Here is a 117,790-nt window from a genome sequence, read left to right on the forward strand (position 1 = left end):
CTTCAAATTATTGTTGCTGATTGAATCAGAAGCTGTTCATTTATTTTAAAAAGTGCTTCAACTACAATTCACGTTGATGTGAAACAGCAATATTTACTCCAGTACAACTGTTGTTTGTTCTACTAAAATATTTAAATGTTTTGTGGCAACGTAATGAGTATATGTAGGTGCCAAACATTAAATATATTGGCAGTGAAGAAATTAGCCTCTAATGACAATAATAATAATAATAATAATAATAATAATAATAATAATAATAATAATAAATATGGAGAAAGCAGATATTTTCTTATCCTTCACTGGATATAGTAGTGAGGTAAAAATAAGCATAAGTATAAAATATCAATTATATGTTTCATTACAACTTTGATAAACACTTAAGTTTAGGATCTGAAAAAAGCCATTTGCAAGTCACTATATAAAGCCTTAAAGAAACACGATAAACGGCTCATATCATAACATTCCTGACTGACAGAGTGGTATCGATTCTGAAATCTCATAGAAACTAACAGATTGTGAGGGAAACGTGAGATTTTATTTTTTTTAATAGTTGTTTTAAAAAACAGTAGACCAGAAGGACAATTCTTGCAAAATCCACCTGACAACAATGAGTGTAATTCAAGTTTAACAGATACTTATTTCCTGTAAAAGTCACAGTGACATAATTTTACAAAGTCAATGTGACTTCGTAAAATTATGTCAATAATTACATGTAAAATGTTCACATATATACAGAATTCATAATTTGCAATAAGTACAGTAAGAAAAGTTATTAACAAAATGCAAACAAAGAAAAAATATTCATTATACCTAATCGAGAAAAGTATTGCTTAAATTGTTAGAAGGTTGAGTTTGAGCTGGCTTAGAACCTTAACAAAGAGTAATGGGGATATAATTAGTCCAACCAGGATGCTATTAAAATCACTGGGAATGTTAAACTGACCAGGTAATTTGGTGACATAAAATACAAGCAGCCAAATTCACGCTACAGATTATGTGTGAAAAGTACTACAGCATGCAACCACTTAAAGTCTAATTAAACATCTGATGAAAACGGACAGACAGACGCCAGTTCCTTCAGAAATTGCAGTTTCCATTACAGTAAGTCCAAATTCACCAGTGTTAACTGCAGAGCTTTAGCATACGCTGTGGAGGAGAGAAGCATTTCAGACAGCAGTTCACAGGCCATATGTGTGCATAGGTATAAGGGTGTGCTGTTACTACCTCTGGGGTTGTTGTGGAAGATGCAGTTGTTGGCACAGGTGTCGGGGTGGGAATCCCAAAAAGAGCAGGCACAGCAGCAGAGAGTAGGGAGCTCCAGCTTCATCTGAGACAAACGCTCCTTCATCTGAGCTCTCAGAGCCTCGACAAACCTGCAGAGAGTCACGTACAGGTTATTATTCAGCTCAATGATTTCTGGCTGCTTTCTATTAACTGCAAGCAGTAATTTGGCTGTTTGCACATTAAAACAGATGAAGATTAAACACTGAGGGCTTTTATTTCATGTTGAAGCAGCTCAAAAAAGATTATATGGCTGCAACTAAATTATTTTAGTTATTAATTGATTAATTAATAGCTAAATTTGGCAAATTTTTCATGATCTTTTTATACATTAGAAATACATAAAAAGTAGAGGTGTGCCGATCGATCGGTCACCTATCTTAATCGGCCGATTTTCGTGAAAAAGTGCATGATCGGTGATCGCCGATCACGGTCTCTTGTCGCCGATACCGATCACCTGCATCTCATTTCTCAGCCTGCCTGTGCAGCTGGTCTCCTCTTTCCTTCACTCTGCACAAAACGCGCAGCAACAAATCCTTAGCGATGTGGAACTATAACGCACTGAGTGAATGGGGAAGTTTGCGTGTTGCGGCGGAAAATTGAAGCACGTCAAAATGCATCAACACAACGAAGCTAATACGACATAAAAACAATGTTATACTTGAGGAGTTTGGCTACATCGAGGCTCACTGCAGTAAAAAAGACATATGGAGGATCAGATAGCAGGTAAAGCAGCGCACAGCTACAAACACTCACCCGGATTAGCATGACGGTCAGAAAGCTAAACAAATAACCAGCAAAATGATTTAAGTCTTGGAGCTGCGATGTAAGACGCTGGTTCTGCTCTCGCTGTTGAACCGCTGCTACGCTACAGGTAGTAATATTTCACTACCTGAAATACCTTCTGCTCCACCTGGTGGAGCAGGTGCTCCACCACCTGCTCCACCTGGTAGTGACTCTCACACCGAACCTCTGTTTAAAGCTGCAGCATCTAACCTAAAAATACATTTTACATACGTATTAAAACTTTCGCTGTCCTAACAGGAGACAGATAATCTCAAAAAAATAATCAATCTCCTCCCTGTTCTGCATAATTACTCTGCTCAGTCAGAAACAGCCACTCAGAACTAGCAGTGATCAGCTAGCCGCCATGCTAACAGGAAGTTTTCATTCAGTAACTCTGGATTGTTTATTGTAATGGATCCTGTATTTGCCTTTGAATGTTAAGTTTTATACTTGAATTTTTTTGGCAATGCTGAGAGGTTTTATTTTGGCTCTTTGCATTATTTAGCCTCTTCAGAGCCTCCATATGTTCTATCTAAAATTCTATCTTTAACAGACTGATAAGTCTGTTAAAGATAGAATTATTGATAGCAGCACAATTTGCACAATGCCTGTTTAGTTTAGTTTTCTTCTTGGAAAAAGTTATTAACAAGTTTTAGTCTAAATTAAGGTGAATTCATGGTTCCTTTTTCCACATAATGTAAAAAAAAAAAATACTAATAATAATTATGTGATTAGTATCGGTGATCAGTATCGGTGATTGGCCCTCGTGGGTTATCGGTATCGGCAGGATAAGACCTGATCGGCAAATCTCTAATAAAAATATGTACATAAACAAATGATTCAATTCCTTTTTTAAATATTTCATTTTATTGCCTAAAATGAAATAACAGAGCATTCTTTTAGTGAACGCTTGATCATTTGTAGTAAAGGATGCCTTTGATTCAACAACCCTTTCTGATTGACTTAACATCAACACAGTGTAGGGCTGAAATGTTGATGATTTTTGGATTAACTTGGATGCTTAATAGATGATTTTTTTTTTCTTACAGAATTTGGTAACACTTTATTTGAAGGGGTGTGAATAAGACTGACATAACACTGTCATGAACATAAAGAAGTCTTTATGAATGTTTGACAGTTGTCATAAAGTGTCATTCAGTAAATAATGACACTTTTAATGCAAAATTGCTTTAAAAGTCCATTAAAAGTGCCAACTTTGCATGATTTTGTAAATTATGATAATTTAATGCAAAGTTGGCATTTTTAATGGACTTTCAGTGCAACTTTTAGAGCAACTTTGCATTAAGTGTCATTATTTACCAAATGACAGTGTCATGTCAGTCTTATGCACACCCCTTCAAATAAAGTGTTACGACATGTTTACAGTCAATGTTTTTTCTTTTCTTAAATGCACACTTTGTATATATTTTTTGTGCAGTTTTGCTCCAAGTATGCTACTATTTCAACAATTAGGCATGCAACTATTACTAGTTATTGATTAATCTATCGATTATTCTGATGATTGATTAATTGAATAAAAAAAAATGGGCACATTCATTTAACCACTTAAGCTTTTTTACACAATATTAGAAATACATTAAAAACGAAAATAAAGAAATCATTTCAGGGTTTCCACCAGTGTATTATAAGCCTGGTGGCCGCTGTTACGTCGATCTGCGTTTCCCCATCAGATATGGTTCCCCCTGCGGCTTCTTGCCGCTCTGCACCGCGTGCTCGTTATGAGCACTGAGAAAACACGCACTTGTTCAGCGCACTTATCTAGAGAACTACGGACACCGTGAAAGCTCAAACAACATGTTTCGGCAAAGTTGTCACACTTTATTCACGTTTTTGCGAGAAAATAATTCTAATAATAAATATTAAATATTTTTGTGTGAGTGTATATATATATATATATGTGTGTGTGTGTGTGTGTGTCTAGTTGTAGATAGATAGATAGATAGATAGATAGATAGATAGATAGATAGATAGATAGATAGATAGATAGATAGATAGATAGATAGATAGATAGATAGATAGATAGATAGATAGATAGATAGATAGATAGATAGATAGATAGATAGATAGATAGATAGATAGATAGATAGATAGATAGATAGATAGATAGAGGACCAATCACACAGCTGGTGCCTCTGAGCGTTGCCTCGCACGCTGCTGCAGTTGCTTGATCTCTTAAGTCCATCTCAGCGCGGATCGCACTCTCCTCCTTTTACACAAACTGGACACAGACTGACCTGTATTAATATTTACATCAACCCCCTGCGTGGAATTATGTTTCTTTGGCGAACTCCACATCAAAGTAAGAATTTAAAACTCACCGCGTTAGCTCTGATTGAGCAGCTCAATATGAACCGCAGAAATAACTTGTAGTCACGCTTTCAGAACGGTGAGAATGACTTATCTTTGTGAACAAAGAATTATGTGGGGCATTTACATCTCAACACGCTGCCCAGCGTCTGGCTCCGTCTTCCCTGTAAAGTTTACGTCTGGTCCCGGTTAGCTGGTGTGTTAGTAGTTAACGAACCAGCGCTAACCTCATCATGCAGGTTCAGACCAGTGAAGAGCTTTCGCGCTCTCCTCGTAGTCACGCTTCACCCTTGTTATATATTATTATTATTTATATATATATATATATATATATATATATATTTTTTTTTTTCTAGTTACATGATGCATATTAGATGCTTTGTCCACTTAGTCAGCCAGAGTTAATGCGCCTGGCCATGCGGAGATCTGAGAAACTCGTCCCACAAACTTGAGCAACCAAGGCAGTTTCTGTGACTCTTATTAAAAACTCAACAGACACGAAATGGAAGAGCTACTAAAGCCACATTAGCAGCATTAAATTAAATCACGGGCGATGTTTTCACCCAGTAATATTTACTATTGCTGTTTACTTAACATCTTTTAATACAAAAACATGGTAGACCACCTCAGCTCCCCGACCACCAGGCTTTTCTGGGGGAAACACCTAATTACTTTAAATAAATAAATAAATAAATAAATAAATAAATAAATAAATAAATAAATAAATAAATCTATTTTATTGCCTAAAATGCAGTGCCAAGGAATTCCTTCAGTGAATTTGAACCAAGTAAAGCTAAAACTATTCCACCAGAGGAGTTTTGGATAAAACATATTTACAGACCAAGGTGTTTTCATCTTAAGTGCTATATATATCTCCCCTATATATATATTATATAAAACAAAAGTAAAGACTGTGTTCTTATAAGTTTACATTGCTTCATTTTTTTGATAAACTTAATAACTTATTCTATAAGCATGACAGCAAGAGGTTCATATATGAGACATTCCTAATAAAATCAGTCCAGAACATCAGGGACCTCTTTTATATTTAACCAGAACTCCAGATTATCCAGATTGCTTGAGATCTTTGCTTGGCTCTGGGAGTTTAAGGGAGTCGAGAATGATAACTGACTAATCTCTTAGTAATATCTACAGTAATATCTACACTGCTACACAGATTAGCATATTTCTACAGCTTCATTGGAGTTAGAATGAATCAGTAGGTCACACATCAGTTAGATTACCTTGCAGAGTCTTTCCACTTATCATTGTTCCTCTCCTTCTCCTCCCTCTTCCTCTTCTGCAGCTGCATAGCTCTCTCCTCCTCCTCCTCCAGCGCCAGCTGCTCCAGAACCTGCCGTTCTCGCTCCTCCAGCCTCTGTCTGGCCTCCACAAGCGTCCGAGCTCTCTCCAGCTTCATCTCCTCGTCCTGACGAAGCTTTTCTTTCTCTGCTTTGATCCTTAAATGACAAAATTTCAAAGTAAAAATCGGACCAAAATTACTTTTTCCCTTCTGTGAAGCACTATAAAAAGAAATTAGTGGAATCCACTTACTTGAATTGCTTCAATTGTTCAATTGGTAACAAGTAATTAAATTAAGTTTATCCAGCTCAATACATTATGATCATCCAACTCAATGTATTAAGTTTTTTAAATGAATTCATTAAGTGTGACAAATGACAAATCTAAGTCAGTCTTACTCAAATAATTTATTTTACTTCGAATAATGAAGGAAATTAATAAATGATCTCTTTGTACCAGGGTTTTATTGGTTCAGGCAGGAAAAGAATTTCAGAACTTTATAAATCAATAGGGCCCAGAAAAACTAAAAATATCTGTATGTCTTGATATTGACAAGATTTTGCACAGGTGGTTCTCTGGACATTTATTTTCTGATAGTTTTGTCTCTCCTGAAAGGGATTATTCTTATTTAGAAAGAACAGTAGCTATTAAAAATCAAATTGAAAGTTTTATGCCAAGGAGTTTCTCAAATCATCAATTAAACTCATGTTTTAGAAAATGAACTTCAAAAGGCTACTGATAAGTTAAAATTCGGGAAGGCTGTGGGTTACGATAATCAGTTAAATGAAGTCTTAAAACAGCCTGGTTTATTTCAAATATTCTTCAATCTTTTTTTCACATGTTTTCAACAGGGTTTGGTTCCATCTGATTATCAAAAATCTATAAATAAACCAATCCCAAAGTCTCAAACTGCTGGTTCTCGAGTACCTATGAACGACGGATTCACTGAAGAAATTCCTTGTCACTGCATTTTTACTTAGATGGGATTATAAACTTTACTCAAGTGTTCTAAATTTTTGTAGTTCTATCATTTTTGTCTCTGTGCACACCCAGGTCTGTTTACCAGTTTTTGGAACCCAAGCAGAACCCCTCAGAGTTATTACGTTGACAAATAATGAGATTTGGTTAAGTATAAAAACAGGCTTTTCATGCAGAAAATGATCAAATGTTACAAGCCATACATGTCATACAAATGGAACAGATACAGAGTACATTCACCGTCCAGCGCTGGACCACACTTGGCACATCTTATGGATGAAACCAAATGAAACAAAGATTGTAACTCGAGTTTAGCTTTTTATTCTTTTCTGCAATCTGTACCCTCCCTAAAGAGTAGTCTAATCAGTTTCAGTCTGTTTATGTATGACTGGTGGCAGCTTACATAACACAAACATGGTTATATAAGCTGCAGCGTGTGCATGTAAGCAGAAGAAGGAGACACAGAATTCATAACAAAATGAAAGGTTAACTAAGTGCTTAGGATCTTGTAATTTATTAGCAGAGAAACAGCTAGACCAATTAGACCAGGGGTGCCCAAACTTTTTGAGACCAAGATCTACTTTTTCTCTCATCAGCCAGCTGAGATTTACCACATCACACGAATATATAAAATTGTAAATGAAACTCTATTGAATTATTTGACATGCAAATAATTCCTTGCAGGGTGCAAGGAGCAACAGTCAAAAGGAAACGTTGTGCTCGAAAACAGAAAAGGGGGAGGCGGGCCGGCATGTTGGCCCAGCTGAAGGCTAGGAAGCCACATATTCTGACTGCTTTTGGCCGTTGTCCGCTCACTGGATAACAAGGTGGATTTGTTAAATCTGAGGCTGAGAGTTTCTGCAGAGATGAAGAACTGTGCCGTTCTTAGCCTAACAGAAATCTGGCTTAACAGCACCATGCCAGACTCAGCCTTCCAGATCAACGGTCTTCAGTTATTCTGAGCAGACCGTGACCAACGGTCAGGAAAAACACGGGGAGGAGGATGAATGAAGGTTGGCTTACAAACTGTGGACTGGTTAAAAGCTACTGCTCTGAGGAGATAGAACTCATGACAGAGAAATGTCGGCCGTAATATCTGCCTCTGTAGTTCACTGCGGTGTTCATCACCATTGTTTACATCCCGCCGGGTGCTAACAGCAACGAAGCATTGAAGGAGTTACATGACACCGTTAGCTCACTGCAGATGAAGCACCCGGAGGCGTTTTACTTGGTTGCGGGGGACTTTAACCACGTGAAACTGATGGACACTCTGCCCAGTTTTTACCAGCACGTCACCTTTCCCACACGCGGAGATAACACTCTGGACTGTGTGTATAACAACATTGACGGTGCGTACAGATCTCTTCCTCATCCCCATCTTGGCCTCTCCGACCACATCTCCATCCTTCTGGTGCCAGCATATCGTCCGCTGTGATAAGATGGATCAGACCAACAAAGAAGACAGTCACTGTGTGGCCCAGAGATGCAGCCTTTGTGCTCCAGGACTGTTTTTAGTGCACAGATTGGCAGGTCTTCAGAGAGGCATCTACTTATGAGGGAGAGGTGGACCTGGAGGAATACACCTCCTCTGTTCTTGGGTTCACCTCCAAGTGTGCTGATGATGTCACCATCACCAAGACAGTGACCTGTTACCCGAACCAGAAATCCTGGCTGAATGCTGAGGTGAGAGCTCTGCTGAAAGCTCGGGACACTGCGTTCAGGACAGGCGAGGCATCAGCACTCCGAGAAGCAATGCCTGCAGCCCTCAGGCTGCTTTTATTGTGAGGGCCAAAAGCCGCATACGCCCAGAAAATTCAAGGTCACTTCACAATGTCCAAGGGACCCCTCACTGCCAGATGCACTCAACAGGTTCTACGCCTGCTTCGAGGATCATAACACCTCCCTCAGCATCAGAGTAATTCCACCACCTGGTGACACGCCTCTCTGTGTGACAACAGCAGATGTGAAGAAGTCCCTCCAGGAAATCAACCCCCGAAAGGTAGCAGGCCCCAACAACATCCCAGGGTGAGTACTTAGGGACTGTGCACATCAGCTGTCTGAGGTGTTGACGGACATCTTCACCACCTCACTGTCACCGTCATCTGTGCCCACCTGCTTAAGACCGCCACTATGGTCCCTGTCCCCAAGTGCTCAACAGTGACGAGCCTGAATGACTACCAGCCTATAGCCTTAACATCGGTAGTCATGAAGTGCTTCGAGAGGCTAGTTATGAACCACATCAAGGACTCCATCGATGTCACTGTGGACCAAAAATCAGTATGCCTATTGGAAGAACCGCTCCACTGCTGACTCCATTTCATTGGTGATCCACACAGCCCTCACCCATCTGGAGAGCAGGAACTCCTACATCCTTCTGCTCTTCCTGGATTTCTCCTCAGCATTCAACGCCATCAACCCACAGACCCTGGTGCAGAAGCTCTTTTCTCTTGGACTGAGTTCTACACTAGGGAACTGGATTCTGGACTTCCTGACCATCAGACTTCAGACTGTCAAGATCCACAACAACATCTCCTCCTCCATCACCTTTAGCACTAGCTCGCCGCAGGGCTGTGTGCTGAGCCCCCTCCTCTTCACTCTGCTGAAGTATAACTGCTGAGCAAGGCACTCCAACTGTCATATAGTGAAGTTTGCCGATGACACAGCAGTAGTGGGACGCATCATGAACAGTGATGAGTCCAAATACAAAGTGGAGGTGGAACGCAGTGCAGTTTTTGTTTTACTGTCCTTTGTACATGAGTTTGAGAAATTATTTATTTACTAAAAAACTTGATGTTTATCCAGATTTCTTTTATTTAATGGATAAGGATAAAATGTGTTATTTATGTAAGTCAGTGTTTCTCAACCTTTTTCGGGCCAGTGCCCCCCTAGCCCTAATCCAGGTCCCTCACCACCCCCACCAAAAAATTTGTAGGCTACTTTGCACTGACAGTTATTTTATTATTAATGTTACTATCATTATTGTAGATATTTTGAATTGGCGCACCGATTGTTTTCCCGTACACTTCGGGTCCCTTACGCTTCTTCACCTCGAGCACATAACGGGGTAAATGTAGTGAGTTTTGCCCTAAACGTATCGCCGTCTGGAGGAGGGGGGCATTCATTTCCATTTAATTTCATTTGATTAGTTTTATCCTCTCGGTTTATTGCTATGTCCACTTTAGTTTCTTTCCTGTTGCTAAATTTATTTTATCATTTATTGACCATCAGTAATCTTCACTCATCACCTGCTGCGCCGCCTAATCGTCATGTGTTTCACATCATGTGTTGATTTTTCACTGTTCAGCGTTTCTGTTTTTATGTCATAATTCACATCTAGTTTGTCGCTCCATTTTATGTCCCACTTTTCCTGTTTCAGAGTTTTGCGCAATGTGCGCTGCGTTTTTTTGTTTTTTTTTAACTCCCCAAGGTGCAGGGCGGTCGGGAAACATGTCGATGGGGAAAAGGCAGACCGACATGAACCTTTTAAAACAACGGAAACAATTTCTGTATTCTGATTATTGAAATTTAAAAGTGCTGTGTTGTTCTATCACCCCCGTTTCATACCGGACCACTTACAGCTCCGTGTTAACGCTATAAAATGAACGCTCTCTATCGTGGTATCACCCATGGAGGGATTTTTTTTATTTAAATGGGTTCATTTTTCAGAGGGATACAATGTGAGGGTATCGTGATTTTAGTAATTACATGTTTATAAGACAGATTTTCTGTTGTCCTTCCATGGAAGTGGGCAGCTTTCAAACGGAAATAAAACACTTTTTAATATAAGTTGCTGCTTTGACATGATCCCAGAACTGCCAAAACATATGTAGCCTACATAAATACCAGACAAAGTGAATCACAGCAACGTCATCAGCTGGTGTAACGCTGAACTGATGCGGAGCAGAGCTGCGCTATGAAGCTACAAACACTGAATAGAAGAAGAGCTGCCATCGATACCAAAGTCTAAACTGGTGTTGTTGTGCATTTAAGGTGTAAAGTTTACCTTAGACCAAACGCCCCCCAAAAGCATCCCAGCGCCCCCTTTTTGTAAAAATGTCCGCCAGCGCCCCCTGCCGTCCTCTGAACGCCCCCTGGGGGGCGGTACCGCCCACGTTGAGAACCGCTAATTTAAGTATTTTGTGTTTCTGTTAGCACAGTTTATTTTGAAGGTCTGGCACTTTAGAAAAAGGACATTTTTTGTTTAAAGACTATTTATGTCCATCCGCTTGTTTGTATATGTTTTTATTGTGTCTTGTAAGCCCATGTGGGCTGGGCACTTGCAAAAGGGTGTATGACCAGTGGTGGAGAAAGTACTCAAAAATGTACTCAAGTAAAAGTAAAACTACCACATTAACATTTGTACTTAAGCAAAAGTAAAAAAGTATTGACTTTTAAAAATACTTAAGTATTAAGTACTTGCTGAATGGATTACCTAATCGCTAATATCATTAAGTGAACCAATCGTATTTAATTTTAATACATTAGAAATGTGCCATTTTAATGAACAATGCCACAGATAAAGTATGTTTTTGTTGTGTTTACTCTGTAACATAGTTTAGACTTAGATATTTGATTCTATGCATCATAATTTCAGGGATGGAAACATCTTGTCTCCTGTCCTAACAGCATGAACTTCACTTTTTTTGCCACTAGTGGCTTTTATTTTGAAAGAAATCCAACAGAAACGGGATGGAAAGAAGGTGGGTGGGGGAGGACAGGCAACCAAAGAGTAGTCAAGACCAGCACCCTGCGCTACGTGACACAAAAAAAAATTAAGTTTAACCTTTCAAAATTGCTTCTCAAATTGATCTGAAAGATCCACATTCCCATAAAATACCTAGATATTAAATACTTAGAGCTGAAATTAATTTAATCAGTAAAGATCCGTCCAGAAGAATCGGATCGTTCCTGAATGTCATATCAATGCAGACTTTGGTCACAACGTTGTCCCATATTTGCGACACCTCAGTCAAAACCTCCACACAATAATTCAGTGCATGAGTGAAAACTTTTTTTCATCGCAGATGCAACATGTGTCTCTATACAGCTAGCTTAGCTAGCATCACGTCCACAGATCTTACCTTTCTTTAAGCTTTCCTTCCAAGTGACGCTAAAAGTTGGACGAAGTTCCACCGTCTGTGAAAGCGAAGCGCTGCTGATTTTACATGTCGCCATATCAATTTATGCAGCTATTATATTACTGACATTAGACAGACATCTTCCTTCACCTCAGAGGAAACCACTGCGCATGTCTGAAGCTCCGCTTGCGAGTAAAGGTGGAGGCGATGGGTGACAACAGACACTAAGTCACGTTATTGTTTGGATTTTACGGCGCCACCTTAAGACCCTGAACTTCACATTTTAACAGAAAAAAAGAACAACGCGACTTGGATGTAACGAGTAACGAGACACTTTGTAGAAATGTAGTGAAGTAGAAAGTACAGATACTTACTGTAAAATGTAGTGGAGTAAAAGTAGAAAGTATCCATTATTAAATCTACTTAAGTAAAGTACAGATATAAGTGAAAATTGTACAGTACAGTAACGAAGTATTTGTACTTGAGTTCAATACTGGCATTGAACTCAATTGTTTCATGTAAATTCAAAGTAAAATGTTCCCTTAAGTTAAAGATTTGTAACTTTTAAGATAACTGAACACAACAAAGTAAGTTAATTACTTAATCAAAGGATTAAGTTAGACTAATGTAAATAAGTCCATAAGTTGAACTATAGCCCAAAAACACTTTTTAGAGTGAGGTTTATCAACACTATCGTTGGGTGAAAACAGCAGCCGAAAGTGATGCAGGAGGAGCAGTGGTAGTCTGGTCACCTTGCAGTCCTCTTCAGGTGTTTCCTAAGCTGTTGGTTCTCCTTCACCTGCTCCCGTTCAGTGTTCATGACCAAGCGGCGGTGTTTCAGGAACTGAGACTGGCGCTGCAGAAATAGACAAAGAGTCAGCTGTGAAATTTTAGCTGAACAGGAGAAAAACAAGTAAAATCTGATCTTCATCTACCTGCTTTTTCACTTGTTCTTCATCCATCATTGGCCAGACAAATTTCGGGACTTCTAGGCTCGTATTAGAACCGTGATCAATGAATGAATTATTCGGATTCACCAGGGTGTGTCCGCTCACCTTAAACATACGAAAGCGTTATTAGGGACACGACAACCTGCAAAAGTATTCACATCCACATTTTGTAATTTTACAGCAATTTTGAATGTACTTTATTAAGATTATTGTGGAACATAAAAATTGCATAAAAAGTAAATATTTTATGCAAATTTAAAACATGGGGCATAAATTTCTATTCTGTAACTTTTACAATAATATGGCAAAAAAATAAAAAATACAAATCTGTCTCTAATATAGTTCCTACTATCCATCCACCTATTTTCTTACACCCTTGTACCCAATGCGGTCGGGAGGGTTGCTGGTGCCCATCTCCAGCTAACGTTCCGGGTGAGAGGCGGGGTCACCCTGGACAGGTCGCCAGTCTGTCGCAGGGCAACACAGAGACACACAACCATGCACACACACACTCACACCTAGGGGCAATTTTGGAGAGGCCAATTAACCTGACAGTCATGTTTTTATTGTTTTGGATTATTTGCTGCTCAAACTGCGTTGTTCTTTCAGCAAATGTCTTTTTTACAATCTGTATAGTCGAGTTTACAACTAATCGCATACTAAATACTTTTACTTACATATTGTACTTATAAATTAGTGTCATACATTATTATAATTATTATACATATTATTTACATATTTTATTGTACATATTAATATTGATACTTTTATTATTATTTATTTATTGTTACTGGAGCCTTGCAACAAAATTTCTTTAAAGATGTACATTTTTAAATGTACAATTGAATGACAATAAAATCTGTCTATGTCTCTGTGTATGTCTAAATTAGTTGACAGTTATTTCAATAATTAGTTCATCACGATTAATCATTTTAGAACTACTCTTAACTGTCCTCCGTATCTTGCAAAATGATTCATACATGCTGTGGTTTTTTTTCAATGTTGCCACATTATAGCCATAACCTTCACTGTTAATATATTAGCATTTTATGTCATAAGGAAGCACCATTGTAGAGAGGAATTAAAAGGATAAATGTTTTATTTAATGGAAATTAAAAAGTGAAATATTTTTTGTATTTCACTCATCTTACTGCAATATTCCTAAATAAAATCCAACCATTGGGAGCCACCTAACTAGTGAATAGGTGGTTATCGTGTGAACAGCATGCAGTTTAATCTCTATAAATACAGCAGGTGTGTGGAGGTTTGTATTCTTAAACACACATCATGTTGACAAAAAAACGTAGCAGAGGTGTAAAACTGAATTAAGTTATAAAACTATATTCCGAGCTTTGAACATCTACAGGAAGCTCTTCAATCCATCATCTGAGAATCAAAACAGCATAGCACAACCGCTATAAGAAGCAAATTGGAAAAAGTTTCAGTCTCTGTGTCAAGGCTCAATGCATGCCACAATGTTTAGATTATTTCTTTTATTTGTAAAACTGGGCACTGATTCCTTCCACTTCACATTACATATTGCTTTGTGTTGCTCTTTTACATAAGGTCCAGATATAATACATTGAAGTTGTGGTTATAATGTGAGAAAATAGGAAAAGGTTTGAGATGTAAGAATACTTTTTAAATTGAAGTTCATGTTTATTGTGCAACACTCAGATATTAGACAAATTAATAAAAGTGAAATTATAAAATTGAAGTCTGAAAAAATGTAACACAACATGTTTGATTTCACTGCTGCATGTTGAGAAATTCAGTTACCTTCTGCTGAACAAGTGGACATTCATGTTGACTATTAAAGAGAGGAACATCTCTTGTTTCCTGTTCCTCCTCTGTTCTCCAAACACAAGCATTAGCAGTCTGCTGGGTGGAGAGACAAATGTTTTCAGTTATTCCTTCAACTTCCAGGAAAAAAACAAACAAACATGACCACAGGAAGAGTGCTAAAAAAAAAGCAGAACAAAGGTTTAGACACAGACACTCACATGTCTGGTTGGAGAGATGCTCCATCTGCCTCCTGGAAGATTTGACAGCGCTTCCTCCCCTTGGGTCAGCCGACAGGCAGCCAGTCTGAGTCTGACCTGTCTCAGGGGCTTACTCAACTGGAAAACAGTGGAAATAAATAATATTCCACATTAATTATGGTCACATTACCTGATAAGTCACACAAAGGGAAATAGTTTGATCCTTCTGGAGGTCAAAAACACAAGAAAAATGCTAACAAACAAAAAAAGTCATTGTAAACTTGACTGAGATTAAAACATGAACTATTTACCAGCAGAAAAAAATTTATCAGTGCTCCCTGGTGGGTAAACTTCCACATTACAGTTTGCACCCATAAATAACTCATAATGTTTATGCAGAATCTGCAGCAACTGTTTAATACTAGATTCTGAGCCTTTTGTTTTCAAACCTGAAACCAAACCGGGGAGAAAATAGCTTCGTCAGCCCAGCTTTGGGCAAAGAATAATCTAATTAACTTATCAATAAACTTTTATTTTAGCTGAAGAATGAAAGATTTCATTCAGAAGAAATTCTTAAAAAATCCTTTACATATTTTATTATCATTTTACTATGCAACTGATTTCAATGATGTTTTCAGTTGAATTTATAATGTGTGGTGCAATCAATAAAAATAAGAGTGTCTCCAATATCAGCAAGAAATCCATCAGAGCTTTCTCCTTCTCTTATGCTGAGGAACCTTCACCTCACCTCTGGAGAACTGCTCTGTTGTGCAGCAGGTTCTGAGTGGATATGCTCCTCTTCCTCGCAGACCTGGTGGGTCAGGATCTGATAATGTGGAGGTCCTCTGTGGGGTATTACCTAGACAAAGACACACATGTCTACCATGAAAAGATCAGTCAAGACAAAAAGCTAAACCACATCATGATCTTTTCAGGAAATTGGATGTCTTGTATGCCATGGTGCAGCTTGCAAACCGCACAGCTACATCTTCTAATAAGAAAATATCACTTTTTTAGTTAGAAGACTGTTACTAAAAACCTAATTTGTTCTCTTTTTTTGTTTCAGATATGAAAAATAGCTGTGAAAATAACAGCAAGTTGTGGCTAGGTGTGTGCTGGCATTTTGCAACGTTTGTACCTGACAAGAGGAGATGTAAAGAGTGTAGTTGGCCTAAGTGCAATTAAAAGTGATTTTTGTTTTCTGAATATGTCATAAGGGTACCAGGAAACTTTACCGGGAACCAGAATTGTTTTCTGGGGCCCATTTTTTACATGCATCTGCCAGGGAACGATCAGATTATCTAGGATAAAACTGAGCACAGAAAAAAATCCCTGGAAACGGGATCACATTTTTGTTTATAGCCTGAACTTATACGGATGGTGAAAAACATTTCAGATTGGGTGAATTTTCTGAGCCTTGTGTTTCACTTTATACTCTTCTGAAGTGATATTTGGTGTGTAATATAACAGATATTTCATAAATATACCAGATTTTGAATAACTTCTGCCTTTAGGTGAGGGTGAAGTCAAAGAGAGTATATCATCATGTCATAATATTTTGTGTTAAAATGATTTACAGAATTTGAAAAATCTGTCCTCATTTATAGAGCACCATCATACACAATGAAAGAATGAAAGATGAAAACATTGAAAAACAAAGACAAAATAAAAGAAGAAATAAGCTAAACAAGACAACACCTGGAAAAGTAAAAAAAAAAAAACAGAAATATGTAGTTAGCAAACATGATGCTGGTTTGAAGGGCTGAGGAAACATTGTTCAATATAAAGTGAAGTAGAGCTGCAATGCCAATAAGAGGTGCAATACTTTCTGCTTTCTTCTCGTTCTGATCTGAGCTTTTTACACTCTGTGACCTTCAACACTTTGAACAAATCAGCCCTTTGGTCTTGTCTGCTATTTTCCAGGACTTCACAGTCAAGTGGGAATACTTTACCAAGGGATGTGAATGAGGTTGCTGTCGCCGCTTGCACGCGTGAGCTTGATGTGTGACTCGTCGTCGCACTTCATCTTGAAACCGCTTCAGGTTGTCTTCATCCTCCCTTCTCTTTTGTGCCTGTAGCTCCTCCGTTAGCAAAGCAAGGGTCTAAAACAAAACACAGAGCTCTGAAAACAACAAGATTATCAACCCTAAAATCAGATTACCAAATGTAATCTGTAACAACAAAGCTAAAATGTTTTAGAATAAGACTGTAAAAAATATCTCAACTTGGATGTCTAAACCAAGCCGTTTAGCTTCCATTCTTATGTAGTGAATTGTTGAATTAGTACAGTTGAACTATTTTATAGTAGAATCATTGTAGCAAAAAGAACCATGAATAGCCATTTTCTGTGTTTGTCTCACATTATTCTGGAGGAATTTTGAGTAGCTTTTCTTAACTTAAATTATGCTACCAGAACTGTTCTAGAGCAAACCGGCTTCCTCCTGGAAGCCACTCCAAACAAGCCTTTCTTTTTCAATTTTAATTTAATACTTTTTGATTGGAGCTCTTGGGTTGTTTTGTGGGAAGATCGGAGGCTGTCAAATGTTTTCATCTGGTGAATAACATTCAATTCACTAATAATTGTTTGGACACCATCTTATAACAATTTATAACTTGATAAATAACACCAATTACCTATATATTAGAAAGCCTTTGATCAATTAGTCAAATGTTTTTCATGTAGGGCCTACTTGCTTTTTAACTCCTAAATCCAATCCAGCATTTTCCCCCCAAATTGGATTAAACTAGACATCAAATATCTAGCAAAGTATAACAAGAATGTACTATATATCGGCTGAATTAGTCATTTTTAACACATAAATAAAACTGAGGCGATGTAAACAACCAATATTCATTTTTACAATGTGACCCTCTGATACTGGTGGGGGTTTCACCCAAAGGAGTGTCGATGGTAGAGAAAAATATATAATTTCAGTAAATATATAAATAAAAATGTGTAATGTTGCATCACCATTTTGAATATCGGTGTGTCCCTAAACAAGTAAAATATATCCAGCAAAATTAACCCATAGACAAAAGCCAAACAATAAAGCTGATATTTTCAATTTTATAATAATTTATAAAGTTGTCAAACTTGACGTTTGGGCTAAATTAATAAATTCTTAATGGTCTGGATAAAACCTGTAGGAAAAGTAAGGGCTCTATCAAAACAAACGGGACACTTGGCACTACCGGTCATCGCCTTGGTAACGGCTAAATTAAAGCTAGCTAGTCGCGGCAGATTTTAAAGCCAAACTTACAGCCGGGTGCTCCAGGAAATCCTGTCCGACTTCCACCCAGGCTCCAACCGCAACCACCGCCTGGTTCCTTTCGGCCAACACTTTACTGGGTCTCGAGTGTCCATGCTGGCTGCTCCTGCTCCCCGGAGATTTAAAAGTGCGGTCTATCGGAACTTTGAATCGCTCAGTACTCATTAGTAACCGAAAACACTATACTGCTTTTGTTGATTCCGATTGAATTCAGAAGATTAATTCAACGAGAAACTACTTCGGTGGCTAAGTTGACACAAAAAAGAATGCCATTAAGCTTTTAAATTAATGGAAACGGTAAAAGACCTGATGTGAGGACAAAAGGAAAATATCTCAGAAGATTGAATTTCGCTCATTTCTTCTTGTTTTAGTGCGGAGTTTAGCAAACACCTCACTGCTGCCTCCATGTGGACAGGAGGAGACTGAACGTCTAGAGGATTTCTGAAACAACTCCCTGTAGAAAATATAGAAAATAACTGTAGTACAAAGATTTATTCAAATAAATTGTTTTGTTTTTTAATGAGTGCACTTCTAGAATACTGAAGCATCTTCTGTTCAACTTAATGTGATTAAAGTAAAGAAATCCTAATTTTAACAGCAAAATTATTGACTCAAATATAGAGGAGTGAGTCTAAGCAATAATTTCAACAATGGCATAAAAGACTCTTAGATATTAAGAAGCTTTAAAAATATCAAGTATAGATCCAAGTGTGGAGAAGAAGTTTTGGACAGAATAAAGAAGCTTCTTATCTGTAGCCATTTTGTTTATTTATTTTTTTATTGTTGAAACAGGTCTATTTTAAATATTTTTATTTTAAATAAAATATGTGGACATGAATTGGCATTTTTAAATTGACACTACACCCTGCACCATTTTTTGTACTGTGCCTTTAATCTAATGTTTCCGTTTGATTTAAAATTTATCCTAATTTTATTTGAAGTCCAAAGTAAAATTAATACATTCTTTAGTCTGGGTGTATTGCCAAGAGGCTGTCATCAGAAGTTCAGATATACATTTAATATGCATTTATTTTTTTATTTAGAACTTTTATTTCTAATTTATATTTGTAGTTAAACAATATAACTGTTTACTATCAATTTTATGTTAATTTTTAGCTTTTAACCTTATACAAATTCATACATTTTACAGTTGTTATTCTTCACTATCTCAAAAAGAAGTCAAAGTAAAGATAACGAAGATCACACCAGAAGAGATTTTCTATTAGATTCAAAAATCAAACTCATCCAGCAAGTGGCGCTACACATTAGGAAATTGGTAGAGAAATATAAAATCTCGTGGGAATAGTTTTGACAAATCTGGACTGATTTTTAGTTTCACAACCCATTTGAGGAAAAAAAAAAATCCAATATCCTAATTTCATTTTGTAAGAAAGAAAAAACATAAAAACTAAATGTGGGAATTTTTGCAAAGGTATTCACACAATTTTGTTTTAATTAAAATGAAACCATAAAAAAAAAACAGCACAAACTGAACCCAAGATCTATGGAAGGGTGATCAAATCAATAAAATACAAAAGCAGAACAATTCTGTTGAAGGAATAACTTTATTTTAAGAAGACAGTATTTCATTACCTTTAATTAAACTTAATCCCAGAGTTCATTGCATCAAATGTAAAGGTTACTCTGAATTTCAGAGATACAGACAAAATTGCAGAGGCCATCTGTGCTTCGGGATGAGTCCACCTGACGAGAGAATTTCAGAAAATAATAAAAAACAGATTTAATTTTTTTTCAAGAAATTCTTCATCCCAGTAAAAAGTCTCATTCAGACTAAAATCACCTTTCAACATACCACTTGAACCAGGATAAAATAAATTCTTGTAATAAGAATTCCCTGACAATGCCAACTAAATTCTTGGAAATTTAGTATTATATTCAAATTTAGAGTCTATTCGTTTCTCCTGTTCAGAATTTTTCAGATAATTTGTATATCACTCTTACAAGATAAGTACAAAAAATACCTTGTAGGGTTTTATCATCTTGATGTTGAGCAAATCATTAATAAATCCATGCTGTCTTCAAAAGATTTTTGACTATTTCATGACTTTTCTGGGCATTTGGACCAACTAAGTCAGCTCCGATTCTAAATCTTTTCCACTTTGACTTTTAAAATCTGGTCTGGATTACGCTACATTAAATATAGACTCTGCAACCTGTCATGTCTTTATTTATATGCCCCAATATTTGGAAGCTCAACAAAGCTTAAAAGCCACAGACAGTCATGGATATTTTCTAACTTTGACTCATCATTTTGCTGAGTGAACATAAATGTCAACTTTTGACATGAAGAGTGACATTAATTTCTTTAAAAAATATTTTGTGAAGAAATTTTGTTTATCACCCTCAATCGAATTCAATGAAAAATGTAAAAAAAAATAAATAAAAAAAAACAGTATCAGAAATGTATTTTTATTTTTTTGTACTATTTTTTACCACTATTTGTTCCACAAGAGGATCAATACATATCAGTAAATTTGAAGATATAATTGAATACAGTTATTGTATTACAAGTTACAGTTTTACAAGAGCAGTATTTGTGTGTGGTGCCATACAGTTACCTACATAAGATCCAATAAATAATGTATCATCAGTTTTATTGTCATCACAATAGCAACACAAAATATCATGGTACAATTCTAAGTCCATGTCGCCCAGCTCTATTGAGAAACATGAAGAAAAAACTACAAACATGTCAAAAATTAGCCTGATATGTCATTAGTAAGTAAAAAGAAAAGAAAATAACTGTTGCCTAAAAGACTGATTTTTTAAATACAGTTAGATTTATTTGCATCACAGTGGTGCAGTTGTTAGCACTGTTGCATGCATACATGCAGGCTCTGCATTGGGAGAGCCTGCATACTCTCCCAATGCATATGCATGTTCTCTCATGGTTAGGTTAATTGGTTAGGTGTGAGATTATTTTTCCTGTGTGACTGTAATGAACTGTGCAGGGTAAACCCTGCCTCTTGCCCAATGACTGCAGAAGATAACTCTGTAAGGATAAGCGAGTGTAGATGATGGATGGATATTTGGCAGCACTTTCTGTTAGTCAAATTTAATGCTTTGACTTTGCTTTCCCCTTCGAGGGAATTGTAAAACACAATTTCTCATGAAAAAAAAAAGCTGAGAGAATTTCAACTTGGAAAGTGGAGACTCTGCAACTGGTAAGAAAAAGAAAGGAAAATGCTTTTGGCATGAGCTGCTCCTGTAATTATAAAACCTAATCCCATCAGCTGTCAGAAGTTTGCAGCAACAGCCTCAGCTGGAGCGCAGCCAGATCGCTGTGATGCTGGACATGAGGATACATCCACCTTCACTGACCTTTATTATAAACAGAACAGGGTCTCACCTGTATGGACCTGCCAAGCTTGGTTAGCACAGGCTTGTACTTGTCCATGGTGATGGAGTCAGGACCGGTGACATCACTGTAACACTGGTAGACAACAGCAGCGATGCTGTGGACCTGGCAGTGGTTCAGGACTGATGAAACATCACAGAAAAGAACAAAACAGGGTTAACTGATGATAAAAGATGACACTGATGAAGAGGAAACCCATCAGCGATGAAGACTTGGTTCCTTATGCCAATGAAAGATCTTTTTGTTAGGATTAAGTGTGCTTAGGTGTACTGGCGACATAATGCCCACATCAGGATGCAGGGCTGTGCGTGCCCAGTGAGTGGAAAGAAGCCTAATTGCGCCACATTTCATTCAGCTGGCAGAATCATTTGTCCAAAGTGACTTTTTTTCCTCCACATACACACACCAAGAGCTGTGTGGGGCTTATTGTCTTGCTTAAGGATGCCTCAGCAGGCAGGAATGAGAATCGGACCTGTCAAAAGTGCGAATGTGCAGTCGAAACTGAAGGTGTACAGGAATCAGACACACCTGATACATTCTATTGAGAGACTTTGAATCTTTTCTACCACTCTGTGAGCTTTAGTATCTCAGCTCCTAAAATATCTATACATTTACATCCCATGTGGGCATTAATCAATATTAGTTAGTTAATCCAACTGGCCAAATGGATATGCAGAATGTGCATTCCTGAAAAATATAAAATCCTACAGAGCATCAGAGTCATCTGAAATATATTTTCACATTTAATTGAGCCATTATTGGCTTTATAGCAATTAAACCCTTCTAAAAAGAATGACTTTTAGGAAGTAACCCTAGCAAATTACTGACCACGATGTGCAAGTTTTCACTGGTATTTTGAGGATTTATATTTGGTGATGAGTTCCAATTCTTTGAGGTTGGAAGGCCTCCCTGTCATCACACTAATCTTTAGTTCTTTCCACACATTCTTGGTTTCAATCAATCCAAACCGTTATTAAAATGTACAAAAAATATTTAAATTTTAATTTTGAACCCAACTGATCCAGGTTGGTAGTGTGACTATTTCTTCTAGCAGAAACTGCACAGGGAACATTTGTTGTGGTCGTTAGATATATTAAATATGGACAAACCTAATTCTTTCTCGATCTAAGAAAAATGAATTAATTGCAATAAACAATAATAGCTGGAATTTAGACTACCGTGTTTAGAAAGGCTTAAATCTATTTTGGTAGTAGCATAATACCACAATGAAAAATGTAGAAAAACAAAATAGCATTTTTATTCATTTGAGAAATTGAGGTAATTGTTTTTTATTCAATTAAAATTCCTATAAAACAAATTTAATGCAAGTATTTTTTAAGTTATACTTAACTTTTTTTAAGTTGATCAGACTGCCAAAGAATACTTTGTTACCGTTGACTTTCAGCTTCTTTAGGGCATAAATATCACTGGGTACACAAGTTCATTCTTCTTAACAACTCTACAAAATGGGAAAGACACTGATCTTCAAAAGAAAAGAAAAAGTAACAAGATATTAACTACTTATCTAAGCTTGACCATATTTACAGTCAGCAGTAAAGAAATGTTAAAAACCTCTGGAACTGTTCACTGCAGCTAATACTCAGTTATTAAGTCTCTACAGAAAAAGTGTGTGCCAACTAAGTGGAGAAATACAAGAAAACAATGTTTTCAATCCTGTGAATCAGTTTGTGATCAGAATAACAAACAATACAAACTTTATGCTAAAGCCTTTTATTTATTTATTTATTTAATTTTATTTTTATTTTTTTTTTACAAAAAAATAATTAATTTTTCTTTCTAGGAAATCACTTATGTCAAATATGACCCAGAATATTAAAGAATATTAAAAAAACAGCATTTTTTCTCCACATAAATCCTAAAAGGAATCAGGACATCATGCACACCAAACAAGGCTTAGTGGAGAGGGCAGAGGGTGACATGGGATTTAGGCCTAGAGGCTCTCATATCCTAATGTAATAGTGACAGTGGATGTAAGACACGTAACCATTTAGATTTCTCAGAAAATCTAGAGAAAAACAACAGATTTACAATCAAATTAAAACCGAGAATTAACTGAACAGATGGACCCACAGAATGCTAATCCCTACTTGATGCACAGACAACGTTGAGCAACTCGATTAATGACTAAGACATACTTGTTTTTCATCTCTCCATGTAAGAACTGAATAAGAAACAGCCAGAATAAATAAACAGAGGAAATACCTGCAGAGATCCTAGAGCAGGCATGTCCAAAGTCCGGCCCGGGGCCCAAATGCGGTCCGTGGTCAAATTTCATTTGGTCCGCAGCCTCTGTCATAAAATTAATAATGTCTGGCCCGCACGTAGAATTAATACATCGGGCAGCAGTACTGTTACCTGCATATGGCGTAGCTTACACACTAAATGCTGTTCCTCATTTACCCACTAGAGGGCAGCAGCCCGGGTGACTCTTTCCCCTCAATTTTCTAAAATGGCGACTATCAACAAAAAAAGGAAAGTTGACTGCAAGGGCCGACGGTTCAAGGATGAGTGGAAATTATACTATGTCTAATTTCAACTGTGTCTGCCTCATTTGTAAAGAGACTGTGGCTGTTTTTTTAAAGAGTTCAATGTGAAGCGACATTACCAAACGAGACATACTGACATATACGACAAGATCACAGGGAAGGAACGCAGCTAGAAAACGGAAGCAGCTTGAAGCTAGTTTAATCTCACAGCAGCAATATTTTTGCAAGAGCCCGAGAGTCAAATGAGAAGCTACAAAGGCTAGTTACGAGGTAGCCATGATCGCAAAGTATTGCAAACCTTTCACCGAGGGTGAATTTATCAAAGACTGCGTGATGACTATCGTGAAGAAAATCTGTCCTGAGAAGCAGCAAGAGTTTGCCAAAGTCTGCCTGGCACGTAACAATGTGGCACTCAGGGTTGAAGAAGTGTCATCAGACATCAAAAGACAACTGGGAGTCAGAGGAAAGGAGTTTGACTTTTTTTTTGCTAGCTTACGACGAAAGCACAGACGCCTCTGACACTGCTCAGTTACTTATTTTTTTTGAGAGGAGTGGACAACGAAATGAACGTTACCGAATAAGCTACTTGACCTGAAGAGCCTGAAAAACCAAACGAGAGGAACAGATTTATTCTCTTCTGTTTTTGTGGATGACATGAAACTCCCGTGGAATAAAATTACTGGGATTATTACAGACGGCGCACCATCCATGACTGGCGAACGAAGTGAATTAGCAACACTAATAAGTAACAAAGTAAGTGAAGAAGGGGGTAAAGCTGTAAAACTCCATTGTATCATTCATCAGCAAGTTCTATGTGCTGAACATCTCCAATATGAACATGTCATGCAGGGCTTAAAGAGTTCCGGCCGGGGGCCGGATTTCCGGCTTTTGACCAAACGGTCCACCTCAACCAAACTGTAGTCTCCCAGACCCTTCTAGACCGGAACGTAGTCGGCGGCGACACATCTAAATTTGCAGTACCGTAATTCCGCCACACATAGCGCTATCCTTTGGGGGGCGTTTGGTCGAACATAAACCTTAAATGCACAACAATACCAGTTTAGATTTTGAGCGACTTGGTAAAACTGTATTGTGTAACATTAAACCATGCCTGGCTGCAACTGTATCGATGGCAGCTCTTCTTCTATTCAGTGTTTGTAGCTTTTGGCGCAACTCCTCTCCTGCTAGTAGCTTCACCATCAGGTCAGCGTTACACCGGCTGATGACGTTGCTGTGATTCACTTTGTCTGGTGTCTGATTTTCTAATATTTTATGTTTTATTGAGGATTTCTGTACATATGTTTTGGCAATTATGTGATCATGTCAAGGCTGGTGCCTTGACATGATAATATAATACACTTATATTAAAAAGTGTTTTATTGTCCCTCTGGATGCTGCCCGCTTCCATGTAAGGACAACAGAAAATCGCTCTTATAAACATGTAATTGCTAAAATCACAATACCCTCACTTTGTATCACTCTGAAAAATGAACCCATTTAAATAAAGAAATCCCTCGATGGGTGATACCACGACAGAGAGCGTTCATTTTATAGCGTTAACACGGAGCTGTAAGTGGTCCGGTATGAAACGGGGGTGACAGAACAATACAGCACTTTTAAATTTCAATAATCAGAATACAGAAATTGTTCCCGTTGTTTTAAAAGGTTTATGCCAGTCTGCCTTCCCCCCCCTGCACCTTAGGGGGTAAAAACAAAACAAACAAAAAAAACTACGCGCACATTGGAAAACTCTGAAACAGGAGAAGCGGGACATAAAATGGAGCGAAGAACTAGATGTGAATTATGGCATAAAAACAGAGAATCCGACGCTGAACAGTGAAAAATCAACACATGATGTGAAACACATGACAATTAGGCGGCGCAGCAGGTGATGAGTGAAGATTACTGATGGTCAATAAACGATAAAATAAATTTAGCAACTGGAAAGAAACTAAAGTGGACATAGCAATAAACCAAGAGAGGATAATACTAATCAAAGGAAACTAAATGGAAATGAATGAAGAACAAAATGCAAGAATAAACTAAGAAACTAAAGTAAATACAGAGGAATAAACTGGTATGGCAAGACCTTTAGAGCAATAATTAAAACAGAGACTGGATGGCAAGAATAAACAGACACTATTTCCAGATAAAAGGTAAAATAATATTGTTGAAGTGCCATGGGTTTGTTGAGACCACATCTAGTACTGAGAATAAATATATCTTACAGACCATAACAGTAAAGAACTGATCACTTATGTTTTTAATTATTTTTAATATATTTATTTCTTCAGTATTATTTTTCATGTCAGTGTTAATGTCATGAGGCTGATGACTCCATGACACTTTCAATTTGACTCATTAGGATTTGATTAAGAACCAGATTTGTTCTTTGTAATTTCTGTCCAGTAAAACTATTAATCTATAATCAATAGACAGGTCTATATAAAGATATAATCCATGTTTCTGTCTCATATTTCTATGGCATTAAAAGGATCTGGAACTTTAGTTTTTCCACTGAAAGCTCTGGTTTGAACAATAAATGCCATGTGGGTGAAATTTTATGGATGATACTCTGATGTCCCATTCTCCTGAAGGCAGCACAGAGCTGCACCACCAGAAACTGACAAACACTGAAGAGAAGAAGAGTTATGATTAATGTAGTTACAGTTCTATCCATGTTTTAATGTTGCAGAGCTCAGTCGTTTTGCAAATAGTTCAAAGTTTAAACTGGCATGTTGAACATCTTTTATCTGGTCATTTTGTGGAATATTTAACAACTAGAAAATGACACAGAACAAGAATATTTTTCCACTCTGACTGGCTGCTGTTAGGCATAAAAATTTTAACTTGAATGTTCATTGCATTTTTCTTAAACGCCTGTGAAAATAATTTCTATTCCCATGACTTCTTTGTTCTCTGGGAAATTATTTTTGATGATAAATACAGAAACAAGCATAAAAATCAAAACATCTACAATGTGATGGTTATATTATTAATCAAATAATAGTCAGTGCAAAGTAGCCTACAAATTCTTTGGTGGGGGCGGTGAGGGACCTGGATAAAGGCTGGGGGGGCGCTGGCCTGAAAAAGGTTGAGAAACTGATTTAGTTGGTAATGTTGCATGTTCTAAATTACTTGCTAAAACATTGACTGTGTCAGGATCCGTGTTTCCCCAGTTATGTTTTTTGTTTGTTAGTCTTTTGTTTGTCTTCCATCCTGGTTGGAACCGGCATTACGCCTGGTGTCCACCAGAAGGCACCACCTCTCCACCCCTGAGAAGCCGCCTGGGTCAACCCGTATACACACCTGCAGCTTGTTGAGGAGGCGTTGACGGTGGATATAAGCAGCGGCTCCACTTCATCTCACCGCCTGAGTGTTTGCTCGCATTGGTAACACTACGTTCCAGAACTAGGCCCTCTGAGTATTGTTTGGATCTAACCCCTGTTGTTTCCTCGTCAGATTCTTCCGCCGCCTCCTCGTTGCTCTGGTTCGTTCCATCGTTGCTGGCTTCTGAGTGAGTGTGCCTTTCCCTCCGTGGATCATCTCCCTCTGTGTCCTCCCTCGACGCTACCGGTATTACCGGCCTAGACGCCACCCCTCGTGAGATCCTCCCGTCTGTGTCCTCCCTCGACGAAGCCGGTGTTACCGGCTGTCGCCAACCCCGAGTGTGTGTGCGTACTGCTCCCTGTTGTCGATCCGTCTCCGGTGGATTCCCCTTCGGGACGCCACGGGTCAGGAGACCCGCGCCCGAACCCTCCCGGAGAGCAACCTCCGACAGACCTAGCTCCAGGCTGTCACTTCAGGTGAAGTCACCTGACCGTTCCAGGATTACTCACCGTTCCCGGAGAACATCCTCCGACAGACCTAGCTCCAGGCTGTCACCTCAGGTGAAGTCACCTGACCGTTCCAGGATTACTTACCGTTCTCACTCCACTCCATCTTCTTCATCCTCCTTCCAAGTAAGCCCTCCTCAGTCGTCATCATTCAATTCATCACAGCGCTCTGTCTAACCCTGTGCTCCCCTGTTGACAGTCAGACGACCCGGTCCGCAGTTCCAGAACTCACCTCCTTACCTTTCAATAAAATCATTGTAACCTTACTGCCTGTCTGGTTGTGTTCTCGCATGTGGGTTCGTAAACTACCCCCCAACATGACAGAACACTCAGGCCAACTCACGACCTCCGCGGACGCTATCAGACGGGCGTTATCAGATCAACATGCATTAATTCAGTCCCACGACGCAGCTCTGAGAGAGCTGGGAAACCACCAAGCCGAAACAAACCGACGATTAACTGAACTTTCTACTTTCCTACAGAATTCAACTCAACAGGTTTCCGATCACCACTCCACGTCCTCGTCGGTCCCTCCAGCAACTCCAGATCCACCTCCCCACTCCAGGTTTTCAGATATCCGCCCTGCTACTCCCGAAAGGTTCTCTGGTGACGTAAGCAAGGTTCAGGGATTCATCCTACAATGTACAATTGTATTTAACCATTCACCACAGAGCTTTCCGCACGACAGTTCCAAGATTTCATTTCTTTTATCCCTGTTTTCTGGCCGAGCCCTAGAGTGGGCTGAAGCCCGATTCTCCGAGGCAGCTAACTATGGATGTACCTACCCTGAGTTTCTGGCAGAATTTAAGCAGGTTTTCTGCCAGGAAACCGAACGAACGGCCGCCTCTAGAGAACTACATGGCTTCAAACAAGGTAGGAGAAGCGTCTCAGACTTCGCCATAGATTTTCGAATTAGAGCGGCCGCTTCAGGCTGGAATGCCACCGCACTCAAAAGTGCCTTCTTCCACGGTTTAAATGAGCACATAAAGGACGAGCTAGCCACGCTAGATGAACCTCAGTCATTGACCGATTTCATTAACCTAGCCATAAGGTTAGATAATCGTATCCGTGCCAGGGTACGGGAACGAGGCCGACAGGTTTCACCCCCCCGAGTCTCCAGAGCCGGAAGCCGCTCAGACCCCCAGCAGTTGCTACCTCCTTCTCCTCCCGCTCATGAGCCAGAACCCATGCAACTGGGAAACACCCGACTTACACCCGAGGAGCGCCAGAGAAGGATACGCTCTAAGCTATGCATTTACTGCGGGGAACCAAACCACATGATAGCTAACTGTCCTCTCCGTTTAAACTCACAGGTCCGGCGGTAAGCGCGGGGAAGCTGCCGGAACCCACCTTGACCAGACCCCGCCTCATTATTCCAGTCACCCTTTTTTCTCACCATGATTCTCTGCCCTTATCGGCCCTCATCGACTCAGGGTGTGAGCAGAACTTGATTAGCACGGATATAGTGCGCCAGTTCTCCGTCGAGGTGGAACAGTTACCTGCACCTCTACGAGTGTCATCCTTGGACGGGAAAAACCTACCCCAAGTCACCCACCGGACCAAACCTCTCCGTCTCCTCATATCTGGTAATCATACTGAAGAAATAATGTTCTATGTTTTCCCCACATGCAGCTCACCCATAGTTTTGGGTTTCAATTGGTTGTTTACTCACAACCCCCACATCGATTGGGTGGAAGGCAGGGTTGCCTCTTGGTCCACCAAGTGCCACTCCACTTGTCTCCGTTCCGCCGTGCCAGTACAGGGCTTAAGTCCTACCCCTGATGACAGGACTCCCCCAGATGTCTCCGGCGTACCCAGTGAGTACCATGATTTAATGATGGTCTTTAGTAAAGACAAAGCTCTTTCCTTACCGCCCCATAGACCTTACGACTGCGCCATCGACCTCCTGCCCGGGGCTCCTCTACCGAACAGCAGGCTTTACAACATCTCCAGGGCCGAGCGTCAAACCATGGAGGATTATATCAACCAGTCCCTGGCTGCAGGCATCATACGCGCTTCTTCCTCCCCGCTGGGGGCCGGCTTCTTCTTCGTGGGGAAGAAGGACGGTTCCCTAAGACCATGCATTGATTACAGAGGACTCAACCAGATCACCGTTAAGAATAAGTACCCGCTGCCACTTCTCTCCTCAGCATTCGAGCCCGTCCAGGGGGCTACCATATTTTCTAAGTTAGACCTCAGAAATGCCTATCACCTGCTCAGGATTAGAGAAGGCGACGAATGGAAAACCGCTTTTAAGACTCCTATGGGCCACTACGAGTACTTGGTCATGCCCTTTGGGTTATCCAACGCGCCATCCTTTTTCCAAGCCCTGGTTAATGATGTTCTTCGTGACTTCATTAACGTTTTTGTCTTCGTATATCTAGATGATATACTGATTTATTCTCAGACCCTCGTTGAGCACCAGAAACATGTCCGCCTGGTGCTACAAAGGCTATTAGAGAACAGACTTTATGTTAAAGCTGAGAAATGCGAGTTCCACCTCCCATCAGTCACCTTCTTAGGATATGTCCTAGAGAGCGGTCAAGTAAGGGCAGCAGAGGATAAGGTGAAGGCAGTCCTGGACTGGCCCCAGCCTGAAACCCGGAAACAGCTCCAACGTTTCCTGGGCTTCGCCAACTTTTACAGAAGGTTCATCCGCAATTACAGCCAGACCGCCTCCCCCCTGACGGCTCTCACCTCCACTAAAAGGGTCTTTTCCTGGACCCCGCAAGCCGAGGCAGCTTTTGTAGAGCTAAAATCTCGTTTCGCTAGAGCACCTGTTCTTATCCAGCCTGACCCCAGTAAGCAGTTTGTGGTCGAGGTTGACGCATCTGACACTGGGGTGGGGGCAGTCTTGTCACAAACCACCAGCCAGGATCATAAATTACACCCTTGTGCCTTCTTTTCCCGCAGGCTCTCACCCGCTGAAAAGAACTACAATGTGGGGGACCGAGAACTGCTCGCCATCAAATTGGCATTAGAGGAGTGGCGACACTGGCTCGAGGGAGCGGAACACCCCGTAATCATTTGGACTGACCACAAAAATCTTTCCTACCTCCAGACGGCCAAGAGGTCAAATCCGCGCCAGTCGCGCTGGTCTCTATTTTTCTCACGTTTCAACCTCTCTATCTCCTATCGCCCAGGGTCCAAGAACGCCAAGCCGGATGCTCTATCCCGAGTCTACTCCGCTGACGACTCAGAGGATGTTCCCGTCCCTATCCTTCCTCCCAGCTGCACCATAGGCGTGGTCACCTGGGAGATAGAGGACATAATCCGCCAGGCGCAAGGTACTGAACCTCCTCCTGAGTCCTGCCCGCTTGGAAAATTGTTTGTTCCTCCCGCAGTCCGCTCTCAGTTTCTTCATTGGATTCATGCCTCCAAGTTTTCGGCCCACCCCGGTATCAGCCGCACTATAGGGCTGATAAACCGCAGATTCTGGTGGGAATCCATTCACAAAGACGTTAAAGAATACGTGTCTGCCTGCGCCATCTGCGCACGAAACAAATCTTCTAACCAACCCCCCGCAGGTCTCTTACAGCCACTACCAATACCCAAACGCCCATGGTCCCACATCGCAGTGGACTTCGTTACTGGACTCCCCAGCTCCAAAGGTATGACCACCATCTTCACCATAATTGACCGTTTCTCCAAGGCTTGTCACCTCATACCACTCAGGAAACTACCCACCGCCGCTCAGACCGCTAAGCTGCTGTTCAAGCATGTATTCAAGCTCCATGGTATTCCGCAGGAGATTCTGTCCGACCGTGGACCCCAGTTTGTTTCCCAGGTCTGGCGTCAGTTCTGCTCCGCGTTGGGGGCTAAAGTGGCCCTCAGTTCCGGGTATCATCCCCAGACAAATGGACAAACTGAGCGGATGAACCAGGAACTGGAAACCACCCTGCGATGCCTCACCTCCTCCAACCCCGATGACTGGGCCCAACTTCTTCATTGGGTAGAGTACGCACACAACAGCCACATTTCCTCCGCCACAGGTCTCTCACCCTTTGAGATAGTTCTGGGCTACCAACCACCGCTCCTTCCCTCCGACGAAGTTAACACCTCGGTCACCTCCGTCCAACACCACATTCGCAAGACACACAAGATCTGGAAGGACGCCATTGCCGCCCTCAATAATACATCTGCCATCAATAAAAGGAGAGCTGACCGACGACGGACCCCTGCCCCGACATACTCCGTCGGACAAAAGGTATGGTTGTCCACTCATGACATACCTCTCAAGTCCATGTCCCGAAAACTGTCCCCCAGGTTTATTGGCCCGTTCGAGATCCTGGCGCTGGTGGGACCCTCGGCGGTGCGGCTCCGCCTTCCCCCTTCCCTTCGTGTCCACCCTACCTTCCACGTGTCCCAAATCAAACCTTCCGTCTCCAGTGAGCTCTGCCCTCCGGCCGAGCCCCCTCCACCCACCCTGGACACTGATGGTCAACCGATCTTCTCTGTCCGCCGGCTCCTCGCCTCCCGGCGACGTGGGCGCGGCTACCAATATCTGGTGGACTGGGAGGGTTACGGTCCCGAGGAACGGTCCTGGGTTCCCGGTTCCTTCATTGTTGACCGCACCCTCATAAGAGATTTTTGGGACTCTCAGCCCTCGTCCTCTGATCGGCCGCCAGGTGGCGTCCGTTGAGGGGGGGGTACTGTCAGGATCCGTGTTTCCCCAGTTATGTTTTTTGTTTGTTAGTCTTTTGTTTGTCTTCCATCCTGGTTGGAACCGGCATTACGCCTGGTGTCCACCAGAAGGCACCACCTCTCCACCCCTGAGAAGCCGCCTGGGTCAACCCGTATACACACCTGCAGCTTGTTGAGGAGGCGTTGACGGTGGATATAAGCAGCGGCTCCACTTCATCTCACCGCCTGAGTGTTTGCTCGCATTGGTAACACTACGTTCCAGAACTAGGCCCTCTGAGTATTCTTTGGATCTAACCCCTGTTGTTTCCTCGTCAGATTCTTCCGCCGCCTCCTCGTTGCTCTGGTTCGTTCCATCGTTGCTGGCTTCTGAGTGAGTGTGCCTTTCCCTCCGTGGATCATCTCCCTCTGTGTCCTCCCTCGACGCTACCGGTATTACCGGCCTAGACGCCACCCCTCGTGAGATCCTCCCGTCTGTGTCCTCCCTCGACGAAGCCGGTGTTACCGGCTGTCGCCAACCCCGAGTGTGTGTGCGTACTGCTCCCTGTTGTCGATCCGTCTCCGGTGGATTCCCCTTCGGGACGCCACGGGTCAGGAGACCCGCGCCCGAACCCTCCCGGAGAGCAACCTCCGACAGACCTAGCTCCAGGCTGTCACTTCAGGTGAAGTCACCTGACCGTTCCAGGATTACTCACCGTTCCCGGAGAACATCCTCCGACAGACCTAGCTCCAGGCTGTCACCTCAGGTGAAGTCACCTGACCGTTCCAGGATTACTTACCGTTCTCACTCCACTCCATCTTCTTCATCCTCCTTCCAAGTAAGCCCTCCTCAGTCGTCATCATTCAATTCATCACAGCGCTCTGTCTAACCCTGTGCTCCCCTGTTGACAGTCAGACGACCCGGTCCGCAGTTCCAGAACTCACCTCCTTACCTTTCAATAAAATCATTGTAACCTTACTGCCTGTCTGGTTGTGTTCTCGCATGTGGGTTCGTAAACTACCCCCCAACATGACAGACTGAAAGGACTCTTATTTAATATTGAGGGATTTTTGCCTGTAAGTCAAACCTTTTCGGCACAGACATTTTACATTTTGTTTTGAGTTGAAATGTACTAAAGTCTTATTTAAGTTTGAGTGTTTAGCTTGTTAATTGTATTTTTAGAAGCAATTGTTGCACTATTCAAAGACACTTTTTATTAAACTGTGGCAATAGCAACGCTATAGTAAATTTCTATCATAACTATAAGTTTCAGGCTCAGGATTTTTTTTTACTTTAAGCCCTGTGTTATGGAACCGGCGAGAACTAAATCCGCTCCAGAGCGCTATGCCACTGTCAGTTCCAACAGTTTCTAAGCGAGATTCATGCGGAATATGGAGATGTTGTCTATCACAATGACGTGAGATGGCTCAGTCGGGGTTCTGCATTGTCACGCTTCTATTTTCTTAGGCAAGAAATTGGTGAGTTTTTGGCTGAAAAAGGACAACCTATGCAAGAACTAAGTGACCCTATGTGACTGGCTGATTTGGGGTTTTCTAGTTGATATTACAAAGCACCTTAATGTCCTGAACACCAGTCTCCAGGGACCAGACGCAGTCATAAGCCAACTATATTCGCACATCAAAGCCTTTGGAACCAAGCTGCAACTGTTTGAAAGACACCTGTCGCCGACCCAACCCAATACTGCACACTTTTCAGCGCTGCAAGAAATCATGACCAGATTCCCACAGAGCAATGTCGGTACGCATCAGATATTTCATCTCTGGCTGAAGAGTTTAAACAACGCTTTTGGGATTTTGCAGCTATCGAGAAGAAGATCGTTCTTTTTTCATCACCTTTCTCCGTGGACACAGATGATGTTCCAGACCTTTTGCAGCTGGAGCTCATTGAGCTGCAGTGTGACGCAGAGAGCCGCGGTCGGCACCAGCAGCTTTCTCTCCAACTTTAACCGACAGCTGGATAAGAACAGGTTTCGAGAGATTCAAGCATTTGGTAAGAAAATGCTAAGCTTGTTTGGGTAGACGTATTTGTGTGAGTCGACATTCTCGGTAATGAACTTAAATAAGAGCCGTGTGAGGACACGGCTAACGGACTCTCACTTACGAGACATCTTGTGCATCAATACCACTGTCTTTGAGATGACCTGGCCTATGTGCTGCAGTCCAGATCTCAGTATCACCCATCACATTAATGCAGACAAGTCATTTGTCATTTACAATAAGTCTCTGAATAAATTATTTTTTAAGATCAAAATCAGTCATAAATTCAGACAAGTTTTCAGTTTTCACTCCAGAATAATAAACTTTTTAAAATGTAATCAACATTTATAGTTACTAATGTAAAATGAGCCCTGCACTTGTTGATATGACTATTACTTGCTCATTTCTGTTATTTAAAGATTCTGTAAATATTGAACTGCCATGGTGAGATATTTTTTTATGTTTCAAATGTAATTTGCACTCAAGAGTACAATTACTTCTGTTTAACCATTAGAAAAAAGTTAGTGTTAAAAAAGTGAAGTGATTATTCAATTGCATATGATATGCATGTTTCAAATGAACCAAAAGACATTCTTAAGATCGCTGAAATTAAAATAAAAAAGCAAATGTGAAACACAGAATGGCTTGCTGAAATTTGTTTAAATATATTGCTGTTCTATGTAAAGAATGTCCGCCAAGGTCGGCCCCCCTACATTTTTAACACACCAAATCTGGCCCCTTTGCAAAAAGTTTGGACACCCCTGGCCTAGAGCGATACACTGTGAGCCAATCAATACGACGCAAAGCAATTTAAATACTTGTTCTGCCATTTTACTAACAACAAATATAGATTAAGACGTTAAAATAATGAGCCTACGGTTCTAAGTATTAACTATACTAATTGGACACTGAATGTTGAAACTGTCTCATACACATATTGATAACAGTGATCAATTATGAAATGAATTACCAAGAGTTATAATTACACATAACACAAGGCCCTGCATGAGATTTACTTTGGAACCATTTTAAAGGTTGTTATAATACAGCCCCCCATGGGCTCCCAACTTATCATGGTGGTGGGGTTTGAGTGTCCCAATGATCCTAGGAGCTATGCTGTTAGGAGCTTCACGTCTTTGATAGGGTCACCAAAGGCAGACAGCTTCTAGTTGAGGAACAGATAAAGTGCAGCCCAAAGGACTCTCTATGATGAATACAACCATTGGAAACAGTGTTCCCTCGCCCGGACACGGATCACTGGGGCCCCACCCTGGAGCCAGGCCTGGAGGTGGGGCATGTTTGCGAGTGCCTGGTGGCAAGGCTTCAACCCATGGAGCCCGGCTGGGCACAGCCCAAAGTTGAGACATGGGTTCCCCTTCCCATGGGCTCACCAACTGCGGGAGGGGCCAAAGGGGTCAGGTGCAGTGGGGGAAATGTGGTAGCTGAGGGCAGGAACCTTGATGATCTGATCCTCCGTTAGAGAAGCTGGCTCTTAGGACGTGGAATGTTACCTCTCTTGAGAGGTTTATGGCTAAAATAGTCAGTCTCGCCTCAATGCATAGCTCGGGTTCTGGAATCAGTCTTCACGAAAGCAGTTGGATACTCCTCTACTCTTAGGATGCCCCTGGTGAGAGGCATCTTGGGCCCCATCTTGGTCCCTGTTCATTGGGATTCACCCCCGTGAACTAGAGGGTTGCCTCCCTTTGCATACGAGTGGGGGACCAGGTTCTGACTGTTTGTGATTACCCATCCTTTTTGGAGTCCCCCTCGCTATTGTACAACAAGGAAGTATTACCCCCTTGTTCTAGTGGACCATGCAATGCTCATGTGGACAATGACAGTGAGACCTGGAGGGGTGTGGTTGAGAGAAATGGACTCCCTGATCTGAACCCGAGTGGTGTTCTGTTGTTAGACTTCTGTGCTCGACTTCTGTGCTCGTCATGGATTGTCCATAACGAACACCATGCTTAGGCATAAGGTGTCCATATGTTTTGTTTTCTTTTTTTTTCTTTTTTTATCTGTTTATCAGGAGGCTTGTTTGTGCCCCTCAATAATATTTAGCAAAATTAATGAGTCTGGCTCCCCTTGTCCTAATAATGACTGAGGATTCTCAGTTCCTCTGCCTCCATGTTGTTAAGACACGGGGCCCATGGTGAGGAGGAAGGGGGCAGATCTGCGCCCTGTCACCACAACACATCTCAAATCCCTGGTACCACCTGCTCTCTGTTCGCTCTCTGCTTCTCCTTAACATTACTACCAGGCGGGTTAAACCCGCTGCTGACGGGATTTGGGCTGGAGGTGAGCAGATGTGAATAGAAGTTACCTCAGAACCTCAACTGTTAAAGGAAGATTTGGCCCACAGCATTTGGAGCTCACAAAACATCACATAAATATCTGTGAAAATATTGTACCAATTATTTGGACCGCAGCATATATTGCCAAACATGCCAGTTAAAAAGATCAAAATATCCCAAAAGCATCGGTGAACTGGCATAGGGGCTACCAGGGGATTCCAGGCAGATTAAAACAAAGATGTGCTCAGCGGCTCACTCTTCATGCAGGACCGGTCCAAGGTTGTGGTGTTAATGTTATGCATGGTTAAAAACTACAAATGGCCACCTGTGATGACATCATAAAAGAGCGCCAGGCTCAGGTAGTCCAGGTGACGCTGATTGCTTTGTTAATGCCCATGCTGGAAGTTTGGTGATCCTAAATAAACTAATCACAATGATACAGTTTGTCTCAGCGCTCTCTTTGTAATAATACGACATGGTGTCAGGAGTGAGGCTGCAACTTTATTCGGCAACCGGAGACATGGCTGAGGACGACGTACAGAGAGATGGTTCTGCTGGTCCATCTGCAACGTTCAGTATCCAGCCGCCAGAGTCTTTCGACTTCACAAAGCCGCAGGAGTGGGCCAAGTGGATAAGACGATTCGAACGGTTTCGTCTGGCAAATAACTTGAAGTCTAGTTCTGAGGAGAACCAACTTAACACGCTCATTTATTGCATGGGAGACAAAGCAGATGATGTTCTGCGGGGATTAGCGTTACCAGATGCTCACAGAAACATGTATCAAGGAGTTTGTGATGGTTTTCAAGCTTTCTTTGTTGTCAAGAAAAATGTCATTTATGAGCAAGCCAGGTTCAACATGCGCAAACAAGAGGAGCATGAAACTGCAGATGTCTTTGTTACTTCACTGTATGCGCTAGCAGAACATTGCAGTTATGGAGCGCTACATGATGAACTGATTTGTGACAGACTGGTGGTGGGACTGTAGGATAAAAGGTTATCTGAACGTATGCAGCTCGACCCAGATTTGACACTGAAAAAGGCTATTAATTCAGCAAGACAAAGTGAAGAGGTGGAACGGAGCAATCCTGTCTGCGCAGTGATATCAGATCAGAGACCAAAAATGGAAAATCTGTCAACAGGGTGAACAAAAGCAGTGTTAAGCATGCTAAGACTAAATATCAACCCAAGTTGCACACTACTACAAATAATAAAAGGGAGATTTCTCAGTTTTATAAGTGTGGCAGCTCTCCATCCCATCCCATCCCAAACGTGTCTGTTCTGAGATGTTCATGAAAAAAAGGAGAAAATGAGATACAGGAAAGTGTGTATATTATGAAACACCTGCAAACTGCACTTTTGGGTAGACCAGCCAGTCAGAAGCTGGAGCTTGTAGCTAGATTAAATGAGATAACTGTTGAAACATTAAAAACTAGTTATCCAAAGCTATGCAGTGGTCTTGGAGAGGTGAGACAGCCTTATTCCATCAGACTGGAACCGGGAGCTGAACCATTTTCATTAAAGACGCTGAGACGCTTTACCAAGGTCGAGAAAGAGTCACATGCTGTTAAACAAATAGCCCATAGTAAAGAGTTACATTTTTGATTCTGTTACACACTAAGGCTCATTCCTCAGAGAAACAGAAACTTATCAGAGAAACAGAGACATGATGTGATTTCAGGGAGTGTCTTCAGTCCATATAATCAGCTAACCTCCTTCTTCTCCTCAGACGCCGCACAGACTTTTTTAGAAACTCTTCTCAAATGTAATGGTAAAAGCGTCTCCTTTCAGCTCTGAAAGTGAATAAAATAAGTAAAGTTTGGATGCTTTTCTTGGCCGATTTTATGCTCCATGCGTCAATACAAATTATGATTCATCGATCAGGATTTTCATTCTCAACAGTTGGTAGCAGAGGATGGTTTGTGTTGACACATGAGCAGAGATTGGTCTGGCCGTTCAGGCGCAGACTTTCCAGAACAGTACTATGGTGTAGGGCCCACATGAAAGGTAAGGACATATACACCATTGTACTGTTTCTCAGGTCTGTATAAATTTCAGTCATCAGCCGTTGTCTGTACTGTTCACCATGTTGTCTGCTTGTCACTGAGTTGTCCTAAGTTGTCAAGTATTATCCATTGTCAGGTGTGGTTCGTACTGCTTTTGATTGGTCTGTCTAACTGCTTTCAAGTTCATAGGAGTAAAGTTAAAGCTAAAATATAAACGTTAAGTTGTTAAGAGTCAAAGTTAAGTTAAGAGTTAAAAGCTAAATGTTATGTTGTTAAGAGTCAGTTAAGTTGTTAAGAGTTAAAATATAAACGTTAAGAGTCAAAGTTAAGTTAAGAGTTAAAATATAAACATTAAGTTGTTAAGAGTCAAAGTTAAAAGGTTGATAGGCTTGCAGCAGGAGTTAGCCGCCCCAACCTTCTGCCGGACGCGGGGAAGGCTAGGTTTTGTCGGTTTTACCCTCGGGGAGTACTGCCCTCGGAAAAGAACTGCATAGCCAATATGAGACTTGCCCAAGAAACACAAAGCGTTGAGAACGGTCCACCATAGGATAAATAATTAAATAAAGGTTGATAAAATTTTCTTGAAAGTAAAATGTTCGTTTTTGTGGTGCTTCTGTTATTTTGAAGGGATATATAAATGTAACCATAGCGACCAGAGTCAGAGCGTTTGGGCAGTGGTCGAGAGGAGATGAGTTGAGCTTGTCAGTCTTAAGACTGGTTTAGACGGAAAGATTTAAGAATTGTCGGCCGATTATCCAAACCTCTGTGACCACAGAGCTGATAAAAGAACAACAGGTTCGATTGGTTCGTGTGTCCAAGGCAGGAGCAACACGAACCGATTCCAGTCACGAACATCCCGATTCCAGAGGATAATCCAGTAAAACCCCCAACATAGGATACGGGAATTTAGAATAACCAAACACGGATGACGATGTAGAAGCAATAGTGAAAGTTTGTGGAGTAATTTTAAGAGATAAAAGACGTAACAAAAAGAAAAGGCAGTGGATAAAAGACGACGGGAGCAGCCGCTCTATTTGCTGCACTATGATTTGGAGGTGAATGTTTTTTCATAGTTAACATTTTTAACTGAATAAACAATAATGACCTTTAGATTTAATAATAAACATTTCCACATATCATCTCCGATATCCACCGGACTCTCAGTTGCGCGATATGTCAGCTGTTTAGGATTCCCCTCTGTTCTTACGTCACCGCGCTTTTTGATTGGCTACCTGTCACATTCAGCAGGTTGTATTCTCGTTCCCAGTCAGGGAAAACCTCACAGGCTGCAATAAAAGGGCCAAGACAACCCAAATAGGGCATATTATTCAGTATTTAGTGGGAACACCAACATGCAGAAGCCTTATCTGACCGTGCCCCACCCCCTCCCCCTCAACCCCTTGGGCCGCAACAAAATTTTCAAGTCTTGACCGGTCCGCGATAATAAAAAGGTTGGGGACCACTGATTTAGCACAAGCTAGTAGAAGACACGAAGGATCAGCACTTTTACTGTTAGTTACCGTTCGGAAACTACCGTAATCAGTTCTGTTAAATCTAATCTTGGCAACTTTTTCTTTTTCAACCCTAATAAATGTGATATTTAATTGACCTGTTATAACTCCAATTTTGGGTGTCAGCCCCCCTCTGCTGCTGCTGCATCGTTGTGGAAAACCTGGAGTGGCAGAGATATCTGCGGCTTATATGTGTATGTTTACTGGTTAAAAAAACAAAACTTAGGGGTTGTGGCTTATAGTCCGGTGCGGCTCATAGTTGGGAAAATACGGACTATAATCCTTCCTGGATTTTTTCTGTGAAGAACCCAGACAGGGTTGTTTGGTTATTATTTATTTCATTAATAGTGTTATTATTTATTTCCTGACTTGTTCTGTGAAGAACCCAGAGAATGTTATTTGATTGTGCTTTCTGAAAACAATACATTTTTACATTTAGGCACTCCTGCAATCGTCACTTTTTCTGTAACAAACTGACTCCAGCCCCCCACCCGTGAAGGTAAGTTATGTGGCCCTCACAGGAAAAAGTTTGGGGATCCCTTTTCCATAGAGTAATAAGTGAAGTAATAAGTGTTAAAAAGAGGACAAAAATAGGAGTTGAAAAGGGTGGATCCATTTCTGTGTAAAGCTGTGTGTGTGTGTCTGTCAGCTGTGTGTGTAAGCTTCTGCCGCTGAGCAGACGTTATGTGTTGAAGTGTACTCTTTTCTGTTTATTGCAATGTGTTTTAAAACCATGGTCAACATTGGGAAATTATAATCTGTGGGAGGTTTTTGATTTTGTCTGGTTTTGTCTGCTGTGTTTGATTTCCTCACCGCCGTGCCAGCAAAACTGCAAAAAAAAAGAGAAAAAGAAAAGAGAGGTGATTTTTTTAGCCTAAATTTTGAGCCTAAACAGATGGAGGGTGAACTTGAAAAGGAGAAATTTGACCGACCAAAAGTGGGGCATTGGCCCACGCATTACGCTCAGTGAGCAAATAGAAGCATTAATAACTTATTTGGCAAAGCATGACGAATATCAAAATAAGGGAGAAAGAGAAAAACAAAAAAGGGGAATAGAATACATGGTGCAGAAGAAAGGAGGCGACCTGTTAAACAGACAGCCTCCAGGTAAATACCTCAGCTGTTTTGAAAAGTATCAGGATAATGGTAATATTTTCATTAATGGAATAAATAATATTTGATTACAGTTTTCTTTTTGACCTAAATTATTAAGGAAATTTAACTGGTTGTCTCAAAGCGTGGCAATATCACAGGGATGCTTTTGTGTAAAATTGGACAATATTGAATTGATTAGTTCACATATGCATTTGAATAACCAATTTATGAAAAGTGTACGAAGCTGGAAATACTAAATTTTGCTTGCATTTTAATAATTTCTTAGAGTTTAATTTTTGAGAGGAGTTGATTCCACAACCAGTTAATTCTGAAACATCTGAGGGTGCATCATCTTAACGCATTTCTATTTTAATCTTTTCTTTGGAGCTCAGGGACTGAGGCAGTGGACGTTATCTGAGCCGCTCCAGTGACCCTGAGCCTGGCTGGAACAACAAAAGAAACAAAATCTTCATCACAAGCTACAGAAAAGACATTTAATTTATAATTATGTGAGCAAAAGGTGGCATACACTTCTATTTTCTGAATTTACTTTGTGTTTTACTCTAGTAGTCCTGTGGTCTGATGGGGACCGTGGGGGCCGGGTTTTGCGGGCTCAGGGCCGTGCGAGGAGGTGAGGAGAAAGGTCTCTGGCTTCGGCTTCAGGCCTCTGCTGTTCTTAGCCGCGTTTACTTGGACATTTGCACTTTCTACACATATGAATTGTACCATCTTCTGCTGGACTGCTGTTTGAGAGCAAAGACCTAGTGGACGATTCTTACAGCTTCTACAGAGGTCAGTGAAGTTGGATTGATTTTTCCTGTTGTCACGTGAGGACGGATTACAGCTTACAGGATCTGATCTCTGAGGAAACACCAGGCTAAAGGACGAGACCCAGCCGTCGTTTCTGAGGGTCTCCTATGGCAGAAAAGACCACCGGATTTTGCCTGACGTGAGACGAAGGTTTGAAAACAATGACTCATCTGCTGTATCTCTCTGTCTCCCCCTCGCTCTGTCAAGGAGGGCCACAAACTTTGTCCAGATTTTTCTGCACAGCGGGACTGAATGCTGCCCTGGACAGCTTCTGATGGGGCAAATGGAACATCACATGTGAAGTCGGGCTGAGACTCAGAGGCGGTACTGCTTGTCTGTTGCCATGGTTGGTCCTGGGCTCTTCACCTCTGGTCATGTGGTTTGGGCCCCAGGGCCCCTGGGATTTCCCTCAGTCTACAGGTTGGAGACAAAATGGCTGCCAACAAAACTTGGCAGTTTTTAATGGTTTTTCTTGAATTTTTGAATTGTGTGATGCCCCTTTTTCTCACCTTAGTTTATTTACAGCACATTCATGATCTACTGCCTTTGCACTCTGACCTCTGCTATCTGACCCCCAGGATAAGTTTAACGGTATAAGTGCTAACTGAAGATACAGCAAAATATACAACTTTCATTACACCTTTTAGCCGATATTATTTTAAACGGCTACCCTTTGGTATAGCTTCTGCCCCTGAGCATTTCCAAAACAGAATGGTAACAGAGGTTACAGAGGGACTAGGTGGTGTAGTTTGCCACATGGACGATGTGTTAGTGTGGGGGAGAACACAGGAGGAGCACGATGCTCGTCTGCATACCGTTCTTGGAAAGATTCAAGAAGCTGGTATTACACTGAACATTGATAAATGTGATCTTTCAAAGCAGAGTGTAAAATTTTTGGACCACATTATCTCCATTAATGGAGTTAGTCCTGATTCAAATAAAACAGAAGCTGTGAGAAAGATGAAAGAACCAAGAAAGGAGAGTGAACTAAAAAGCTTCCTTGTTATGGTTAACCAGCTGGGGAAGTTTATTCCACAGTTAGAGCCAGACAAGCCTTTGCGGGATCTCTTGTCAAAGAAAAACTGTTGGATATGCGGAGTTGATCAGGCCAGAGCATTTAAAGCAGTGATCCCCAACCCCGGTCCACGGCCCGGTACGGGTTCGTGGACCAATTGGCACCGGGCCGCGTAAGAAATAATTAAATATTTCCGTTTTATGTATTATTTGAGTCTGGAGGATCTTTTATTTCGAAAATCCTTTAACCGGATTCTCTCGGTTACTTGCGCGCCAACATTGAGCCCACAAGCAGCAAAATGAGTAAGAAACGAATCAGATGTCTTTGGAAAGTTTCTTTGCAAAGGGGAAAAGGCCCAGAGAAGAGACAGGAGAATGGATTTATCCTGGACCGGTAGGTGAGTCCCACATTACAAGCCGCTCTGCGTAACTTGCGGCGACCGGCTGCTAATGAGGCAATGAAGCTTCAAGCTGCTTTGCCACGTAGAGACCAAGCAGGCTGTGGATATAAGCAACACTTCGGGTGTCATTGTCTCTCATCACTCCCAGATGGGACCGTCTCGTTGCAGAGAAACAAGCTCAGGGCTCCCGTTAGTCATTATCGTGAGTTAAAATTTTCACGAAAGTAAAATGTTTGTTTTTGTGGCACATCTGTATCTTATTTTGAAGCGATATGTACACGTTACCATAGCGACCAGAGTCAGAGCGTTTGGGCAGTGGTCGAGAGGAGAGGAGTAGAGCTTGTGAGTCTGAAGTCTAGTTTAGACGGCAAGATTTAAGAATTGTCGGCCGATTATCCAAACCTCTGTGACCACAGAGCTGATAAAAGTCCAACAGGTTCGATCGGTTTGTGTTTCCAGCCACACGGCAGGAACCGAGTCCAGTCACGAACATCCCGACTCCAGAGGATAATCCAGTAAAACCCCCAAAATAGCATACGGAAATTTAGAATAACCAAACACGGATGATGATGTAGTAGCAGTAGTGATAGTTTGTGTACTCGTTTTAAGAGATAAAAGACGTAACAAAAAGAAAAGGCGGTGGATAAAAGACGAAGGGAGCAGCCGCTTTATGTGCACATATCATCTCCGATATCCACCGGACTCATAGTTGAGCGATATGTCATCTGTTTGTGATTCCCCTCTGTTCTTACGTCACCCTGCTTTCTGATTGGCTACCTGTCACATTTAACAGGTTTTATTCTCGTTCCCAGTCAGGGAAAACCCCACAGGCTGCAATAAAAAGGCCAAGAAAAACCAAATTGGGCATATTGAGGCTTTACCGGGAACACCAGCATGCCCCCCCCAATCTTCCCCCCAACCTCCGGGCCGCAGCAAAATTTCCAAGTCTTGACCGGTCCGCGGCAATAAAAAGGTTGGGGACCACTGATTTAAAGAACTGAAAGAAATGCTTTCATCTCCGCCGGTGTTAGCCATGTACGATACTAACTGGGAATGTAAAGTATCAGCAGATGCGTCAGCTTATGGTCTGGGGAGTGTGCTGCTTCAAAAATGGGGTTAGGAATGAAGACCTGTTGCATATGTGTCACGATCTGTAATGCAGAGTGAGCAGAGATACGCACAAGTGGAAAAAGAAGCTTTGAGTCTTACCTGGGCTTGTGAAAGGTTCAGTAATTATCTCATTGGCAAACATTTCCAAATGGAGACTGATCATAAACCACTTCTGAGTCTGTTGAGTTCCCAGATGTTAGATGCCCTTCCACCACGTATTCAGCGCTTTAGAATGTGCTTCATGAGATATTCCTATTCCATCTCATATGTACCAGGGAAACATCTGTGGACAGCTGACACTCTGTCACGTACCCCCATGACAGAAAATTTAACAGAAACTAAAATGAAGTGGGTTGAAGACTCAAATATTTATGTGGATAGTGTGATACAAAACTTGCCTGCAAGCATATGTTGCTGGGATCAGGCAAAGATGACGTCCGGAGTTGTCTTTGTGAATTAAAAGGGTTTTATTTACCTTAACACAAGAAAACTCAGTCTGTCACACCTGGTGCCTAACGCTCCTCAGCAGACGAAAAACAGAACACTGCCTCGCAAAACGGCACGTTCCAGGAACACACGTAAAACAGACACATTCAATGACGTATAGGAAATATTAGTACAGACGATCACGGCACAAGACAGACAAAATAAAGTTCTGAAGGAATTAACTTATTATAATAAAACTATAATAAATATGAACAGTAAAATAAATAAATAAACTGATAAATTCAGTGTATCTCACACATAGCTACCTTGAAGAGCTGAGAGAGGAGCTGAAAAGGGACAGCATATGTGCATGTGTGATGCAGATGTGTGAGGGAAGGATGGCCTACACACTGTAACAATGAACCAGCACTCAGACTGTATTGGGCTGAAAAGGCATTTCTTAAGGATGGTCTTTTGTTAAAGGGAGAAAGAATCGTTATTCCTTCAACTATGAGAAACAATGTGCTCATGAGATTACATGAAGGACATCAGGGAGTGGTGAAATGTCGAGAACGAGCGCAGCAGTCAGTGTGGTGGCCTGGACTGAGCCAGCAGCTAAAAGAACTGGTTCTAAAATGCCACACCTGCAACGGAGAGAAAGAAAATCACATTGAGCCACTGATGCCATCACAGTATCCAGACAGACCATGACAAAAACTTGGGGCTGATCTGTTTACTTTGCAAGGGAAAAATTATATTCTGGTTGTGGATTATGCATCAAGATTTGTGGAAATTGCTCAACTAAGTCCCACAAAATCAGCAGATGTGATTCCTCACCTGAAATCTGGGTTTGCACGTCACGGCATTCCAGAAGTAATGATCACAGATAACAGTCCTCAGTTTTCCTGTGCTGCTTTTGCAAAGTTATATGGATTTCGCCATATTACAAGTAGCCCAAGATATCCACAACGTAACGGGAAAGCTGAACATGCTGTTAAAACAATAAAGAACTTGTTGAAGAAAGCAGCTGATCCATATCTTGCCTTACTCGCCTACAGAGCAACACCACTTTGGAATTTATACAGCCCAGCAGAGCTTCTTATGGGAAGAAGACTTCGCACGACGGTGCCAACACTTCTATCTTTGTTGAGGCCAGTTCTTCCGAACAGGAAGATGGTTACTCAAAAAGAAAAGGAGAGAAGGATAAAAGATGCAGAGATATGATTCACACCACAGAGCAACAGTTCTCAGCAAACTTACTCCAGGACAAGGTGTGTGGATTAAAGACCAAGGCACAAGTGAAGCAGTGATTAAAACTCATTCTACTTCACGCTCATACCTTGTGGAAGGACCCCATGGAACAATTAGACAAAATCATCATCATTTGGTTGCCATGGAGTCTTTGACAGAGCCAGACAGAAGTACTGGAAGGTGATGTTGCTCCAGAACAATCTCAACAGAGTTCCGAAAAACCTACACAGCAGAGCCTTCCTGAACTTTCACCTACTCCTAGAACCAGGTTTGGGAGATGGATTGTGATAAACTGAATTTATACTTAAAGAAAATGAAATAATGTGTGTAAATATTATGCTAAAGTATAAGAATGATTAAATATGTATTTCTATTTATATTGTTTTTTCTAGCTCTAGGTAGAAACAGTCCTTCCAGCTATAGAAGGTCCGTTTCTTAGAGGATTATTATAAAATAATCCAGTAAGGTCTGTTGAATCAATGATAATCCACCCATTGATTCTAGAGAAGGGAGATGTGGTGTTAATGTTATGCATGGTTAAAAACTACAAATGGCCACCCGTGATGACATCATAAAAGAGCGCCAAGCTCAGGTAGTCCAGGTGACGCTGATTGCTAATGTTGATGCCCATGCTGGAAGTTTGGTGACCCTGAATAAACTAATCATGATGATACAGTTTGACTCAGCACACTCTTTGTAATACGACAAAGGTATTATGGGGCCTTAAACAGAATCATGATTTAGGCTCCCCAAGCCGCTCCTACTTCAGCATCACTAACAGTGTTTAAATAAATATAGATTTAGTGAAGTCTGTGATGGGAAGCCTAGTTTAATTGGCCAAGTTTAAAATCAATCACTGATTATTGGTTATTATTTGCTCTTATGTATTTGTGAACAAACCCAGCTCAAAAACAAACGTTACATTGTAGCCATGGCAACACAACAATCAAACTATCAACGTGGTTTTTTGTACTTTTATAAAGTAAACTTCCTAATTAAATCCTAAATGTACCATTTTTTCTCTGCTGAATACATTAAATAAAATGTAATAACATTATCATTCTCAATAGATGACTGCTACAGCTTTAGATCTATGATCTGTGTTACAATTCAACCATTTCTAGGGGCCCCTGAATGGCCCCTACCAGCAGCTACTGTGTTTTCTTTGCCTTGACATCACTGTCTTACAATTCTAGATCTCAGAGGAGCTAACATCAAAAAATTATATAGAGTTAACCCCTTTGAGCTTTTTTGATCTTTAAAGCAGTCTGCAGACAAGTTGCTATGGAAGTAGTAGGGCTTATTTAGTAAAATAGAAGCAAATTTGCTTATTTCATAACTTCATAACCAGCTACTTGCTCTCCTATGGTCTGTTTAACAACTACAGTCTCAGATCAACACAGCCCTCCAGCACTGTCAATAGCAGAAACAGCAACATTATACTCATCAGCAGGGGCACAACTACATACTTTCTGAGATATATATTCGAACATGTCGTTGGCGACCCCCCCATAACATAAACTTGTACAACTCATCTTTAATGAAAGTATTAATAATAATAAATGTATATAGATGATTAAATTGCTGCCTACAGGGCAATTAAAAAACAATGAAACAAAGAACAGGGCAATATTTCATCATTTAATATATAAGTGAGCCAAAGAGCCACTTCTGTTAGCCTGTGTCTAGAACCGCCTATGGGCTGCAGGTCTGAGGCATTTTGTTAGCAAGCTTTCTATCATTCTTATAGCTTGATAGGAAGCCTGATCCAAACTGGCAACCCACATTAATAAAATGGTGAAATAACATTGACGACAAAGCCATGAATTTTTAAAAGATATCAACATTTTTCCTACACAATCCTAACAAACGATTTTAATGTTGAAAAAATAAGTGGTTTCTCTTCACAATATGTATTAATTTACTATTAATCTATTTGTATGATTTGTTATTTAAATTGCCATTTATATTATATTTATATTAAATGATTGAGGGATGAAGAGACTGATGTCTGGTTCTTTAGGTTCTGAGCTGTTCTCCTGACCCATTCTGTCTGATATCAAACAACCCGCTGTGCGACACTGAATATCGCAGACACATTTTTTAATGCCCCTATTAAACGTCACTGTGATTGTTTAGCCTGTGTCCTTCCACTACCGTATTTTTGCAAGAGGTTTTGCTTCTAAGGACGGTATAGTATCAGGTGGACATTTTAAAAAGAGGCGGGTTGATAGCAGCTGCGTAGTGTCCGTCTCTAAGCAACCGTGACGACAGAATCAGTTGGTGGGAGTAAAGGAGAGGGTCCTATTTAGGTCCCGCAACAACAATTTAGCTGACCTTAATATTTCCCGTGTTTTGTTTTGGTCATTATTATTAGGCCCGAGCAGCTAAGCGCTGCGAAGGCCTATTGTAATTGTACTGTTTATTATTAGGCCCGAGCAGCTAAGCGCTGAGAAGGCCTATTGTAATTGTACTGTTTATTATTACGATTCTTCCCCCCCATTTAAGGGGCTTTTTGGGGATTAACCCTAACCCTAAACTAGGAAGTCGGCCATTTTGGATTGAAGTTCCGATTTTGACCCCATTTTGGCCGTTTACAGACATCGCATTTGATCAAACTCCTCCTAGGGAATTCGATCAATCGGCTTCAAACTCGGTTAAATCGTTCATAAGGCATGGCCGATTCAAAGTTATCAAATTGGTGAGTTTTCGTGCATGCTGAAGGGGTCGTACCAGGGGTCAAAGTTCACCGACTCGCCATGAAACACAAAACTGTTATGTTTTAACCTAGAAATATAAAACTTGGTAAACATGTGTATCTCGTCAGGCCCTACAAAAAAGTCTCGTGAAGCCATGGTCAAAACCCAACAGGAAGTCAGCCATTTTGGATAAAAGCCGCCATTTCCTGTTTATCAGAGACTTCGCATCTGATCAAACTCCTCCTACAGCATTTGACATACAGACTTCAAACTCAGTCAGCAGAGTTGAGACATTAAAGGTCTAAAGTTATCACAGGAATTTTTGTAGATCAAAGCATGTGGGCGTGGCTAAGTTCCAAACTTTGACTATTCGCCATAAAATATCAAAGTGACATAACTTCCACATACAAGGTCACAGCTGCTTCAGACTTCCTATGTCTCACTACTGACCAACCCTCATTACATTCTCATGGTCAGATGATGACGTCACCTTAGCTCCGCCCACTTCCGACAGGAAGTCACCTTCTTTTCTACTGTATGTCTTACTTTTACTGAGTAATACATAAAGAATAAATCTTCTACCACCTGACATAATATGACCTGATGATGAACTCTGATGAACTCTGACCCATTGGGGCGTGGCCAACTGGCTGTCCCTCGCCATATGCATACAATTGTCTCTGAATCACACACGCATCTTCCGGTTGGCACCAAACTGGATACAGACGACCTTTGTTCAATGCTAAAGAGCCCAACAGGATTGAATTGCAATGCGACTCCACTGCGCCCACTAGGTCATTCTATCAGCAATAACTCCTCTCTACGTCGACCGATCTGCACCAAATTTGTGGTGTGTCGCCAGAGAACCATGCTGAACTCATCAGTGCGTACTGCCTGGCGGACGCGTGCCTAAACTGTGCGACAGCGTACGCAGTGGCAGGCGGGCGGCAGTGCTGGATCCCCCGCGGAGGCTATAGGCCGGAGCGGCGCTTGGCTGCGAGGGCCGCTTGTTATTATTATTTTTCACCAGACAAATGAACTGGCTTTTTGGGGGCTTTGCCATATTCAAAAACTCACCAAAATTGGTGTGCCCATAGAGACTGTTTAAAATGTATGTATTTTACGGTCTACGCAAAAATTTCAAAAGACCCTTTCCTATTCAGTTACTTTATCGTAGAGACTTGAAATTTGGTACACTTGTAGAACTCCCCAAGACACTCAGAATTTATAATTATTATCATAGTGCATGTCAAACAGGAAGTCGGCCATCTTGGACTGAATTTGCGAATTTGACCCCAAATTTTGCCTTCGCATTTGATCGAACTCCTCCTAGGGTTTTTGATGTATCGGCTTCAACCTTGGTCAGTTGGTTCATAAGGCATGTCCGATTCAAAGTTATCAAAATGGTGAGTTTTCGTGCATGCTAAAGGGATGATACCAGGGGTCAAAGTTCACAGACTCACCAGAAAGTAATAAACTGTTGTATCTCCAACAAAGAAAAGCACAGAGCCACCAAACTTTCTGTGTGTGAACACCTGTGGATGACCTACAAGACCCAGTTATGAAATTTTGAGATCACCTAAGCCACGCCCCCTTAGTACAGGGAGTGTCATGTTTTACTGTGAATGGTCACTATCTTACCCCTTTGACCTAATCAACATGAAACTGTGTCCACAGACAGAAGACATGTTGGTGTGTAATGGTTTCCAACCCCGTTTGGTTTGGATGCAGCAGGTTGGCGTGGGGGAGTGGCAAATTTACCTGTAACGCTGTGTCTATACGTTTGGGTCTGAATTCCACAATTTTGAGTCCAGCTGCACCAAACTCACTGGGATGGATCCTTATCCAACTCCAGACAGGAATCCAGTGCAATATTTGGTGGGCGTGGCCTAATGTCTCAACAGCGCCTCCTACAATATTTTAAATAATCAGCCCCAAGCCATGCTTTAACCTAGAATTATGAAACTTGGTACACATGTGTATCTTGTCAGGATGTACAAAAAAGTCTCATGGACCCATGGTCCAAACCCAACAGGAAGTCGGCCATTTTAGATCAAAGCTGACATTTCCTGTTTTTCATAGACGTCGCATCGAACTCCTCCTACAGCTTTTGAGATACAAACTTCAAACTTACTTAGCACACACTTAAGACATTGAAGGTGAAAAGTTATCAAAAGAATTATTGTACATCAAAGCATGTGGGCGTGGCTAAGTGTCAAACTTTGGCTTTGTGCCATGAAATACTAAAATGCAATAACTTCTACAGGCAAAGTGACACCTGAATCAGACTTTTCATGTCTCATTATTGACCAGCCTTGATCACATTAACATGGTCAATTGATGACATCACCTAAACCACGCCCCTCTCAAACAGGAAGTCACCTTTTTTTTCTGCCTTATGTCTGACTTTTATTCTATGATTCCAATGGGTTAAATCCTGTCCAAACTGATAGAAAATGACATGATAATGACCTCTGTGAATGTTGGCTGCTAGCTGAACCATGTGGGGGTGGCTATATAGCACAGCAATGCTCGCCATGTCTACAATCGTCTCTAAATCAAACAGGGTTCATCCAATTTGCACCAGATTTTCTATGACCGACTCTGGTGAACCTCTAAAGAATTATAACTATACTCCACTGCACCCCCTAGGTTAATCAAATAGCTGTATCTCCTCTCTACATTGGGCAATCTGTCTGAGATGTTGCGTGCTTCACCAAGGAGCGCTGATGGAAACACAAAGCAGCTAGTTTCAACACAAGTGACAAGATAAACTATCAATCAAGCTATTCAGATACACATACATTATCCCAAAACTTAAACTGTCATGATCTGTGGTTGGTGGTGGTGAGGATGAACACTGAGACCCATGTGATAATGTTTATTATAATTTAATAAAGAGAAGTTCAAACACAGTCCAGTACAGGCGGCAGGGCAGGAACACTTGCACACAGCTAATACAGGTAGCCACTGAAAAAACTGAAGACTGAATGTGACAGCTACATTATTAGTTTATAATTTGACTTCACTTCACCTATTAGGTGAATCAAAAAGCTGTATCTACTCGCTGCATCATCCGATCTGCATCAGATATTGTGCATTGTCTCTGAGAAATGCCAATAATGACACGCTGAGTAATTCAACGCGGGTGGGTTCGGTTGCTCCGTCAGAGCGTCAGTGGTTGCTGGGGTGAGGCGGTGCTGGGACCACACGGTGGTTATAGGCCGAGCGGCGCTTGGCTGCAAGGGCCGCTCAATGCTCCGCGGAGCTTTAATTAGACTTATTGTTGAGATGTGTGTGATAGGTGTGTCTATCAGACATTTATAGCAATACGGAATAAATCGCGTCCTGTATTAGTTCAATACGGGCGGAGACAACAACCACCACCTGTCATTTTAAGTTGGCTTAAGGCTTAAGCTAACCTGAATATTTACAACCCTCCTGTTGATACACTGACATTACTTATCTACTGTCTTTCAACCACTTTGAAAAGCTTTTCTTCGTCTTTCCAACATCTTTATCCCTCTCCCTCTTCCGTTTTTTGTTTTATGCCCCAGAGTTTTTTTCTGCCGGTAAGCTAACTGTATCCGCTGCACTTTGAGCTCATGTCACAGCAAATAAATGGTTGTTCACATGCAATACCTTGAGGACCACTAGGGAGCGTCTAAGGACCACCAGTGGTCTGGGGACCACAGTTTGAGAAAGACTGCTACAGACTTATCCTAACCTATTCAAGGAAGCATAATAGGTCACCTTTAAAAAATAGAAGCACACCTTTACGCATCATTTATCACTGCAAACTTGACATCAAAATGTCTCTCTAAAAGCCCAAAACAGCAATGAACAAAGTGAATTCAGGTTAAGTGAGCACCACTTATGTGCAGAATAAAAACTATGACAGAGATGGATTGCTCTGCTAAATATGCCCAGCAGTATGACAGACTTGTTGTGCTGCTCCTGTTCAGAGTCTTGTGCACATTTTCTGTGGGACAAAGCAATGAGTCTGACTCATTTGGATAAGAAAAACTCCAAACACACCTGCAGCTGGGAGTCCTGTAATGATGTTGGGCTGCTCCAGTGACGGGCAGACAGGCTGATCGCTGAACGCACTAGAGCGAAGCGACCGCAGGAAGGGGGTAGAGCTGCTGCACATGTAGTCTGCAGTCTTGTAATCAGCCACAGAGCTGTCAGACAGCACGGTCACAGTGAGTCCTCTGGTCTGCAGATAGCCGAACACCTGGGAGAGACAAAGACAAAGCTGATTTTGCAGTAATTTATCTAATATGTGCAAAGAAATAAAAACAGAGGCATGTTTTTTTTAAATGTAAGTTTCTAACCGTACACCAGCATCTGGCAGCTGAAGCTGACATTTCTGAAACCAGCCAATGTTTTTCCAATTTGCAACTGTCAGGTTTTGAAAACACAGCGCCCATTATAGCTCCATCTTCCTCCAATCTGCTGACAGGAGTGAAATCTGTCATGATTCTCTGTTGCTGCAGCTGCAGGAAGACACGCTGTGTTTTCTCCTTCTAAGAGCTTACCAATAACCATCCGCTGAGAATCACCAAGTGGATCTCTGCTCTACAGTTTGGTTTAAAAAACCAAACAATAGACCTATAAATCTGACCATCTTTGAATGTTTATCATAAGGATAAAAGGTCTCTGAATCTCAGATTGTCAATTCTTTCTTAATGACACGCTCTAAGGAAAGTGATTCTATTTAAGTCATCATGTTGCCATGTGATTATGGCTTTCTGAAGAAGAGAAAGTAAAACTGTTCCTTTTCATGGGTTACGAGGGTAGACTGTCAGTCTTGTCAGGGTGATTAAGCTGCAGAAAAAGGTACCTTTTCTGTCCACTGGAATAGCTGGTCCTCGGCAATGTGGCATGTCACATGGCATATCAAAACCTAAATAAGAAACAAAAGCATCTTGTTCATCACTTTCCAATCACACAGAAGAGAAAACAAGGTAAGAGGCTATAATTTGGAAGGAGTTATAACCAGGTGGCAGAAACAGGTGGGAGAAATGGCTGCTTTCATAGCGGAAATTGTCTGAAGAATTACATTATCCTGCTGCTCCAGGTTTAAATGTTTGACTTCAATGAGTCAGATAATCTAAAGGGAAACTGAATTAAATATATCTAAAGACACTCTACACTGACTGGCAGCAAAGAACAGGCTTTTTCTGACTGATGCCAAATTTCGCTTTTCTTTTAAGTTCACATTGATTTTGGCTAGTTTTTGAATTCTTTTCAACACAAAATAGTATGCACAAACATTGTTGTAATCAAACAAAGAATAAACTGTGTAACTGAATTCTGGTTACACAGAAAATACAGCTAGTGATCAAAATCTGGCAATTTTGATCCAGGCAGTTATTGATCTGAAAAACTCAAATATCTGATGCCTTTATGTCATCTCATGTTTACAGCACAACCGCTACAAGTTTGCACTTACAAAACAACAACCTTAAGTGTGGAAGCTGTTACTGAGTAAAGAAGACTGCTACAAAACTAGGGATGTGAGATTATTTTAATAAATATACAATAATTGATTATTCACATTATTAATTGAATAATTGATTATTCTGACAATTACAGAATAATGGATAGAAAAATCAATTATTCAACAAATTAATCTCCATCCATCCATTTTCTATATACTCTTGCCCCTTAGTGCGGTCAGGAAGGTTGCTGGTGCCTCTCCAGCTAACGTTCCGGGCGAGAGGCGGGGTACAACCTGGACAAGTCGCCAGTCTGTCACAGGGCAACACAGAGACACACAGGACACACAACCATGCACACACACACACACACACACTCACACCTAGGGAGAATTTGGAGAGGCCAATTAACCTGAAAGTCATGTTTTTGGACTGTGGGAGGAAACCGGAGTACCCAGAGAGAACCCATCCATGCACAAGGAGAACATGCAAACTCCACGCACAAAGACCCCGGGCCGGGAATCGAACCCAGAACCTTCTTGCTGCTATATAATAAACAGAATAAATGGTTCTTCTATTGATTAATCATCAATCTATTTCCTTTCCTGCCAACTAAAGCAGCGTTACAGGTGTGACAAATCTCTGACAATGATTTCACATTCTGTCCATCAGTGTCTTTATCTTGCTTAAATTACAGGTTAGCAAATATGGAATCAATCGATTAAATTTTATTTGTATAGCACATTTCAGCAGCAAGGCCTTTCAAAGTGCTTTACATAATAAAAAAAATAAAAACAGCATGTGACATTGAATAAACGGTAAGAAAGAGAAAAAGATTTTGAAAAAAAATAAAAGATTTAAAAAGTTACAAACATTAAAACCCGCACCCCTTTTCAACCAGGGGGGACGACACCAGAACCCCTGTCCTTATCTGGGACTTTAGTCAAAAACGCTGTTTGACAAGGACTCCAACCTCTAGGCTTTTAGTTGAAACGCCGTCAACTGGGACTCTAAACCCCGTAGGACTTTAGTAAAACTTTGTTTAACTGGAACTCTAACCCACGTTTTACTCAAGAGACTCTAACCCGAATAGGGCTACTATGGAAGTAATTATGTGCCATCAGAATTTGAATAAAAAATGCATCTGAAATTTGAATGTTGTATATTTGTTCTTACTTTTTCAATTTAAAAATTAATTCAGAATATATTTTTGACCTAAAAAAAATTTCAGTGTCATTATTTGTACATGTATGCAAATTTCATTTGTTAAAAAAAATTCACATTCCTATTTCAGAGATCAAATTTTCAATATATATATTTTTTCAGTGTTAAAAAAATTCAACATATAAAAAAATTCAACTTTTAAAAATTCAAATGCAATATTTTCAGTGTCCTACAAATTCAACTTGCTCAAATTCGCTGTCTCAAATTCAACATCTAAAAATTCGCTGTACAAAAATGGCGAGGTTACTTCAGGTCACAGACATTAGCAATCGTTGTCAGATTTCAACACTGAGCTAATCACATGACCTAAGCGTCATATTGAAGAAATACCAGCATCACCGAGGCCAGCGACCATGGAGGCGAACGCAAACCCAACGGTGAGTCTATGCTTTCATATTTCTGTAGTACATTTTATTTTGCGCATGAACTTTGATACATGACATTAAAGCTTGATTTAAAACACGGGTTTGGGCCGTTGTTAATCTTACGCCATGTAATGCTGGCATATTAGTTCTCGCTACCCGCTAGACCTCCACCCCCTTCTCTTGGCTGTCCTACACCCAATTTTCCCCTGTTTTATTTAAAAAAGGAATATCACTTGCGCCAAGTCTAGATTCTTTAAAGATAACTGATGGGTAGCGACTTTCCGGGTTGTTTGTATGTTGTCTTAGGTGAGACTGATCAGGCGGTCTTAGTAAAAGTCGTAATTTTCCAGGAGATGCTACTGCTAATGTAGAAGCTAATATGGCTGCCTTGTGTGCTTCAAGGAGGGGCTGTGAACTCTTCCGACATTAATTGATTTCCGACCTACTGATTTCAAAATAGTTTTTTTATTTTACTGACAATGTTTTTGACATTTTTTTTCTTTTTTCTTTTCAAGGAACATATGGATCATATTTTTGATAGACTCCATGATCGTTTGGAGCCATTTCTATTTCTACAATTACAGATGGTCCTGCAGTCAATCAGTTGGCCACAGGTGAAGAAGCAAAGTGATGACGGTGACGACAGCGATGATGTCTTGGAAGCAGAAACTGCAGGTGACAGGGTTTCTCCATCAGTTTCTCAAAGAAGGTAAAATGTCTGTATAAACATTTGGCCAATGTTTGTTATTTGAGAATGATAAATAACAAATGTATTATGCTGGTATTATACCAGCATGATTTTTGAAGGACATCACATTCATATTCATTAGTTTCTTAGATGGAAAAGACATTCGCATAAAGTCATATCTCAAAGTCAGCTTTATGAATGATTCCATCTACAGGAAACTCACCATGTATCTAAAAAAAATTATACTTTTCCTAGCATTTTCAGACAATCTGCACCAGCTCATGAGATTTGGGTTGGCTGGGAGGCTCCATGGCAGGAACTGAAGCCTGAAGTAGTGCAGTCAACTGGACCAAACCACAAGCCCACTTCATCCACCTGCAGTGAACGTTTACGCCTTCCAAGCCATTATTCTACCTACCAGGCTCTGTATGCTGACATGACGGTGTGTCTTAAATCGGTTGGGACTGGCTTTGGTCTTCTTTGAGAACTCAGTGCATTGGTGTTTCATTTGTTCAATAATTGCATTTCAATATGGCAATTAAGTAAAATTACAAAGTCGTTTTATTATTAGCTTTTTTTTTTTTTTACAAATACTGTTCATCATTCACCGCAGTCTTGACATTAAGTTGTTCTTTGAAGTGACGACTAAGTACCTGAAATGTTTGTCAAGCATCCCTGTAAATCTTAAATGTTAGAGTAACTATGTTCAGAGTTTCTGAGTCAGCACTGTTTGTACAGGAAATATGAAACGGAAACTGTTTTTATGCAATATTTTATTGAATATTCATCTATGCTTGAAGTATTAGAAAATAAATGACATAAGACAAACTTAACTTTTCCATTCTTATAATGCAAGAAAATTAAGGTCCTACACAACTGTACCTACTAGGTTCCTTTTGAGAAAAAAAGAACAATCAACTCACAAATGTAGAACATTTTAGTTCTTTAACATGTCTACCATAAAAGCACTATGACTCACTTTTCCAAATCACAAATTTTACCTGTGTGGTAATATGATCAGCACTTAGCTTTACATTTCATAAATGCTGAATTTTGAAACTGCACAAGTTTCACAGAGTGAAGAACTGTTCACAAAACAGAACTGCACCAATATAAATGTCACAACCAAAAGACAGTGATGTGCCTTTTGGGTTTACTGCGTCTCTTAAGTCCATTTGTTCGTCAGTCAGTTGCACAACTTGAATTTGGTACTGTGACGTTTGACTCTTCCTGAAGAGGAAGCCCGCTCTCCTCCCATTCAATTTCGGGAATCTACACCCTGGAAAACACAAAGAAGGGATCAAGAGAACTCAAAATGTACTTGATTGCAGATTCCTATGTAATAAATTAAATGAATGATAGTATACATGCTACACATTAAATTATCCAATTAAAATGTACCTCTATCAAGGCACTGTGGGGTTCAGGAATTGAATGGTGTCTAACTTAATCAGAATTTGCTTTTAATTACAACATTAATCACAAATTTTAGCATAGCTCAAACATTCTTTGTAACCAAAGATATATTTGAGATACAAAGTAGTGGGGATTAAAATGATTTTAATAAGTTAACAGCTGTACTTGCAAGCATATATTTTCTTCAAAATGAGTTAAAATCAAATGAAAAAACAAGGGAGGTTGTTTGTAATGTTGCTAGGTAACAGAACGACGTTTTGTAACGCAAAGTAAAAGAATGTAAATTAATATATATCAACACTTGTCAGATAAGAGAAGCAGCCGTTTGGATGACGCTATAATGACCATAAATGTATAAATTTATTCATAAATGAAGTCACATGAACAACACAGTAGATGAACAGAATGGGGTTGTGGTTCTAATTAATGTCGGTAAAGTTCACAGCCCCTCCTTGAAGCACACAAGGCAGCCATGTTAGCTACATTAGCGGTAGCATCTCCTGGAAAATTACGACTTTTACCAAGACCGCCTGATCAGTCTCACCTAAGACAACATACAAACAACCCGGAAAGTCGCTACCCATCAGTTATCTTTAAAGATTCTAGACTTGGCGCAAGTGATATTCCTTTTTTAAATAAAACAGGGGAAAATTGGGCGTAAAACAGCCAAGAGAAGGGGGTGGAGGTCTAGCGGGTAGCGAGAACTAATATGCCAGCATTACATGGCGTAAGATTAACAACGGCCCAAACCCGTGTTTTAAATCAAGCTTTAATGTCATGTATCAAAGTTCATGCGCAAAATAAAATGTACTACAGAAATATGAAAGCATAGACTCACCGTTGGGTTTGCGTTCGCCTCCATGGTCGCTGGCCTCGGTGATGCTGGTATTTCTTCAATATGACGCTTAGGTCATGTGATTGGCTGGGTGTTGAAATCTGACAACGATTGCTAATGTCTGTGACCTGAAGTAACCTCGCCAGTTTTGTACAGCGAATTTTTAGATGTTGAATTTGAGACAGCGAATTTGAGCAAGTTGAATTTGTAGGACACTGAAAATATTGCATTTGAATTTTTAAAAGTTGAATTTTTTTATATGTTGAATTTTTTTAACACTGAAAAAATATATATATTGAAAATTTGATCTCTGAAATAGGAATGTGAATTTTTTTTAACAAATGAAATTTGCATACATGTACAAATAATGACACTGAAATTTTTTTTAGGTCAAAAATATATTCTGAATTAATTTTTAAATTGAAAAAGTAAGAACAAATATACAACATTCAAATTTCAGATGCATTTTTTATTCAAATTCTGATGGCACATAATTACTTCCATAGTCTACGAAGGACAGAATGTAAACATACACACCTCTAGATTTGACTCACCGTTTCCTTCCAACTGTTATTTTATGATAGTTAATGGAACAGACTCTGGATCAACAAATGGAGAGCACCACCGCTTGTGAAAATGATTCTTTCATAATAACGAATGGATGGACAGATTTAAAAAATGGATGGATGGACAGATGGATTGAAAGAGCATGGACGGATAGACAGATGTGTTTTTCCACAGTCATATAGCACTGATAAACCCTTCAATTCCAAATGCAAGCTTATTAGAACAGAAATCTTGAAAGTGTTGAACTTATTGTGAGTTTTAATTTAATAGAAACATTCAAATATGTCATAAAGCTTACAAAAAAGAGCAGCTTGTCATGGTGATGATGCGTTTCCTGGGCTGTTAATCAACAGCAGATATTCTGAAATGCTGTTTTTCTTGCTGTGTCACTTACTGCTGGCTCGTCTTTGTGTCTGTAGAAAACACATGCCGACCCTTCGCCACTCGGCCCAGTTCCAGACCGGCTCCTCTCATTCCATGCCACCGCGCGCCCAACTGTATCCCAGTTTGCAGAGGCAAGAATGTACGCTGACAGGAAGCCTGTGAAGACACATCCTCTCAGTATTCAACAACAGCTCACATCGGAGTTCTTCCCTGACTTGCTTTCAGTCACGTATTCTGATTCCTACACTTTATTTTTGGTCATTTTAAACCTTTCCATACACAAGTCAAAAAGGAAAAAATACACAAGGCAGAAATAAGACGAAACTAGTACAGAAATAGATAAACAATATTTAAATTCCTGTCAATGGCAAGAACACAAAGTGTAGACCGAAAAAGTGAAAGTATAACCAGCACAAACTTACTATACTTTCACTTTGTTGTACATAAATCATCATTAAAATTAAAGCAGCAGAACCTTAATTATTTTTCTGAAACATATCTCCAAGGAATTCCAGCTAAGACAAATTCATAATCTTATTGTATGATTTAGCAATAACTTCTAAAAAAAACGGGAATTCAATTGTAGTCGGGAGGCCCTGTGGGGGTTCTCCGGGAGTATGGGGTACCGGGCCCTTTGATACGGGCTGTCAGGTCCCTGTATGACCGGTGTCAGAGTCTGGTCCGCATTGCCGGCAGTAAGTTGGGCTCGTTTCCGGTGAGAGTTGGACTCCGCCAAGGCTGCCCTTTGTCACCGATTCTGTTCATTACTTTTATGGACAGAATTTCTAGGCGCAGCCGAGGTGTTGAGGGGATCCGTTTTGGTGGCCTTAGGATCGCATCTCTGCTTTTTGTGGATGATGTGGTCCTGTTGGCTTCATTGGAACGTGATCTGCAGCTCTCACTGGAGCGGTTCGCAGCCGAGTGTGAAGCGGCCGGGATGAGGCTCAGTGCCTCCAAATCCGATTCCATGGTCTTGAGCCGGAAAAGGGTAGAGTGCCTTCTCCAGGTCAGGGGGGTCGTCCTGCCTCAAGTGGAGGAGTTGAAGTATCTGGGGATCTTGTTCACGAATGAGGGAAGAAGGGAGCAGGAGATCGACAGGCGGATTGGGGCAGCGTCTGCTGTGAAGCGGGCGCTGTACCCGTCTGTCGTGGTGAAGAGAGAGCTGAGTCAAAAAGCTAAGCTCTCGATTTACCGGTCGATCTACGTTCCCACTCTCATCTGTGGTCATGAGCTTTGGGTCATGACCGAAAGAACGAGATCACGGGTACAAGCGGCCGACATGGGCTTCCTCCGCAGGGTGGCTGGGCTCTCCCTTAGAGATAGGGTGAGAAGCTCGGTCATCCGGGAGGGACTCAGAGTAGAGCCGCTGCTCCTCCACATCGAGAGGAGCCAGTTGAGGCTCGGGCATCTGGTCAGGATGCCTCCTGGACGCCTCCCTGGTGAGGTGTTCCTGGCACGTCCCACCGGGAGGAGGCCTCGGGGAAGACCCAGGACACGCTGGAGGGACTATGTCTCTCGGCTGGCCTGGGAACGCCTTGGGATTCCCCCGGAGGAGCTGGAAGAAGTGGCTGGGGAGAGGGAAGTCTGGGCCTCCCTTCTGAAGCTGCTGCCCCCGCGACCCAACCCCGGATAAGCGGAAGAAAATGGATGGATGGATGAATTGTAGTGAATTCAGAGGTCGTGTTGTGGAGTGGTGAGAATGATTTATCTTTGTGAACGAACAATTATATGGGGCGTTTACATCTCAACACGCTGCCCAGCATGTGGCTCTGTGTCCGTCTTCCCTGTAAAGTTTATGTTTGTGGTCCCGGTTGGCCGGAGCGTTTGTGGATAACAAGCAGCGCTAACCTCACCATGCAGGTTCAGCCCTGTGAGGAGCTTTCGCAATCTCCTCGGAGTCACTCATCATGCTGATTTTATATTATTTTATTATTATTTTTCCAGTTACACGATGCATCAAACCATATCAAATGTGTTGTTTACTTGGAGTTAATATGCGCGGCCGCACGGAAATCTGAGAAACTCGTCCCATAAACTCGACCAACCAAAATAATTTTTGTGACGCTTATTAAAAACTCAACAGACACAAAATGAAAGAGCTACTAAAGTCACATTAGCAGAATTGAATTAAACCTCCCGTTTGTTGCGCATCTCTGCGCAGTGCATCAGATTACAGGGCCAGTCCAAGGCTGTATGAGGCCTTGAGCAGAATCTGACTTAGGGGCCCCTTTTGTTGCTAAAACATCAGCACCTTTAACAGCTTCTGTGTTAGATTTAGTGAAATCTAGGACAGGGGGAGTAGTTTAATTGGCCAGCCTAAAAAGCAATAAGTTAATAATTGCAGTTTACTCATTTGTATTTGTAAATTCAAAGATTAAATTTACAGCATCAGATTGTTGCTATGGTAACAAAACAATGTAACTATGAGTATTGTTCTTTGAAGTTTTACAAAGTAAACTTGCCAGCTCCTTAAAATCTTGTATTTAAATGTTAAACAATTTAAAATCATTTAATTTATGTATGCCTAAACAATTGAATAAAATTTAACAGCATTGATAATCTAAATAAACAAGTGTTACATTTATGTATCTGTGGTCTGTTTTAAAATATTAGCGTTTATGGGGCCCCTGAAAGCCTGATGGAGCCGCTGACTTAATTTGGATTAAACAGAAGTGCAAATTTGTTGTTTTTTGACTAGTTGTGGGTTTAAATAGCATTTCACCGGAGATCTTTTCCCCTAGCATATAATTAAACAGTAATACTTTTACATTTCCTGTCAACTTAACATCTTTTAATACAAAAACACGGTGGACTGCCAGTGGACCGCCTCGACCACCGGGCTTAGCAAGTTTTCTGGGGGAAACCCTGTTAAGTTTGACATATTTTTTTTTTATTTTCTTTTTACTAAATATTACAAATTTTGTTTTGCCATTATTTAGTGATAATATATCACTAAATTTATTTTTATCAACAACAGACTCCATTACACACAGACAATAATTTGAGGTTCTTAGCTGAAACTAATCATTTACATTTCCAAACACGTGTTTATTGTTATTGTCTGTGCAGTTTGATGGACATGTCTCAGGTGTGTGTTTTAACAGCTGGATCTCACTTACTGGCAGCATTGTGTCCCACAGCCAGGATGAAGCTGGAACACTGCACCTTGTTCCCGGCTCTCAACAACTCTGAGACTTCGGGATTCCAATGGAGATGAACAGTTCTGAGAAGAAAGACCTCAAATTTATTGCTACAGGTCAAACATAACACTAAAACAGCAAGATAAAGCAAGCAGAACATAGCTACATTACAAAGTAAGTGTCCTTGTTTAAGAGTTGAAAATGTAATGCCTCATTTTCTGCCTCTGACTAGTCTGTTAGTGTTTTGCAGAACGTGGTGCTGTTGAATTAATTTGAATTATTCAAAGTGCTTCAGCTCAGCCCCCTCACACAACAGGAAAAGAAACATGTCACTCACTAAAGACATTCCAGCAGTAAATGACCCGTAAATAACACTGTGAAGAAATACAGTGATGCAGGGACTTTTGTGGCAGCCATTTTCATTTTCATCATCTTTGTTTTTATCACTGATAATTACTGCTGACTAGGGGTGCTCCGACCAGGTTTTCTGCTGCCAATTCCAATACTGATCACAAATGAGGCCGATCTCTGCTAATTACATGGATTGACTTTTAATTTTTTTGCTTTAGGCATATATGCTACTATGTAATATGACAAAATTTAAAAATTATCTGGCAATAAATTCACCCAATTTAGGCATAAAACATGCTAAATACTTGTAGGTACAATACAGCAGCTATTCAGTCGAAAGGACAACTGAAAATCAGTAAAATAATATTGAATAATAAGGTTCTCAGTATCATAAATTATACATGAGTCAAATAAATCTGCCTATATCAAATAATGTCAAGTAAAAAGGAAACATTCATTCAAAGTCAAACGCAGGCTGCATCAAAATAAACAATCGTTCCTGATAGCATGGCTAGCTGACAGTGGCGGCTCCAGAAATTTTTTCTGCAGGTGCTAAGGAGGAGCTAGGCATTTTTCTGAGGGTGCTATGACAGATCTTTTTTTCCCTATAGTTATCAACATACACGCATTAGTATTGTTATTTTAATCAGACTGAGTTGCATTTATTTGACACTTAGAAGTCGGCACAAAGCCTTGAGCCATTAGTCAGATTACTTCCAGATAATATTACATTGTTTAAGTTAAAACAGCATTTATGACAAAGGGGATACCCTAGTATACCCTAATTTTTCACTACCTTCCGCATCTTTAATCAACTCTAATTTAAAAACTACAACACCTAGACTCTTCAAACCTGGACTGGATTATTTTTGCTCTAATAGCAGAATATTTAGAACCATGTTTGTGATTTGTGAAACTTTATCTGATTTGTGAAACTTCAATAAAAGTTGATTTTACCACTTTTTGCATCTGGGTTGCACTAGAACTGCTCCAGCTCCAAAACTACAACACCTAGACACTTCAAAACTGCACTGGATTATTCTGCTCTAATAGCAGAATATTTTAATCCATGTTTGTGATTTGTGAAACCTTTAGGTGATTTGTGAAACTTCACTAAAGATCAGATTACTATTCACACTTGTTACATGCAGTTTTTTTTCAAATTCAAATTAAATTCTAATTCAAAACCACTTTATTAATCCCAATGGGAAATTAAATGTTGGTGAAACTCATTAATTCTTCGAAGAGTTATTGTAGATGGTGATGGCTGTTGGAAGGAATGATCTGCAGCATTCTGTTAAGTGAATTGAAGTTTCACAAATCAGAAAAAAGTTTCACGAATTCCAAACATGGTTTTAAATATTCTGCTATTAGTTGAAAATAATCTGGTCCAGGTTTGACGTGTCTAGGTGTTGTAGTTTTGGAATTAGATAAGTTCTAGTGTGACCAAGATAAAAAAATGTAAAACAAAAGTGGTGAAATTACCCTTTTTTTTAAGTTTCACCAATCAGAAAAAGGTTTCACAAATCCCAAACATGGTTATAAATATTCTTCTATTAGAGCAGAATAATCCAGTCCAGGTTAGAAGAGTCTAGGTGTTGTAGTTTTTAAACTAGAGTCAATTAAAGATGCGGGAGGTAGTTGAAAAATTAGGTGGAATCGCCCTTTAGCCATTTCCAGAATCGGAAGCTAGAATTGGAAACCAACTTCAACTTCGTTGTGTGGAGGGAATCTACAGGAAGCAAATCTCTGGAGTTATTTACACTAGCGTGTAAAAAAGACTGTCACTGACAGCTAGTAGGTTTGTTAAATTTTTCTCAGCTAGAAAATAATCTGTATATTATATAATCTGTGTAACACGCGAAAAATAGGTTGATTTGACCTCTAATGAAATCCCCTTTTCTCCAGAACAAATTATTAGAGGCATAAATAAATTAAGAAAAAACAAAAATAAATAAAAAATAAAATACAAGATAGAAAAGAGAATTTTTTTTTTAAGTTTGTTTAATATTATCTATCTTCTAAAACCGGACCACCCACGGGATTCGGACCTAAGACATTCTTGGTGCAAGGCAAAAACTGTAAAACGTAACCATATCTAATAAAAGTGTTATTATGGATTGATAAAATATATGGCGCCATCGATGACGGGGTGGTAAAGTGAACACCTACTGGAATCTAATGTGTCATGTTAGCTGAAAGGTGCTCACCAAGTCACCAATGGCTTAAGTGTCAAGACGAAACTGTTACAAAGGTGCACATAGAGTCCAAGTATATTTTTATCTTTAAATATGATGCATTATTTTTGTGTATACTAAACTAAACTTGATGTCCCATTGTTTTCAATATTTTGTGCCTCACTCATGCTACACTGTTAGCCATTCTCACCTCTTCTCCTCCAATTCTCTGCGAATTTGTTCGTCTTCTTCGTTTTCTTCGAGCTCCTCTTCGTCCTCTTCCACCGCCCGAGAATACACCGACAAAACCTCTCCGAAAAACGTGGCCATAATCCAGACGTTTCAGTTAGAGCAAAGCGAAAGTTTAGCTAAGACATGAAGAATCACAAACTTCCTCCGGAAGAAGCGAGGATCCTTCAAAATAAAAGCCTCAGCTCAACTCATCAGTAGTACAAAACAAAAGTTCTGTCTCATCTGATTAACGTTGAAAGCATGAACTCAAATTTATGACGGAAAAAGTAAGATTTGAGTAAGCTTTGCTTATTGTTTTGATGCACTGAACAAGTGTGGAAAAGAACTTATCAAAATAAACGTAATTTAAAATAGCATGACGCTATAATTTAAATGAAACCAGGATTGTGCATGTTAGCCTGCAACTATTAACTTAAAGGACTTAAAACCCGATATCGGGACATTTATTCCCCTTTAAGTACACGAAAACCTGTGAAAATGTGCGACCCTTAAACCAGACTCCTTATGACAAAGTTTGTCATAACTTAAATTTATTTTGTCATTACGTTTACAGCAAATGTCCCATGAAACATGCTCGGTTTTGAGAATAATTATCCATTATCTTACTGCAAGACAGTGATTCGGCGTCTGACTCTTAATGGCAGAGGAAAAGACTTAATTGTTACCTGGTTATTATTTGAGTGCTGTTTGTTACTACCCAATAGTAAGTCCCGCCTACCACTCACAACTCTTCGGACTCACTACTGCCCAGTTCTCTGTCTAACAGGTCCGGAAAATCCCCATAACTCGGGTCTTACCCTAGAGATAGTTTGTGGAGAATTATCTGTTTAAACTGGGGTCGGAAAGGACTCGTCTAGCTCTGACTACCTTCGATCCAGAAGTTATGACCCTTTACAGTTGAGGAACAATCAGCTGAGTAGCCCTCACAGCTGCATAACCCCTACAACCACTCCTGTTAACGGTAGCTCCACTCCTGTTAACGGTAGCTCCACTCCTAAGATAACGGCACTTGTTAACGGCTAGATTAATTTTAGTGACTTAGATTTAAGTCCCAGGGTCATTATTTTAACACTCACCAGAGGAAAACACAAAGCCACCCTTTCTCTAGAATCATGTATGTTAACTTTACCATATTTAGGAGAACCAACAATAATTAAGACTGACACAATTAAACTCACTGTTCACAATTCTCATTGGAATTTTAGAATATAATTTTATTAAGCAAGCTTTAGAAGGGGCATATGACAAGCAGGTTAATTTCCCAAAGGTTATGAAATAGGTAAAAATATAATAAAATCTCATTAAAATCAATCACATCCTATCCTTGTTCTTATCCCTAACCTGTATCACTAAGTTCACTGAGCGAGGCTTTGGGGGAAGCTGGTCAACTCATACCCGATGGTTCTTGGTCTCAGCAACTGTAATCTTTAGATGTCCTTGGTCAGAGTCTTTGTCCAGCCGGAGCAAAGTCCTCTTTCTGAAGAGAAGCGGAGCAAAACTGTTCGTTGTCCTTCTAACGTACAGAATCTTTGTCATTAAATGACCTCCGTCTCTTCTCCAAGTCGGCTGCGACAGAGTTGAGAGCGTTGGGTAGAGGCAGAGGAGTTGGTCGGATCTGGAACCAGGGTCGGTGGCTGGTGGAACTCGTCCCCTCTTGGCGGCGTGAAGTCTTTGAGCTTCCCTTGGTCCCGGGGTGTGGTCCTCTGCTGGTCTTTAGCCTGCTTCCTCTTGTTGGCTCCTCTTTTGCGCCGCGGACGAAGAACCTCTTTCCTCCCCCGTGCTCCAGTTTTTAAGCCCTCTCAACCCAGGGCGGTCTACAGGGCAGGGCTGTGTCACTTTAGAACCTTCCCACTGTCTGTGGAAAGTCCCAACTTTCCCCAACTCTCCTATGACTCACTCATACCTCATTACAACATCTCCGGTACTTTCCTTGTTTTCCGTTGACCATTTGTTTCTGATTCTGCCGCACCCTCGCCCCTGCTCAGTGATGACTCACCACACAGTTTCTCCTTCTAAGCCTTTCTTTTCTTACAAAACATAATCAGTGTGTTACTTTGTCGACCTATTACTTCAGTATGTTCCTTCCTCACTTATTATCTTTAATCTTAACGATCAGTGATCCTTATACAACAATCAAGTTGTTCAAACCTTACTTTCCATAATGTATTATAACATTCAGCTGATTAAAAGTACAGAACATATATTTTTGATTATACATTACAGACATTCCTTCATTGGCATGTGTATTATTATTTTAAACCTGTTACAAACAATAATCATCATTAAATCATTATACAAAGTTTACTGTTATTTCTCAGGCCTTTATTCCATTTTCTGCGTGTACCTGGACCGATCTCACATGCTTATACCAGGTTTCACGACAGTACACAAGGATTACTTTGTTAAACGGGGTAAAATAACACAAACAGCACAAGCTACTAATTTGTTTCTTTGTTTATCTGAATGCATGTTTTTATCACTTTTAATTTAATATAAATAAATTAAAAGTGATTAAAATGTTTAATTATCACTTTCAATTGATCATTACAAATGATAATTTTTTATCACTCAGGGTAATTGTTTTTACTCATCAGAACTGTTCCGCACAAGTGGGAGGGAAAAAGCACATTAGTTGCAATAACTAGAACATTTCAGAAGAAATGTTCAACGTTCTGGTGCTGAAAATTAGCATTAAAACATAAGGTTAGCTTAATGTAGTGGATTCCCAGGTGAAAAAAAAGTATACTTTAGTATATTTCAAACATACTTACATTTGTGAAAGTACACTTTTAAGTATACTAAGTATTAAGTGTACTACCTATAAATATATCTGAAGTATACTAAAAGTATGCTTGTATCAATTTCAAAATTATAACTTTAAACACACTTAAACATAATTGTACCAAAATACACTTTTAATATATTAAATAAAAGTAAGTGAACAAAATATATATTTGCCCAAGCGTAAATATATTATTTTTTTATTTGCCATTTTTCTGTACAAATGCTTTCTCTGTTTAATTGCTCTATTGTTCTTTTTTGTAGGTTTCTGTAAGGTGCAGTGAACGGGAATGTTCTGTCGTTGATCCTCACTCATGTTAGGAACATACCCACAGTGTCATGAAGTGTCATTCAGTAAATAATGACAATTTTAATGAGAATTTGCTTTAAAAGTTGGATGACAGGTGTTATGTTTATGACAGTGTCATGTCAGTCTTATGCACACCCCATCAAATAACTGTTACCAAAATGGTAATATATTGAAAGCACAATGTAATTATAATTTTTGTTCTTTAAAGTGATAACTTTCATGTTTTTTTGTCACACTTAAATTTTCATGTTCATTGTGTTCAAATTTGATGTGTAAACTGATAATGTATGTAAAGTTCATAAAGTTGTGAGTAAAATTGGACAATTTTAAAATGTCTGTAATAAAACAAAATATTTGAATTACCTTAAACATCTTGTGTAATTAATCTTTCCATGTAATTGTAGCCTAAAACGATGTAAGTACTGTAGTGTAGTTATGCATGTAATGTACAAAATAGGAAAGTAGGAATAAAGAAGATTTTTATGAGAAATTAAAATTGTACTTTATTAGCAATAGCAGTAAATCAAAACTAAAAATTAAGTGTAATTTAAATACATTACTAATATATTAGCAGTATATTTAAGATATATTTAAAGTATATTTTTAATATAATTCTATGACAGAATTAGTACACTCAAAATATACTAATCAACTCTTCAATAGTACTTAAAATGTATACTTAAGTATACTAAGTACAACTTGAAGTTGTTCCAGAAAAGTACGTTTAAGTATACTAAATATACCAAAAAGTGCAATTTAATGCCATTTAAATACGGTTAAAATATACTAAGCACAAAAAAGTTGCTCCAAAATAGTACAGTTTAAGTACATCAATCAAAGTATGCTAAAGTATGTTAAACTTTAGTATACTAAAGTTTTTTTTTTTTTTACTAGGGTTATTATGTTGACTAACATGAACGTACACCATTCAACAATGAAGTCGTCCATAAGAAGGGACAGAGCAGACTGTACTTCTTGAGGAAGCCAAGATCCTTCAAGGTTTGCAGCAAGATGCTTCAGATCTTTTATAAGTCTGTTGTTGAGAGCGTCATCTCGTCTGCTGTCATCTGCTGGGTAGCAGCATCAGAGCCAGTGTGACTAGTGGTCCTCTGCGTTGTGTGTGTTGTGTGGTGATCAGACAAACCACAAGACATCAAGTCTGGGTTTGGAGGTGGTCTCCGTTTATTTAATCTGTCAATCGGGAGATATTAGCATTAGCACCTAGCATGTGCTCCAGTTCTCCAACCCGATCTATACAAAATAATAGTTAGCATGCATCAAATGATATAAAGGTGTAATAGCAACTCAAATAAAAATATCCAAACACTTATCATTAATACAGAAGGAAAAATAAACATTTGAACAATATAAATGAAAGGATTACAATAGATTATAAAACTTGCCTCTCCCCAGTGGAACGAATAACAAAAAGGGAGAGGAAATTAATAACTTAATATTTATAATAGTCCTGGAGGACCCTGAACAAAAGAAGAAGAAAATAAGGCGGAGTTGGAGGACCAAACCCCTTATAGTAGACACAGAGGAACACAGCAACAGTCAAGTAGAAGCAGACAAATACATTAAAGAACACATTTTGTGGAAATATAAAATTATTAATATAGACCCAGTTACAACAGCCTCATAAAGAAGGCTGGTTCTGTTCTGGGAGCAACTGTGGAGCCTCTCAAGATGATTATGCAAAGAAAGATTCTTCATAGGATTAAAAAAATTATGGACAATCCTGACCATCCTCTTCACGTGACTATCTTGGGAAAGCAGAGCATCTTCAGTCAGAGGCTTCTTCAGATCCCGTGCAGTACAGACCGCTGCAGAAGATCTTTCCTACCAACAGCCATCTCCATCTTCAATAACTATTTGAAGAATCTAAATTAATGAGCTACAACAACATTTAATTTCCCCTTGGGATTAATAAAGTATTTTTTAATTGAATTAGAATTTGAGTTGAATTCAATATACAAACATTAGTGTGTAAGCTAAAAATCAGCCAAAAATATTAAGGTTAGTTTAAATGCTATCAATAGCACACGTGGTATCTCCTCCATCAATTTACATTGACTTACTTCATTCAGTAGGATAAATATAGCTAATAAATGCTAGTTATTGATTTGTGCTTTATAAAACTGCGATAACCTAACCACTATTGCACATGGTTAAGTGCACCAACTGTGCACATGGTTAAGTATTGCACACTTAACCATGTGCAATAGTGGTTAAGTTATAGCAGTTTTATAAAGCATAAATTAACAACTAGCTGCTGCTAACACATTAAGGCTTTTATTTTGTAGGGTATGTGTTTGTCTTATTTTGAAAGTCCAGTGTGGTAGTCAGCTTAGGGGGATCAACAAGTCTCATGAGTCATATAGAACTTACTTCCTTTGGTTTTCTGCCATGGTTGCAGTAAGTATTCTGCCAAGATGATGTCAGTTCTGAGCTGCCCAGCTCAGTGTTCTTTGGTAGGGGTACTACAGTAATCCCCTCTGAAAACTGATGCGTGAGTGAACCACACCGGGGTAGAATTCTCTCTCTCTGAGCCAGCCAATTTCACGCACGCACACGCACGCACGCACGCACGCACGCACGCACCCACACACACACACACACCCACACACACACACACACACACACACACACACACACACACACACACACACACACACACACACACACACACACACACACACACACACACACACACACACAAAGCAGTCTGAATTGCTCCTTCCTATTCACAAACAGCAAGAGTTATTGGAAAATTGTTCAAAGAGTATGCGAATGCCATTTGTCGACTTGTAATAGTACCACAGAGAGATATATGGACACCCTTCTGTCAAATTTTAATCGGAGCTTGATGGATTAAATGATATTACCAGAAATTCCCCACATCCAATAACAGGAAATTCCCCCACGATCAAAGACTTTAATCATATGGAAACTTTGTGACCTCCTGACCTCCCTCTGTGACCATTTGCTCACCATTAACTCCTCCCAAACTCTTTGAATTAGCCACTAGAAACGGAATAATTTACTTGTAAGTGAATAGTGAATAAATAAATATACTATATTCTAAACAATGTTGAAATAGATTAGGAATTTTGTAACTACCTCTGTTTTTAAACAGAATATCTTACTGATGCAAAAGTGTTCAGCAGTGACCCCTGCCCACCAAAGAAAACATTTGTGCTTGTGTGTCTGTCCTCAAGCATAAGAAACCGACAGGATACGTCTGACATTCCTTCAGACAATACCTCTGGAGGATGCTAAAAAGCTTACGGTGCGTTATTTGGTGTTGGACAATAGAATAAGTGCTGCATCATACTCTTTAACAGGACATAAGAAAACCTATAGCATGGGAAGCCGGGCTGACCTCTGTCCCTACAGCTGGTGATGCCCGCCACAGGATATCGTCGTCGCTTAAATTTTAAGCTCTTATAGATTTTTTTCTGTGACACTTGCTAGTGTGATACATTTCAGTAAATGCTCCTCATTTGAAAATTTATTTCTTAAGAATATGTGACAGGTAGTAAACAGGCCTACATGAGGCTACTCAAATTTAACTTTTAGCTTTCTGCAGTTAAAGTGAAAGACAAACTCTAACATGACTGTCTTTCCAGAATTTGGCCTCATCATTGTGAATTCTACTTTGCTTCAATCTTTTTCCTGCTGTTGAATCAACACTGATCTTCTCAGAAAGTGTTCCAGTACAAACTGTTTGCCCTAAAATGGGTATGGTTCGATTAAGGGGTCGCAGGCCAGTTAGGGTGCCTGCTGGCACTATAAGGGTTATTGATGCTACCTGTTCTTGAGCCGAGTTTGACTCTATGGAATCTGGGCTCTTTGAACCACTTGTCAATAAAAGTTGCCTCCCAGCAGGGGCGTTGGTGTCCCCAGCATTAGTGACAGTGGTTAGGGGGGTCACGCACATCCCTATTGTTAATGTAGGTCAGGTGGATGTGGGTGGAATAGGGACTTTAGGCACTACTAACATTGTCAGTCTCCCAGAAGGTGTTACAGAGGTGGTTGGCTCAGTGCAAGCTACCAATTCTTCCCAGCTCAGTTCTGTTGCACCTTTGTCAGACCCATTATCAGAATTGGATTTGTCAGCTTTGGATGACCCAAAACAAGAGAAAGTTAGGTCTTTGTTAAGGAAATATGGGTCATGTCCACGAAGCTGTGCTGTGAGTGTGTGTTGTCTCCCACCCTCTCTCCTGCAGGGCGTGTCGGACAGGAGCGGCCAGCTGGAGCCCATCAATCCATCAGGAGGAGCGGTTAAATAGAAGCCGGATCCTGATGGCGCTGCCAGATGGTTCTACGCTTCCAGTGAGTCCTTGTTCCTGGTCAAAAAGAGTCCTTGTTCCTTGGTCTGAAGTAATCCTCGTTCCACCCCCCCCCCCTCTGGTTTGGCTTCCCGTCCGGCTGCACGCGGCTCCTGCTCGCAGCCGCTACCCGTCTCCTGCCTGGCTCCGTGTCCTGTCCGTCCGCCTTCGTTGCTGGATCATCCCCGCTCAACACACTCGCCTGCCTGCCCAACCATCGACCTTAGTGGATGCGCCGGCTCTCCCTCCCGGGACCTCCCCCATCGCCTCCTACAAGCAAAACCCCGACGGGTCCTTACCCGCTGCCTGCTACCGCTCCATCCAACTTACCTTCTGCTTGTGCTCCTGCTTCTGCTTTGTAGTTGTTTCTGCACTAGAGTCTAGTAAACAATCATGTCAGAACCATCTGACATGATCATTTCGTAGTTGCAGCGCAACTACGAAATGCATTAACGGAGCAAGGAGTTCTGTTAGGCCGCCATAACAACGCGCTTCAGGCTTTGCAGCAGCAGCAGTCTGAGCTAACGCAGAGCCTCTCCGAACTGTCCCAGCAGCTGATGGAGATAAGTGCTAAACTCAAGCCGTCTGCTGCTAGAACCGATACTCCTGCCGCCTCGCCAGCTCCCGTCACTACCTTCCCTTCACACAGCTTCCGCGAGGTTGTTTCCCCTCTGCCGGAGCCGTTTTCCGGGGAGCAGGGTAAGTGTAGGGGTTTCCTGCTCCAGTGCACTTTGGTTTTTGGCCGATCACCTCAATCCTTCCGCGATGACGCCAGTAAGATTTCTTACGTCATTGGTCTTTTAAGAGGTAAAGCCCTGAAATGGGCTGAGGCTGTAATTAACGAGTCAAGCATACATCTTTACTCGTATGATGATTTTATTGAGTCCTTCAAGCAGGTTTTTGATCTGGCAGCCAGTAGGGAGGACGCTAGTAAGAGACTTTGGGAGCTACGACAGGGTAACCGGCCTGTCTCTGAACTCGTGGTGGAGTTCCGTATTCTGGCTGCTGAGACGGGGTGGAATAGTGCGGCTCTTAAAGGAGCTTTCCGCAACGCTCTCTCCGAGAGGATGAAAGATGAACTCTCTTACCATGACGAGACTGAGACTCTCGAGGAGCTGATTAATCTAGCAGTCCGTGTTGATAACCGAATACGGGAGAGGTCCAGACAATGATCCGGGACCTCCGCAGTCCTGTCTAGGGCCGAAGTTCTCAGAGTCACATCTCCGACCCCGAGTCCTCCTTCGTTCCCATTACCACCGCCCGAACCTATGGAGATTGGTCGGGCTCGGCTCACTCCCGATGAGCGTCAACGGAGGAGAGACACCGGATGCTGCTTGTACTGCGGGGTTCCCGCCCACTTCATCGCCAACTGCCCTGTTCGCTCAAAAGCCGGGGCCCGTCAGTAAGCATGGGGGTACTGGCGGGCAAACTCACCACCAAACCTCATGTGAGTATCCCTTCCCTTCTTAGTATCCGTCGAGAGACGCACCCCATTCTAGCATTTATTGATTCAGGAGCCGAGCAAAACCTAATCAGTCCAGAGGTTGTTAAGGAGTATGACATCCCAATCCACACTCTCTCTGCCCCCATTCCAGTGTCGGCGTTGGACGGAGGTCCATTAACTACCATAACCTGCCGCACTGACCCACTCTCATTAGTGGTTTCAGGGAATCACCATGAACAGATTTCATTTTTTGTGTTTCCGACCAAGTCCGCCCCCCTGGTTCTTGGTTACCCTTGGTTACAGACTCACAACCCGCACATTAACTGGTCCACTGGTCTCATTGAGTCGTGGAGCGAACACTGTCATAGCTGCTGTTTACAATCTGCCGTCCCCAGGGGGCCCCCCAGTCCTACTGCAGAACCTGAACCCCCAGACTTATCATCGGTTCCCACCGAGTATCATGATTTTAAGAGAGTTTTCAACAAGACACTAGCTCTATCTCTCCCTGCACACCGCCCTTATGATTGTGCTATTGAATTGCTCCCTGGAGCCCCCCTGCCTTCAGGCAGACTTTACAACCTGTCAAGACCCGAACATGAAGCCATGGAGAGATACATTTCTGAGTCTGTTTCCGCGGGCATAATCCGTCCATCCTCTTCCCCCGTGGGGGCAGGGTTTTTCTTTGTCCAAAAGAAAGACAAGTCACTCCGTCCCTGCATTGATTATCGGGGGCTCAATCAAATTACCATCAAGAACAAATACTCTCTCCCTCTCATCTCTTCATCCTTTGAGTCAGTCCAGAGGGCCACCATTTTCTCCAAATTGGATCTGCGCAATGCGTACCACTTAGTGCGAATAAGAGAGGGAGACGAATGGAAAACTGCTTTCAAAACCCACATCGGACATTTTGAATACTTGGTTATGCCTTTTGGACTTTGCAACGCTCCAGCAGTTTTCCAGGCCCTAGTAAATGATGTCCTTCGGGACTACTTGAATGTTTTTGTGTTTGTCTATTTGGATGACATTCTAATCTTCTCCAACAGTCTCACCGAGCACCGGACCCACGTAAGGAAGGTTCTTCAACGTTTACTGGAGAACAACCTGTTTGTGAAAGCAGAGAAATGTGAGTTTCATAAACCATCCTTGACCTTTCTGGGTTTTGTGTTTGAGGGAGGACAGGTGAGGCCCAGCCCCGAGAAGACTCAGGCTGTCCAGGAGTGGCCAGTTCCAACTTCCAGGAAGCAGCTGCAGCGCTTCCTAGGTTTCTCGAACTTCTACAGGCGGTTCATCAGAGGCTTCAGTTTGGTGGCCGCCCCCCTCACGGCTCTTACGTCTATCAAGAGACCTTTCTCCTGGACCCAAGAAGCGACCAGGCTTTCTCTGAGCTCAAGAAGAGGTTTGTTAATGCACCCATTCTGATTCACCCAGACCCATCCGCTCAGTTTGTCTTAGAGGTGGATGCATCCGACACCGGGGTAGGGGCTGTTCTGTCCCAACGATCTCACCTCGATAATAAGCTTCACCCATGCGTCTTTTTCTCTAAACGTTTCACTCCTCCCGAACGCAATTATAACATTGGGGACAAGGAGCTCCTAGCCATCAAATTGGCTTTGGAGGAATGGCGACACTGACTTGAAGGCACAGAGCAGCCCATCCTGGTCTGGACAGACCATAAGAACTTAGCCTACCTGCAGTATGCTAAGCGCCTGAACCCTAGACAGGCCCGCTGGACGCTGTTCTTTTCCCGATTCAACCTAACAATCACATACCGCCCCGGGTCCAAAAATTCTAAACCAGACGCCCTCTCCAGACAGCATTCCCCTGACAGCTTGGACGACTCCTTCAAGAGTATCCTCCCGCCCACCTGTACGGTCGGGTCCATCACATGGGAGCTGGAGAGCTCCCTCAAAGCTGCCCAAGCAGGTGAACCTGATCCTGGAGGAGGTCCCCCCAATCGAACCTTTGTCCCCACCTCTGTGCGGTGTCAAGTGATCCATTGGGGTCACGCATCAAGGTTCTCCTGTCACTCTGGGGTTAGCCGCACTATTGGACTCCTCCAATGCTATTTCTGGTGGCCATCCCTTAACCAGGATGTGCAGGAATATGTCAGGGCCTGCAGCACCTGTGCTAGGGGTAAATCGTCCTACCGTCCTCCTGCTGGCCTGCTTCAGCCTCTCGAAGTCCCTTCACGTCCCTGGTCTCACATTGCCCTGGACTTCATCACTGGTCTTCCCCCCTCCCATAATAAATCAGTCATTCTCACCATCATTGACAGGTTCTCCAAGGCATGCCACCTAGTGGCATTGTCCAAGCTCCCGTCGGCCCCCAAGACAGCCAAACTCCTTTTGCAGCATGTCTTCCGCCTGCACGGCATCCCATCTGAGATTGTCTCTGATAGAGGGCCTCAGTTTATCTCGCGTGTGTGGAAGGATTTTTGCTCCGCGCAAGGGGCCCAGCCCTGTCTATCTTCTGGCTTCCACCCCCAGACCAACGGGCAATGTGAGAGACTTAATCAAGAGTTGGAGAATACCCTGCGTTGTGTTTGTGCATCTGATCCTGGTTCTTGGAGCACCCACCTATCTTGGGTGGAGTATGCACACAACACACATATCTCGGCCGCTACAGGCTTTTCCCCTTTTGAAGCCTCTATTGGCTACCAGCCACCTCTCCTACCGTCCTCTTTTCCAGAATCAGCCACCCTTTCTGCTAAGACCCACCTCAGAAGGTGTCAGAGAGTGTGGGGGCAAACTAAAGCTGCGCTGCAACGTACCTCCGCTCAGAATAAAGGATAGCAGACAGACGACGCATGCCAGCACCCCATTACACCCCCGGTCAAGAGGTTTGGCTCTCCTCAAAGGATTTTCCCCTTAAGTCCACCTCTAAGAAACTCTCTCCTAGGTTCCTTGGCCCTTTTACCATCATTTCGGTCATTAGCCCCTCTACAGTGCGCCTCAAACTTCCTTCTCACCTCCGGGTTCACCCGGTCTTTCATGTTTCTCAGATCAAGCCTGTTCGTTCCAGTCCCTTGTGCCCTCCACCGGACCCCCCTCCACCCTCCCGGCTAGTGGATGGCCATCCCGCCTTTTCTGTCCAGCGCGTTCTGGCGGTCCGCCCTCGTGGGCGTGGCCATCAATATCTGGTGGACTGGGAGGGGTATGGACCAGAACATCGGTCCTGGATTCCCCGTTCCTTTATTTTGGACCCTGATCTCATCTCTTCGTTTGAGAGGTCGTCTGCTTCTACCTCTAGTTGTCCGCCAAGAGGCATCCATTAAGGGGGAGGGTACTGTCATGTCCACGAAGCTGTGCTGTGAGTGTGTGTTGTCTCCCACCCTCTCTCCTGCAGGGCGTGTCAGACAGGAGCGGCCAGCTGGAGCCCATAAATCCATCAGGAGGAGCGGTTAAATAGAAGCCGCTGGCGCTGCCAGATGGTTCTACGCTTCCAGTGAGTCCTTGTTCCTGGTCAAAAAGAGTCCTTGTTCCTTGGTCTGAAGTAATCCTCGTTCCACCCCCCGCCCCCTCTGGTTTGGCTTCCTGTCCAGCTGCACGCGGCTCCTGCTCGCAGCCGCTACCCGTCTCCTGCCTGGCTCCGTGTCCTGTCCGTCCGCCTTCGTTGCTGGATCATCCCCGCTCAACACGCTCGCCTGCCTGCCCAACCATCGACCTTAGTGGATGCGCCGGCTCTCCCTCCCGGGACCTCCCCCCTCGCCTCCTACAAGCAAAACCCCGACGGGTCCTTACCCGCTGCCTGCTACCGCTCCATCCACCCGTCTGTTTCCGCCCCCCCCGCTGCTGGTCACAAATAAATTCAACTTACCTTCTGCTTGTGCTCCTGCTTCTGCTTTGTAGTTGTTTCTGCACTAGAGTCTAGTAAACAATCATGTCAATATGTGGATGTGTTCTCTGCTCATGAGGGTGATTTGGGTTGCACAGATCTGATAACCCATGAAATACCTTTACTAGATGATGCACAAAGAGATTAGAGATTGGTGCCAACAATGTGAACGCTGCACCTTGGCTAAAGCTACTCACCCCCAGGCGCGGGTGGCTATGGGCCATTTATTGGCCGCAAGACCAAACCAAGTCTTGGCGATAGATTTCACCTTACTGGAACCATCACAAGATGGTAAGGAAAATGTTCTCATCATGACTGATGTGTTTTCAAAATTTACCCAGGCTGTAGCAACCAAAGACCAGAGGGCCTCTACTGTTGCTAAAGTTCTTGTACAGGACTGGTTCTACAAGTTTGGTGTTCCAGCAAGACTACACTGTGATTAGGGCCGGAATTTTGAAAGCGCATTGATTCACCAGTTGTGTGAGCTGTATGGAGTGCAGAAGACTCGTACCACCCCGTACCATCCTGAAGGTAACGGCCAATGTGAAATATTTAATCAAACATTGCATGATTTGCTGCGAACTCTACCTATTGAGAAGGGACAATGGCCTCATTATTTGCCTCAAGTTCTGTATTCCTACAACACCATAGTCCATCAGGCCACGGGTGAGTCTCCTTACCTTCTGATGTTTGGCCAAGAGCCATGTTTACCTGTCGACTTTCTCCTTGGAAGGGTTCCAGAGATCCGAGAGGGGAGAGTGGAGGACTGGGTACAAGAACATAAGCACCGACTCCAGGTCGCCTTTGATGGTGCTCGAGATCGCCTGAAAATGGCTGCTGTCCATCTGAAAGGAGCGTCATGATGCTGGAGGCCTGACCACTGAATTGTCTGAAAATGAACTGGTCTATGTTCAAGATCACAGTAATAAAGGCAGGAGTAAGATTCAGGATGTATGGAATCCCATCATCCATACTGTGATTAAAGCTCCAACTCCTGGAGGTTCTGTGTACACTGTTGCACCCCTGGATAACCGTCAGAGGCTGAGGACAGTGCACCGTTTGATGTTGAAACCAGCCCCTGTGGGACTCTGGCCTCAAGAGCCCAGGAGAGCCAAGGACATTTCCAACACTAGGGAAGAGGATTTTGTCTGTGGTAACTTTGTCTGTGGCATCAGCCTCCACAGTTCAGATGGCTGAAAATCGATGTACTCTCCCTGTCCTCCCTCCATCAAGAAGAACGGCCAGTTATCATTCAAACCCCCATCACCTTCCAGAGAGGCCGAGATGTAGGGCAGAAGGGGCTACAGTCTCTCAGATCACTAGTGCTGGTAGCAGTGTGGCTGACATTTTTCGACCATGGTGTTAGAAAATCTGTATATTGACAAGCCGTCAATACAAAAAGCTGGGGTAGATTGTAGCCGGGGCATATTGTCCCGCTCGAATGTGTGCTGCTGCGCCCTCTTCCTCTTGCCCATATATGGAAGACGCTGTGACAGAACGCAGCTGGCTTGTTAGAGAGACAGGTAATCGGCATTTACATTTAAAAGCAGGTAGATCGCCGAGGAGATCAGATGCAGGCTGATGACTCGTACAGAGGAAGCGCACTTTAGAGAGTGACGTCAAGAATATGTCATATTTCAAATGAGCCCTACACTTGTTGATATGACTGTTACTTGCTATTTTTTCTGTTATTTTATTTTAAAATTCTGTAAATATTGAACTGCCATGGTGAGATATTTTTTTGTCTCAAATGGAATTTGCAGACAAAAGTACAATTACTTCTGTTTAACCGTAAGAAAAAAGTTAGTATTAAAAATGTGAAGTTAAGTGAATATTCATTGCATATGATATGCATGTTTCAATTGAACCAAAAGACATGCTTCAGATCGCTGCAATTAAAATAAAAAAGCAAATGTAAAACACAGAATGGCTTGCTGAAATGTGTGTAAATATATTGCTGATCTATGTAAAGAACATCCGCCAAGGTCGGCCCCCCTACATTTTTAACACACCAAATCTGGCCCCCTTCGCAAAACGGTTTAACGCTCCGGTAAAATGTTATGTTAGTTTGTTGCTAACATGAAATTCTGTTCTTCGTAAGGTACTGAACCCGCTGTGATGAACCAGATTCCTGATCAGTCCATATTCTGTTTCGCACAGATACATATTGTTTTATTTCTTTGTATTTCTGTCTAATATTAATGTATTAAATGCGGCTGTTGGCCAGTTCATGAGAGATGGGCGTGAGGTGCTGAACCCGCTGTGATGAACCCGATTCCTGATCAGTCCATATTCTGTTTCACACAGATAAACGACGTTTCATCTCATCCTGTCTCCTGGCCCTTCTTTACACAACGCAGAACTGATTTAGGCTGATCAAAATTATCGAGGTTACATTGGTGCCTGTGTTCTGGTCAGATATTTACAACCTCGAATGTACTATGGGATCAGAAAAGTAAAAAATAAAACACCACATAGACTTTTAATATTTGGCCCATCAGCTTCCAACACATTGCCACAATCAAGTAATATCCAATCTTATAGTAAGCTTAAAAAACACCTTATAGTTTAAAAGACTACATCACAATCACCATTGCTTTTTGGGAAAATTGATTTCAGTTTATGTGCAAGATAAAGTTTTAGCAATCATTTCTGTGCACATATATTTAAATTCAGATTATTATTGTCAGCCTCAGAGAAGTTTTAAGCAGCATCTCTCAGCACTGGCAGCTGATAATGACATATTGCTGCTTTGGGCTTTATTACATTGCCTTCTAACCTTTTGCATGTTATACTTAAAAGCAGTGGTGGTATATCAGTACTTTACTTAAGTAGATTTAATAATGGATACTTTCTACTTTTACTCCACTACATTTTACAGTAAGTATCTGTACTTTCTACTTCACTACATTTCTACAAAATGTCTCGTTACTCGTTACATCCAAGTCGCGTTGAGATTTTTTTTCCGTTAAAATGTGAAGTTCAGGAACTGAAGGTGGCGCCGTAAAATCCGAGCAATAACATGACTTACGTGTCTGTTGTCACCCATCGCCTCCCTCTTTATTCGCACGCGAAGCTCCAAGACATGCACAGTGGTTTCCTCTAAGCGGGAGGAGATGTCTGTCTAATCGTCAGTAATAGCGCTTCATAAATCATAAGATAAGGCCAGTGGCGCAAAAAGTGGATATGCAGCATATGCAACGCATAGGGGCGCAGCACCAGAGGGGGCTGCGTACTGGGGGGGTTGCAGCAAAGTAACTTTAACATATGAATTCCTCATATGTTAACATAAAGGCTCGTTTTGAAGTATAAGCTGCTACTTACAGGCTTCGAAGATTTCGACCTGGAATGCGGCGTTCATAACAAACACGTGTGTTCATCTGCTCTCCTGCTAGCAAACAACCGTACTGATTAAATAACATAAAAGTCAAGCAGTTCCCTAAAAGTCCATGCAAAACAAAACACCCACAGTTTACAGGACACACTTTCTGCGAGTACACATATAAACCGGAAAATACAATATATGAAAAAAAATCTGAATGCTCTCTGGTATTGTTCAGGGGGCCGGACCAAATGTGGAGGCGGGCCGGATCCGGCCTGCGGGCCATAGTTTGGGGACCACTGACCTAAATAATGTGTAGTTGCGCCACTGGATATGGCGACATGTAAAATCAGCAGCGCTTCGCTTTCACAGACGGTGGGGACTTCGTCCAACTTTTAGCGTCACTTCGAAAGAAAGCTTAAAGAAAGGTAAGATCTGTGGACGTGATGCTAGCTAAGCTAGCTGTACTGAGACACATGTTGCATCTGCAATGAAAAAAAGTTGTCACTCATGCACTGAATTATTGTGTGGAGGTGTTGTGACCAAAGTGCAATATAGTGGTATGATATTCAGGAACGATCCGATTCTTCTGGACGGATCTTTACTAATTACATTTATTTCAGCTCTAAGTATTTAATATCTAGATTTTTTTATGGGAATGTGGATCTTGCAGATCAATTTGAGAAGCAATTTTGATAGGTAAAAGTAAATTTTTTTGTGTCATGTAGCGCAGGGTGCTGGTCTTGACTTGGTCTTGGGTTGGTGGTCTTTACAACTCTGCTATGTGGTTCCTCGGTTGCCTGTCCTCCCCCACCCACCTTCTTTCCATCCCCTTTCTGATGGATTTCTTTAAAAATAAATGCCACTAGTGGCAATAAAAGTGAAGTTCATGCTGTGTTAGGACAGGAGACAAGATGTTTCCATCCCTGAAATTATGACGCATAGAATCACATATCTAAGTCTAAACTATGTTACAGAGTAAACACAACAAAAACACTTTATCTGTGGCATTGTTCATTAAAATGGCACATTTCTAATGTATTAAAATTAAATACGATCGGTTCACTTAATGATATTAGCGATTAGTAGAGGTGTGCCGATCGATCGGTCACCGATCATAATCGGCCAATTTTCATGAAAAAGTGTATGATCGGTGATTGGCGATCATTGTCTCTTGTTGCCGATACCGATCACCTGCATCTCATTTCTCAGCCTGCCTGTGCAGCTGGTCTCCTCTTTCCTTCACTCTGCGCAAAACGCGCAGCAACAAATCCTAAGCGATGTGGAACTATAACGCACTGAGTGAATGGGGAAGTTTGTGTGTTGCGGCGGAAAATTGAAGCACGTCAAAATGCATCAACACAACGAAGCTAATACGACATAAAAACAATGCCATACATCGAGGCTCACTGCAGTAAAAAAGACATATGGAGGATCAGATAGCAGGTAAAGCAGCGCACAGCTACAAACACTCACCCGGATTAGCATGACGGTCAGAAAGCTAAACAAATAACCAGCAAAATTATTTAAGTCTTTGAGCTGCGATGTAAGACGCTGGTTCTGCTCTCGCTGTTGAACCGCTGCTACGCTACAGGTAGCTCTGCTCCAGGCACTCCACCTTGTTATTAAAAACAAGTTTTTGTCTAAATTAAGGTGAATTTATGGTTCCTTTTTCCACATAATGTAACCGGTAGTGTTTATGATTTAAAAAATTATAATTATGTGATCGGTATTGGTGATCTGCCCTCATGGGTGATCAGAATCGGAATCGGCAGGAAAAAACCTGATCGGCACATCTCTAGCGATTAGGTAATCCATTCAGCAAGTACTTTTACTTTTAATACTTAAGTATTTTTAAAAGCCAGTACTTGTTTACTTTTACTTAAGTACAAATGTTAATGTGGTAGTTTTACTTTTACTTGAATACATTTTTGTCTGTGTATTTGTACTTCTACTTAAGTAAATTTTTTGAGTACTTTCTCCACCACTGCTCAAAAGTAGCTATGGCAGGAGCCCCACAGTCCCTATTGCTTCTGGATTGTCTGATTTATTTGCAATAACTTTAGGTTTGGGAATCTTGGTCTCTTCCGTGTTTGTTTAATCTCTTCTACTGATCCATCACAGCAATATGCTCTTTAACCCTCCGTTTAATATTGGAAATCATTTTACTTTGATTGTGATCAACTCTCTGCATCCCAGAGTCCCCTAAGCCGGGCCAGCCTAAGCCTAAGCCTCCATGGGGCCCTAAGTGAAATTTCTCTTTGGGGCTTTCTGTTTCTGCTAACAATGTGGACTGCTGCAATCAGCAGTCAGGCAATGAGATTATTCGCATATCTACTATAAACACATTGCATTGTTTACATTATATCCTATATGGATGTATAGGATACATTTATCCACGCCGGTTTCCTTAATTTTGGGGGATCTGTGATTGGCTGATGCTTACATGTGAAGCCGGTCTCATCTACCTCAGCAAAGGTTTAACAATCAGCCTCTGTCCTCTTCTGCTCTGCAGTGAGAGGTTTGACTGACAGACCGGCCCACCAGGTCAGGTCTGCACATTTACAGTTAATATTCACCGCATTGTTGCTAACTGTGACTTTCTTGCTACATTTTTAACATTTCAGGCAAAAAAATAAATAAATAATGGTATCGGACAAAATCAAAATCGTCAGTGTCACAATTTGTAGTTGAGGCATTGAGGAGAAACGCAGGCGAGCCCAGGTTGACATGATTAAAGTTGATTTAATGAAGAATACTTGGAAACAAACCCAAAAATGCAGGCAGCACCAGGAGACTCTCAGCACTGACTAAAACCTATTAAAAACTATTAGACGAGGACCCGACAAGAAACAAAGGACACAAGTGGACTTAAATACATAGGGAGGGTAATCAGGGAACCAGACACACCTGGGAAGCAATCAAGGGGAAAGAGACAGGACACCACAGAGACTCAGGGAAACAAAACCTAGAAAATAAACACACAGAAAACTCAAATTCTCACAGTCAGGTCAGGTTTTTAAAGATCGGTAAGCGCCGATAGGCCAGAAAACTGCAATCGGTGCACTGCAATATATACACACATATTCATGACATTCTTTGATTAAATTGATTTCTCTTAGGCATATTTACTATTGCTGAAAATTTTATTTATACCAGGTGAGTCTTTCTCCACTGAAATTGTGGACAGGTACCGGGTTTCAAATGATTTTAACATAAGTTTCACGTACCTAGAAGTTGGTGTAAAAATTTTTGTTTTAGCCACATAAATGATCAGCAGCAAACAACATTCCGCTAACTACAGCTTAGAGCAGCTCATTGATATATTAATGCAATAGCTATGTAGGCTGATGTAAAAACATTTTACTAGACAATATCAAACATTGAGAAGTTTTGCTTATTGTTATCAAACGTTATCAAACATGGCCTTTTGAAGCCAAAAATACCTCAAAAACATATCAGGCCAGCTACGAGAATCAACTCATTTAAAGTTAAAACTCAGTTTCACACAAACACAAAGACCCTAGCATAAATGTTAGGCTGTTGAACTGGACCGTTCATGGTCACTATCAAGCTAATTTTCTATTAGCAGCTCCACAAATTTTTTTGATAAACATTACCTTAAGAGACCTGAAAACAGGTCTCTTTTCTTGGCTTTTTTTCACTCTTCCTCTTTCTTTTCTCTCTCCCTGACAGATAAGTCTTTTTTGCAACATTGTTTTGCTAACCTAACCGTGCTTTGGAGGTTTGGATGCGCACTTATGGAGTTAGTCTTGTTTCTCAATTATTCAATAAAAAAAAATAAAAAAAATCATGTCAAACAAAAAAAAATCTTTAAAACTTTTTAATCATAAAAATTATTTTTTGTTAAACAAATTTTTTAAAGATTTTTTTTTATTTAAGTCACTCATTTTTTGATTGAAAGTTTTTTTTTTGGTTGAGTCTATTTATTTATTTATTTATTTATTTATTTATTTATTTATTTATTTATTTATTTGGTTGAAACATTTCTTTTTGGTTGAACTCGTTTTCTTGCTTATACAACTTTATTTGCTTTGGCGAAGCTTACATGAACATTCTGGGCGGGAGTTAAGGACGAGCGATGTAAGACGTTTCCCTATTGGTTAACGCTGACTGAAGCGACAGACTCTGAGCTTTCCCTTCCCAGAACTTCTCCGCCATTTGCTTGCCGCTGTAGCAGAAAGCAAATTGTAAGTAATCTTCACAATATTACATTGATTAACAGCTACTAAGTGTCCATGCTTTATTCAGAGAATAACGTTTTATGCAGCTTATTAGGACAGTTGCTATATCTTGTGTGCCGCGCTCCCGGTTTAGTATATCAGGCTAGCTAATGTTAGCATCAGCTGAAGTGCTGTAAGGTTGCCATCCAACCCGTATTTGGCTGTTTAAATGTTGCGTCCCGTATTGAACCGGTACGGGACGCGGTTTGTTCCATATTTCTATAAATCCCATATAGACATGCTTTATTCCCTGTTATGTTAACGTTATTTCTCCCTTTTTCATGCTCACTGCAGCTGGAGCTGGACTGGAGTTCTGTTTGGCTTTAGTGGCTTCTTGGATGGAGACATTGACTGAGCTAAAGCGGCTAACAACGCAACATTTTCCCTCTCCCATTATATACTTTGCTTTTCTTCAACATGGAAAATACTCCATTAGTCGCTCTGTTTGTTATTTTGACATCTACGCTTACCTGGTGGTCAATCGATCCTCTTAACCACTGAATGTATCAGAACCACCTGGACTGAGCTGGTTTCATCAGAAGGAGCCAAGACTTCTCGATAAAATGACTTCCTGTATTTTAAGATGTTTTTCTGGTAAAATTGCATCTATATGATGCTAATATGACTGCATTCTCATAATTAAAAATGCTTGTAAGTTGGCCATAACACTCCATTATACAACTCACAAGAGGAATGATAGAAATAAAGCCACTTTGTGAAAGTATTTTCTGTATTTTGTTTTAGAAAAGATATTGAGAGTGACTAAAATTAAATCCGTTATGAAAAAAACTGTTCAGTCATATCATCCAACCTTATTCAGTATATTATTGAATTATTTTACTAACTGCATATTACTTAATATTCAGATTTCTTTGCTGGTATTACTTGAAAGTGTTTCATTTTAATATCTCATGAAGGCCGAATTACATGCAAATACTTCACATAAAACATTATCCAAGATAAGGGAATAATGTTTGTGAAATGTAGAGTTTTATTGTAAGTCCAAACAGTATAACAAAATGAACAATGAATATATATAATACACTTCCCAGCAGTTACTCGGATGTCAAACTTGTTTGTCTTTACTGGTGATGAAAACTCGTCACTCTGGAGGAGAGAGGAAGAGCAGCTCAGCCCAGTCCTGGATCACTGCAGTGTCAGGGTAGCTGCTTAAAGTCTGCAGGTAGATTTTTGCGCATCTGGTCCTCCGGTTTTCAGATCCTAACTGTAAATAAAAAGTTAGTCAATGTTGTGATGATCCAGCTGACTGTGGACTGATGGTCACTGTCCTGGTCAGCGAGGTGCAGGTGCTTGTATAAAGGGAAAGGCAATTTAACAACAGGAAGGTCTCAAGGGGTCGATGAAGTGGAGTTGATACGAGTTCCTCTCTGTCCTGGTGATCATCATGGAGAGTCTCAATCATGGCTCAGAAACGCATCAAGAAGCTTTATGACGCAAACCTGAAAAACCAATCAAAAAAATATGAGTAAGTGATGATATTTACCTAGACAACATAATCAAAACCCAATAAGCCCTAAAGTCTATAAGTTTTAATTGAAAATAAATTGACTATATCTCAGGAAGTTAAATGTTCAAGTGAAACAGTTATCCCAATAAGAGAAACTGCAAAAATATTGCAGAGGTGTAACACTGAAGTTGCTGAGAAAGAGTAAACTGAAATATTTAGTAAGTAGAAAATGCATGTTAAAATCTGAATAGGTTTTTGAATGTAGCTGAAATCAATTCAAAACACCAGCAGACACATTCGATTATCTGTACTAAAAATATGCAAAAATATGTTAGGTGGAAGAAGAGGTATTAGTTTTAAAACCAATAAATAAACTGACTTGGAGAAATATATTTAGCCAAACACACCTGGCCCTTAAAAGCAACACTTACTTCCCTACCTGACCTTCTCTGACTCAACACTTGCTGGCAGGGGTGAAAGTAGTTTTAAATTCTTGGGTGTACTATGACAAAAAAATATATATACATACATGCATATTATTTCTTTGTTTGCTTTGGAGTTTCTGTGCTGATTAATTTTTTTGCGAAGCCATAAAAGCTGGTAGCTCTTGAATTGCTACAAAATAAAGCTGTATTTCCTCCCTCAGCCCCACTGGCTGCAATGTTGACACCTTGAGATGCCATGAGACCTAAATCCTGAACATCATGGCATGGAGTGGATCCCAGTTTTCAATGTCTGGCATATAACCATTTATTTTAGCTTTTAAACTGGTTCTATAGATCCTGTATCCAGACAGAGGGATAAGTAGCCTAGCCTTTGTTTTTAAACTGAAGTTTTTATTTTTATTGTTATGTTGTGTTTTAATGTACAGCACTTTGTATCAGATGTGGTTGTTTTAAAGTGCTTTCTAAATAAAGTTGGTTTGGTTTGGTTTAGAATCATGTTTGTTCAGAAGATCCTGCAGCTTCCACTTGGCAACCTCCTGCGCTCCGCAAGCCGACCAGAGATTAGTTAAAAACAACATTCAGTCCGTTGCGATATCAGGTTTGGAGGCTTGATATTTATTTTGCGATCATTAATAAGCCTCTCTGAACACAGTGGTGGTTGATTAGTTAATTTTAAACTCCAGCTCTGCTAGTTGTTTTAGTAATGGAACCGAAACGCACAGAATTGCGCAACACCTTGTTGAAACAATAATTACTGAGATTGTTCGTTGGGTCATTAATTTGAACACGTTTTGTTGATTTTGTTGTTGTTGTTCTTTCATACAGTTACGAATGTTTTAAGCCAGGGGAGCTCAATACGTCGATCGACCGGTTTTGAGTCGATCTCGGCAGCAGGTGACAAACTGAACGCCGTCAGGACGCTGAGTCAGCACTTCCTCCTCTGATAGGCTTATCAAAAATATTCACTAAGATCCTGAACGTTTGTAGCTTCATTAAAAAAGAATAATTATAAAAAGTCAACAAAACATGTTAAAATTAATAATCTCAGTAATTATTGTTTCAACAAGGTGTTGCTCAGTTCTGTGCGTTTCGGTTCCATTAACAAAAAAAAAAAAAAAAAAACGACTCAAAGACCGACTGAGAGCAGAGCAGGAGTTTAAATTAGCTACTCAACCACCGCTGTGTTCATGAGGCTTATTAATAATCAGAAATAAACATCAAGCCTGGAAACCAGATATCGTAACAGACTGAATGTTTTTAATGTAATCTTTGCTCGGCTTGCGGGTGCAGGCGGTTGCCACGGCAACGGGTGTGCTTAAACGACAAAGAGACCGAGAGTAAAACGGTAGGAGATGTTTCCAGTTGATAGTCTGTTCGGGTTGTTTTACCTTTGTTTACCTTTGCTGTGGCTCATCACACCTGCTGTAGTTTCTGAACCTTCAATAAACCACAAAATTGGACTAATTACCTCGTTCATTCGTGACTATACGTCACAACAAACATCAAATAGGACAAATATATTTCATTAAGTTTTAACAAATTCTACCATGATAATAATGTGAAATTAAATTAATTATATCCTAACTTCAAAAGATTTGCCTTCACCTTTACTGGGCTCTTTGGTTCCTCCTATCAGTCTGTAGTTTTCCATATTGACAAAAATCAAATTTCAGATCCACCATGACTGACTGACACCTGCTGGCGTCAGGTTTGCAACCAGCTTCTGACTGAGAAACCAGTAACCAGAGACCAGAAACCAGTAACCAGAGACCAGAAACCAGTAACCAGAGACCAGAAACCAGTAACCAGTAACCAGAGACCAGAAACCAGTAACCAGAGACCAGAAACCAGTAACCAGAGACCAGAAACCAGTAACCAGAGACCAGAAACCAGTAACCAGTGACCAGAAACCAGTAAGCTGCTCCCAGTGTGAGAATCTTACTGACGAAGAAACTGCATTAGGTTTTCTGTCACTTTATTATTTCTGCTATAACTGATGTATATTCACATATAAAATAAGTCTATAGAGTTTAATTTGCAATTTTTATGTCTTTGTGTCGTGAGAGAAAAAGTAGATCTTGGTCTCAAAAAGTTTGGGCACCCCTGTTTGGGCACGTGCTGGTCTCAGCCTCCTGGCTGCGTTCAGTTTGTTTCCTAAAGTCGAGATCGACTCAAAACCTTCCGCGATCGTCGTATTGCACCGCTGCTCTAGCAAAGCGCGAACAGTTCAGAAACAATATGAAATGAGAAAAAAGGTATTCATTAACTGATTAAGTCGTGTTTTAGATTGTTCTTGAAAAACAAATCAGTCACGGCTGATTAGTGGGCGCACTCGCGGCTGCACGGTGAACCCATTCATGTTTTACAGCAGACAGCCGCTCCCCTCTCTTGCAGGTACTGCGTACCCCGCTAAATCTTTTAGGGGTACGCAGTACCCTGCTGTACCCCCTTACTTTCACCCCTGCTTGCTGGTCTCTCCATCCTCATGTTCTGATCGTCTCTAGCAGCTGGAGGAATCAGTAAGACCTACAAGCCTGTCCTGCTTCAGCTGCACTGTGCTGGTCGTACTAGAATGGGGAGTTAGGAGAACACTAATTTAATTTAATATCGTAACACAGCAAAAGGCATATTATATCTAATTCGGAATAAAACTAAGTACAAGACACACATACACCAAATAATAAAAAACACAGAAATTATGTGAATATCCTCCTTCGGCCTGTGACCTACTAGCTTAGTTTTACAATTTACATCTGGAAGAAAAAATATATATTTAAGAGTTACATTGGCTCCCCTCATCGACAACACTGATGACACGGAGGATTACGCAACAGTTTTAACACATATTTCCTCCAGATATATTTGGTATTTTCCACGCTTAATGCCACTCTACAGAGGTGCGCTGGTTAACGAATTCAACATAAAGACAGGCGAATATTACACAAGCCTAGTTCATGAACTTTACGTAGTGCTAACATTAGCTAGCACAATATGCTACCGGGGATCGCGGCAGACAAAATATGTGAAGGGTCATCATAAGTTGTGTAAGATTACTTCTTTGAAACAGGGTGGACACTTTAGTAGCTGCTAAACGGTGCAATTTTGTGAAGATTACTTACCATTCACATTCTGTGTCCTGTCACCGAAGCCCTGCAGTTCGGGACAGAGTTCTGAGATCTCAGGGAATCATCCGCTGTAGTCAGTGCTAACCAATCGGAACACATCTTTCATTGCTCTTCCTCAAGCCCCGCCCAGAATGTTCATGTAAGCTTCGCCAGAGCAAATAAAGTTGCATAAGCAAGAAAACAAGTTCAACCAAAAAACAGGAGCTTAAAAAAATAGACTCAACCAAAAAAAAAAGTTTCAATCAAAAAATTAGTGACTTCAATCAAAATAAAAAAATCTTTAAAAAATGTTTTGTTTCGTAAAAAAAATATTTTCATGATTAAAAAGTTTTTAAGATTTTTTTTGACATGATTTTTTTTGATTGAATAATTGTGAAACAAATCTAACTCCATATGCACTGCACATTGCAGCTTATTATACCAGTGGAGCGTGGCCACCATGCTCCCCCCACCCCCAAGAGCAATTTATTATTTTTTTTGTCCATAAAAATAATGATTTCTACATACATTATCAAATATATACGTATTATTGTAAAAACACTTTATAATGAAATTATATGTTTTTGCTATTATAATGACATAGCAATCAAAAAGAAAAAGAGTTCCACTGAGGGGGGCCCCCTAATGGCCCTGAGGGTGTAAGCAACTGCTTTTTTGCTTATGCCTGGCATCAGTCCGGCTCCAAAGTTTAAACTCTTAATAAAAGTGCATATGAGATCTCTTGTCAGAACAAAATGCTGAATATATATCAAAACAATAAGCTGTTTGTCCCCTTACAGATTTTTTCTGGATTCACTTTTTTGATTTGATGTATTAAAGGTGATCTATTATACTTCCTTGAACAGGTTAGGATAAATATGGGCTGTTGTCCTAAAACAGCTGCTGCTGGCCACGCCCACCAACTCAGTGCTTACACTGGCTGCAAACTATTGCACAACTTTACAACCACACATCTTTGTGTCATGAGTTGGGATGATGAGGTGAGGATGATGCTGTGGATCCAGGTTGTGGTAAAAAATTATAGTTTTAATGGTGATTACGAAGGGAGGCATGTGTAGCTTCCTACTTTATTTCTGAAGGAGGCTCTTGGTCTCTGGACTTACCATCCAAAAACCAAGTGATTTTTCAGTGGTAAGTCAAAAAAACACTTGTCTTTTCCAGCACCCACTGTACAACGCAAACAGTGGTAAAGCCAACTGACCAAACATGGTGGAGCTCCACTTGGGTTGCTAGGTGACATACTTGGCTTGGCTTGAGTGTCAAGCCACAATGTGGCTTGACACTCAAGGAGTTTTAGAAACTGCTCATTCAAGACACCAAAAAACATGGTTCAAGTTGATTAAGAGCAATTGTTTTTAAAACGGGCTGCACAGTGGCGCAGTTGGTAGAGCTGTTGCCTTGCAGCAAGAAGGTTCTGGGTTTGATTCCCGGCCCCGGTCTTTCTGCATGGAGTCTCCATGTTCTCCCTGTGCATGGTGGGTTTTCTCCAGGTACTCCGGTTTCCTCCCACAGTCCAAAAACATGACTGTCAGGTTAATTGGCCTCTCCAAATTGTCCCTAGGTGTGAGTGTGTGTGTGCATCGTTGTGTGTCCTGTGTGTCTCTGTGTTGCCCTGTGACAGACTGGCAACCTGTCCAGGGTGACCCCATCTCTCGCCCGGAACGTTAGACAGAGATGGGCACCAGCAACCCTCCTGACCCCACTAAGGGACAAGGGTGTAAAGAAAATGGATGTTTTTAAAACTGGTTTCAATTTTAACAGCCGCTCCGAGGTTCTTCTTGTAATTGATGAAATTGTGGATTCTGCACTCAAGCAGAATATCCCAAAGAACAACTTCTAGCCAACACATCTAATTTTAAAGATAATTAATAAATATGACATATTCTTTCTCTCGTTATTGTGGCGTTCAGCAAATAGAAATAATTTTGGTGATTCTACCTGACCTGGAACAAGGGAAGTTAGATCTGATTTAACTTTAGACAGTGAGAAAAAAAAAGATGTATGTGTCTTTTTATTTGGTGTATGTAAACTTCTGCTTTCAACTGTCTCAGAAACACTCAGAAAAGTACTGAGAATATCGATGTGTCTAGGGTGAAATGTGTTTGTGACAGCAGCTGTTGTTAAATTTTATTTATTTATTTGTTTGTTATGTTCTGAGTTCAGCTGCTGTGGGAAAATGTAGCTCACTTTGGTGTTTTTTTAAAAATAATTTTTAATAATAATAAAATAATTTTATTATCCTCTCCTTGGGCTGCCACCTTATCGTGGTGGAGGGCTTTCAGTGTCCCAATGATCCTAGGAGCTATGCTGTCTGGGGCTTTATGCCCCTGGTAGGGTCACCCAAGGCAGACAGGTCCTAGGTGAGGAACCAGACAAAGTGCAGCCTGAAGACCCCTATGATGAGTAATAACTTTGGACTGCGTTTTCCCTCGCCCGGACGCGGGTCACCGGGGCCCCACTCTGGAGCCAGGCCTAGAGGTGGGGCACGATGGCGAGCGCCTGGTGGCCGGGCTTTTACCCATGGAGCCCGGCCGGGCTCAGCCCGAAGAGGAGACGTGGGTCCCCCTTCCGATGGGCTCACCACCTGTCCGAGGGGCCAAAGGGGTCGGGTGCATTGTGCTATGGGCGGCAGCCAAGGGAGGGGACCCTGGCGGTCTGATCCTCGACTGCAGAAGCTGGCTCTTGGGACGTGGAACGTCACCTCTCTGGTGGGGAAGGAGCCGGAGCTAGTGTGCGAGGCTGAGAGGTTCCGGCTAGAAATAGTCGGCCTCACCTCGACGCATGGTTCTGGTTCTGGAACCAGTCTCCTTGAGAGGGGCTGGACGTACTTCCACTCTGGAGTTGCCCACGGTGAGAGGCGCCAGGCTGGAGTGGGCATACTTGTTGCCCCCCATTTGGGCGCCTGTACGTTGGGGTTCACCCCGGTGAACGAGAGGGTAGCCTCCCTCCGCCTACGGGTGGGGGGACGGGTTCTGACTGTTGTTTGTGCTTACGGGCCAAACGGCAGTTCAGATTACCCACCCTTCTTGGAGTCCTTAGAGGGGGTACTGGAGAGTGCCCCTCCTGGGGACTCCCTTGTTCTACTGGGAGACTTCAACGCTCACGTGGGCAATGACAGTGAGACCTGGAGAGGCACGGTTGGGAGGAACGGCCCCCCCGATCTGAACCCAAGCGGTGTTCTGTTGTTGGACTTCTGTGCTCGTCACGGATTGTCCATCACGAACACCATGTTCAGGCATAAGGGCGTCCATATGTGCACTTGGCACCAGGATGCCCTAGGCCGCAGTTCGATGATTGACTTTGTCATCGTCTCATCGGATTTGCGGCCGTATGTCTTGGACACTCGGGTGAAGAGAGGTGCGGAGCTGTCCACTGACCACTACCTGGTGACGAGTTGGCTCCGGTGGTGGGGGAGGAAGCCGGTCAGACCTGGCAGGCCCAAACGTATAGTGAGGGTCTGCTGGGAACGTCTGGCGGAGTCCCCTGTGAGACGGAGCTTCAACTCTCATCTCCGGCAGAACTTCGAACACGTTCCGGGGGAGGTGGAGGTCATTGAGTCTGAGTGGACCATGTTCCGTACCTCCATTGCCGAGGCGGCCTATCGGAGCTGCGGCCGCAAGGTTGTTGGTGCCTGTCGCGGCGGCAACCCTCGAACCCGTTGGTGGACACCTTCGGTGAGGGATGCTGTCAAGCTGAAGAAGGAGTCCTACCGGGCCTTTTTGGCCTGTGGGACTCCAGAAGCAGCAGATGGGTACCGGCGGGCGAAACGGCATGCGGCTCGGGTTGTCGCTGAGGCAAAAACTCGGCCGTGGGAGGAGTTTGGAGAGGCCATGGAGACAGACTTCCGTACGGCTTCGAGGCGATTCTGGTCCACCATCCGGCGTCTCAGGAGGGGGAAGCAGTGAAGCACCAACACTGTTTATAGTGGGGATGGTGCGCTGCTGACCTCAACTCGGGACGTTGTGGGCCGGTGGGCGGAATACTTCAAAGACCTCCTCAATCCCACCAACATGCCTTCTGTTGAGGAAGCTGAGCATGGGGACTCTGGGCTGGGCTCTCCAATCTCTGGGGACGAGGTCGCCGAGGTGGTCAAAAAGCTCCTCGGTGACAGGGCCTCGGGGGTGGATGAGATCCGCCCGGAGTTCCTTAAGGCTCTGGATGTTGTAGGGTTGTGTTGGCTAACGCGACTCTGCAATATCACATGGACATCGGGGGCAGTTCCCCTGGACTGGCAGACTGGGGTGGTGGTCCCCCTGTTTAAAAAGGGGGACCGGAGGGTGTGCTCCAATTACAGGGGGATCACACTCTTAAGCCTCTCTGGTAAGGTCTATTCAGAGGTCCTGGAGAGGAGGGTCCGTCGGATAGTCGAACCTCGGATTCAGGAAGAGCAGTGTGGTTTTCGTCCTGGTCGTGGAACACTGGACCAGCTCTACACCCTCAGCAGGGTCCTGGAGGGTGCATGGGAGTTCGCCCAACCAGTCTACATGTGTTTTGTGGACTTGGAGAAGGCGTTCGACCGTGTCCCTCGGGGGGCCCTGTGGGGGGTACTGCGGGAGTATGGGGTACCGGGCCCTTTGATACGGGCTGTCAGGTCCCTGTATGACCGGTGTCAGAGTCTGGTCCGCATTGCCGGCAGTAAGTCGGGCTTGTTTCCGGTGAGAGTTGGACTCCGCCAAGGCTGCCCTTTGTCACCGATTCTGTTCATTACTTTTATGGACAGAATTTCTAGGCGCAGCCGAGGTGTTGAGGGGATCCGTTTTGGTGGCCTTAGGATCGCATCTCTGCTTTTTGCGGATGATGTGGTCCTGTTGGCTTCATCGGAACGTGATCTGCAGCTCTCACTGGAGCGGTTCGCAGCCGAGTGTGAAGCGGCCGGGATGAGGCTCAGTGCCTCCAAATCCGAGGCCATGGTCTTGAGCCGGAAAAGGGTAGAGTGCCTTCTCCGGGTCAGGGGGGTCGTCCTGCCTCAAGTGGAGGAGTTTAAGTATCTGGGGATCTTGTTCACGAATGAGGGAAGAAGGGAGCGGGAGATCGACAGGCGGATTGGGGCAGCGTCTACTGTGAAGCGGGCGCTGTACCGGTCCGTCGTGGTGAAGAGAGAGCTGAGCCAAAAGCGAAGCTCTCGATTTACCGGTTGATCTACGTTCCACCTCATCTATGGTCATGAGCTTTGGGTCATGACCAAAAGAACGAGATCACGGGTACAAGCGGCCGAAATGGGTTTCCTCCGCAGGGTGGCTGGGCTCTCCCTTAGAGATAGGGTGAGAAGCTCGGTCATCCGGGAGGGACTCAGAGTAGAGCCGCTGCTCCTCCATGTCGAGAGGAGCCAGTTGAGGCTCGGGCATCAGGTCAGGATGCCTCCTGGACGCCTCCCTGGTGAGGTGTTCTGATCACGTCCCACCGGGAGGAGGCCTCGGGGAAGACCCAGGACATGCTGGAGGGACTTTGTCTCTCGGCTGGCCTGGGAACGCCTTGGGATTCCCCCGGAGGAGCTGGAAGAAGTGGCTGGGGAGAGGGAAGTCTGGGCCTCCCTTCTGAAGCTGCTGCCCCCGCGACCCGACCCCGGATAAGCGGAAGAAAATGGATGGATGGATGGATTTTTATTATGTTGTGTTTTAATGTACAGCACTTTGTATCTGCTGTAGTTGTTTTAAAGTGCTTTATAAATAAAGTTGTTTTGGTTTGAAAGTGATGGAATAATAAAACAGAAGGTGATGAAAAGGTTCACTCAAATTCTGTCCGCTTTTCTCCATAATCATTCAGTTAAATGGCCGTTCCTTTTAGCGTCTATGCTGCAGGAGCCCATTATATCATCTAATAGTTCGCTCAGTCACCACATTAATGCATGAATTCATCTGCAGTTCTAGTTCCCCGTTTTAAACAACACATCCCCGCCTGTTATGACTGCCAGCAACTGTAAACACTTCTGTTTGTTACATAACACAATAATCAGCCTCAATCAAGTTCAATGAAACTATTTTTCAAGATGACAACATTAGATTAATGGTTCAGTTTCCAGTTACTAAGCCTTATTCAATGTAATGTTTATTTTCATCATAAAATCCCTTTATTCCCCCTCTTCTGGTGGCTGCTTCACCTTTCCCACCCACCCCCAGGTGCCACGAGCATTACATGTCTTTATGTGAATAAAAGCTCACACCTTGCTCCAACGTGATCACACCCACAGCCGATGAACAATTTGGTTCCTAAGCAACTGATCCTCTCTTTGTGGGATTCGCATGTTCTCTGTGTGTCTGCGTGGGATTTTTCTAGGCATTTTCCTCCTACAATCCACAGATAGCTGAGAACAATTTAACTTACTCCTACATGCGCGGTGGTCTAATGGAAGGGGTGTTTGAGCTTTTTTTTCTGCGTGGGCATGAATGCGCGGAAAAGCCTCAGTCCCTTGTGAAAAATATAAGAATCAGAGTCTTGTAGCAGCTTTTTGACAATAGGTTGTTTAGATTCTCTGGAGGCTATGTCAGAGAGTGCAGGTTTTCAATTCAATAGGTCCCAATTTTGTTAGTGGACATGGGACATAGTGGACATAGTGGACACTTCTCATTCTACACCAGTGTTCTTTAACATTACATTTTCAATTTTTTCCAAGGCAATCTTGTTCACCCCCTGGATTTTCAGTTACTGCTCCACACAAGTGTATTTTCTGTGTAAAATATTCCAATTATTTAGTCAGATTCAGAACCAGTAATATGCATTTCAGCACAGTTCCATTCAGTCTTAATGCCACACTCTTTCAATTTCTCCTTTAAAGCTACCTTTACAAAAATATGTTATTCCATATTTATTAAAACTCTCACCATGTTGTGTTAGTTGCTGCATTTCCATTAAACATAAAATTGTGCAACATGAAATTACAGAAATAAATACATTTTGAAAAAACTCATGTTTTTTGATAAAAAAGTTGTCGCACTATGATAAGGTGGTTTTTCAACACCATCAAGATATGTGTAATTCTATTGGGTCGATGTCGCCATCCAACTCTGAAAATTGCTGCAAAGTCAGAGATGATGCTATGACTGCACTTCGTTAAACAGATAACATTAAACGAGCTAGCACTGAATCATCAACTGCTGACTTTATTGTATTACATAGGAGTGAATTTTAATGATATTGTTTAGGTTATGTTATCATGAGCTGGATTCTACATAACTGCATATATGTTGTTGAGGAAAAATGACTATTTTTAGTGTTTAACACATTTAAACCTTTTAGAACGAATTTCTTAAGTTTGAACAGGTTTGTATTAGTGATTTAAAACCCGAAGAACTATTGCTGGGTTAAATATTTAAAGTACAAAGGAGAATAGAGGATCTGCAGGAGAATTTCAGCTCAGACCCCTGGGGTCTTATCATTAAAGACAGCAGGTCATAAATTAACATATGCAGGAGGTGGGGACAGTATCACTTGAATTACTCTGAGAAAGGGAACTTTGGTCGGTTCACGTAACCAGGATGAGAAGTCTTCAAAACTAACATCTGACATGGTGCAAAAAATTGAATATAACATAAAATGTTTTAAATCACTAACATTTAATTTGTAAGACATTTTTCTTAGTTATTAATAACATGTTTTGACTGAAAATTCTATTATCCTGTTTTAGAATTAATTTAGTCAATGATGAATGTATTTGGAATTGTATTATTTCTGACTATATTAGAATCACATGAAAATGTTTTGTTTAGTATTAGAAAATACTTAGGTTTATGGTGAATGAATGTCTTAATTCTTATTTGTTTCTAATTCCTAATTAGAAACAGGAATTGTACTCCATTATTTTCTGTTAATATTGTCTATTGCTTTTGGTTTGATATCAGGACTAAACTTTGGAGATGCTGAGTGCAGAAGAACAAATTGGGTTTTTGGAGAACTTTTCATTGAATTAAAATACAGTATTAAAGGTTTGTTCCTGGCAGAGCAGAAGAGAAACCAGAATTTCACAGCTACCTGTGAGGTTCATTCATCTGTTTCTCTTGGCCCAGATGGCTGTAGAGCCGGATAGTGTTAAGAAAATAAATTTAAAATAAGTTAGTTTTAGAATTTATCATGACTTGATTGAAATACCATAATTATAGTTTTAAAATTTATAACATATTCTGACCTATTGATCTATATTTTACTGTAGTTAAAGCAGATTGTTTGTCAAGATCTCTGATCTGCTCTTTGTCTGTTGGGAAACAATCAGTAGGAAGTTCTAGCTTTTCACACTGATCTGTGAAAGACATAAACCACCATGAATTCAGAGAGTCTGCTTCTACCTTATTTAACAAAAGGTGTTTGATCTTGTGAACAAATTGCGGGACTTTTTCTAAATTTAAAAGGGCCAGAGATGCCTTCCAGTTGGTCAAGTAGAGATACGCCTTATTTGAATACATTAAAGAGGAAAACACACCTACAGGTATAAAAGTTTGTGCACAAGGGAAACAATTTAGAAAAAGCTGATTTATTTTACTTCTGCACCAGCTCTTTCTCCAAGGACGTCCTTGATATTTCTTTGTCTTCTTGTCTCAGGTAACAATGTTTGTATCTGTGTTTCTTCAGTTTCCTGTACTATCTTATACTTTCTTCTGATTGGATTAAATTCTGTAATTCTGTGACGTCAACACGCATTGTTGTGTTTTTGTCCCCACACGTGGCCACGCGAGAAAACCCGGGATCAACAGGAAGAATCAGAGCCAGAGTTTTGCTAAATTTAATTGTAATATAAAAATTCTTCCTTAACAATGTGTTCTACCTACTGGCTTTAAGATGATATGTGTTGTGAATTGCCACTATAAAAAGTTACCAACTTCAATTCAAACTAAATTATTGATTGGCTTTTCCGTCATGGCTGGTTAGTGGGAGTCATTATTCCTGTGGTTGATGGGTGACATTCTACATGTCAGAATTAAAAAACCACTTTGTAAAAAAAAACATCTAACTGCACTAATTATCTGCCTCTCTGGGCAGATACACAAATATTCAAAGCATTTTTTTTCTTACAGTGAGTGAATATATTTTTATGGACTAATGATTCTCAAACAAAATGATGTTCAAGTCAAGAAAGGTTATTTATAATTTTATGATTTTGATTATGATTTTATTAAGAAACATGCTGTTGGGGTGTTTATTGATTTAAAAAAAGCATTTGATACAATTGATCATGACATACTCCTCAGAAAACTTGAGTGTTATGGTCTAAGAGGAGTAGTGTTGCATTGGATGAAATGTTATCTCAGCAATAGGCAACAATTTGTGCAGTTGGGTGATGTCCAGTCCTCATGCATGGACATTGTTTGTGGTGTTCCCCAGGGATCAGTATTGGGGCCAAAATTGTTTATTTTGTATATAAATGATATATGTAAGGTCTCCAAGAGACTTAGCTTTGTACTATTCGCTGATGATACAAACATATTTGGTACGGGTGAAAATTTACGACAGTTGTTGCTTGAAATGAATCTAGAGTTATATAAACTGAAAGAGTGGTTTAAAATGACAAATTGTCGCTAAATTTAGATAAAACAAAGGTTTATGTTGTTCGGTAAGTGTAAAGAGAAGAGTGATTTACAAATAAAAATTGATAATATGACTGTGGAGAGAGTGACTGAAATCCGGTTTTTGGGAGTACTGATTCAAAATAAGATCTATTGGAAACCTCACATAAAATATGTCCAATCTAAGATTGTAAGAAGTATTGCAGTTCTTTCTAATGCTAGAAAATATTTAAACTCCTCTGCCCTATATATTATGTAGTGTTCACTTATCTTACCATATCTACGTTACTGTGTGGAAATTTGGGGCAACACTTACAGAACGTCACTTCAATCATTATGCACATTACAGAAAAGAGCCATCTGTTTAGTTCATAACGCTGATTTTTATTGTCATACCCACAATCTATTCATAGATTCTTATATACTGAAACTCATTGACTTGGTAGAGTTTCAAACTGCACAGATTATGTTTAAAGTCAGAAACAAAATATTACCAGAAAATATTCAAAAATGATTTTCCGATAGAGTGGGGGGATATGACTATAGAGAAAACCTCAATTTCAGAACTTTGAAGGCTCGAACAACAATGGAAATAATGTGCATTTCTGGTGTTGGTGTGAAGATCTGGAATAAACTCTCTAAAGAGCTGAAGCAAAGTCCAAGCATGAGATATTTTAAGAAAGGTCTCAAAATAACTATTATTCAAAGGTACAAGGAAGAACAAGGGGGAAAATCCTGGCTGGGAATTAAAACTCTAAGTATGATTTCATCAAGTGGGTGCAGGTCTGTGCAGGTGTGGGTAAATGTATAAAGGTATGTAAATAGTTGTGTATTTTGTATATAAGCAGATGGGTGTGTATATGGGTGTATGTATGTATATGTGTATAGGTGTATGTATATGTGAATATGTATATATGTATGTGTACAAATGTGTATGTGTGTGTATGCAGTACTTTCATTTGGCTGAGGAAATATTACTACAATTATTATTTCATTTTGTCAGGAAGGATATTGGAAACTGAAAATAATGTGATAAATTACAGCTGGAAAAGGGGTATGATTATATAAGTTATACTTCTTCATACTCCTTTTCAGACTCATAATCACCGATGTGATGTGTCTTCAAGAAATTTATTATGTACTTTGTGTTTGTTCTACACTGCCGGTGAAAGGTTTGTGTGAAATAAATTACTAAATTAAAATTAAATTAAATGATCATTACAATTCAGGTAAAAACTGCTGATTTGTCTCCATGAATTGTTGCTGAAAATAAAATTTTCATAAGAGTCTGCAGTAGAACTTACAAAATTGATGCATTCATCAATAATTTCACATGCATTTTGCAGCATATTTTTGATACAGTTTGCAAAGTTAAAATGTGTATTATTTGGATATGAGTCTTATGGAGGTGAAAGTATAAAACAGCCTCTCTGATTTCTTCCCCCTTATAAAAGACTGTACCTAAGAACACGTAAAATTACCTCTGTCTTTCTAATTGCCCCTAACTCCATCTGACACCTAGGAATCATAATTTCAGGTTTTAGTATAATATATTTTGGGAAGCTATTTTGAGACCTTGATCAGTTACTTCTTTGCAGATGTCTTTCATGTGAGCCCTTTCAACATGTTTGGTTTCATAAAGTACTTTTTTAAAAACAAAACCCTTAGATGATTTATTTTTTTATTTTTTATTTTATTTATCAAAGAAAAATATTTAAAAGGGAACAGAGTGCAGGGAGACCCCCAGAGGGCTAATTCCATGCTCTGGTTGGACATTTATGCTTTAATGTACATGCAATTTATAAATCAAAAAGTAAAACTACATATTGATTTGTGCCTACAAATTTATAAATAACTTTGCGAGCTCCAAATTTTTATAAAAATCCTTGCACATCCTCAGTACCTCCCCATCCTCACACATTCGGTTAACATACTAAAAATTGTAAATATAACTCTGAGCCCTCTCCTTGGGCTGCCACCTTATCGTGGTGGAGGGGTTTGAGTGTCCCAATGATCCTAGGAGCTATGCTGTCTGGGGCTTTATGCCCCTGGTAGGGTCACCCAGGGTAGACAGGTCCTAGTTGAGGGACCAGACAAAGCACAGCCTGAAGACCCACTTTGGACTTGGTTTTACCTCGCCTGGACGTGGGTCACCCGGACTCCACTCTGGAGCCAGGCCTGGAGGTGGGGCACAATGGCGAGCGCCTGGCGACCGGGCTTTTACCCATGGAACCCGGCTGGGCTCAGCCTGAAGAGAAGATGTTGGTCCCCCTTCCCATGGGCTCACCAGCTGTGTACTGGCAGGCAAAGTGGCATGCGGCTCGGGTGGTTGCTGAAGCAAAAAACTCGGGCGTAGGAGGAGTTTGGAGAGGCTATGGAGAGGCATGTCTTGCATTGTGTGATGGGCGGTGGCCGAGGGAGGGGACCTTGGTGGTTTGATCCTCGGCTGCAGAAGTTGGCTCTTGGGACGTGGAATGTCACCACTCTGATGGGGAAGGAGCCAGAGCTAGTGTACAAGGCTCACCTCAGTGCATGGCTCTGGTTCTGGAACCAGTCTCCTTGAAAAGGGCTGGACATACTTCCACTCTGGAGTTGCCCACTGTGAGAGGCGCCGGGCAGGAGTGGATATACTTGTTGGCCTCCATCTCGGCGCCTGCACATTGGGGTTTAGCCAGGTGAACGAGAGGGTAGCCTCCCTCCGCCTACGGGTGGGGGGACGGGTTCTGACTGTTGTCTGTGCTTACAGGCCGAACAGCAGTTCAGATTACCCACCCTTCTTGGAGTCCTTAGAGGGGATACTGGAGAGTGCCCCTACTGGGGACTCCCTTGTTCTGCTGGGGGACTTCAAACGCTCACGTGGGCAATGACAGTGAGACCTGGAGGGGTGTGGTTGGGAGGAATGTCCCCCCCCCCCCGATCTGAGTGGTGATGAGTGGTGTTCTGTTGTTGGACTTTTGTGCTCATCACGGATTGTCCATAATGAACACCATGTTCAGGCATAAGGGTGTCCATATGTGCACTTGGCACCAGGACACCCTAGGCCGCAGTTTGATGTTCGACTTTGTCATCGTATCATCAGATCTGCAGTGGCATGTCTTGGACACTCGGGTGAAGAGAGGTGCGGAGCTGTCCACTGACCACTACCTGCTGGTGAGTTAGCTCCGGTAGTGGGGGAGGAAGCCGGTCAGACCTGGCAGGCCCAAACGTGTTGTGAGGGTCTGCTGGGAACGTCTGGCAGAGTCCCCTGTGAGACGGAGCTTTAACTCCCATCTCCGGAAGAACTTTGAACATGTTCCAGGGGAGGTAGGGTGATAGCTATTTTTCTCGAACCTTCATAAAAGAACCACAGACAACGTATATGAATTTTATGGCCAAGCTTTTGCAAAAGGAGAAGACTCAGCAAACTGCTCCTCCAAGCCGTTCACTGAGCGTTCTGAAGACCGTTGGATACAACTTGTCTTTATTATAAAGCAAAAAAGAAGGAGGATAGGTAAGGAAGACAGCAGAGACAAAATGTTACTGCACACAGGCAGTTTCTAAGGTAGGGAGTATACCGGTTGATAAGAAGGCACCTGTGGAAACATATAATGGCTAGGGCAAGAACCGCCTCTACTATTGCTGTTGTGATCTTAAGAGGGCCAGTGCGTGTAGCATGTATCCCACGGCAAATCAACTCAACACAGAAAGCCGTTGAATCCAAGATAAGCCACAGCACCATGACGGAGCCTCTTCGCCAGTTGATCTTGGTGCGTCCCACCAGGTAGGAAGCGAAGAGGGAAGTAGCCATATCCCATCTCCTGAAGAAGATGGGTCGGAGGATGATCTTTGCGTAGCCTTCCAATGCCACTAGGAACCTTAAGGGTTGTTGGGTGGACCAGGAGCCGGTATGGCAGAAGACCAGCCACGCGCAGAGTATGCCAAAGAACTCTACGGTACTCACTTGAAGGGGCTGGAAAAGGGTGGTGGAGTTTGTTGAATTGGTTGTCATGTTGTCAGGTTATGATCACAGCTCGAGGAAGTCCTCTCATCGGCGGCAGGAGCGTCGAATGACTCTGCCGCTCCCTGGGGCCTTCTTTTATGCTGCATTAGGCTCCTCCTTCTGGGGGAGGAGCTTGTAGGACTTCCCTTTACAGCAGCATAACGACTTAAGCCACATCTCTAACACGGTTTTTCCCACCACTAGGGCGATGATCAGGCCAAGAACTCCCAACAAGTATGGCCAAAGAACACCCAGGGTGCTGAGTAGCCAATGTTCCACGATGGCAAAGCCACCTCCCACCACATCAGCAACTTCTTTTGCTACTTCGGTGATGGTGGTAGTTCCGGTTGAACTGAAGGTCTCGTACCACCAACAATCATGTAGATGGTGCCCTTTTCCACACTTCTGCCACAGCTCCTGAGGTACCTTACAGGTTAGATTGGAATACAATAGGTTTTGGCCAACCCAGTTAAACCCTGGATCCACTTCACCTTGGCATAGACTACTTTGAAAAGTGTGTTCCTTTGCAATGGCAATAAGGGTGTTGGGGATGAAAGGTACCGGGACACCAATGATTCTTTTGCGCTTTTTCAACTGAAAACCCAAAATGGCGTCCGTACACGTCACCCCCCGGCCAATTGCTCTTCACCAAGTTCCTTTGTTCTTTTTCCACACAACTTCAAGGGAATGGGTGTCATATTCGTCCGCATAATGTTCTTTACAATGATCCTCCCAGCCTTGTACTGTCTGACAGGGTTGCCGGGCTAACCCGATGGTGCACTCGGTTTGTGCTGTGTTGCAGGTCATCCGCCATGGTCTGGGGTGAACAAAAAGGTCAGGCTTGTCGGATAGGTCTCAGGATCTGGGCAATTATACTTCCAGGGAGAGTAAAAGGTGTTACTGACTTGCCAAATATCACATCGGGGTGAAGCACAATTTTTAACCCAGTCATTGTCATTGAGGCCGTCAAAAACTCTCTTAGCCACACATTTGTTGATCTTAGCAAAGTCCTCCTTTGGCGCATCTGTAAGGTCATCAGGGGTGGGGAGGCGTTGGATGTGCATCATAGAGTAGTATGCGCTGTCTAATCCGTCGGGAGAGCGGGTCGCCCCCTCCGGGAAATCACCTTGGAGCCATGCGTACGGTCTAGCCGTCCAGACCCATGGGAAGGAATTATTCAGCCAAGTTTCGACTTGTATTTGCAATTCTCGGTAGCGCACAACCGAGAAGACCACATACTCTCGCAGGACCAAGACCATGAAATTCTGGCCATCACATGCGACGCGCTTGTTCCAAAGACAACTGTGCAGAACATTAAATTTGGTTCTGATGCATTCTCGCTGATCCATCTGGTAAAAGAACTTTCGAGGTCCTAGCCGGATCAAGGCAGCGGTAATATTCATAAAACCTTCCGACGTTGGTCGCGGAGTTGGTTCAGCGTTAGAGTGGTTGCCTTCAACTGATCCGTTGATAGATGATCCTGCCGTCGAGGTGGAGTTCTGGAAGCAATTCAGGTGATAGTTACCCCAAAACTCCCATTGTGGGAGCCAGGGTCGGCAACCTGATCTTTTGTGGGGAGCCGGGTAGACCACCTCACTTTCCCAATACCCTTGAGTGGGAAACAGCTCCAGGGGTCAGCAGGCCATGTTGCAATGCCATTCTGGCCTCCTTCGGTCAGGATGGATCCAATTACATCGGATGACCCTGCGCACCTTGTTGTGCAGAAGCCGATTCCAACAGATCACTCCGTCTTCCACGAAGTCATGATTGTAGATCTCCCAAGTACGATTCAGGAGTTCATCAACTGTTGAATCATTCAGGTCATGCGCTCGACTTTCCACATACTTCTTTCCTTTATCCTTGGCAAACTGCGTGGTGTAATTCTGGTCATACGTGTTGTTTTCCCATGGGATGAAGATGGTAATCGTGCTGGTATTCCAACAGCTCACATTTGCGTACTTGGAGGGTCCATAGGTCACTCTTGAATGTGTAAGGTGCCACGGTTCAACGCCAATTAAGTAGAAAATGGTTATGATTATAGCAAAGACAAATAGCAAAGTAAAAAGCATTAGCAGGGTTTTTACAAAAGGGCTTTATCTGTTATCTTGGTCGATTTCCATAGCTGGGTTCGTTCTGAGAATTCCAAGTTGTCATCTTCAGAGTCAGCACTTTCGTCGGTGTTCTGAGCACTTACTGGATCTGGTGGTATATCCAGTTGTCTTATGCATATTAGTTCCATAAGTGTTGTTTTAGTTATTTAATTAAGGATTCCCTTGGTTCCGGTTCACTGGGCGCACTGCAAATCTTCCTCAAAGTTCTTCTGTGGTGACGATCAGTAGAGCTTCCTCCTACTCATCTGATCGCTCGTCCTTGCTGCAGCGTGGCAAATCAGGTTCCAGCCCCCTCCACACCCACTTCCAGAGGAACACCCTCCAACACAGTGGTTCAGGCAACGGGCCTTGGATGGTACCACACGTTAGGGCTGGAGTTCGCCAATCCATGCCTCCATTCCCCACGGCGTTTGGCACGGTGATGTAAGTGTACAGCTACTGTCCCCTTAAAGTGAGCCTGGTTCGGTACCCCCATGTCGGTGGAGTAAAAATCCTCTGATGTGGGGGGTTAGGGTAGATTCTGTCCATTTCCAACCTCAGCGGGAGACGAGTGTTGTTAAAGACGTAGTAGTCGGGATTTCCCTCCATCTTCACCGCCGTCTTCGCCATACCTGGCAAAGTTGTCCAAATTACAATATCATTCAGTGAGATCTCACAATAGAGTCCTTACAGTGGTTCCAGGTAATGAGGACCCCACCTAATTCTTAACTCTTTTCCCTTTGTTAACAACTACACTGTATTAGAAATCCATGGAAGCGGCCTTGGACAGGCAGGTGAAATTACTGCTTCCCTAGTCGGGTCCGAAGCCACTTTCCCGTTCCAAATTGGGGGTTCCACACACTCATAATGAGAAGGTTTATTCCGCTGTTTGTTCCACTACCTTCACACTTTGGTAGTCAGTCAGGCGAAGGTAGGTTAAATGTTTGAAGTAATAGGCTTCAGACAAAGGGAATGATACTGTAAAATCTTCTTGAGGTTTATCCAATAAAATGGAGCTGTGTGGGAGTTTGAGGAACGGGCCCCTTGTGGAGGATCCAGACCAAACCTCTGGACCTACTTTAAACAACTTTTTTACAAAACATCTCTTTGCTTTTTGTGCTTGGTTTCTCTGCTGTATTTTAGACTTAACGACTTGGCTTGTTCTCCCCGGTGTATCCATCAGTTCTTGCTTTTCTTTCTCCATCCTAATGTTGTAGCGAATGACTGCCATGGTTTTGTCTTGATTTTCTCTTCAGCTGGCTCTGTACACGTTGCAGTAGCAAAGACACGGTCATCGGGAACTTGAGTGATCGATGCTCCGACCGAGTAGATTCCTTTATATGGGATGGCGATCATCCGCACTGAAACTTGTACTCGCCGGGTGGAGCTTGGGTCAGAGGGCGTCTCTACTCTCTGAGCCATCCCTCCTAGCGCTTGCAACACTCCATCACGGAAATCTGATTCCACCGTCACCAAATACATGGCCGACTTCTGCTTGTGTCTGTGTTTTCTGGTTTTTGTCGACTTGAGATAATCATTAAAATCACTTCTGCTTTTAATCCTGGGAATGACCGCATCCTATTCTCACCACCAATACAGCATTTCATGACAGTAAAACACTAATTTACTTTGGAGTTTTATTAACTTTCAGTTGAGTAAAATTCAACATTGAGGTTTTGGTAATCCACTGTTAAGAATTTTTCAGGTAAGATATTACAAGATATAAACATAAATACAGTAGCATTATAGTATAACAGCATAGTAGAGTCATTGTAGATAGAAAAAAGGAAAATTAAATTTCAGCCAAAACAAATTTCTAGAAAAAACAAAGAAATTCCAGAGTTTGAAAAGTCAACATTTTTAACTCTGAAACACAAAAATGTCCATTTTTCTTCCCCTACAAAATTCCTGAGATGTTTTTGTGGAAATTTGGTATGGGCCATTGTACATTGGCCCATATGGGTAAGGCAGTCCCCAGGATTTTAACTTTTTTTATCACACATTATCAGACATGTTCTGTAATTTCAAACAAGAAACATACAGGCATAAAATAAAATGTGGATAGTAGAGAACACGACAAACATAAATACAGTGTCGTTATAGCGTTATAGACCATGTCAATTATAATGTTAAAATTAAATTAGTAGGTGATGGCTGAAATCTGTCAAGGGCAGATATGATTAGAATTAAACTGCTAGTTAGTGCATGAGCATTATCTTCTGCTAATGTTTTGGTATTACTTTAGCATTACAGGAACTAATCTTTATGTTTAGTGGTTTAGGTTTAGCTAATGTTGTCCACCACTGCTGAATACTATCCTTCAAAAACCACTGAAGTTTCCTTCTTCCATACAGTTATACATAACTTTTTTTAGATTAACCACATAAAATCACAAAGAATAAATGCTTAATATAAACTCACCATTTGCCTTTTTTTTTAATAATGCCAGTCCTTTTTGTAGTTTTTTGGCCAATTGTGCTCCATCATCTGGAATTCCAGTGGCCTGTCTTCGTAAAAAAGAGGAACATTTTGGATTTTATAACTTGTCTGCTTCCTCTCCTTCTGTCTGGTTCTGTCTCCTTCTGTCTCCTTCCACAACCACGGATTGTGATAGAAATAGGAATGAGGGATCATCAGCTTTCTTAGCCCTGGTTGCTGCTGGGACAAGATGAGGACAAATGGGCCTTTTTTGGTCCTCTGGCAGATTGTCCCTGATTCCCTGTTTTAATGGCTGTTAAAGAAGTGACACAGTTTGTCCTGCTTTGACATTCCTCCCTTAAGGCATCTGTGTCTGTAAAACTGCAGAATATCCCTTTTGTCCTCTCTCCAACCATCAATTATAAAAATAGCAGCACCAAGATTTCCACTCGCATGTTGCTCCATTTTGTGACAGGAAAACCTTCTGTTGATGCATTATTGCACAAGTCCGGTAATAGGCCTAACTTTCCCTTTTCTAAGCTTTGCCCTGCTCTTTTATTTGTATTACCAATACTGGACATTTCCTAGTGACAATGAAGAATTTTCATGACTGTGCTGATATCATCACATTTCTGTTTTTGTCCCTCATCTCCCAGGGAACTGCTTACAGGAAAATGAATTATACAACACAATAGAAGAGATGGATTTTCTGCACTCAACTCCAGGCCAATTTACCCCAGCATGACTTGGCTGATGTTTCCAGCCAGCCATGCTGAAGATGATCTGCCAGCACCCTTTTGCGTTTCTCCTTTTTTCCCCCTTCCTTTTGATGTTAAATATACATCACCAAAGAACCAGGCAAAGTCATGTTGCCTGTCAGGTTAACATCGATAGGTAAAACAGGGAACTAAAAATAGCACATCGGGCAGTTTGCTCCAGCTGCTCGTCATGTTCAGGTCAGTGTGATTCGTTTAATGACACATATGTAAGGGCTACAGCTTTGAATGATTCAGTAAGCTTAAGCAAACAGCTCAGGCATAGTGGATTGCTTCAGCGATTATCAGGAGTGGTGGAGCTGCACTGCTAGTGCTTTGCTGCAACATTTTTTAATCCCATGCAACCACAACTGTGTTTCATTGAGATATTTTTCATTTAAATTTGTTTACATTTTTCATTGCTGTCAAGTTAAAGCAGCAAATGGTGCATTTGTGGGTGCATTTGCTATCTCCACCCAACTGGCACATGCATCAGAGAGAATCAAGCACACCCATCTCTCTCACTCAGGCCTTCAGAAGCCTATAAAGTAACTTGGCACACCTGTGCTCTTAATGATCTCTTCAGACAAAGAGCCTCAGCTTCAAGCTTCCACAGAGACACCACTGGTAGGAACTGGACATTATCATTTAATCTGAATTCAGAAGACCTAATCAGCCTTGTTGATGAAATGTATTTGTATTTGGAATGTAGTTTGTTTGCTTATTCACTGATAACTTAAAAGTAAATGAACATTTCCTGGAAAACTAGTTAATTAGTTCATTGTGATCTGTAATTGACTTTGTTTCATCTGTTTGTAGGTTTTCAATCTGCTCTGTGACTTCTGTAACCATCTTGGCTACTCCATGTAAAGTCATGGTGGTTTTGCACTGTCAGTTGGAAGAATAAAAGACAAAAAGAAAAGATAATTAAAAGATGTCGCTGAGATGAGTGGTTCTTGTGTTTCTTTGATGGGAGCAGCCTTTTTCAAGTTTGGGCAGAAGCCGAGGTGGTTTAAAGAGGGCAAAAAACTTGACAATTGCGATATCCAACAATATGGTGGTCGTTAAGTAATGCTATAGCTGTGCCCTCCATTGACCGTATATTTGTGCAATGTGACATTTCAAAAATAAATGTGCTTAACGGAAACATGCCAATTTCTAAACTTTTTTTTTTCACTAAAATGTTTTGCTGCTAGGATGAGCTGGTTGGTTTGGCAGTATCTGAATTGGTCTATTTTGCAAAAGTGCCATGGAAACACTTTTTGCATCACACAAGTCACATGATCAACAACGGGATGTTGCCACTGGCTCTAATCACAAAGATGAAGCAGGCAATAGAAAGTGGTTGGGGATGATGGTGCAGACAGTTTTTTAGTGATATATTATTTTGTCTCTTATTTATTAATGGAAATGTCACAATTGCAAAATTGTGTTTTTAGTTGAATATTAACGTTTTGTGCACATTTATAATGGAAACACAGCTACTGATTCATAGTTTTCAGTTTTCCATCTGAAACAATTTGTAACGTGAAATTCACTCACAATCAGTAAGCCACCTTTACCCTGACACCTCTAAATAAAATCCAGTCTAATCAATTGCCGTTGGAAATGGAAACGCCAAATTTCAGATTGTAGATATGTCCGTGCTCTGTTCAGAAGTGAAGACAGTATGTTGTTACCACTTACAGTATTTCCACAACTTGCCCAAAATGTTTAATTGTTTGGTCAAGTCACAGTGTAACTGAAAATAACTGCCACTCCTCAAGAGTGGTGGTCAGAGTGGATTTCTGACTTCCCTCACAACAAATATTGTTCTTCTGGCTTGATATAGTCATGCAGAATGTCTGCTTCCATAAATTCTTTTTGAAATTGCTCTATGGCTAAATGTGCTCTGTCAAAGTTCTTCAAAGCGTAAAGATGTCTGAGGGAATACCCAGACTCCCAGCCATTCATTTTCATCCCGTTGTCCAAATCTGCAGGAAAGTGCACACCATCTCTCATCTGTACTTTCACTGAGAATGAGGTACAGATGTGAATTGTGGTAAGGGAGATATCTGCCCACCAAAGAAAACATTTGTGCTTGTGTGTCTGTCCTCAAGCATAAGAAACCGACAGGATACGTCTGACATTCCTTCAGACAATACCTCTGGAGGATGCTAAAAAGCTTACGGTGCGTTATTTGGTGTTGGACAATAGAATAAGTGCTGCATCATACTCTTTAACAGGACATAAGAAAACCTATAGCATGGGAAGCCGGGCTGACCTCTGTCCCTACAGCTGGTGATGCCCGCCACAGGATATCGTCGTCGCTTAAATTTTAAGCTCTTATAGATTTTTTTCTGTGACACTTGCTAGTGTGATACATTTCAGTAAATGCTCCTCATTTGAAAATTTATTTCTTAAGAATATGTGACAGGTAGTAAACAGGCCTACATGAGGCTACTCAAATTTAACTTTTAGCTTTCTGCAGTTAAAGTGAAAGACAAACTCTAACATGACTGTCTTTCCAGAATTTGGCCTCATCATTGTGAATTCTACTTTGCTTAAATCTTTTTCCTGCTGTTGAATCGACACTGATCTCAGTGCTTCATGCTTTCTCCAAAATAGTAAAGGTTGGTTTAAATACATTTGACACGTATAGATTTTTTTTTCTGTAACACTTGCTAGTGTGATACATTTCATTAAAAGTTCCTCATCTGTAAATGTATTTCTTAAGAATATGTGACGGGGACTAAACAGGCCAGATTGAGGAGCAAGAATGTTTTCGCAATCTTTTTTTGTCATGACTTTATGGTGATTATATTATGCTTGTTTTTAGACTTTATGTACTGTGAATTATGCTGAACAGGATATTATGACTTATGTCTTTGAAAATTGCTTCGTAAGTCAATCTTAACATCATGGTTTCTGACAACAGCTTCTTATTATTGCAAGGGATGATCTTTACCTGCTCAGACACCAGGCTATGGTATGTGGAAAAATGTATTGGAAAGAAATGTACACATTTTTAGTTTTACCTCAAAAATGAACTTTTGATGTTAAAAACAAAAAAACAATTTTTGCTTTCATCAACCTATAAAACATTGCTAATTTCTCTTCAGTCCAGTCCGTTGGGCAAATTATAACCTTTCATATTACAATTCAGTTGATTTATATAACGCTGATTTACAATAGGTAATCTCGAGACAATTTACAAAAAATTTATTTCCATTCTACTTAACAGTGCAGCAATTTAAATGTATTTAAGTCAGTAAAAAAAAGAAAAATTAAGTTATCCGAGTTAAAAAATGCAGATTGCATCATGTCATTAACTTGTTTATATGCCCCACCCCCACCCTCTTCAAATTACTTTTACCCTGTGATTTTATCCATATTTTCACGTGAACCCTGTGGAACCAAAATGTACGTTTACTAGTTTCTTTCTTTGTTTCTTTATAACTGGACACAGCTGGAGTTCCATAAAGTCTCATAGTAAAAGTCACATTAGTCAGAACGCCTCATGCTGAACCGATCCTCTCCACAACCATCCTCCAACGTTTGTTTATCATGTCAGAGTTTTAACATGAAAGAAAAACACGGAGTACAACCGGTAAAATTGTTGCTTTATAAGTCACAAGTGTACATTTTATCTTTAGTTTTTATGTAACACCATGCTTATAAGCTACAGGATTGTTGGTAAATAATATCACACTGAACACACATCCTATTCATAAATCTCTACTGGATCTGCTCCTTTCTTCTTCTGCAACCCTTGAATTAACAGAAACAAATGGAAGCTTTAGCAAAAGTTCAAGCTGGAAGACTCCACCCCCTCCGTTCATCATGCTCATCTCCGACCTCAGCGCTGGACCTCACCCGGTGCGTCCAATCATCAATCAGGCTCTGCATAAAAGGATCCACACCCAAGTCGTCAGCCGGTTCCCAGCTGCGTTCAACCCACCACCTCCCCTTCTCCACCCACATCCTTCAGCTCTAGGATGGCACCCTTTCCCGACCACCACCACCAGTGTCGGGCCCCGGGGGAGAGCATCCCTAATCAGTTATCGGGATGTTCATCGAGTTCACATTAAATCTCAGCTCAAATTAGTTGCCGGGGCCCGAGCGCCAAAGAACTGTTATTCATTCCTGTCATTAAATCTTTTAATTGTTCCCTTTTGTCCGTCTGAGTCTCTCCAGATTGAACTGATGTTTGTCCGTGCTGTAAGAAAAAAAACAAAGTTTTGTTTCTTTTACATTGTTGTTTTTAGCAAATGGAAATGATACAGTACTTGATAAGATAAAATAAAAGTTATTCATCTACATTATATTTATTTAGCCACAAAAGGAAAGTTATTAGTTATACTCTACAATTCAGAGGGGAAACATTTTTGACATTTTAATGAGATCCAAATTTTTCCTAAGTTTTGACAAACCTTAAAGTGTCTTCATCTCATGGAGTCGTTTCAGTGAAGTTAGCGTTCGTGGAGGAAACTTGCTGTTGCTGTTCTGCTCAGTCAGAAAGTTACTAATGTCAGAAAAATCTGCTGTTATGTCATGAGCTGGAAAAATAATCAATAAGCATGTTTGCAACTATATATATATACAATGTATATATTGTATATTTGGTGTTTGTCATCTCATGTGTGATTAATTGGAGCATTTATTGCTCAGCGCTCTGCGCTTGTTTCTGCCTAACGGATCTGCACTTTAATTTCTTTCCTCTCTCAACAGTCAGCTGTTATTCCTCTATTTAAACTACAATAAGTAGATCATAACATTCTCTTTAGTTTTTCTCTGTGTGCTCCAAACTCATTAAATGTAAACTCATTAGAAGCCCGAGCCACCATCAGACAAATAATTCTGGTCCAACCCGAAATATTGTTACCTGTCCAATCAGAGCTTCCTAACCAAGGTGTCCATAACTCTTCAACACGCTGTCAGCTCCCAGTCAGAAAGACGCATTTAGTTCAGTGTTCATGAGATGATATTCAGAAAGGATCTTTTATTTGATTGATTTTAGTTTCCTCTGTGATGAACTCTTGGCGTAAAGTTTATCATGTCTCCATGTGCTCCAGTCAAAGCTGTTAATTATAACATGTCAAATGACAGAGGGGCTTAAAAAATAACCAAATATTCAGTTTGGTTATTTTTTTAAATTATATATATATATATATATATATATATATATGTTGTTACGACTGGCTCAGGGTCGTAACAAAAAACATGAAACCATACCGTGGTTAAAGTGAATAAAAGTAAATGTTTATTAACAAAAACAACTATCAAAACAAAAGAAACTCAAAAGTGCAAAAGACGGGGAGCTGGGGCCTGGCAACTAACATTGCCTCTGCAGAGTGGACGCTGAGGGCCACAGGCGACAAACCACCAACGACCAGCAACCAGCAACGAGCCACCCAGTGCCCCCGAAAGACGGAGACAGCCAGGTTTAAGTATCCTGCACTCCAATCACCCGATCAGGGACACCTGCAAATGGGAGGAGCACAAAGAGGGACAACAAGACCAGCCTACAAGGCCCAGGGCCATCACATATGTGCACACACACATTTGGAATTTTGCCCAAATATGTGTGTGCACATTTGGGCAAAATGTGCACACACACATTTTGCCCAAACGTGCAAAATGACAGGTGGGACCTTTCTGTCAGAAAGGGGGGTCCCACCTTTCAGACAGGTGGCAACCCTAACGTCGACCCAAACAAGCTTAGCATTTTCTTACCAAACCGAATCTCTCGAAACCTGTTCTTATCCAGCTGTCGGTAAAAGTTCGCGAGAGAAAGCTGCTGGTGCCGACCGCGGCTCTCTGCGTCACTCTGCAGCTCAATGCGCTCCAGCTGCAAATGGTCTGAGTCACACGGGCTGCTGCCCTCTAGTGGGTAAATGAGGAACAGCATTTAGTGTGTAAGCTATGCTCTATGCAGGTAACAGTACTGCTGCCCAACGTATTAATTCTACGTGCGGGCCAGACGTTATTGATTTTATGACAGAGGGTGCGGGCAGGATGAAATTTGACCACGGGCCGCATTTGGCCCCCGGGCCGGACTTTGGACATGCCTGCCTTAGGATGATGCCTCTGCTTTTGGCAGATGATGTGGCCCTACTGGCTTCATCAGGTCGTGATCTACAGCTTTACTGGAGCAGTATGCAGCCGAGTGTGAAGTGACCGGGAGGAGGATCAGTACCTCCAGATCCAAGGCCATGGTCTTGAGCTGAAAAAGGGTCGAGTGCCTTATTTGGGTCAGGGAAGATTGTCCTGACCCAAGTGGAGGAGTTTAAGTATCTTAGGATCTTGTTCATTTTTGGAGTTCATTCATTTCTGTCTCTGTTCACCACCCATGTTCGTTAACCAGTTTCAGGACCCGACCAGAACCACTCATTGTAAATGACCTTGAGAACAGTTTGCGAGAACTGTGTCAAGAGAAGGGCATGTGGGCTGTCTGTTACTACCCAATAGTAAGTCCCGCCTACTCCTCACAACTCTTTGGACTCACTACTGCCCAGTTCTCTGTCCAACAGGTCCGGAAAATCCCCAGAAACTCGGGTCTTACCCTAGAGATAGTTTGTGGAGAATTATCTGTTTAAACTGGGGTCGGAAAGGACTCGTCTAGCTCTGACTACCTTCGATCCAGAAGTTATGACCCTTTACAGTTGAGAAGCCATCACCTGAGTAGCCCTCACAGCTGCATAACCCCTACAACCACTCCTGTTAACGGTAGCTCCTCTCCTAAAATAACGGCACTTGTTAACGGCTAGATTAAGTTTAGTGACTTAGATTTAAGTCCCAGGGTCATTATTTTAACACTCACCAGAGGAAAACACAAAGCCACCCTGTCTCTAGAATCATGTATGTTAACTTTACTACATTTAGGAGAACCAACAATAATTAAGACTGACACAATTAAACTCACTGTTCACAATTCTCATTAGAATTTTAGAATACAATTTTATTAAGCAAGCTTTAGCAGGGGCATATGACAACAGGTTAAATTCCCAAAGGTTATCAAAGAGGTAAAAATATAATGAAATCACTAGGATCAATCACATCTTATCTTTGTTCTTATCCCTAACCTGTATCACTAAATTCACTGAGCGAGGTTTTTGGGGGAAGCTGGTCAACTCATACCCGATGGTTCTTGGTCTCGGCAGCTGTAATCTTTAGATGTCCTTGGTCAGAGTCTTTGTCCAGCCGGAGCAAAGTCCTCTTTCTTAAAGAGAAGCGGAACGAAGACTCACGCTGTCCTTTGAACGTGCAGACTCTTTGTCTTTAAAAGACCTCCGTCTCTTTTCCAAGTCGGCTGCGGTGATTTGGAGAGCGTTGGGTAGAGGCAGAGGAGTTGGTCGGATCTGGGACCAGGATTGGTGGTGGGTGGAACTCGTCCCTTCTAGGCGGCGTGAAGTCCTGGAGCTTTTTCCCCCCGGTCCCGGGGTGTAGTCCTCTGCTGGTCTTTAGCCTGCTTCCTCTGGTGGCTCCTCTTCTGCGCCGCGGACGAAGAACGCTCTTTCTCCCCCGTACATCAGTATTTATGCCCTCTAACCCAGGGCGGTTTGTAAGGCAGGACTGTGTCTTCATGGAGCCTGCCCATTGCATTATGTCATTACCTGATGTCATGCAAGGCAGGGCTGCCTGCGGAAAGTCCCGGACTTCCCTAACGCCTTATGACTCACTGACCAATGCCTCATGAGTCCGGCCATCTGTTTCTAATTCTGCCCCACCCTTCTCGCTCAGTGAGGAGAGTTTGCTTTTTCCTTACCTCAGTACATAATCACATTATTTGTTGTTAATTCAAAAGTATAACCTTCCGTCTTCCATAATATAATAAAATCGACTGATTAAGAGTACAGAGCATACATTATTATAACATTCACTTGATTAAAAGTACAGAATTATGTGTTTTGATCATACATTACAGACACTTCTTCATTGGCATGTGTATTATCACTTTATAATCACTTATAATCATATGCAGGGTATACTGTTAATTCTCAGGCCTTTATTCCGTTT

At 41.5% G+C, this 117,790-nt stretch overlaps 2 protein-coding genes and 3 long non-coding RNA genes across 8 annotated transcripts; 1 reads left to right on the top strand and 4 right to left on the bottom strand.

Annotated features, from left to right (window-relative positions):
• Nucleotides 1–527: 527 nt before the first annotated feature.
• Nucleotides 528–18,445, bottom strand: ccdc15 (coiled-coil domain containing 15). 2 transcript variants are annotated; one of them, XM_008428670.3, is made up of 10 exons: nucleotides 17,946–18,445; nucleotides 16,638–16,787; nucleotides 15,434–15,544; nucleotides 14,707–14,823; nucleotides 14,483–14,584; nucleotides 12,689–12,808; nucleotides 12,506–12,609; nucleotides 5,640–5,855; nucleotides 1,225–1,373; nucleotides 528–1,146 (listed from the first exon to the last, which is right to left on the bottom strand). In XM_008428670.3, the coding sequence occupies exons 1-10, from the start codon at nucleotides 18,117–18,119 to the stop codon at nucleotides 1,097–1,099; spliced, it is 1,293 nt and encodes a 430-aa protein (XP_008426892.1). In that variant the 5' UTR covers nucleotides 18,120–18,445; the 3' UTR covers nucleotides 528–1,096. The 2 variants fall into 2 exon arrangements, with proteins under 2 accessions (XP_008426892.1, XP_008426893.1); XM_008428671.3 differs by having other exon boundaries at nucleotides 14,483–14,581; nucleotides 17,946–18,444.
• Nucleotides 18,446–19,500: 1,055 nt separating this feature from the next.
• psmg1 (proteasome (prosome, macropain) assembly chaperone 1) lies at nucleotides 19,501–65,917 on the bottom strand. The gene is made up of 7 exons (XM_008428672.3): nucleotides 65,711–65,917; nucleotides 62,951–63,054; nucleotides 59,842–59,987; nucleotides 53,755–53,817; nucleotides 52,947–53,145; nucleotides 21,325–21,455; nucleotides 19,501–19,658 (listed from the first exon to the last, which is right to left on the bottom strand). Exons 1-7 carry the CDS (start codon nucleotides 65,827–65,829, stop codon nucleotides 19,581–19,583), a joined length of 840 nt encoding a protein of 279 aa, XP_008426894.1. The 5' UTR covers nucleotides 65,830–65,917; the 3' UTR covers nucleotides 19,501–19,580.
• LOC108166863 (uncharacterized) lies at nucleotides 44,976–52,940 on the bottom strand. Its single transcript, XR_001777255.2, has 2 exons — nucleotides 45,796–52,940; nucleotides 44,976–45,602 (listed from the first exon to the last, which is right to left on the bottom strand). It is a non-coding gene; the product is annotated as an uncharacterized LOC108166863 (long non-coding RNA).
• Nucleotides 55,233–57,371, top strand: LOC145554825 (uncharacterized). Of its 3 annotated transcripts, none has more exons than XR_014090837.1 (3): nucleotides 55,431–55,953; nucleotides 56,457–56,650; nucleotides 56,885–57,371. It is a non-coding gene; the product is annotated as an uncharacterized LOC145554825 (long non-coding RNA). The 3 variants fall into 3 exon arrangements; XR_014090838.1 differs by having other exon boundaries at nucleotides 55,432–55,953; nucleotides 56,457–56,616; XR_014090836.1 differs by having other exon boundaries at nucleotides 55,233–55,953; nucleotides 56,457–57,371.
• LOC145554826 (uncharacterized) lies at nucleotides 57,386–59,834 on the bottom strand. The gene is made up of 2 exons (XR_014090839.1): nucleotides 58,884–59,834; nucleotides 57,386–57,908 (listed from the first exon to the last, which is right to left on the bottom strand). It is a non-coding gene; the product is annotated as an uncharacterized LOC145554826 (long non-coding RNA).
• Nucleotides 65,918–117,790: the final 51,873 nt, after the last annotated feature.

Source organism: Poecilia reticulata, chromosome 14, assembly GCF_904066995.2.
Source record: "Poecilia reticulata chromosome 14, P_reticulata-male-v2, whole genome shotgun sequence".
Taxonomy (NCBI): domain Eukaryota; kingdom Metazoa; phylum Chordata; class Actinopteri; order Cyprinodontiformes; family Poeciliidae; genus Poecilia; species Poecilia reticulata.

What these genes read in the sequence shown, in the direction of transcription:
- ccdc15 (XM_008428670.3), bottom strand. Translation starts at nt 18,119, where the DNA reads ATGAGTACTGAGCGATTCAAAGTTCCGATAGACCGCACTTTTAAATCT. An exon ending in GCATCTCTCCAACCAGACAT is followed by an intron (nt 14,585 to 14,706) that starts GTGAGTGTCTGT and finishes CTCTCCACCCAG; the next exon opens with CAGACTGCTAATGCTTGTGT. An exon ending in AAGTGGAAAGACTCTGCAAG is followed by an intron (nt 1,374 to 5,639) that starts GTAATCTAACTG and finishes GACTCTCTGCAG; the next exon opens with GTTTGTCGAGGCTCTGAGAG.
- psmg1 (XM_008428672.3), bottom strand. Translation starts at nt 65,829, where the DNA reads ATGGCCACGTTTTTCGGAGAGGTTTTGTCGGTGTATTCTCGGGCGGTG. An exon ending in AGAGAATTGGAGGAGAAGAG is followed by an intron (nt 63,055 to 65,710) that starts GTGAGAATGGCT and finishes CTTTCTTCTCAG; the next exon opens with AACTGTTCATCTCCATTGGA. An exon ending in GACACAAAGACGAGCCAGCA is followed by an intron (nt 53,818 to 59,841) that starts GTAAGTGACACA and finishes TTTCTTATTTAG; the next exon opens with GTTTTGATATGCCATGTGAC.